This window comes from Lepisma saccharinum, chromosome 30 (assembly GCF_977018435.1).
Source record: "Lepisma saccharinum chromosome 30, izLepSacc3.1, whole genome shotgun sequence".
Classification (NCBI taxonomy): Eukaryota; Metazoa; Arthropoda; class Insecta; order Zygentoma; family Lepismatidae; genus Lepisma; species Lepisma saccharinum.
The window spans coordinates 36,653,674-36,797,852 of record NC_139258.1 but is presented as its reverse complement, the minus strand read 5'-3'; the positions used below and the strand labels follow the sequence as shown (position 1 = coordinate 36,797,852).

Sequence of the window (144,179 nt, the reverse complement as noted above, 5' to 3'; positions counted from 1 at the left end):
TTCCATGTCAAATCGCCCAGTGAAGAATTGTCATCCATCGACACCAGTGGCGTATCCAAGGGTGCCCCCGCTCTTGCCCAGCATTCCTAAAAAAAGAAAATAACGTGAAAGGTAGGAAAATATGAATGACAAAATGAGGGCTGACTACAAAGGAAAATTATACATAACCCCTCTCTTTCGAAAACCCTGGCACACCACTGATTGAAACGAATTTCAACAAAATGTTATGTACTTGTAGCTTTGACGTAGGTAAGAAACCATACTAGTATTTTCTCCCCTGGGCCTTAAACTTTTATAGTTACAGCCGATCAAATTGTTGTGTCGCTACAGACTCTTTGTTGCAGGAGTGTAGTAAATAATTACATTTCAACATGCAACCTTATCGTAGCTCCATGAATTTTGTTCTGTAAGCCAATCAAAGCGTATAGATTAAAAAAAAAATAATAATAATGATACCCAAAGTCTTGCGTGTTTTTTTCCATTGTTGCAAAAAATCATTTTACATAAACAAAACATTGCAAAAAGAATCAAATTGCATAAATTAATATTTTAACCAAAGGTAGTCCTTTGAACTTGTCTGCATTTGTGTTTTTGACTAATTCTCTAAGTATATTCTAACTATTATGAAAAAAAGTTGCTGGGTTTTAAAGGCTTGTGTATAAAATTTATGCCAATTTATGAAACATGCTCATGAAGACTTTAATTTAAAACACTGATATTTCACATCATGGGCGTCCGGAAGGGGTGGCAAGGGGGGGCCACGGCCCCCCCCCCCTGGAAAATGAATTTGTACCTAAAAATTATATAATTCACACATACTTTCATTTCAATCACAGTAATTTATGTTAATTATTATAAATTCGTTGAAGAAACATGATAATTTCAGACTGAAACAGTGTTTTTTGAGGGGGCATCACTATTTTGGAGGGAAATATGAATCCTTTGCCACCCCCTGGAAAAAAATTGCCTTGCTTGCCCCTCCCTGGAAAAAATCCTGCGGACGTCCATGTTTCACATTACCAAGTCTTTTCTTAAATTATCATACTGTCAACAGAAGTTTCAATGAGAAAGCTAACTGCATGAATTTCGTGCTACAGCATATATTTACAAGATTTACATACAGTTGTATACAGGGTGGGCCAATAGTTTTGAGCCACTTCTTTAAAAGACAAAAGAGCTGATACAGACAAATCCAATGTTGCAAAACATGATGTGGGTGAGGGGTAAAACCACCCAGGCCATGCTACCAAGATGGCCACCAGGCACGTATCCAGGAATTCCTTTTGGAGGGTTGGGAGGGGGGGCTGGACACCATTTTTTAAAAGGGTATCACAGTTGTATGTTTAAGGCCAGTGGTGGTAATTGGGTTCCAAAATGTAAGGGGGGGGAGACAAGGAAAGTTTACTTCCTCTTGGTAGACAAGACATAGCATTAAGAGACCATAGTGTGATAGTGTGGAGGCAAAAGAATGGGGATCAACAATCACCTAAATCGCCGCCACTGTTTAAGGCTGTCATTTTAATCAGAACGTGAAATCGGAACATTTTCTACCACTCAACTCCTCTGTTTCCATGCATTAACATTGTGTGCTGGAACCATCTCAGAATGTGTGTTTGTCCATTTCTTCTCATCAGGCATCAGAACATCTATGCACCAGGAGTGTTTTTACAAAGGTGTTACACATGCACGGGATGCACAATCCACTCGACAACGCGAGATTCAAACTGTGTGCTGGGAACTGGATGCAGACAGTTCTCGAATATTTATCAATCATTCGAGCCTGAACACCGCTAATGTGTCTTGTCCTCCCATGTTTGCAGCTCTTATAAAAGCCGAAACCCACCAAATTGTTCATATTCAGGCCTAAGCACTTGCAAGTGTTCAAAATTGTCAGTAGTCTTAAACAAAAGTATTTTTTTTTTATGCCATGAAATTCTCGAACTGCATACACAAAATTGGTCCTGGCACAACTAAATCATCACTGAAAACTTTGATTTTCAGTTGATCTGTGCAGCTTATTTCTTTTTTAATAAATCACTCCAATGCCTGGCCCGATACAGCCGAAATAGTCACTTTTGAGAGAGTGACCTTCGATCTACTCGGCTCTCGACCCAAACTACTCGTAGCACTACATTGAGGCTCCGGAAGTTCCGCTGTCGTCAATGTCTTTAGCTTTGGGCCCAAACTGGAACTAGTAGTAGACTTCATTACTTTACGGTATTTAGTCCATTTTATTTTTGAATCACTGGATCTTATAAAGCAACCAATGGACACTGACTGATCACTAATCGACTGTATGAATTGTCACACTTACCTCTGAAGTCTCAACCTATTCTGTTGTACAGATCAACCGGGAAATTGAAGCCGTGTATTAATATCCTCATTATATTCTAGAACATTTTGCAGATAAAACGATTCGTAAATATTGCCAGTAGTTCGACTCTTTCTCTTATTCAAGAACATTCCCTCTCTTGCTTTCCAGAGATTAAAAAATTACAATGAATCTGAATCGTCCTATGTGTGGCACTACCTTTGTTGTGCGGCTTCCAAATGCTGACATGTCTCTACATAGTGTTCAAGTTCGCTACGACAACACCGAAAGCGTAAGAAAAGTTTATGTGTAATATTATCAACAACAGGGTTATAGAACATTTTCCGTCTTGCCTTGATAAGTATTTCTCTCCTTAAATTATCGTCACATTATTCAAGAAGACAAAAACCTAATTTTATTTAGTGTAAACTGAAAAATTCCCTGGTAAGGGGGCACAAATCACCTGATCCCCACCTTGGATACACGCTATAAACAATAACAGGGTTATAGAACATTCTCCGTCTTGCTTCGATAATTATTTATCTCCTTAAATTATCGTCACATTATTCAAGAAGACAAGAACCTAATTTTATCTAGTGTAAACTGAAAAAATTCCTGGGGGAGGGAGCTCGATACACCTGATACCCACCTTGGATATGCACTATTAACAATAACTGGGTTATAGAACATTCTCTGTCTTGCCTAGATAATTATCTCTCTCAAATTATCATCACATTATTCAAGAAGCCAAAAACCTAATTTTATCTAGCGTAAACTGAAAATTTTCTGAAGGCTGTTGCCAATAAGAGGGTTATAGAATATTCTCCGTATTGCCTTCATAATTATGTCTCTCCTTAAATTAGCATCACATTATTTTATTTAACACCACAAGAAACAAAAAACCAAAAACTTTGGGGGGCGGGGCCTCGAGCCCCCTAAGCCCCCCCCCCTTGGATACGTGCCTAATGGCCACCATCTTGCAGTCAACGTCATTTTCTTAAATGGAAAGGTGGTCATGTACCATATGAAAATGTGCCGGAAGTTTATGAGATAGACGATGGTAAGTTCAGTTTTATCGTATCTTCAATCATTCACATGTAATTGGGTCATTTTGTCTCGTGGGCCAATAGTTGGAACCATCCCTATAAAAGACAGACAGACTGGGTACAAACCAATCCAATGTGACAAAACATGATGTGGGTTAGGTTTAAAAACCACCCAGGCCATGCTACCGAGATGGCCTGCTAATTTTTAAAATGGAAAAGTGGTCATGTGACACATCAAAATGGACCAGAATACATTGGAAATACGAGTGTGTGTACATCTTTATCGCAATTTTATCATTTCGAAATGCAATGTGAGATCTTAATAAATATCGTAGTGTTTCAATTTAGTCACCATTAAAATGAATGTTGGCCTTAGTTTTACAATTAAGCATTTTGCATATTTTCCTTTGCAGTACTTGATCTTCATACAAATAAAACGATGTGAGAAATAAGAAGAAATTTACATTCGTATACGATATAAGTAGCTATGCTAAGAGCCGTGATTTAACAATTTTGAAATCATAACATTCATCTGTCAATATTGTCGGAATTTTTAATTGCGTTAATTCTGATTTTTTTCAAGGAATAAGGCTGAGGGTAAAATTTTAGAACAGCTCCAAGACAACTCTGTCCCTCTCCTTGACCTACCCAAATAACAAGTAACTAATCGTTTTGCTCAAAACAAATTTTCTGTATGATACTTAAAGTTTCATTAAATATGACCCCCCCTTCCCCCTCCCGAGGAAATAGTGAAGCCTACTCTATAGAGCGACCACGAACAAAAGAACCTTCAGCTAAAATCGTTTGCGCACCTTTCCCTTGATCCGTTCAGCTCTGGCCATAAGGAAGCATGTTTCATTCACCCTGCCCTTCCCTGCCTCACAGGAGTCCCGGGTCTGCGCAGACTGACGATGTTTTCCATTTTGAAGGAGAAGTGTTTCTAATGAGGAAAAGGTTAAAAATTTGCAGCAAGGGATATTTTAAAATATTGCAACATCCTTTTACTGTATATGGTGATGTGTTGTCAAGGTGAGTCGTTCATTTGGTGTACGTCGTCTTAATAGCATCTTCTACTTCACCTATGTGGATGTTGCGCAAAATGAAAATATCATGTTTTTTGGTTAGCGATTTATATTGTTATTTTCTTGGGTCAATGTGTTTGTACTGACTTTTAATAGCTTCACAGTTTTGATGGAACTTTTTACTTTCGATAAAGGACCAGAATCGAGAAGGGTCCACACTTATGTGGTCTTCAGACTGTTTTATATAATTAGTGTAAGCCATACTTATCTCTTTCTTAACATGTGCACGTAGCTGAATAAATTTTTCTCGATATTCTTTGTTTGTAACACTTTTCATCCATTTTAACCTGTGGTAGGCTTTAGTATCTTTAATTTTTTCACTGCGCATATAGGACATAAACCAGCAAAGATATGTTGAGTTAATTTTTTAAAGGGGAATTCATTGATCAAATATGCCATAAATTAATGTAGAAAATATCGACAGCTTCATTTACATTTTGAGTGCTATTTACTAGTGTCCATTCCATTTGTGATACCAAACTGTAGAGTTTTGAGTAGTCTGCTTTCTTAAAGTTGTAGGTGGAAAAGTAGCCTATTCTTTACATTTTGCATATTGTTTACATTTCTAAGAGCATGGTATGACATAAGATGTAGATCATGACACGCTGGCATAAGACTTAATAAATCAACATCCACACTTGTAATCTCGGGTAAATTAAGGTCCATACAGAGTAGTATAGCAGTACTTTTAACTAATATTGAGTCTGGCTGTTGTATCAGGTCTACCTCATTTTTAACAGCTACAAGTACACCACCTCCCCTCAGTTTGCCACTAAGGTACTAAGGTCACGGTTCCAATCACATCTGTACACAGTGTACCAGGGATCAAAGTATTCAGAACTGAGGTGAGAAGACGTTAGCCACATTTTATTTACACACTACGTTGAGATTGCAGCTCAGCCCATTCTCATAAAAGGGTCTACTCTTGTTTTTCAAACTGCGAACATTTTGATAATAGAATGACAACTAGTTATGAGAATTACTTCTTGCAGATTGTGTGGGAATGACATCAGTTACTAATCTTACCTCACTACGTAGCTGTGCACCTCACTATGTAGCTGTGCAATGTCTTCCATTCCAGATTCCACAGACCCTACCTACTTTCCTGGTTCATGGCAGTTGGAGTCCATGGGAGTGCCTTGGGGGTTGGTGGGAGTTTTCATTTTTGAGAGGAGGAGGCTCCTTGTCATGGTCTCTGTCTTCGAACTTCCGTTCTGCATCGATGATTTTGTTTTGGAGTCAATGGTCACCTCGCTGTATGATTTCCTATTTCTGAAGTTTGTTTCTTGATTGGGTTGGGAGGAGGGGACAGTTAGTTCAGTGCTGGTTGGGGCGTTTGATGTCGAGGGTTCCTTGGGCGATCGAGGGGAGTGGCTGTTTGAATGATTGGAGCGTTGAGGTTCCTGCGTTCCACTTGAAGAAAAGGGCACGTGACTACACTCCACAGTAGCTGAAGCATTTCACTTCACTTCTGTATCTGTGCTCAGCATAGTTTGGGTCACCACTTCCATGGTTACATGTGAAAGTCCGTTAGCATTCAGATCATTTAATACATATATTTTATCCTCAATTTGTAGTTTGTCGTATGTCAGTGTTGCTCTGGCCTCTTTTAAATATTTCCTCAACTCCCTGTAGATATTGCGTAGTTGAGTAGTTGCCAGAGACGTGGAGACACCACAAGGTAGAAAACCGACATTAAATAACTCATGATGAATATTATTTCCCATTGCAAAGCTTCAGAAACACTTCCAATCAAATCACATGAACAGGGAAGGTAGTATGTAAAAGTTTTAAAATAATTACCTTTCATGTTTCTCGTGGCTCATCTCATTTGGATGATTTTGGTCACCTGAACCTGAACCTGAATCTGATGCACTTTCATCATTGGTATATTTTTTCCAAGGTCCACTTCCAAACTTAACTTTCACAATTTTGTACTTTATGGGAAGAGTATTTTTAGTTTATTTACATGTTTAAACTCACAGTGTTTCTTTCACTTATCCAGTGAATGGTATTACACATGTACTTCATATACCTGTATTTGAACTGCCTTGTAACTAAAAATTTTTGGTATAGTGTTTCTTTTCAATTTACATGGTCAACAAAAGTAAGCTTTAGACAACAAAAACTGACGGTATTTTACAATTATCGAGCCAGTCATAGCACAAAAATTTATACAAGCGAAACAAATCGGGCTGAAATCATCCAACACTAAAATTGAAGTCTGCATGTGAGAAGTTCCAAGCCGACTGAGAAACTATCACAGAGAAAACAGCAGACATTGTTTACCACTGGCCGAGATGCCATCAATCGAAAGTCGCATGACATTCAAAACCTTTCATTGCAGTTGAAATTAAAAGACTAAAGAAATATAAGCACAGCTCACTTTCATGTTTGCTCACGTAAAATATACAAAACTGCTTAGGCTCACTGCCATTGTTAAGTGTACTAAACCTTAACAGTTTGTCTGCTTGACTAACCTTGTATTAATGCGAACAGCATGTCCCCCCCCCCCCACTTCCAAACCTATTCTAAAGGCATAAAAGCACCAATGTTCACTGAAATTAAAAAAATAAAAAATAATAATAAAAACATAGGGCCTGTTCCGTTGTGCAAGAGTGAGATTCACCAAACGCGCGGGCCAGGAGGCTGGTTTGTTCGGTGAGAAACTTCTGCAGCTTGATTAAGACAACGTGCGCATGCATGATGGCTTCAAACTGCACTAGTTTGGAAAATGTATTATTTTAACAGAGAACAATATGAAGCAGCATGCACAAGATGAGTGTGTCTTATCTTAACTGTTCTTACAATGTAATTAAAATGAGTAACAGTGTCTGCAGTAGAGTTTATTTCTGCGAGAAGGACATGCCTTTGCTGGATGCCATGGGGAAAATTTCTATAAGCAAAAGGCTGCGCCTACACTTTAAATATAACAATGAATCTAATTGTGACATATCATCTTTTTAAAAAATGTGAATGAAATCCATGACACTTTTCTGTCAGAAAACAAAATCATGGGTACACATGTTCTTCCATATAAAGAGCACTGCTTGCAGATAATCAGATTATTTCAAACTGGAGTTGAATTATCATCTTTTGTACTTTATTTCAGATAATGGAGGACAAGATGATACCAGTGAAGGAGGTGCAGTTACATACAATGTGGGCATCAGTGAGATGTTGTAGCTGTTCTAAAACATTGCTCATTGAAATATATGAATGTTCCCGTGGTGCATGCGATGGCTTGCTTTGCAAGAGATGTTTGAAAAGTTTGAGGCAATGCCCAAGATGCAGGATGCATGTACTTAAAGGTAGTAAGAGAAGTACAGCACTGGAGAAGATTGTTCTGAAAATGGTTCTTCAATGCCAGAATGTGAAATTTGGATGCTCCGAGATACTCACAGGGCATGACTTATTGGTTCATGAAAAGAATTGTGATTATACCCACTTTCAATGCATATATCATGATGAGCCAATGTGTGGGAAAGACACTCATTTTGATAGAATAAAAATGGAGGAACACCTTCTAGGAACACATGCTTCGCTTGTAACTTCAGGAAATCTCAATGAAGAGGGTAATGTTTGGAGATTGCAAACAAATGTTACTAATATTGAACCTAAATGTTTATATGTTGAGAAATGGGGAATGTTTTTCCTGTACTGCGAGCATGACAGACCGAAAAAGACAAGATTTCGAATGTACTTTCTTGGACCAGAATGTAAGGCAGACGAATGCTGTTGTTTCATTCAGGATAATGAAACTGCAAGTGCTGTTGCAATAGAATGTGTTCCATCTTTTCAGCCTTCCTTTCAACCATACCTACCTAAGCTTGGCTTTAAGCATATTGTATATAGTGCTCACAAAGCATGGTATGGCAACATTATCATTGAAATACATCTGAAATAATGTTAGTATGGAAATTGCTTATAAGCGAAAGCTGAAATTTGCACAGTTAGAAAAAGTTTCTCATTCCGTGTATAAGAGTTTAGAATAAATATGATAAGAGGATTGCTGACATAATTTATAACTTCACATTTTTACAAATCATAATCATTGCATACATAAGAATTTTTAATGTGTATGTGTAATAAGAACAGTGAAAATTATTTTAGAAAAATCATAATCATTCCATGTATAAGAGTTTTGAATAATTATATGTAATAAGAGCAGTGTTTGTTTATGTACAGAACATTCCCTAACATTCGCTACAAGACTCAGCGGCAAGCGGCCCGGCATCAGCACTTGTCTTTCCCGGTGAACGGGGTCCACGACAGTCGCTAGAGTCGGCTATTTAAATTACAGTTTTCATATTGTGTACTAACCTTGACTGCAGAAGGTGTTGAAAATGATGTCCCTCTGCTGCAACACATTCCTGGCATCTCCGAAGGAAATTGGCATTTACACGTGCAAGTTCGTCTACTGTAATTCTCCCGATTTCTCGTACAATACTCTCTTTTAACTCACGGATGGTGCGATTTCTCGTACAATACTCTCTTTTAACTCGCGGATGGTGTGCAGATTGTCTTTGTATACTTTATTTTTTGTATTTCCCCATTTTTCTTTCCACTTTTATTCAGAACTGACCCTGTTACTCTAAACTTTTTTACGAGGTTTAATATAGTGGTCCTCCGTGGAACGGGAACACCAGGAAATTTTGTTGCAAAACGTCATAGCACTTCTCCACAATTCCTCTTTCCGAAGTCACACTCGACAAGATAAATCCTTTGTTGTAATGTAAACTTTTGTGGTGCCATATTAAGCCACAATCTTCAACACACGGACATGACACAACACAACTTCCGAGGAGGTTTATACTGGCGTCAGTCTGCAACGTCAACAGAAAAGGAAGGAGAGCGAAAAAAACAGACTGTAGCATGCGACTGCCCCATTCACCAGGAAAGACAAGCACTGACACCAGGCTGCTTGCCGCCGAGTCTCGTAGCAAATGTCAGGAAATGCTCTGTATGTATTTTGGATACAATGTTTTTGACAAAAACAACATGCACCCTTTTAAGAATTGTAGCATTCTTTTGGTTAACAACCACAGAAAAAAAGCATCTTCTTTTCCACATTGTAAGATTTAAGTTCAATAACAATAACTAAATGTAGCAACAATTTATCTAGTTTCAGGTGATGTGTTTCTGTTTCTCATATGATATTGTTCAATATTTTTAGGAATAATATGAAGAAGTCCTTATATGTATGTTGGAATTTCAAGTATTTTATTTGAGATCTCTCAGTCATTTGATTACTTGTTGAGGTTAATGGAAGTGTACTTCATTAGTGTTGCAATAATTTGCAACTGAATGGCAGAAGAACATTATTCCGATCAGATTCTCATATATAAAAAGAAGTCGTAAATTACCCAATATTAGCGATTATTGGAATTTCCACAAAATCTGGATTACTTGGCAACTCTACTGCCCATTTCATAATTATTGATTTACACTTTATTTTTCATGTTCACACTTTATTTTTCTTGTGATCACACAGGTAATATTCATGATATGTATCTTGTTGTAATCACTCGAATGTCTTCTCTTGGTTCTTAATTTTTTTTTCATTCTAGTATTTGTGTATTTTTTCATTCTAGTATTTGTCTTTTTTTTTTCATTCTAGTATTTGTCTTTTTTTTCATTCTAGTATTTGTCCTGAAATAAAAAAAAATGTATAAAAAATGTGTTTGTTTGCTCCCTTTCTTGATCAAAGTGAAATTCATATACAGTGCATTCATTTTGGCTCGCATGACTGCAGACAGCAAGGCATGGTGCAGATAAGGGCATAGTTGTTCAAAGTGGTGGTGATCATCTGCATTCACACATTCCTGGTTTTGATGAAATTTTGATAGACATATTTGTTCTATTTGCAAGTTTTTTTCTTACCATTGTTAACCTGGCAGGACGAGCAGTGAGTAAAAAAAGTACTCAAAATAAAATTGCTTCTTAAGTCCGAATATTAATTGTTTCAAAGCGAGTAAATAGTATCTTCAATGAATAACCTAATTTTATTAAGTTGAACATTTTTAACATTTTGTCATTACGCAAAGATAAAGTTGAGAAATAATGAGAAAGAAAAGATGACAAGAAGAGCATTTTCTGCCATCACTACATGACATGTGCTGGGTAAAAAATACCCAGGTGAAAAAATATTTCTTAAATCCAAATTTTAATTGTTTTAAAGCATGTAATTAGGAATACCTTCATTGATTAATATAATTTTATTGATTTTTAACATTTGAATTCAATCGCACAATTAATTAAAACGAGGAAAAATTACATGCTGAAATACAAACTGAAACGTATGAGCGTTGTTGGGTCAAAATTTACCCAAGCAGTGTTCTTATAGCCTGCTGAGCAGAATTAAGAAACGAACTGACAGCTGATTCAAGGTCCCAACACTCGGAAGAGTTCGTTGGAAATATACTGAGAAGGCCTCAGACAGGAATCGGAAGTGATCAAAGAGTATATGTCAAAATCAGTTGGGTAATTTTTACCTTATGGGTTAAACACTAGACGTAAGTTGTCAGCGCAATTACAGTGTTGTTATTCTTCATCATTCTATGAAAGAAAATGCCATCACATTAACATGCAAAAGTTGAATGTTTAGGTGCACAAAGAGATGCTCTGTCTGAAGCTCATGTTGCAGGCGAAAATGTTCTTGTTTATCAGTACCGTTCTATTCATTTTAGCGTGCAATGTAATTTTTCTCTAATCTCAGGGCTTGTGTGTGTGTTAGTTTTTTCTGTGTAATTCCAGCGTGTGTTTCATAAGAAGTTTTTCTTTCAGTGTAATTCCAGTGTGTATTTGAATGAGTTTAATAAAATTGTCAGACAATTGAAATGCCCAGCCAAAAAGTTTGTTAAAACAAAAAAATCTATGTATGGCACTTATGTGAAAACCAAATCATGACAATATGTTTGTAGGAAATTTTCACAGAAATTCCCTGGTATTGCACCTCCAGGTACAGTTAGGCATGCTGTTCTTAAATTAAGAGAAACAGAAGTTGCAAGAATTACGGAAGAGGAACTTTTGCGTGTTAATCAAAATTTCATCAAAAGATGTCGAAAATGTGTGAATACAGTTGGCCACCACTTTGAACAACTCTTAACACTGGTTAGTGCTTATTATGCAATATAAATATAATTGTCTGCATGCCAAAAATATGTGCATAAAAATATGCAGGACGTTACAGATTGAACGTCCTTGCCTACACCTTGCCGTCTGCAGTTACACGCTATCTCGGCCCCGAGCCAAAGTGAATGCAATGTACTATACCTGTAACTTTGAAATGACAATGATTGCCTCTTATTACTCAGCAGTTGATACTTCTTAATGTGATAAGGAGAAAACCCAGACACTGTAATCTGTATAGAATAGAATATTCTGAGTCATAAAAATTGCAAATTAAATCTAGAAAGTTACTTGTTATAATTACTTTATTTCTCTCACCAGAAACAACAGCAATATTGTAAGGGGAACTATTGCAGCAGTGGCGAAGCATGTAAGTTTTACGTAGTCATCGCAAGATGTGCCAAACATCAGGGCCGATGTATCAACAGAGGAGGGGCCACAATATTTCTCTGTGATAAATGCCAAGGTCATTGCCAATTCAATGTAAAAGCTCATACCACAGAGCTTACGACTAAAAAAAAAGACACAATTCTATCCCATATAATGAGAATTATTAAATATGGTTATATCGTTCAATATGTGTTTTTCCTGTTAACAACTGGAAATAGCAGACATTCACAGTGGTGTGCCCAATTTTTTCGTAAAGGGGAAGAATTGCATGTACTTTTTTTTTAGTAATCATTCCTCATTTTGTTATCTTTTCCTGCATTTGTTTATATATAGAGGAAAATTCTGACCTAAACAGGGATTATGACCCTCTCCAAACCCTCCTTGAACACACCACTGGACACTCGGAAGAATCTTGATGATTCCAGAGAAACCCTGTCGTGGCTGTGAACATGGGGATGGAGGCTGAAAGAAGGCCTGTTATGACCCACATCTTCAAGGGTGAGCGAAAGTAGAGGTCGTTGTACATTGTAGGGTCTGCCTGTATGGAAGCGTTCGGCTGTTCTTGGCATCGGCAGAGACCAGAGAGATTCGCACCATTCTGTGCTGAGCTGAGCCTTGTAACACCATTGCCTTCAATAGGAAACTTGCAGGAGGATGTGCTAAACTTGAGCAAAAAATCGTTTGCATATGGGAGCTGCTTCATGCTTATTTTGCACCAATATGTAAATATTCTGACTTATTTTTTAATTCTTCCAAAAAATATTTAAAATGCAATATTTTTATTATTGTGCTTGGTCATCGCCACATCTCCCAATGACCGGATGCCTCGCCTCTGTGTTGCAGCTATTTCCTAAATGCCAAGTTATTTTTATCTTGGTTCAATGTACTTGAGAACATACTTCCGCAATTCCTTTTTTTTTATTACAGAAATGTCTTTAGTATTAAAGGCAACTAGGCATTTTTTTTAAGTGAATAGGGAACAAGGCATAATAAGAAACTGCATAATGGCTGGAAGACAATTCTGTGATGTGCAATTCATGATTCTCATGTCAAAAGTAAATATCTAACAATGGTGAATGTACTGGAAGATGGAGATCTCACGTTTAACCCCCCCCAAAAAAACCAATAGAAATTTAATGTCAACGAACAGCAAGCTTATTTACTACACAAATAAGATAAATTGGAAAATACATTATTTTTTTTTTAAGAAACCATGTTGATGGAAAATATTACTAACCTGTGGACCATACAACCACTTCGTTGGTGAGGTACTGGGCCAAAAGGCCATGATTAGGGATATAACAAAACTAGTGTCTTCTAAAATATACGAGGGTCTTTTGGAAGGTAACTTCCGTTTGGATATAAATGATAAATAAGTTTAAGGGACCTTTCAGATCAATACTACATGTGACAACCGACAAGCAACAATCGACACATGTTGTAACAACCCTCAGTAATCAATACATTTCAAACCGAAAAGACAGGGCAAGCTGCTTTTGTTGTTTGTCGTTCATGTGTCCCTCAGAATGGGCCATTTTCTCAATACTGTGCATCATGTTGCCTCTGTCTATTCAACTTGCATGCGCATTGAATGCTTGCTTGTAGACTGAAGGAGCCCATGTCGCTTGTTGCCTGTCACTTTCACCTGAAATCTTCTCTAGTCTAAGTAAAATGAACAACATTAAAATAAAATGTTATTCACAATATGTATGTCTGAGGTAACCCCGATACAGGGTGCAAATTGACAGGCTGGGTGACCCAATTAGAGTCGAGTATAGCTTGTACGAGAAGTAGATTTTCAACTTTTCCCAATAAAGAATAGTGACATTTGTAGCAAGTATTTGCAGAAGATGAACTTGTAGCAAGGATCGTCTAGTATAAGACTGCAATGGCTGACATCACATTTTAGAAATTTGATATCTGTCCAGATTACAACCAGTAAATTTTCATCAATATTTTAGGTATCTGTTCTTGTTGGTTAGAGTACTGTGTAGATTGATTGATTTGGTGTTTTATGTTCACTTTATTATGCACAGATAGGCTAATTGGGACTGGACCTACAGTTTAAAGTGGGATCCGAATCACTATGTGCCTCCACCGGGTATCGAACCCGGGACCCCTTGATTACAAGGCGATGACACTACCACTGTGCCGTTGGGGAGGCCACAGTACTGTGTAAATAAATTTAATGTAAGGAACAGGGAAGGGATTTAAATCTATATCCATACTTTTCCATCTATTAGTTTTTGGCATATATTGTAGTAATTCTGGCCAATAATTTCAGTATTTTAAAACATTATCCAACATGTATTCCACATTAATGTTAAAAGGTATGCCCAAATGAAAAGGAGACCTTTGCTGTAGAGGCGTTGTATCTAATCGAAGACGGTAAATATGTTTGCTGATAGATGACACGGTATTTGTCGCAGTTTGCAGGTGTAGCGAACGGCTTCGCCTGCTATTTCCTCAGTTGGCGAGAGTTGTTTTGTGCAGACGGGTGCATTATGGATTCCTCCAGATCAGTGCAGAGGGGATAGAGCTGCTCCAGGACAACGTTAGGCCACATGTGGTCAAGACGACCCTCGACCTGCTGAGATCATTTCAATGGGAAGTCCTCACACATCCTCCATACAGCCCCGATATTTTCTCATGTGACTCTCATATCTTTGGTCCCTTAAAACAATCACTGAAAGGTCAATGGTTCACCTGTGACAAGGAAGTGCAGAACACCGTGGAAAACTGGATCCGTAAGCAACCCAGGAGTTTCTACACTGAAGGCATCCACTCCCTTCCTACGCGCTGGGATCAGTGCATCAATATCAATGGCAATTATGTGTAGGTATCATGTTACACACTATGTAATGCAAATATTCTGTAATATAATATTCTTTAGATATAACCGTAGTCTCCTTTTCATTTGGACATACCTTATGTTACTACATTTTCCTTTCTTGTGTTAAATGCCAAAGGTTTTCATTCATCTGTATGTTTGTTTAAAATCTTGACAGTAGACAATTCATCTGCTATTTTGACATTTATGTCAACGATAGAGAAGACAAACTCAAGCTATCGCAGTGAAATCTATTTCATATTTTGAACATACTCCAATTATTTCATGTGATATTGAATGCAGTTTCGCTCAGTATAAATCTGTCTCTAGAGACAACAGGAGTATATTCACGTTTCAGCACTTAAAAGAAAGTTTGGAAATCCATTGTTTAGGTAACAGAAAATAAAGCATGTTATTTGAATTTTCCATTACAATTAGTGTCATGTAAGCATAATGCATTTTTAAGTAGGTGAGCCACTTCCTTCATTAAAGTTGACATTCTTCATAACGAAGCCCATATTTGATTAAAAATCTAAATACATATTTACATATCTAACACTATTTTGAAACATTTAAACAAGTTCCATTGTAAGAAAGTTAGAAGACAAGGAAAAATATACACCAGTGAAAACATGAGAGTTCATGATTCTCACATCAAATCCTTGCACAACTACTTGATCAACAGTGGCATTCTGTAACTAAATCGTACATTTTATTGTATACTGTATTAATACTATAACCACATATGTATAAGAATTGTAAATTTAAATGTAATCTATTATTATTATTATTATTATTATTATTTATTATTTGAAGTAGGGTTACACTTAAGCTTACAGTATTTTTACATGGATTATCTTTCTATAGAAACAGCTTTTTGACCTACATGGATTAATTTGTTAAGCTATACAATTCTGCTAACTGTTTATAAATGTATAAATATGGAAAAAATATAAGTGTGCCTATATAATTGAAACACACACAGTAGCGAAGCATCCTATGAGGCCAGGAGGCCGGGCCTACCCACACCATTACTCTTTTAAAGGTGTATTTACGTATTTCGTCAAAACATATGTAATGCAATAGAAAAGTTTGGAATTTTCATTTATGATAATTACAAAAAAATTCTAACCCTGTCCAGTATACGAACTTTCCATGGAGTGAGGCACATTTGCTGGGGCCTCTTCTCTTCACATTCCGTCGTACGGTCGTATATGCAGGAAGCCTTATCTTACGAGTTCTGTACGTATGCTTATAACGTGTTCGTGAGGCCGGCCTCGCGGTGTTACCCACTAGGACGAACAGAATATCAGCAACACTGAATTTCCGCCAGGGCTGGAAATTTGTGGTGTACCAGCATTTTTTATAAACATTAGCCTGTGTTCGTGCAGGGAGATTTCTATTTCATTGTACATTCTACATATTGTGTACGAAACTTAGGTTTTCCTTCCTTTCATCGACAAGTGTAAGTGAAATTGAAAATTACGGAGTACTGTAGTTCTGACTTCGTTTTCTGGTCAGAGTGCTGATGGTCTTGTCGATTCACCCAACACCGTAGTGTAAACAGAAAGTCTAAAGAACTTATATTTGTAAAGTAAGTCTTCAAACCAAATTACGTAAATTAAAATGATAGTTACGCCTTATATTTACAAAGTAGTTTTACTTTCACTGGAAATAGAATAATTTATTTTTATCGTGAACTGGGATTCCCTCGTTTGTTCCCTGTCTGTGAAAACTTGCCTCCTACTCAGGATGCTAGAAGAGAACGTGGCTCGGAACGCAAGGTTCGTTGCGGTAGAGCTTTGTTTGTGATTCGTGTTGTGTGCAGCGATCAGATTTATGCAAGGAAGTGCTGGACTGAAATGCAAGAACAATCAAGTTCTTAATTGAGTGAAGATGTTATCATCGGTAAGGTAGGACTCACTTTTGGTCTTTCATGTTTCCTTCTTATAACAATCATTTCTAAAATGTTTTCAACTATATTTTCCTTTGCAAGTAGCAGTGGCAAGTGACAGGAAAAAAAAAGTTGTTGAAACGTTATTTAATGCGTTAACACTGTCGTCGAATAGATATTACAAGCAGACATTTTTTTTATGCAGCCAAGACAAGCAAGGAGGTAGGCAGTTTCGTTTACCCTGAAGGGATAACAAGAGAAGAGGGCGGTCAATGAGAGTACAATGCATGGGAAGACTTTTTTTGGGGGGGTTTAGGACAAAGAGTGTTATGGGGTTATTGCGAGGGCCATGTCTGTTTCAGGTCTGGCGGAACAGGCCAGTGTTGTCACATTGGATTGGCAGAAAAGAGCTAAATTGCGCATAAAAATTTGGATTCTATTCCCTCAAACAACTACATTTATTATAACCTGTTTATATGTTACATAGTAACCTGTCGTGTTGCCGGGTCCCAAACAAGGATCCCATGTTCTATTATCACGTAAAGGTGTCTACCAACACAAGGGGTAGAACAAACTAGGATGCAAAGTATACACACTGAATGAAAGAGGTCACTTTTACTTATATACAGGTGTCAGAAATTCATTTATCTAGAAAGCCAAGACTGGAATTAACTACAACCATGCCTTTAGTTAGACAACAGATAACAATAGTGTTTTCCTCGGTGCGAGGAACTCTTGCTAAAAAAAACTAAGTTGGCAGCAGTAGAACGTACCAAACTGACAGTCGCTGAAAGTGCGGAATTCTGTTGTCTGCTCACGGCTCAAACGTCAGACTGACCCGAAAATTATGGGGTTCTTCTAGCCCTTTTCACCTCAATTGCAAAATAAATAAATAAATTTAGAAAAAAAGAGTGATGAAGAATTGACAACAGGGCTAGAGCACTGTTCGTTGGATTTTCGTGATGTCTCATGATAGGTAGTTCTTTCTGGAGGTGTGTGCATAAATCAGGGGTTGAAAAAATACAAACAAATAAAAAAAAACGAAATGAACAAAAATCTAGATCGATGACATTTGGTGGGCGGGAGGAGAACGTCTTAAGACATAATTATCATACTGATGGCCGGTAACAACACTTTAGAAAACGTCATGCCACTGGCAAGTAAAGAAGCGGCCTGGAGAGACATTGAACCACTCTCCATGACATAGCCCCCTCACTTTCTTTTTACGGATTTAAGCAACTAATGGAAATTATCGCACTTTTGTGTCTACCCTGCTAGGAACTCTACGCTTCGCCACTGAACACACAAGGAATAAAAACACACAATAAATAGAAATTAAGTAAGTATATGTGAAGGAGGTAATGAGGCAAATGGGGCACGGTGTCAGTATTCGTAGATTAACATCTTAATTTGTTGTTTAAATTTGGCCAAATTTCTCTCCTTTTTCCAGGCTAGAGGCAGTTGATTCCACGCCTTACTTGCCAGTGATGATTAAGGATTTTGATTCTTATCTTGCCTTGTTACATTTTGGTACTTGGATAATATTGGTATTATTAGATCGCAGATTGGGATAATGCATGTTACTACATATAATTACCTTGCCGCTTAGTAAGTGGTTGTGTGTGAATTGCCTGATTTTGAGTAGGAACGCATATTTTCGTCTGGATTCAAGAGTGGGTAGTTGCAGTTCTTCTCTGCTCGATCGTGAAGTCGTGTGTGGTGTATTTCGTATATTACAAATTGCCCAGTTTTGCATTTTTTCTAATTTGTTGGTGTTATTTATGTTAATCCCATAGAGTACAGAGGAACAATATTCAAGTAATGGCCTAATAAATACTTTGAAGAATGCTAATTTGTGAGCAAGGTGCACATATTTGCAGACATATTGAAACTGTTTGATTCTAGGTGCTGCACGTGCACACATAATCTTCACATGTTGTGAAAACGATAAATTCTTATCTAGGTACCCACCAAAATATTTTAGACTCTCACTTGGTTTTATATTCGAATTACCTATTTTAATATTGTCAACTTGCGTGATGTTATTGTTTTCCGTGGATAATATTAATACTTGAGTCTTAGACTCGTTCACTTTCAACATGTTAGATTGATACCACTCAAGAACTTCGGGCATGCTTTTTTCAATATTTGCAATTACTTTTTCTAATTTGTTAGATGCGCAGTACAGGAGACAGTCATCTGCATATAGATACAAATCAAAGCCAAATTTCTTGCTTGCAATATCATTTACAAACATGTTAAAAAGTTTTGGGCCCAGAATAGATCCCTAAGGTACACTGAGAAATACATTCAGACCGTACGAAATCGAGTTGCCAACTTTTGTATCGATACTCCTATTGTGCAAATAGCTTTCAATCCAGTTGCATGCAGTAGCAGAAAAATTGAATTGCTGATATAATTTCTGTATTAATAACTTCGGTTGAACACTCGAATGCTTTACTGATATCCATTGAAATTATGCCGATGTATTGCTTTCCTTTACGATCTAATACATGCCACCAGTTATGTAACAGTTCATGCAGGAGTAATTCTGTTGAGTGATTTTTCCTAAATGCGAATTGTCTGTTAGTAATTAGGTTGTTACAAAATAAGTATTGTTCTAATTGTTTATCTATTACCTTTTCAAGAATCCGACTTAATGAGGAAGTAATCGATATAGGCCAATAATTATTTAATTGCGTTGGGGACCCCGCTTTAAATATAGGTGTGACCCTTGCATGTTTCCAGCTGTTGGGAAAGATTTCGCTTTTTATTACTTACTTTTTTTACTTATTCCGATCCTCTTCTACCGATTGGTGTCGAGGTTTTGTAGAGAGCTCGCCATCTGTCACGATCTTCTGCCAACTTCCTTCCTTCACTCCACGAGATGTTCCTCCTGCTCAGGATATCCTTCATTCCCTCATTCCATGTCCTACGTGGTCTTCCTTTCGGTCTCTTTGCATCTAATCCTCCCATTCTTGCTTCCCATACCTGTTTAGGTATTCGATGTTCAGGCATTCTGCTGAGGTGTCCAAACCATCTGAGTTGTGCTTGCTCAACATCCTGATATATTGGTTGTGTGTTTAATGTTATTCTGATTGTTTGATTTCTGATTTTGTCCCTTCTGGTCTTTCCCACTGTTCTCCTCAAATATTTCATTTCTACTGTTTGTAAGTTTTGTTTTTGTTTTTCATTAATTATCCAGGATTCACTTCCATATATCAATGTTGGTACATAAGTTGATTTGTACAAAATCATTTTTGTTTTTTGGCTTATTTCCTTTTTCCCTAAAAATCCTTTGTTTATGGCATAGTATAATCTGTTTGTATTCTTTATTCGAGTGTTTAATTCTTCATCTATTTTTCCATTACTATTGATTGTAACACCTAGATACTTAAAACTTTATACTTGTTTTAGCTCTGAATCTTCAAGGCTTATTATGCAGGGTTTTTCTATTCTCCCTATCCTTACCACAGTTGTTTTATCTTTGTTTATTTTCATATATTTCTTTGACAAATTACGATTTATTATTTCTAAATTTCTTTGTAGGTTTGCTTGTGAATTTGCAAACAATACAATATCATCTGCATATAAAAGTTCACATACAGTTACAGTTTTCAGTTTCCAATTCCCTACTTTGAATTTTCTCATCTTTAGTTTTATTTCTTTCAGAACGTCATCCATTAGAATGATAAACAAGTATCGGGATAAAAATATCACCTTGTCTTACTCCTGTTGATGTTATGAATTCCTCTGATCTGTTATTGCCAGTTCTGACATAACATCTATTTGTTCTGTAGAAACTTTGTATTGCATCTACTAATTGTTTGTTTACATTGTTTTCTTTAGGGTTTTCCATAGCTCTTGCCATGGCACCCTATCGAAAGCCTTTTCCAAATCTATAAAGCATAGGTATAATTCTCTATTGTATTCTATAACTTTCTCTAGTATTTGCCTTATTGTAAATATGTGATCTTGGACACCTCTACCTGGTCTGAATCCACTTTGTGTCTCCTCTAATTTATCCTCTATTTCTTGTCTTAGTCTAGTTTCCAAAATTCTTGAATAGACTTTGCCAGGCACACTGAGTAGTGAAATACCTCTGTGATTTCCGCATTCCCTGTTATCTCCTTTCTTATATATTGGTATTAGTATTGATATTTCCCAATCCTTCACTATCTTCTTTTCCTTCCATGCCACATTTATTATTCTGAGCAACAGATCTTCTCCTTCCTTTCCCATATGCTTGATCATTTCTGGTGCAATGCCATCATGACCAGCTGCCTTTCCTAGTTTCATTCTACTAATAGCTTTCTTTAGCTCTTCCCGTGTGATTACTTCTTGTTCTACATCTAGTATATCTGGTTCTTCAGGTTTTCTCTCCTCCTCCTCCTCCTCTTCATTTGGTATGTTTCTTTCGTTCTCACTTAACAATTTTTGGAAGTAGTTTTTCCATCTTTTCATTATTTCTTCAGAATTTCTTAATAATTTCTTATTTTCATCATATATAAAGTAGTAGTAGTAGTAGAAGTAATCGATATAGGCCAATAATTATTTAATTGCGTTGGGGACCCCGCTTTAAATATAGGTGTGACCCTTGCATGTTTCCAGCTGTTGGGAAAGATTTTGCTTTTTATGGATGAATTAATTATATCGGTGAGAGGTTCTGTAATCCATGGGGCGAGTAGATATAATATGCGATTACTTATTCCATAGAAACCTGGATCCTTTCTGACATTAAGTTTTTGAAGGATTTTCAGTACGTCATCATGTGAGACAGGTGTAAAGTTGAAGCTGGCTTCTCTGGATTGACTGGCGTTTTCAGTTTGTTTGCTAGTTTCATTTTTCTTGAGCATTAAATCATTTGTGAATATATTCGATATTGACTTTCCGACATTAGCAAAGTGTCAATTCAGGACATTCGACACCCCCGGAGCTAATATAATTATTTCATTATTGTGTTCAATAGATGTGATGGATTGGTTTTTATTGTCTTTTCCCGTTAAAAAAACTAAAAATCTTGAATTTATTGTTGCCTGCATATTTACCAGAATAGATCTGTTGAAGGAGATAATTTCTTTTCGCATCTTTTACTGTTTTTGTTACGTAGTTCCTTAAGGTCTTATATTGTTCCCACGTGTAATTACTATTATTTGGACTGCGTGCGCACTTAAACATCCGGTTCTTGAGTGATATCAATCTAAGAAGACTACCAGTGATCCAGGGGCGCTTGTTGGCCCTAACGCGAAATGTTTTTACTGGCGCATAGACATCAAGAGCTTGTTATTAATGACTGCAAATATGTTACCTTATCGTTTATATCTGGCATCGTTGATGTTTTGTGAAATCGTAGATAGGAACAATAATCAACGAATTGCTGTTCAGGGAAATTTTTAAATGAACGCCTAGTTACTAGTAGTATTCTAGGAGATCTTTGTGGCCTCAGGTTAATTGTTGGGCATTTCAAAATATGATCGCTTAAATCGTGCATTGCCACAGCAGATTTAACATGTATTTCTCTCTTGTTTGTAAAAATATGGTCTATGACTTTCACTTTTGTCGGCAGACGAACGAGCTGTTTGTACCCTGCTGATTCCATCGCATCGAAAAATGCATTATCCCCTGCAGTAGGTTTCATGACATCATGATTTTTATCGCCAACGAGAACCGAAGCGTGGCAAGCCGGAAGAGATTGCAAAATAGTTTCTAATTTTTCATTAAAAGTGACGGCGGCCTTGGGATGTCTATACACGCATCCGATAATTAAGGGTTTGTCGTTTTTTTTTACTTTCAAAGATACCCACAATCCTTCGATGTCCACATCCGACACAGAAAAAATAAGTTCCGATATTACGTCAGTTTTTACATAAACAATAATGCCGCCCCCTTGCTTAGAAGAGCCACGATCGAGCCTATACAGTTTGAACCCTTCAATTTCAACGTGCCGATCTGGAATAGAATCATCTAGCCAAGTCTCGGTGATGGGTTAGGTGGCAGAACAGGCTCAGGCTCAACTTCACTCACGCAAATAAAGAATTTGAAGTTTATGAGATTTCTCAGTAGTTAATATACATAAAGAAAGATCTAAAAACTGTTTATTTAATTGATATATTTGCTACAACAATTTGTTATAAAACAATTAAATATTGTTTTGCACATAATATATGCAGTATAATCAAAAGATAAAATGACAGAATATATCATAACCACACTAAATTATTACTAAGGCACATTTTAGACACACAAATTAATGGTGTCACCATGTATCTATCACCATACGTGAAGTATATTAGCACACACTCACAATGATACCGCTTATATTGTTGTAATTCTATTGTCATTATAAATGTACGGTATAAACTAAATGTTCAACTTCATTTTCGTTGTGTGGTAATATAATAGTTAATCACTGAATTCATAAATATGCAGTAGACAGACAGCACACGTGTACTGTAAACACATTTATGTATACATAGTGGTGTATTGTACTATTTGTGTTATCGAAACATGAAATTTAGATGAAATCAATGTAATGCAAGTAAAATGCCTCTCTATGGATATCCAATATTTGTCCATGGAAATATTTTTGATCTGAAAATATGAAACTCAATTGCTCTCTTTGTTCATTGAAATTAATTAATTTTGACATATAACTTAAAAACATACTAAACAGAAATTCTCCCAAGTAAATGTCCAGAACGCTTTTTACAAAACTTAATTGTCATTATAATGAATTACATTTGGCTTACAAGTAATGCACTAGCAAATCATTTTTTTGAAAAAATTGGTTTGCATGTTTTTTCAAATGTGAAGTATTGGTTCATTATAAGGTACAAAGTATAATGACAATAGCACTGAAACGTCCTGTGTTTTGAATAGTAATCTGTGTCACTTTTATAATTCACGCAGTTTATAATATGTAATTGTAAATATACAGGCCTGTAGCTAGAATTGATCTCCAGAAGGGGCTCATGGTTTTACAAGAGTGCTTCGTAAAGCAAGACCAATTTTTAAAAAAATAACAGTATTAAATTAAGGTAATTTGTGTGTGTGTGAGGGAGGGGGTCATTAAGTTAATGTAAAATTTAGAAATTGTATCATACAAATACTAAAGTTTTTAGTTTTTCTTCTATCGCTTTTAATTGACTGCTACTGACATCATCCCTCGATACACACTCCATATTACTTTTGATACGGATATGCACATGATACAAGAAGAAATGCACAATATTCAATCATAGTGCCTACACCCCCTGTCGATGCAATAAAACTCGCTTTTGTTTCCAAAACTTGGGAGCTGTTGCCTTTAATATTCAATCATAGTGCCTACACCCCCCCCCCCTCCTCCCTTGTCGATGCAATAAAACTTGCTTTCATTTCCAAAACTTGGGAGCTGTTGACCTTTGACACAGATTATGTCAAAGTTGCAGATTTCTGTCTAAATGGAAGCCTGCAACAGGGGCAGCTAAGGTACAGAGAATAAAGCTACCCCATGAAAGAAATTTCTAGTCTGCAGAGTTTTCTAAATACTTCCACTACTTAGACCTCGGCTCCAAGATGAACGAATGTTATAGCTGCTGTTCTACATTTTCACTCTTCACGGCAAATTATATAAAATAGTTTTACCTAATATCAAGGGGGCTGACAGCAGTGCTAGGGGGTGCTGAGCCCTCCCCTGGTTCCTACCTAGCTACGGGCCTGTAAATGTAACTGTAACCGATGTTCTAGATGGGTTATTGTTTAATGTAGTACATAATTATGCTATTGCTGGATTTATTGCCTTATTTGTTGTAACAAATCGCCAGCTAAAACCTTCAACGAAGTTTGTTGATTATACCAGTTATCAGTGGCGTAGCATGAGCATTTCGGATGGGAACGCCAAGTCCGAAGAAAGGGTAGGCCTTTTTTTTGCTTAAGAGTTTACTTATGGAATTAGCCAACATATCTATTGTCTATTTAAAATCACAATCCCATTGTGTTTATTACATGAAGTCAGCCGGGTTCCGATAAAACATGATCCATGCTTGTTTTATCTAGAAAATAAGATGCCTCAGTGTGCAACAAATGCTTGGAGCACTAGTGTTTTATACCATTTTTAATTAGATTGCTCAAGTCAGAAACACCGCACACCATTCGGAGTATTTTGCTCCACACGTATAACACATGTGTAGCAAACCAGTATTTTATAATCAAGGAAACCTTTCGGCATGATGCAAGTAATTAAAAAAAAACTACCTGAATCACAAGCGCCTCTAGAACAACAGTGGACTTCATTGTTGTGGATGATACAACTATTGATTGATTTGGTTTATTTTTACTTCGCTTTCTACCACTTTTGGCTAATCGCAAATATGAATATGAGTGATGATATTGATGAAGTTGATGAAGAGACACTCACAAAGAACAAACATGCGTAGGCCGGGATTCAAACCGGAAACCTCTGGCATCTTAGCGCGCTGTGCAAAACACTCTGTACAATCGTACACTCTACTGACGTAACAGTGCCTATTAGTAATTCAGAGTTTCAGACCACTGTTTATTGCATCTTGAGAATGCTGATAAACATTTTAAAATAATTTTGTCAAGAGATCATACAATATTAAGAGTTTTGAAACGAATGCTAAACATTTCCACTGGCACAATATTAGGCAGTAAGATACTAACGAAAAAATATTTTTTTAAAAATAAATAGTTTTGCGGGTTAGGTGGTAGAGCAGCCACAGGCTGAACTTCTACCACGAGGACTTTATCAACTTGTTTGACAAAAACTGTTTTGTTCTTTTAGTTTTTAATGCACTTCACTGTTCTTGCGATAAATTACACAATGCAGTGGTCATTAAAGATACATCAGTCAATATTGCGTATTGTAGCATCACACAGCACGAGCAGAGGCACGAGGTTTGTCTATGGGCACGAGCGCGAAAAACCGGGTAGGAATTCTACTTCTGTCGTCTGCATCGGAAGTACAGCGCCTTGAATCAGAAGGCAGGAAGGTCACATGGCCTCTAGAACCAATCAGTGCTCCGTACGCCCGCGTATGGCGAGAGCATTTCGCCCATGCTGCAGAGATCCAAGCCACAAGCTTTCCCTCCTTCTCTCTGCCTCCAGGAAAGCATGGTCCTGTACGCCAAACCTAGCCGGCGTCCGGCAAGCAGAGACATTAGAGAAATGCTACAACGAGAGCTGTTAGTGGAGCGTTGTAGGTGGATAGAGAAATTAGCTTTTATAATGCCATAATGCTCAAACATGTATATAATTAGTCACGTTTTACTTTATATATACAGCATTTACGCATTTTTAAAATTTTAAATCAGGGAACGCTGGGCGTATGGGCATACTAGGATGCTACGCTACTGCCAGTTATACTAATTTCATGGTTTCATGCGACAACAAATGACTGCATTGCGTGCGTGCGTGCGTGCGTGCGTGCGTGTGCGTGCGTGCGTGCGTGCGTGCGTGTGTGTTTATGAAGATGCAGCGATGACATGATCAAAGAACAAAGAAAACAGTCAATAATTTTGTTTTGTGTGACTTGCCATGGTCACGTGAATTCCAGATCAAATTATTTCATGTAGGGATTTTATAGAATTTATTGTATCCAGAGTAGTAAATCCTTGCCTTGAGTATTTTACCACGTTAAAAAAAAAACGGACTGTTGCTACAAAATCTTTTGTTGATTATTTTGTACAATATGAACATTATCTCCTTCAAAGTACTCCCCTGCACTATCGATACACTGCTCCATACGAATCTTCCATTGCTGGAGACAGTGCTGGAAATCATTTTCCGAAACCATGTTCATGACCTTCGTCGCTTTTGTTTTCACACATTCTACGGTCTTAAATCTGGTTCCTTTCAGTGCTGATTTGACCTTTGGGAATAAAAAAAGTCTCACGGAGCGAGACCCGGTGAATAGAGTGGATGTTCTAACACTGGGATCCCATACTTGGCTAATAGAGCCTTGACTGACAATGCCGTGTGGGCACAAACATTGTCCTGATGAAGAATCCATGACTTGCTTTTCCACAAATCAGGTCGTTGTCTTCTTACTCACCCACGAAGGGTCATCAGTAGGGCTAGGATTTTGATGAAATTGCATCTTTTTTTGTGGTGAATAAGAAACCCAAATCTTTTAATATTTATATGTTTCATGTCGTGCTGAAACTTTTAAGCACTATTTGTTGGGGCATTTTTTTGCATTTTTTGCCATTATGGGTTGTATAAGTCATTTTTTGGCATTTTAAGTCATTTTTTGGTCATTTTTTTATTTCCTTAGTTTTCCAGAGCACTTGTACGCTGCGAGTGCATGGGCAGCATTAACGTGAAAGGATTAAGATGAATAAATATCCTATTTTTTTCATATCTTCCCTAGACAATTTAAAATATATGAAACCGCAGCTACCTTCCATCCGTCTCAGAAGAAAATAAACAACACAAATATAACGATTTCCTTACAATGAAATTCAATTGTTAGAAGTTCAAAACAGCTCGCAATTTTGCCCCAGGAGAAGAAAGTCGTTGCCCTGCCTAATCTTATCTTCTAATCTGCTCAGACCAATTGTTGTGTTCCTTGAAAGTGAATGGATGGAACGTGTGATCTGGCCATTGTTGAAGTTCCTGTTTATTGCGAGAATTTACTTTGGTGCAGTGTTCAGTAGAGCAGGTTTTCGAAGCATTGGACAAGATGCCAAAAACCAAGGAAAGTACACAGTACAAATTAAAACAGTTTGTGTCCCAGTATGGTGAAAATACGTTCAGTACGGACGGATCAGTATTATTCTGTCAGCTTTGTGGTGTAAGAGTTGCTGCGGAAAAGAAATTCACTGTGGAGCAACATGTCAACCACGAGAAACACAAGGCAGCTCCGAAGCAAATTCAAGATCAGAAGAGGATGGTGCAATTGTTAATGGGTGAGTGTTCCTCCAAATCCTCTGTTATTTCTGAAGAACTGTGCGACGCTTTTATTTCTGCTGACATTCCTCTAAGTAAACTAAATAATCCTAAACTTCGAGCATTTTTGGAAAAACATACTGGGAAATCGATACCAGATTCTTTCACGCTAAGGAAAAATTATGTCAAGAAATGCTACAACCAAACAATGGATCAAATTCTGCAGAAAATTCATGGTAAAAAAATATGGGTGTCAATTGACGAAAGTACCGACTCACTCGGATGGTACATTGCAAATGTAGTGATTGGTACGATGCAGGAATCCGAGCTTACTCAAGTGTTTCTAATAAATTGTGAATGTCTAGAAAAAGTGAATTATTCAACGATCAGCAAAGTTTTCAATAACACGATGCAGTTATTGTGGCCCGACGGCATTCAATATGACAAGGTGTTGCTTTTCGTAACAGATGCGGCACCGTACATGGTTAAAGCAGGGAATTCTCTGAAAGGTCTGTACTTGAAAATGGTACATGTAACATGTCTTGCACATGCGTGTCACCGTATTGCTGAAGAACTGCGAAGTCACTTTCCTGATGTAGACCAACTGATTGCAAACATTAAGAAGAATTTCCTCAAGTCCCCATCACGAGTGTTAGCTTTTAGGTCTCATGCACCTGATGTGCCTTTGCCACCAGCTCCTATTCTTACTAGATGGGGTACATGGTTAGAGGCTTGTGGTTACTATTGTGAAAATTATAAAGTTGTGAAAGAAGTTGTAACCTCGTTCGACAGCAGTGAAGCATTGTGTATAAGACAAGCACAGGAACTCTTGGCTGATCCCAAAACGGAGGGAAAATTATGCTATATAAAGTCCAACTTCGGCTTCCTACCTTCTGCCATAACTTCACTCGAGACATCTGGAGCTACATTGGTTGATCAAGTTAATGTCCTTAACAAAGTTCAGGATAATTTGGAAGCAGTTCCAGGTACTGTTGGAATACAAGTGAGAGAAAAGATGCAGAAAGTGCTAGGGAAAAATGCAGGATACACAATAATATGTTCTATTCGTGATGTATTGTGTGGGAAAACGTTTTCATTGCCAGACTCTGAAACCGAATTAGAACCAAGTGACATTGTATGTTTTAAATATGCCCCTATTACCTCTGTTGATGTTGAAAGGAGCTTTTCTATGTATAAAAGTGTGCTAGCTGACAATCGTCATTCATTTCTTTTTGAAAATTTACAGAAAATATTCGTTACACACTGCAACTCAAAACTGAACAGTAACCTCTCATAATTTGTCAAAAGTTGCATACTAGAGTTGCTGTAATTTGAAGTGCAAATAAAATTTTACTTTGGAATTTTTAACGGTTTTTAGGTCATTTTTAAAATCATTTTGTGGCAATTTTTAGGTCATAAATGCATCTTTTAAGGGCATTTTTTACGAATTTTTAGGTCATCAAAATCCTAGCCCTAGTCATCAGCATCCTGAGGAAATATTGTTGGTTCCCAGTTTGAACTTCGGGTACACAATTCGAATCAATTCACTGACATTTGCAATGTTTGATTCAGTTTTTGACGTGCAAGACCGTCCAGGATGCTTGTCGTTCACAATCATTTCTCGTCCCTCTCTAAACCTTTGAAACCACTTAAATACTTGAGTATGTGATAAACACACATCTCCGTACACTTCCTTCAACAAACCATAAGTTTCTGTGGCGGATTTTCCAAGTTTGATAAGAAACTTCAGATTGATACGCTGTTCCACTTTCACACTTAATTTATTTTCCGACGGAGCACAAATGTATGGTTCACTTTGTCCACAAACTACAGAAGAACTGAGTGCCACGCACCCTGGGCAATCACACAGCCGGTAGGCAAAATATCACGTTATACACCCATACACCACTTATCCTTGACGCGCTTGCCGTTTGTCGACAGCAACATCAATCCGTTTTTTTTCTAGCCACACCTCGTATATAGTTGTCAGTTTCACACATGTATTATATTGTGTTCTTTCACATCAAAAAATGCAACAGAAATTGTAAAGAAAGTACAAGAATGTTGTTTTTAGAGCAGCTAGATAAGTACATTGATACACTTACATTTTATTTACATAATGACATGAGATTTACAAACCAATAAAGGGAGTGGCATGTCACACAATTTGTTACCAGAAGAGCATGGATTACACATCAGTGTGAGCAAATGAAAGGTCCTCTATCATTCTTAGTGAGTCTCGAACACTCTATGTGAACATACACTAACAAATGTCACATTTGCGCATGTCCTTCACGATATATTCCTATATAGGTCATATTGAGTCGACCTTGCATAGCATTAATTTTTCCTTCATTTTAAACAGGACTTTAGATTAAAGTTTAAACTAAGTACATTGTTGTAAAGTACAAATTATGAGCTATCATAATATGGATTACAGATACAAGGGCTGCTGGAAAAGTTTCTGCAAACTACCACCAACAGAGGCGCTAGTGTTTCGCTATTATAAAAATCGGAAGAATAGACTTTTTTATGTTTAAATCATCTTTGTTTGTTTAAGCCTATTTGTTTATTTTCACAGCAGTTTGAAGAAGTACAGGGTGTCCCACGAACGGCGCAACTGGGAATTAAGAGTGGCGTTGCTTCGTAACCGAAACCTGTACATACATAAGTCATACACCAAATGTTAGCCCTGTCCAAGTAGATATTTTTAAACATAGAAACAACAAACGGGGTGCAGTGTTGCCAAATGTAAGTGAAAGTGTAAATTTATTTTTCCACAAAGCATGGAAAATTGCATGTCAAACATTCGTACGGAAATTTGGACGTCAATTTCCACCTTGGGTAGGTGGACTATTTCGCCATCTATAGTTCAGAGAAGAAAACCGATTGTTTTCACGTATAGCCAATCCTGAAATGCCTCGTAAAGGCGTACCGGTCCAAATGGGTGTTTTAAAAAAAATATGAGGTAAAGTGGCAACACTGTTGATGTTTGAAGGCAACAAAAGGTGTGTTTGGTGATGGTCTATGACATGGAAATACTGGAAACAGGAAAAAAAGAAAATGAAAATTATGGTGAAAAAAGTGTTACTTACCTACTCCTGGCAACCATGCAATGCACGTAACAGGCAGTGTAGCTTTACAAAAGATGTTGAAAATGACAACCATTTTCCCTGAGGCATTCATCAACACGTTTTATCATGTTGGAAGCAACTTTATGCAAGGTTGATTGGTTTATATTGTTAATGGCTGTGCAAATGTTTATTTTTAGATCATCAAGTGTTCTTGGGTTATTAATGTAAACTGTTTGTTTCAAATAACCCCACAGAAAAAAATCTGGAGACGTCAGATCCGGGGAGCGACTGGGCCATAAGTTTTTGCTTATAATGTGATCGCCAAAAAACTCTGCCAACATGTCTAAAGTTTCATTAGACGTGTGACATGTTGCGGAGTCTTGTTGAAACCAACAATCACGTTCATCGCGTTCCAACAGAGAAATAAACTGTGTGATAAGGTCATGATAAACTATTCCGTCAACTGTTGTGTTGAAAAAGAATGGACCGATTATTTTTCTCCGCGAAATCGCGCACCACACACCGATCTTTTGTGGATGAAGTGATTGTTCATGTAACAAATGGGGATTGTTACTTGACCAGTGTCGAGAATTTTGACTGTTGACATATCCATTTAAGTGGAACCATGCTTCATCCGTGAAAAAAACCTTATCCAAAATATTCACACCATTGTCTCTAATAAAATTTCTAAACCACTGGCAGTATCTTACACGTGCACCTTTGTCTGCTTCGTTCAGTTCTTGCACAGCCTGTACCTTATATGCACGTAGGTGCAATTGTTTTAACGCTCGGTGAGTTGTTTTTGATACACCTGACTGTGCAGCAAGTTTACGAACAGATTTCCTGGGAGATTGTGATATTCTCTGCTCCACATCCTGCAGCACACCTTGTGTCAAAACTGGTGGTTGTCTGTGGTAGGGTTTGTTATTAACTGATCCTGTTTCACGAAATCTGGAAACAAGTCGATATATCGTCGAATTTTCTGGAACACTGTTATTCGGATATTTCTCGCGAAACACAGTTTTTACACTAGCGTACGATTTTGAACAAAAATAATGTTCCACAATGAACACCCTCTCTTCCAAAGAGTACTTCATTTCACAGAACAATTCTAATCTTCCCCTACGAACAATGCGAAATGCACGGCTCAAACAGTTCTGAGTACACAACTAACTGATTCTTTTGTTCTCGTTCGGTGGGGGGTCTTATCGCATTGCATGGTTGCCAGGAGAAGGTAAGTAACACTTTTTTCACCATAATTTTCATTTTCTTTTTTTCCTGTTTCCAGTATTTCCATGTCATAGACCATCACTAAACACACCTTTTGTTGCCTTCAAACATCAATAGTGTTGCCACTGTACCTCATATTTTTTTTAAAACACCCATTTGGACCTGTACGCCTTTACGAGGCATTTCAGGATTGGCTATACGCGAAAACGATCGGTTTTCTTCTCTGAACTATAGATGGCGAAATAGTCCACCTACCCAAGGTGGAAATTGACGTCCAAATTTCCGTACGAATGTTTGACATGCAATTTTCCATGCTTTGTGGAAAAATAAATTTACACTTTCACTTACATTTGGCAACACTGCATGAACAACACTGCACCCCGTTTGTTGTTTCTATGTTTAAAAATATCTACTTGGACAGGGCTAACATTTGGTGTATGACTTATGTATGTACAGGTTTCGGTTACGAAGTAACGCCACTCTTAATTCCCAGTTGCGCCGTTCATGGGACACCCTGTAGTTTCGTGTCAGAAATGAAATTTCTCGTGAACACTTTCGGGCAATGATTTTTTTATGATTTCAAATGTAGTTTAACACCGAAACAAAGCATCGAGCGACTTCATTTGGCTTTTGGGGATGAAGCACCATCCAATAGGACTGTGTACAATTGGTTTTTCCAAATTCCAACATGGATGCACATTTCTCAGTGAAGAATTTCGTGAAGGTCGTCCATACACGTCTGTTGTTGCCAGTAATGTTGATGCTGTGCTTGAAATGATTGAGAGAGATCGGCATGTGACATACCATGAGATTCAGTCATCCTTGAACATAGACATGAAAGCAATACATACGATTTTGCATGGTCATCGGAACTTACGGAAACTTTCAAGCCATTGGATTGCACACAACTTGACCGAAGCTCAAAAGCAGGCCCATTTAAATTGGTTGTAAAGAAATGCTCAAAAAATTCAACCAAGGCAAGTCAAATTTGGTGTATTACATCGTTATAGGGGACGAAACCTGGATCTATTCATACAAACCCGAAACTAAACAGCAATCCACTGTTTGGGTGTTTCAAAGTGAGCCGAAACCAACAAAAGTTGTTCGTTCGAGGAGTGCTGCCAAGCAAATGATTGCTTGTTTCTTCAGTTATATCGGACATGTGGCAACAATAGCTTTAGAAGATCGAAGGACTGTAAATGCTGAGTGGTATACAACAATTTGTTTGCCAGAGGTCATCAATGAATTGTGTAAAACAAACCCAAACCATCGCATTATTCCTCACCACGACAACGCCAGTTTCCACTCACCACACCAAACTGTTGATTTTTGTTCAGTAAAAATGTTGAATTAATTGCTCATTGTCCGTACTCACCTAATTTATCACCTAATGACTTCTCTTTGTTCCCACACATGAACAATAAGATGCGTGGTGAATGATTTGTGTCGCCTGAAGCAGCTGTTGATGCATTCCGAACAGCGGTTTCTGAGGTATTAGCTTCAGAGTGGAAAAAATGCTTTTAAAATTGGTTTGAGCTTATGCAAAAGTGTATTGATCTTGAGGGCGACTTCTTCGAAAACCAATAAAGACATTCCCAGAATTTCACATGTCTTTTTTCATATTGATTGCAGAAACTTTTCCAGCAGCCCTTGTATAAACACCTATCACTTGGAAGATGTAGTGAGTAATAACTTCCATATGCAATATTAGATCACGTAGAACACAATCACGAGGTCAAGCTATTTCGCCTCTTTGTCCTTAAGTTACAGCAGTATAGGTACAACCAACAGGTTCAATCATGTCATTTGGATAGTCTAAATAACATACTAACGTCATCTGTTGAATTAACCATGGCAAATAGGCCATATTGGGTTCGGATACCTTATGTTTTAATACATATATATGCTTCTATTTGCACATCATATCCTCTATTGACATTAAAAGTTTGTATTTTAAAAACTTAAATCAATATTGTCTGTGTAAGTGTGTCACATTCAAATAATTTATTCTGAAATTGTGAAGCACATAACGTGAAATGTGAATGTTTGTAAACTTGAAACAAGAGTAAATGTTTGTGAAGAAAACCTTCATTGTATCTAGTGTTTTTTTAAAAATATTGCTATTTACATTAACAGCATTCCTGCTCCACTGACAGTAACTGCCAATGTAGCAATAAACAAGTATGTTTTGTATTTGCAACTATTTCGTTGAGTAATACATTCACACACTGCAAAACAAATGGCCTCACACATAATTACAAGGAATGCAATGAAGCAATCTCTCACCAAATGTAGAATGCTGCCTATAATTGGGCTGTGGATTTCTCTCACTGATGCATGTGTTCTTGGGAATATGAAAATGAAATCAGTATGTGCAGTCACTTCTGTATGCAGATGACATAGATTTAATAGCATCATCCACACAGGAAATTCAACAAGCAGTAGTAGAATGGGCCAGCTCAATACAAGACAGAGGGTTGATAGTGAAATAAAATGGCAATATCAGGGAACAATAATAAGAAATAACGGGTGTAATGAACCTTTGTGTTTAAGACTTTTTATTCTAAATTTGTTAAGATTTTTTTAAAAGTTCATTATTTGAAATTATGTTAATTATATCACAGTATCAGACAACTATAATAAAAAGGTAAAGCCGTTAATTGAACTCTGTGAACATCAATATTCTACAATGCATCATAATCTATCACTCATGACATCAAACTTATAACTTGCCAGACCAAGTAAAACAGACCTTGTGCTGTGTTGAGAAAAAGAAAAAAGAAGAATGGGGGAATCAACCAGAACATGGTAACTGAATACAAAATCCAAGAATACGAATAGTTTTGGTTTTGAGTTTTTCCTCCTTGGCGACAAGTTAAAGTACAGGACTAATTACATACTTAACCTTTTGTGTTATTCGAGCAAATTGTAGTCACCAGCAATAAAAAAAAAATGATCATGAAATACTCGCTTCTTTGTAAGGCATTATTTGTGTTGCCTAACTCTCTGGTGATGGTAGAAGTTGCCACTGAAAGTTCGCTATTAAAATCCACTTTTCGCTGTATAGTTAGGCAAAACACACAATGCCTTGCAGGAAAAAGAGTATTTCGGCATCTAGGGATCCTATTTTTATTGATGGTGACTCTACAACATTAATTTTGAATGTTCTTGTTTTTTACTTGGTATTGCTTGAAATGATATGGGAACAGTGACTAGCCTGAAGCAACAGAATATCAATCTGTATGGGGTTTGTAAACTTATATATGTAAATGGATATACGAGGGGTACCCCCCCCTAAAAAACAAAAAACGGAATAGAGTTGCGCTGGGCGGAGCTTCCATAGTACGAATTTTTTCCCCTCTACGCAAGCGTCGAGCAACTCTTTGTGAGTTCAGTGAACCCACTGGCTTCGCCGAGGAAGGTTGTCTCTGGTCATGGTGTTTTTTTTTTGTTTTTTTGTAAAAGCAGTTTCGCTCGTGCCTCGTTTTTTTTTGTGATGGCCGATGTAAGAGAACAGCCTGCGGCTATGAAATTTTGTTTCCTGCTCAGGAAAAATGCCGCAGAAACGGTTGTGATGTTGAACGCAGCTTCAGGGTGGCTACAAACAAGCAGAAATGAAATTCCATGACTTTTCCAGGACAAAATTTACATTTTCCCCTGACAATTACAAACTAAACTAAATCGATGTTTTTGCAAATGGAAATAATAAACTCATACAGATCCACGTATGGTTTTGTTAAGTACCAATATTATCTTCTAAGAAATTGACTTCATTTCTCTATTCTCTATGATTTGAATTCAAACTGCAAAATTGTGAATTTGGAAAATTATTACAATTCACAAGCTAGGGAAGATTACAGAATGTTGTCATACACAGTAAGTTTAAAATAAAATACTTGATTATTTTTAAAGTTACGACTAAATGAGATAAGAGTGATTGATTAAGAAATACAATTTGTAATTTATCAGTCTTCTTATACATTCTCGGGATTCATTTTTCAATGCATAAAGCTACTTCTCTCTTCTCTGTAAAGCAAACAACTTAACTCTTGCATATAAGTGAAACAATTGAATCGAACAAAATAAAGTGTCATATTTCCTTACATTCTCAATGGGATTTCTGCTTCAGTACAGTATATCCAAGGGAAGTACTGTGAAACTGACAACATGCAGTTATACCATTAATGCTGACAAAAAGGGTATGTAGGTATTAGAAATTTAACACAAGCAATTTATAGAATTTCATTGTATAGGTACCTGACTTAGCTAACCGCACATTAACCCTTAGTACGCCGCGCGGTCTGATGAAAGTAAGCCCAGTGTCGCCGAGGCTTTGAGCGCGAAATTTGAATTCGTATACATAATGGAGAAAAATCGTAATAACTCTGGCACTATGGGACCAATCTACTTCGGATAACTTTTGTTTTGCAGGTAATACATTGGTGCATGCAACCATGTAAAATTTGGATGCCCCAAGCATGGGGGGGGGGGTTACGGGCGGGGGCTGCATCCCCCGAATTTCAATAAAAAAACATAAAAATGTGGAGTTTGCCCCCTCTTCTTCAGCTACTTTGGGGAGAAAACCGGAACTTTTGCTTTTTGTTCAAAGAATGGACCTTCCGCAACAGAATGAAACTTGATTCATGTCCGTGGGTGCAATACAATTTGAATAATAAGGCAAAACGTAAAACTCTAGCGAATTTTAGCCAATTTGCATATTATTTATAAAATTGTTAAATAACTGACACTATGGGACCAATCTACTTCGGATAACTTTTGTTTTGCAGGCAGAACATCAGTGCATGCAACCATGTAAAATTTGGATGTCCCAACCATGGGGGGGGGGGTGTTAAGGGTGGAGGCTGCATCCCCCGAATTTCAATGAAAAAATCATAAAAATGTGGAGTTTGCCCCCTCTTCTCCAGCAAATTTGGGGAGAAAACCCAAACTTTTGCTTTTTTCGTTCGCACTTGCATCTTGTGTAGCTACTGTGAATCTATTTCTTCCCTGTTGATTCGGCTCTTTGTGGAAATATGTCCGGAAGGAAACGATTGTGCCTTAGGGAAATCGATGAGCTGTTATATGATACGAACTGTTTATGGTGAGGCCTTTCCTAACAGAGGAGGGAAGGGAGCCTTTGTAATCATTTGTTTTGTCTCTACTTCTGGATAGACTCACGCTTCTGGCGCCTCTGGCTATCGTCAAGCTTCATTGCATTTCTAACATAGAGGCGACAGAAAGCTAAACACCGCCAAACCTCATCCAATCCCCTCTCTCCTTGCCCCCCCTTCCCCCCCACCACTACTTCAGCTGGATCACGAGGTCTAAACACAAAGAAGGATGTGTGCCTTATCAGTACTAAATCACAGCGTTGGAAGCTTGGAGGAAAACAGCATCGTAAATACCAAGCATTTATTGTGTCTGTCAAATGACGAGAGCAGCCAACACGTGAGCCCAAGCCCAAACACGTGACATATTCCGAGAAAGGAGGGGGGGGGGAGAATTGGAATTTTCGTAAACATGATTGCAAAACATGTTCCCCGAACGAACTGTCAGTGTTTCAACCTCAATATACAAATATAAGTGTGGCAAACCCTCGATAATTGTATCTAAAGCTGTTTGTAACATATGTGTTACAGTGGCTACAAGAGACATACTTTTTTTGTAACATATGTGTTACGGGGGCGGACTAAGGGTTAAAACAGGAACGCTCTAATAATAAAAGCTTCTGAAAGTTCATATACGAGGGGCATCCTGAAAAAAGGTCCAATGGTCCCTATACGCAGCACTAGTGGTCGGAGAGCGACACACACACATGCAGGCAGGAAGAAGTGGCATGTAGCTGTAATCTGGTACAGTTGCAATGCAGCCGTTTTAGGAAAGTTCTAGGTTAAATATTGCAGCTCTCATACAGTCTCCCACCGACTGCGATGTAGCCTACGTGTAGTAATCAGATTTTTGCACGCTCAGAATTTGGCACGGAGCCACCAGCAATCGTGTGATGTGTGGAGACCAGATGTCGTGAATGATAGTATGGTCATACGATGGTGCAGACAATTCACGAAGGCCAATTGAATGTGCACAACTCCATACAGCTGAGTACACGCGGGTGTTCCATCACTTCAGGTAAGAGATTTTGGACCACTTCCTGTTCATGTTTCATGTCTTGCAGCTGCAGATTGGTTTCAAGGTCGCCAGGAATTACTCCAAACTGTCAATGAGGGTCCCTCCCAACCAGTTGCAGAAAGGATATTGAGAAGAGAACGGCATAAGACATATGGAGCCGAGTACCCTGGAAGGGACCCTTCTAACAACAGTTTACAAAGCAGCACGTTTTCAGTGGGCTTGCCAGTACCAACATTTCACCCTGGAGGATTGGAAACATGTAATATGGTCCGATGAATCATGTTTTCGTTTCTACTCTAAAGATGCAAAACGACGAGTGCACCATCCGAATTGTGTTTCAGGTCCAGTTCAAGCTGGAGGGGGTTCTGTGATGGTCTGGGGTTGTTTTTCATATCATGAACTGGGTCTTATCAAGTAGGTGGGTGAGACCTTGAACCAACAAGGATACCTTGCCATTCTGGATGACGATGTGATGCACATCACATGAATGCTCGTCTTCCAGAACGACAACTGCTGCGTCCATGGAGCTCGTATTGTGTCTGTATGGCATGATGAACATTCCACGATGCTCTCTCATCTCAACTGGCCTGCTAATTCCCCCGATTTGAATCCAATCGAACATCCGTTGGACCATTTGGAAGAATGGGTGAAACACGCGAAGAGGCACCCACGTACTCTAGCAGAACTGCGAGACCTTCTGATGTGCCAGTGGTTGCATGTAGCACATTTTCACAACCTTGTAGCATATCTACTGCAGCCGATTCATGCAGTGGTGTCAGTGGCTATTAAGGAAGTTCTGCTCGGGGTGACTAATTTTTTGTCTACAAATCTATGTAGGACCGAAATTCAAAGGAACCATAATTTTGTACCCAATTGAGAATCATAAGGATGAAAGGAACAAGTTTATGAACTGGTGGAATCGCAAGAACCGAATCTGGAAGTGGAAATGTACCACTTGTTCATTTGGCAATTTTATATCTTGCACATAAATTCCAGATGATCTGCAAAATTCTCTGATATTTCAGTTTTCAAGATTTTCCAGATGCATAGCAACCCTCCTAATATATACAAATATCATTTAATTTAATATACTTTTCATTCAGGAAACTGACATGATGAAAGCCTGCAGTTTCTAAAAACCACTATTGTTTACTAATTAGAAATAGTAAAGACCTGAAATTCTAAAGATTAAACTGTAAATAACTGTGTTTACCATTCAACTAACTTTTTGATACTTGATTTGTTTACTAAACATGTTAAACAGTGTTCATGTATTTGTTCAAAGAAAAAATATCAATAGCCAGTAACCCCCAAAATACTTTGTTTAGAGTCCCATACTCTTGACTACAAGAGTTGGGGGCAAACCTGCAATGATGTAAAACATGTTGAACTCAGTGAGCCATTGCAAGTACAGAGTGGTCACAAGGTGGGCATATGCTCCTTTATTTTCAACACTATGATGGTTCTGATTGAATGCTTGATGAGGACACATACCTGATGGTTTAAGAGTCCAGAACATTGTTATGGAGACCTTCATTTTTGTAGCGCAGCCGAATTCTGCACCTTGTTCTGGCACACTTCGCGTTGCAATTGTGTCATTACCAGAATAAGACCTTTCCAGGCAGTGGATTGAAAAAGGTTCTCAAGATTACACAGCTCCCTGAACCTGGCCTCCAAGAAGTCCCGACCTCACCTCTGGGGGTTCATCGATGACAGTCAGAAATAAGGAGTATCGCACAACGTAAGAGTTATGAACAGCTGTGGGAGATGCCTTCAGGCATGTAACCATGCATTATCTCTGCAATTTAACTGCTAGAACATGGCACAGAATTCGGCTGTGCTATGAAAATGACAGTCTTCATACAGAACATCGGACTTTTAAACCATCAGGTATGTGTCCATATCAAGCATTCAACAATAACCATCGCAGTGTTGAAAATAAAGGAGGGTATGCCCAATTTGTGACCAATCTGTATTTAATGACAGCCAAACACTGACAAATAGACATCCAGGACATTGCAAACTGCGGTATTGATTCATTGATTTGCTTTATTTTACTTTGTTTTTTGTGCCACTTTTTGCTAATTTGCGAAGATGGGGATGAGTGATGATATGAAATTGACGAATGGACACTCACAAACATCCCCAGGCTGGGATTCAAAGCCGGGACCCCTGGCATCGTAGCACAATGTGCTAACCACTCTGCCACAGGGTCCGGCTCGCAATTTGTAGTAACATTGTAACATTTACTATTATAAACACGAAGTAACTGACTACCTTAGTTCTTGTAACAGAGGTGGGAAAAAAAGTCACTGTTATAAGGAATATTTTTATTTCCAGAGTTACACAAATCAGGAATTATACATAATACTCAACAATTATACTGTACAAATATCATTGTCTTCTGTGACATATCACAAAAATAATTAGGAACCTCGTCAATAAACCAATCTTCAATGCTAACAAGTTTGTACTTTGCTCTCAGGCACCAACAACATGAAAAGAGATCAAATTTACAAATAGTGATAATTCCCTTCAACCTTCAAATTGACCTGCTTTCAAGGTTCCTAAGTGCCTAGTTACACCCTGGGTGTTGTAGCACCTATAAAATCGACCTCACTTCTGCAATATCATTCCACACAATCACCATCTTCAAAGCAAATCATAAAAAAAATCCAATCCTTGTCCTAGTTCCCAAACTGAAACGCCAGTTCCAAGTTCCTCAGCCAGTTCTATTCGTTTCTGAATGGAATGAAGAGTTGGGTAAAACACCAGGTGTTTTCCATTTTTACTTCTGGAAAAAATATAAAACTTGTAAAACTGGGCCAAGAGACCAACCAAGAAATAAACCCTTACACTAGAATAAATACATGGGCTGTTAAAAAAGAAACTGACTTTTGTCATAGCGTGCGAACCACTGTTTGTAAAGAGTTCCAGCAGGTGGTGCTCTCTAGCGACAATCTTCAGACACAATGCACAGGAAGGCTAATCAGTTTAAAGTTGGATCCGAACCACTATGTGCCCCACCAGGTATCGAACCCGGGACCCCTTGATTACAAGGTAACGATACTACCACAATGCCAGGCTTACACTGAAATGACACTTGTTAGTCAATGATATGATTGTTCCAAATATGTGTCTATTTAGAACATTTTACTTGTAAAATGTTTCTGAATTTGAAATATGTGTTTATTTTTTAACTTACGGCAAGCTACTAAACCACACTAACTGAGCACTGCAAGTGTTAGATAGGCCTACATTCTGACTTGGGCACTGTGGTAAGATCTTGAAACATTATGGGTGCCATGAAATGAAAACGTTTGTTAACCTCTGTCCTAATGGATAGATCTGGAAATCAAATATCAACAGCTGAGTATCAAAAGTTAACACACACTGGGATACACCTACCTTATAGCACAAACCATCCAAAGAATACAAAGAAAAGTTGTAGGGCATCATTCACCGTTAAGCTCAAGGACCGGAAGAATCTCTTCAAATCTGGCAACACTTGGATCAGAACAGAAACACATCATAAATACAATGAAACAACGAGTATCCACCAACCATGACCAAGCGAGACAACCATGCCAAGCAGATAACCACCATTGTACAAAGACTGACTTAAAAAGTACAGTATGCATACCATACCAAAACTAACTAACTCTCTAGCCTTCTTAAACCCGAAGGTTCATGGCTGCAGCAACACAGGCCTTCCATCTGTCCCTATCTTGAGCAAGATCTATGTACTCTTTTCCATCCCTACCGATTTCCCTTAGGTCCATCTCGACATTGTCCCTCCATCTTCGTCTTGGCCTACCTACTGGTCTCTTACCATCAGGTTTCCCAACAAGAATCCTGTAAACTCCTCTTTCCTCTCCCATTCGTGCCACATGGCCTGCCCACCTAAGTCTTCTTGATTTAATTATTCTAATAATATCTGGACACGAATACAAATTATGTAGTTCTAAATTATGTAACCTTCTCCACTCACCTGTCTCCTCATCCCTTTTAGGTCCAAAGATTTTCCTAAGGATTTTATTTTCAAATACTCTCAATTTATGTTCCTCTTTCAATGTAAGGGACAAAGTTTCACACCCATATAATACTACAGGCAAAATTACTGTTTTGTATATTTTAACTTTTAGTTTCTTAGATATTAAACGAGAAGACAAAAGTTTATGAAGAGAGAAGTAACATGCATTTCCTGAATTAAGCCTACTTTTTATTTCCTCTTTAATATAATTTTCATTTGTTAATATTACTCCTAAGTATTTGAATTTGGAAACTGTTTCAAACGAGTTGTTATCAATAATTAGATTTTGATTATCACCTAACACTTGGTTTCGACCTGTAAGCATATATTTAGTTTTCTCTTTGTTAACTTCCAAACCTCTCTTTAGCAGTTTTGAAAAATATTTTAGCATTATTCTTAATTGTATTTATATCATCCCCTAATAAGTATACATCATATGCATATGCTAACAACTGAGTCATACCATTTAATTTTAGTCCTTCGTTAGTTTCTTTTACCTTCCTAACAGCATATTCTAAGGCAAAATTAAAGAGCTATGGAGATAATGCATCTCCTTGTTTTAACCCATCATGAATTGTAAATTTGTCAGACATATTAATACCCACACGAATTTTACTATCTGTTTCACTGGTGCATATTTTTATCATACTAACAAGCTTCTTAGGTATTCCAAACTCTACTAATATATTATATAATTTATCTCTTTTGACCGAATCATATGCTTTTTTGAAATCAATGAATAGCTGATGGACATTTTGATTATATTCCCACTTTTTTTCAAGTGTCTGTCTGATGTGAAAAATTTGATCTGTAGTTGATCTGTTGCATTTAAATCCACATTGATAATCACCTATAATTTCATTAGCATATGGGGTTAGTCTGGTTAAAAGAATGTTAGATAATATTTTATATGTTGTTGAGAGTAGAGAAATTCCACGGTAATTATTGCAGTTCATTTTATCACCTTTTTTAAACACAGGAACAATTATGGATTCTTTCCACTGTTGAGGGATTTCTTCTTTATTCCATATTAAACAAATTAATTTATGAATTTGACATATTAATGAATTTCCACCATATTTAATTAACTCAGCTGGTATTAAATCAATGCCAGGTGCTTTGTTGTTCTTTAGCCTTTTAATAGCATCTTTAACTTCAGTCAAGTTAGGTTCGGGAACTACAGGTTCTGCTGTGTGTACTTCATTCACTTCTGATTTATCTCCTACATGGACATTTAAAAGGTCATTAAAGTAGTTCTTCCATCTATTTAGAATATCGCTTGGGTCAGCTAGAAAATCACCGTCTTTATCTTTTATCAAGTTTACTTTAGGTTGCCACCCCTTTCTAAACTCATTTACACCTTTATATAAATCTCGGATATTTTTATTTTTGCTGTTTGTTTCAATTTCGTTAATTTTGCTTTTCAAGTAATCTCTTTTTTTACTTCTAAACGTGCAGTTAACTTCTCGCTTTATTCTATTATAATTGTTAAGATTTGTATCATCAGAGTTATTTAACCACCTAAGTCTAGCCTGATTTCTTATTTCTATTAGATTATGACATTCATTATCAAACCATGGCTTACTTTTTCTCGGTTTATGGTATCCTATACTTTCTTTAGCTGCTGATTCTATTGCATTACGTATGTGCTCCCAATTCTTATTTACGTCTGTTTCATTTATATTTTCATCATCATTCAAATCCTGCAAAACATCAAATCTATTTGACAGTTTAATTTGGTAATCTTTCTTAATTCTTTCATCAGTAAACTTTCCTGTATCAAATTTTAGAACTTTTAGATTTTGTTGCTTATGATTTATCACTGAGAGTCTTTCTCTTAATACCATACCTCCCTGGGTTATAAGCAAACATAAGCAAATTGGAATATAAGGAAAATTAATACTTACTTCAATTCGAAGAAATGCTCTTCTGAGGAAGTGTCATACTGCATAGGAGTCCTGAGATCTTTCAGCAAGTCTACATAATCTCTGCCAACAATTGGTTTTCCACCATTAGGGGTGTAGTCGTATCCGTAGAAGTTCAATCCAATAAGGAGTTTCCTCCGAAGGTCACTGTCTTTGTCAGGTACCAATTTCTCAACACACGATCTCACCCACGGCAAAGGGCTATTTGGACCTATAAAGCAGAACATTAGAATATTGTCACTACTTCTTATTTAATGCACGAAGCATGCCCCAAGTGTGAGACTACAACTTAACTCATTCTTAAGGCAGAATATCCTAAGTTTAAATAGTCTCAAATAAGGACACACACACTGGGATACACCTACACTATAACTTGTGCCCTTAGGTCACTAGGCAAGTTTTGGGATTAATTTGCATGGGTTACTTCTGTCAGAAATGACAGTGGTACTCACTAGCCACATTCTTTCCAAAAACTCCCGAGTTTGTTTAAAATTTTCCACAATGTTGCCTATCAACAAAGTAACAATTGTTGGAACATGTTATTTGTGAGAGCATTGAGTTTGAAAGATTTCATACAATAAATCTTTCCAAATTTTTAAAAGTGTGTCAAAAAGGGAGCAAGAAATTAACGAGAATGTGAAGGAGAAAATGGAAATTTCATTTGGAAAACATCAAATTCGTACACCAACAACCTGAAGCTTAGTGTTGTGAAGCCAAAGCAATGGTACTTCACGTGGGTAAAGGTATGCCAGGAAATACGATAGATATTAACCCTAATTGGCGGACAAGGGGTATTTCTTTTCCAATAAGAAGAAAGACTCAGATTCTGCATGGCGAGTTAGACTCACCTATTTTCAAGTTGACTTATCTAGTCTACATAACAAAGCTTCTCCATTTTATTACGGTCTTAAGCTCTGCTCAGAGCTCAACAGATAATCCTCGCATAAAAAAAAATACAGAAATTTTTTGGTTGGGATGGGATGGGCACGGGAAATTTTTTAAATCCCTGTGTTTGGGGTGGGAAAAATTTGCAATTTCGGAACGAAATATATTCAAAATTTCCTGGCACTGTGGAAATCTTGATGTCTACACCTCATTTCCCATTGAGTGGTTGTTTCTTTTCTTCTTTTTGCATTTCTGAAATAAAAAAATAAATTCCGAGAAGTTTCAGAAACTTACAATGCAGAAAACAACAAGAATTTATCACTTTTTAAAATGTCCATTTGGAATCCTGACTGTTCGGGATCCCAAGAAGTCAGGATTGGGACGGGAATTTTCTTTTCGTTTTACCTATTTCCAAAACTGAATTAATATTTTATGTAGTTCAGGTTGGGGCAAGTATTATAATTTTATTGGCGTGAATATTTCTGGCATTCTTTCATCAACACGGGAAAGTAACATTATTGGGTGAATATTTCTGGCATTCTTTCATCAACACGGGAAAGTAACAGACTACTTTACACTTTGCCTCATATTAGTTTCTCCCAACCTTAAAACCTTAGTCAGGGTGGCTACTCTGCGACCATGACAAAATTCAAGTATAATTCCCAGTTTTCAAGGCGAACTTTCCAAAAATTCAGGCGTACCAACATACACTATGTTGCCATTTGTCACCAGACACCCCTCAAAAAGTGCTGGGGATCGTCTGTACACGTCATACAACTTATAAAAGGCGTTGCCGGTTGAGAATACACTCATACCAGCTACAGCAGTCAATATGGACAGACGATGCGAACTGAGTGAGGCGGAAAGAGGGATGATCATTGGAGCTCACAGGTTTGGGCATTCGACCCGTGAGATTTCCAACAAATTTCAGATACCCTAGTCGACAGTGAGTGATGTTATCGTGAAGTGGAAGTGAGAAGGGGGCATAACATGCCGACCCAGACCCAGTAAACCAAAAATATTAACAGATCGTGACCGTCGATGCTTGAAACGTGTGATGAAGTCAAACCGGAAGGCGTCGTTACAGATGGTAGCACAGGAGTTTCCTGTTTCAGCACGACAATGCTCCATGTCATACGGTAGGCATTATCAACACGTGGTTCGAGGACATGGGTGTGCAAAAACTTGATTGGCCAGCCCAAAGTCCAGATATCAACCCCATTGAACACCTTTGGGACGAGTTGGAAAGCCGCTTGAGAGCTAGGCCATGCCACCAAAAAAACATCACTGAGCTGTTTGCTGCTTTGCCGGAGGAAAGGGGCAAAATTCCCGTCGACACATATTGCAAATTAGTGGAAAGTCTTCCTCGAAAGGTTGCGGACGTCATTGCGGCGAAAGGTGGTCCTACACATTACTGATGTGGTGCTGCGACCAGATTAACGTACTGGTATGGGGTGTCCGGTGACGAATGGCAACATAGTGTATGTTTTCTCTATTTCAACCTTTATGTATTACCGCCTCTAACCACTCACACACAGACACACAAATATTTTAACAATATAAAGGGTCTGTGTGCTTCCAATGTATCCAACATTCTAATTCAATTAAATGGTATATATATTGAAGTGTGACTCAAATAAAGATAGGGGATCAAGAGTCACCGGGATGTAGCAAATCATAAAGCGAGAGGTTTATGGTTTATAACTAATAAAAAAGGGATCCCCCTGGTCAATGAAGGAAAAGATGAATTATAGATGAGTGAGAATGCTCTCTCCGCACTGTCATACCTGCCCGAAGTTCTTCTAGATTCTTCTCCTAGATAAAGATGTATGTTGTGTCCATATTGTGTCAGAGTCCGAACTTCGACTCTGACCAACTTGTCCTCCGTTATCCCACGCTGAGCATATCGAAGTAGATTCAGAGTAAACCTGTGAGCGAATGAGAGCGATGTCCTTCTGGACTTCGCATTTATACTCATGCCAGACTAGAGGTTGATACTCCTCCAGTCCTCTATCGGCTAGGCTACTTTCGTTACCTCCCGTACGATTTCAGTATTGAAGCAACATCGATGAGGCAGGTTAATGAACAGTGGAAGAGAGCATTAAACGAGCCTCTTGTCTAACTTCACTCATTATACTTCATCAATATTTAAAATATTTAATTTAAGATGCAGAGTTTACATTTGCCATTTCACATACTCAGGCTAGAATATATGAACAAACACAAGTCACAAATGTTAAGGAATATACTAATCTACAAAAAAAATGTTAATTGTTTAAGAATTACAAACTCAAATTTAACTAAACAACTTCAAGATATATTTCAATAATCATCCATCTGTCAGATAGATTGTTCTGCAAAGAACACTAACAAAGTAAATGGATTGAGAGAATTCTATTTCATTTTCCATACAGCTTTCTTTTCCTTTCTCGATAAAAATAAAAGCTACACTGATACACTTGCCTTGGGGCGTTTATAAATATGTATAATTTCTTTGGGATTTGTATTAACAAAAGTTGCATTTTTTACGTCTATGGAGAAAAATTCACGCATAATTCCCGGAATTCAAGGAATTCCCGGTGAGTAGCCACCCTGTTACTATCACACATGAATGACTCGTAACGGAAATACAGAGATTGTATAATAGTATACTCTCTTATGATACTGATGACATGTTTGGATAAAGAGATGGTAGATCAGTTCTCAGATGCTCAAATGATTATCCTTATGCATGGATACATTCTCTGTGCAGCACATTCGCTATGGCCGATGCTGTATAAGGAGGACATTTACGGATTTCTAAAAAAATCCGCCTGGATGCTGGACAGACACATAAAAAGAAGGACATGTCCGGATAAAAGAGGACGTCTGATCACACTACACTTCACTGGACTTTATTAAATATCAGACTGCTTGAGTTGTGACATGGAAACGCCAATATTTTCATTGGTTTATCAACTGCTGTTAATGACTTAAGGCATGCTGTTGACCTTCCCCTAACATTATAACAAATTCAATTTCAACAAAAGTATAATTTACTTGTGGATCATTGATTGATTTGTGTTATTTTACTTGACTTTTCTGACACTTCTGGCTAATCACAAGATTTACTTGTGAATTCTTGTTAATTAAAGAACATGCAAATAGCAAAAGTTGGCAATAACATACCAGGTTTTGCCACCTGTGAATAGTCATATGTCATCAAAGAGAAGGCATCAACATTGCTTGCTACTGCTTTGAGTTCTGCCTGACCGAATACTCCAGGCGTATCCCTGTAATGAAAGGTAAAATCTCAATAACATCAAACTTTGATTATATTCACTCACACAATACACAGTTACTGAAAATGATTCATCTGCTTCCAAATTAAGACATTTTTTTTTTTAGTTTCCTGAGGTCACATGCACAATGATGAGAACACAGTCCAATTCCTCTCATACTTGCTCCAGCATACTTTTTGTCATCGACTCTATTGCAATAACAATGTCATGATGAAACTGTAATACATACACACTAGAGTACTGCATTGGACCACTTTCGCTCACTCAAACTTGATCGAATCTTCCACCGTCAAGTGTGATTCGCTCGAATATATAGAACATCAAATATCATTTCAATGTGACAATAATCATACAACTATTTGTGTAAAATTCGTGTTGGTAATTTCAGCCCATAATCATCTATTTATTTTCATATAATGCTATGTATTGGTAAGAAAGACTTTAACATGGAGATGTTTTGAAGGCTCCACCACAGACAACACTTGTATGTGAACTACTGAGCTTCAAGTGTATACCGATCGTTTGCCTGTTCGAGCATTATTTGCTCGAGCGAAGAAACAGTCGATTCCGTAAGCCATCTAGCGTCATCCGTGAGAACTATTAGACGATCGAGCAAAAAAGTCTCCATGCAGCACTCTAATTCATACTATTCTTAATGTACCCTAAAAGAAGTAATATTGAATCAGATCTGGTGAACTAGGGGAGGGAGGAAGGTTCTTCTTTTTCTCAATGGGCATTAGAAACTTGTTCCAATTCCTTGCACATCATTCTTTTGGTAATACAGGTAATCAAAATCTAATTATTGATAACAACACGTTTCAACCAGTTTCCAAATTCAAGTACTTAGGAGTAATACTAACAAATTAAAATGATATTAAAGAGGAAATAAAAAGCACGCTTAAATCAGGAAATGCATGTTACTTCTCTCTTCATAAACTTTTGTCTTCTCATTTAATATCTAAGAAACTAAAAGTTAAAATATACAAAACCGCAATTTTGCCTGTAATATTATTTGGATGCGAAACTTGGTCCCTTACATTGAAAGAGGAACGTAAATTGAGAGTATTTGAAAATAAGATCCTTAGGAAAATATTTGGACCTAAAAGGGATGAGGAGACAGGTGAGTGGAGAAGGTTAGATAATTTAGAACTACATAATTTGTATTCATGTCCAGATATTATTAGAATGATTAAAGCAAGAAGACTTAGGTGGGCAGGCCATTCGGCACGAATGGGAGAGGAAAGAGATTCTTGTTGGGAAACCTGATGGTAAGAGACCAGTAGGAAGACCAAGACGAAGATGGAGGGATAATGTTGAGATGGACCTAAAGGAAATCGGTAGGGATGGAAAAGAGTATATAGATCTTGCTCGGGATAGGGACAGAAGCAAGGCCTGTGTTGCTGCAGCCATGAACCTGCAGGTTCAAGAAGGCTAGAGAGTTAGTTAGTTATGCTCTTTCCTTTTCACAAACACCCTGCTTCTTCAAACTGATGAATCCAATGGATCCATTATGTGACATTAATGGAAATCGCACACAGAATCCCACCCTAAAAACTGGATTACATAAAAAGTATTCAATTTCATGGTGACCATTTTCTTACAGATTGTCTGCTGAAGAAACACGTTGACAGCGGAACCTCCTCAGTGTCCTAAGGAAACTTAGACTTGCTCTTTTTTTTTGTGCATGTGAAGTTAAAGTGTAATAATAGGTTTGAAATGAAGCTCATTTGAAATCAGATGAATAATTTTGAATAAATATGTATTTATGGCAAAAACAAGGTTCCCCTGTCACCTGTTGAAAAAAAAAATGTATCTTCTTTGTCTAATACATAAAAGTCAACAGTTTAGCAAATACTACTTTGAATCAATACCAATCCCAACAATGCCTGCAGGCATCAGCGTACCCATGGGAAAATGTGCTTGTTTTCAAGGAGAAAATTATATGAAAATCATAAAAATCAAAATATGTTACAATCTATGTACAAATGCAAATGAGATTTACAAACCATCAATGTGCACATTAAAATGCATTAGAAATAAAGAGAGATTCTAATTTCAAATGTTTAGAAACTTAGTAAAAATACAATTTAAACACACATCTTCAACAATGACAGCATTCACCAGGACCTCAATAACATGAAAAATTCCTTTGTTTGGATGAGTTATTAGTTTATTAATCAATCCATTACTTTGTATATGTCCAAAATGTTTTTCACATATATGTTATTTCAGATAATGGGAGCATTTGAATCCTGCATTTGCTGTAGCAGTCTTGCACCATATCGGATCGGGTGTGCGGCTGGCTTGAGTGCATGATTTTGGATCATTTGTCAAGCCATTCACACTCCACTAATATGCCACTCAGCAGAACCACATTCACAGAAACCCACATATACTTTTATTTACTTTTATTTTAATGGAATTGAAACCAAAGATTTCATAACAACAAAATCTTATGATATGAGACTTAGTCAAGTTTTTGAAATGTTTTCTATTACCATGACTTGGAATATTCTTCCTGCTATGTGGAATGCACCAGTAAGCACTGAAAAAAATGCTGCCTTCAATCCAAGGTGACAAGGGTTGGCAGATATCATTAGACAACACAACAAGTCCAGCCAACAGACAGATGTGTAACATCAGTTCATCACAACCCCAGGAAAGAGGCTTCAAGTCCATCCCTAATATGCAAGTTGCTCATCTCATCAATAGGGCTGAAACCCTCAGAATCGGCCAGCAAACTAGCAACAGATCATTGGCATTTTATATTAGAGAGATCATCTCAACAAGCAATCCCCAGCATGCACAACCTAAATCATTTGCAGTACACCGCAAGGTGCAAGCTTCATTAATATCAATTAACACATACCCATCAACTGTAAAATAAAAGCTTGGGAAGAAGTAATTACAAAATATACATCAAGAATCCATAAACTGACTTCAGCGGAACTTCGATTTTACATTTTTCAAACAACCAAGGTGAAATAACTTAAAATGCGAGGAAATCTTATAGCATTTTGATGTATTGGGACCATGAAGATTGAATGTATAATGCAGGAAAATGTAAAAGTGGGAACATAAAATTGGGGTCACACTGTATTTGGACAGAGTGGCATGTTTGTGGATCCTTTGTCAACAATTGTACAGAAGTGGCATATCCTACTATAAAACATATCATATGATCACGAAATGCATCGCATTGAGTGACAACATTCAGTGGACCTGTGACGGGACCCTTAAGAGAAACACTGTATTTAGTAGTTACTGATTCAAGATATTCAATGAAAAGTGGTCCTTCAGCATCTCAGAAAATCAAAGACTATTCCCTTATGATGTCCTCCTCCATGGCCGTACAGTCTAAGGCACTGTGCTTTGGACTCCGACTGCGGAACGGCATGGGTTCAAGTCCACCTGGGTTTTCGGCCTGCATATAGGACCAGTGGCAACGCACCAATGTGAGGAAATTGGGGAGCTACGAGTGAGTAGCGTAATCCAGTCTCAGAAATCTATAACGGCTGAGGGTTCGACGTTTACCCCATTACCGGTTGAAGATCATTACACCTCCAGGTAGGATTGTGGGAGGGAGACTGGCAGTCGGGAGATAGACCAAGGTCCTTCCAGGGCTGTCGAGCCATGGATTATTATTATTATTATTCCCCTATGATACTTTTTACAGGATGAAGACCTTTGTCCTTTCCACTGCACATTTCTTGTTAGGAGTCAACATTTTAGGGAATTCATCACGCAGATCATGAGTCAAGGTAGGCTGTACGAGTTAAAAGGTGTTAAAAGCTCATTGAGAAAGGTTAAATGGGCAAGGTTATAAAGGGACCTGCACAGGACAAACACAACATATTAAAAAGGTAAAGAAATATTTCTCTCCTGAGACAGTGGAGAAGGCCTGCTCTTTTTCAAAATGCTAAAAACATCCAACATAGATGATAAATCATTGGGAATGTTAAAAGTGGGCCTGTGGAAATTAAAATCAGCACATTCGTGAAAAATATGCCAAACACTTAAAATAATGCTACAGACAAGGCACAGCAGAGGGTGATGTGTGAGACAATGAGCAAAACATTATTAATTAAAGTTGTTCTGTGCTAAAAAACATAGAAATATACTATTTTACTACCATTTACTACAATGTAGCAAATGAACTTACTCTCTCAGAGGAGGTATAACGATTATGAATTTCAGCTTAGCTTTCCTCAGTGTTTGCCCAAGGTAGTTGATAACAGGAGCAAATGCTTTACTTGCTGTTCCTTCTAGAACAAATCCATCAAAACCATATGTCTGTGGAGTAAGAAAGGAAAAAGATGTTATAGTTTGTGTGAATATGCAGTAACAAAACAAAAACAAAGGATGATTATTACACTGCATTGAGTTTTGGAAGCATACAGAAATTTGAAACCGTGACGTGTGTTCGTCATGAATATCGTGATGTGTACAATGAAGAGGCACCACATGAAAATAACATTCACCAGTGGGATCGCCGGCTTTAAGGAAACTTTTAGTTTATTGGATGCAAAACGTTCCGGGAGGCCATCGGTTAGTGACGAGTCTGTTGAAGCTGTACAGGAGAGCTACCTAAGGAGCCCCAAGAAATCGATGCATGTCTGTGCTCGAAATCTAGATCTGAGAAGACAACAGTTCACAAAGTTTTGAAGAAACGTCTCCATTTTACAGGTTACAAACTGCAGTTGTTACATGCAATCCACTCAACCGATAAACCCAAACAATTTGGTTTTGCTGTGCAGATGCTTGGTGAAATGGACAATGATGATCTGTTCTTACAGAAGGTGATGAGGCAACATTCCATGTGTGTGGTCATGTTCATCAAAATCACATCAGAATATGGGCTAATGAACAACCTCATGCCTACATGGAGCATGAACGTAACTGTCCTAAGGTGAACATCTGGTGTGCCCTCATGCATGATAAAGTTATAGGCCATTTTTCTTGTGGAGCCTACAGTGACATCAAACAACTACCTTGACATGTTGGAATCGTATGCAGTGCCACAAATTCAAGATGAAGGTGAAGATGTCATCTTTCAACAAGATGGTGCTCCTCCATACTACAGCAAAATTGTTTGTGAGTTTCTGGATAAAAACTTCCACAGTGGTGGATAGGAAGGGGTGGATGGAAAAAATGGCCACCACAATCACCGGACCTGACGCCTTTACATTTTTATTTCTGGGGGCTACGTCAAACAATGTGTGTATCAAGATCCTGTCAACGACATTCATCATTTGAAAGAAAGAATCAGAGAAGCTGGCCAGGCTGTTACACGTGATGTTCTGAGTCGTGTGTGGCAAGAATTGGAATATCAATTAGATGTGTGTAGGGTAACAAACAGAAGCTACATCGAACTACACTAAACATGTAAGGAAACTCTTTGAATTACTCTTCAATATAGTGACTTTACGGACATACTGTATTGCCCAATAATAAAATTACAAAGCTGGTTGCTTCACTTAGACAATACACCTGTTGCCTTTTTTAATTACAGTTTATAATTAATAAAAATACTTTCTTAATAATGCTGCTATTCAAACCATCCTCTGTGGCAAGATTTCTCTCCACTTGTACCAAATATACACATTCTACCTATTATTACCATAAATATCGTTACGAACTTTAGGCACAGTCTGTTACAGCCAATTTCCAAGGGCACTAACCAACAATGTGACACAGCATTCTGCCTGTCATTCTGAGTTCAGTCATAGTACACAGTGTGTTCTGTAAAGTTATCGTCATGATTGGGGTTATTACAAAAATCATGTGGCAGTGACAACCCTTCACATGGTAGGGAAATCAGAATCTGATATTCTCACAACCCTTAAGATGACCATCAATAAGGGCATTGAGACTGTTAATGATCACCCAAGACAGGGATGCTCATGCAGCATGTGGACAAAGAAACTGGTCCACAGGAATCCAGTTCAGAAGCAATCTGGCATGGCACGTTAAGATGCACATAACAAGAATATCAATGTCTCGTGTACTAACAAGTGACCTAGGGTGAACATTCTGCAGCTGAAACTTCAGAGGGAGCTGAAATCAAAATGCTTCTGAGTTGTGCAGTCAATGCGCGAAAGAGAATTCCTTTCACACATTAAAAGTTTCTGAAGTTTTCAGAACTGAAGTGTCTTTCAACCACCATAATCACAGAATATGTGCCTCAACCTCACACAAGAAACTCATGAGAAAGATCCAAGGATTTCAGAGGTCATCATTCTGCCCCAGTCATGGTCTGGTCAGGAGTGGTATATGATGGTGCAAGTGAGCTCCATTTCTTTAAAGAGGGGGTGAGAACAATTGCCTGAGTCTACCAGTATACCATGCTGGAGTCAGTAGTCAGTTGTGAAGCATTTGTCCAATACATTGTTCAATAACCAACATCAACAGTGGAGCTTGTCCTGCATACTGGCCATGCATTCTAAGGTGTCATGCTTTGGACTCCAGCTACGGGATGCCTGCAGGTTCAAGTCTCTTAGGGAAAAGTGTAACAACTATTCTCCTGAGATTTCAGCCTGTGTATGGGACCGGTGGCCATCCACCATCACGAGGAAATTGGGGAGCTACGAAAGAGGAGCATAACCTGGTCATGGAAACCTACAACAACGACTGGAGGTTTTTATTGCTGACCACACATCACCCTGTAACTAACTGTTTGGATGAGGCCAGCAGTCGATAGGTAGTTCCTGGCCCTTACGGGCTGTTGCACCATGGGTGGAGCTTCCAGCTGGATTCGCAACCAACACACAGGAGTAGCTCAAGAGGAATGTGTAAGCTGATTGGCCTTTAGGAATACAAGTTGTGGGCTATGCTTGAGGCCATGGTCTGCATGAAGGCACTCGAATATGACAGCCTGAAACACTTGTGACAGATTTCCCAAGAGACTCTGAGTTCTGCAACTCGTAAGTGCTCTCAGAAATTTAGGGACTGTGTGAAGGTCGACGGTAATGACTTTGAAAAGTATTTGATGTTTTATATTTAGAATACTTGTAACACATCTAACACGGAAATTAAACTGTTTTCAAAACTGTGCTTGCATTTCATTAAAAACTTTGTAACAATATTTATGGTGATTAAAAATTACAAATTTTGTTTTCATTTTTCTTAGATTTTCAGTTTTCTTACACAATGCCGACTGTTTAAATCTTGACATTTCAGTTTTGTTTTTAGAACCTTCCTCAGGAGTATATTCCAGATAGTTAAAATATTGAAAATATTCCAAAAGATGGATCAAAAAGGGAAAATGTTTACTGAAGGTCAAAATAGGAAGGGTTAATATCAGAGATTGGCAATATAACATGACACATGAGACAGAGCACTTATCAGTGTGCTGCCAATTCTTAATATGACACCATCCTCTGGTAAACATACATTTTAAAAATATATTTTAAGGTATTTTCATAGCTTTGACTATCTGCACTATACTCCTGAGGAAGATTCTAGAAATGGCCCTGAAATCTCAAAACTTGTAACCAAACCCACATATAAGTACATTTTACATTTTCCCACATTATACATTCAGTGTTCATGGTCCCAATAGAACAAAATGCTATATAATTTTCCCACATTTTCAAAAAACGTAAAATCGAGGTTTCACTGTATGCTATGAATAAAACATTAAAATGCTGACCAAGACAACATTTATTGAGGAAGGGATTATCTATGAGGTTCAGTGCAAAGAATGTGATAGTGTGTACATAGGGGAAACAAAAAAGAGACTGAAAGACAGGTTGAAGCAACATAAGGATGACGCAAGACTAAAGAGGGAGAAAAATGATATTTTCAAGCACACAAAAGAGAAGGGACATGACAGAATGGGGGAAGGCTAGGAGGATAGGGAGGGAGAAGAGAGGACTAGTGAGGAAGTGGAAAGAGGCCAAGGAAATAGAGAAAAAAAAGGAGAAGAAATAATGAACTGGAATGGGGGGCTGAAAATTAACAAAGAATGGAAAGGAGTGCTAGAAAGAGTGGAAAGGATGGGAGAAAGGAAGGAGGAAAGAAGAAAGAAGAATAACGAAGAAAGAAAAGAGGAGAGAAGTCAAGAAGATAAGGAATCTGTCCAGGACCAGTGGTCCTGATAAGGTTCAGACTCTCACCAGGTACTTGCCAATCACCTGTCAGGTAGTGTCAATTACCTGTCAGGAGATTCCACTCAGAAAGTCCTGACAGGAAATGTACTCAGATAAGGACTGGCACCTTCATGCTGTTTTATGTATGACCCTTTACTGGGAGTGCATATATCAATTTATTGTGATTCTTCATCTGAAGAAGACCCTGTTAGAGGGTGGACATGTTACGGTTTTAGTGTATATTTTTATACAATAAATTTTGCCTTGGTCAGCATTCTAATGTTTTATTAACACGGAAACAAGGCTTAACAGTGTTATGTGTGCTGTGATTTCATACAAAACTTTTGAGAGAGTTCATTAACTTACCTTTGCAGATTTAATCAATGCTGAGGCGAACTTTTTCTGTTCTTCCACACTGGAAAACAAAGCCACATAGTCATCATCTACCCATCCATCTAGGAGTACTCGGGGGATAACTGAAACAATCAAAAAGGGTAATTATGTAGTGCAGAATAAGCACTAGGACAAGAGTAGTTTCATTTACGAAGCACAAGAAGCCAGGCAAAAGGGAAAGTAGCATGGTCTAGAGGTTTATTTTTAAATGGGTGTCATGGAAGTATTGTTTTATAAGTACTCTAGAACCATTCATGATATGGTGCAGAATAGGACATATAACATTTCATTACAAATAATTATTTAACAGAAAAATACCTTAAATTCAATTTTATTAGCCCCTATATTTCGAGGAAAAAGAATATTCAATTAAAATTTAATATCCCCCGATACATCATCATCCTTCGCAGTTTCCTGCCTCTGGCAGGGCGGCATACAAAAGGTACAATTATTAATATCTCCTAATATGAAAATTATTATTTCATATAGAGGCAGGAAACGGCGAAGGATGATGATGATGATATTTAAATAATTCCCTCACTCTACTTATAAACTATTACATCAAACTTATTATATATATATCTTGCATATACATGACTTATAAAAATCATTTTTCATTAATAATAATCTCTAATGAAATAAATAATATAATCTAGCCTCCATCAAAATTTGCAGATTTGTACAATGAATATTCTACCTAACAGAGCTATTTTGGTATATTTACCCAACTAGGAACACCTTCCGGTATGCCTACTATGTTATAACTTACCTCTTCTACCAAATGAGAGTGACGGGTGGTTAAATGGGGGAAAAATGGCTGTTACAAAAGTGGTCAAAACATTGCTCTGAATAGTGAAAACTCTTGCGTTGAAGAAAAGGCATTTTCATTCCCCAGAAGAAACACATGCTAACCAAGAAAGTTCTGTCGAATTTTCAGCTGACACCTTCAAATGCCAAAAACCTCTATGAAACGGAGCTGGCCAGTCAAACACTGTCCCCATCAGCAGCAATGCCCTGTCTCAAACATTCTGCAAGACCATGGATCTTACTGTACCAGAATTCTGCAAAATGTGAACCAAAGAAGTCATCAAGCCTAGTTTGCACCTTGCCTAGTCATCCTTTTAGGTGTTTGCCCAGAATGAAATAGATGGCAATGTCTGGGTAATAAGGTGGATGTATCAGTATTTCACATTCAAGGCAAAGAATGGTGCAAAGGGGAACCATGGCCATGTCAAGGCTAGCATTATTAGCTAAGTAGAGGACACATTTACAATTCACAAGTGCTGGCACTACGTTTCTCTGTTTCTCATGGACTTGTTACAGCTGCTGAAGTGCACAGTTCTATTGATTGTGAGACCAGGTGGAAACAGTTGTGATGTATGATACCCTAAGCGGTCCACCAAACACAGAGCAAAACCTTTTTTAGATCCGGTGTTAGTTTCAGTTGCTTTGGAAAGAATTCATGTGATGCTAACCAATGATAATGGTGTGGAGGAGTATCCACTTCTAGCATGTCCAGAAAATAATCCTTTTCCAGACATAAATAGACACATTCTTTCTGTGAAAAATCCCAATTTTCACATATTGTGCTTCTCCATTTAATATTATTTGGACATTCACTTGGAAATTAAAACTTAGCTTTGTGTGTTGTTTTCACATGCGTGTGTGAGAGAAGAGTGGTGTGCACATGTGTTGGATGTTTTTCAAAGTATTATGTATGTCCAATCCATTAATATAATTGTAAAATATAGAATTTACAGTAATGCAAGGAATGAAAATACAATGCAAGTCCATCAGGTCTGTTCCCAAACAGCATTAAATAAATGAACATAACGTGGGCCGAGCATTATTTCATCTTGAGAACACGATATATTCAATCCAACAATGTTTTCTTGTATTTCTCTTTGGCATCACTGTTCAATTTACAGAGATTGGTATACAAGCTGGAGAATTGCAATGTTGGTTGGGTTGTCTGTACACAAGGCACTTGGTGGTCAGACATCGAGGGCTTATTTCAATGCTCTTTCAAGGGTCGTTACAACCCAGAAGTGTCCGTGACTATACAGCACTAACCACTTTAAAATCTTGTCCAATGTTCCACAAATTCACATTTGTATCTTTGGAGACAGGAAAGATTTATATGAAATGTTTGACATTATAACCAGTGGCTGCTGCATTATATTTTGTTGTCATTTAGTGCAAAAATTAAATAGCGGAAGTATAAATATTTAATTTTTGCACTAATGGCAACAAAATATAATTTGTTTTGGAGGGGGCTGCAGGCCCCCTCATTGGCCGCCACTGATCATAACTGAACAATTGATAAAACATTTATCTCAATTTATAAGCTGTAAGGACAATCACATAAATTACATGAAGCAAAAAAAAAAAAAATCATAATAAGAAATTCCTGTAGTCTTATTGTGTCTTCCTGTGTCTGCATTTCAATAAATTTCACAGTCTAATGAGTAACTTCATCTTCACAATACTGAATAGTAGTGGCATACATATTTACCTTTGACATTTCTTCCATGCTTGACATCTTTCATCCAGCCTTTGTCTACATCATGGACTCCCGTTACTTCATATCTACTGGATATTCTTACGATCTGTAGCCACACTGGAGATATGTATGTGAACTTATTTCCAAATATCTTTGCAATATCATATCCATGAGAATTCCACTGGAATATAATAATGTTAACTTTTTAAAAATCATGCCTTGTCAAATACACCCACATGAATTAGCTAAACACAATTTAAACTTCACATCTTAATGACATTGTTGATCATATAGAGGCTAAGAAGATTAGAGGTTGGATAAGCTAGAGAGGTCCTGCCTGCACCATGGACATGTGGTCTAAGGTATCATGCTTTGGGCTTTGGCTACAGGATGCATGCAGATTCAAGTCTTCTGGGGGAAGCATAACAACTTTTCTCCTGATATTTTGGCTAGGGTATGGCACCAGTGCCAGACGGCACATCACCCCTTAACTGGTTGAATGATCTCCCACCTGAGCAGGTGGGAGTGAGGCCGGCAGTCAGTAGGTAGGCCGTGGCCTTATGTGCTTTTGCAGCACGGGTTATTCTTATTATAAGCTACAGAACCACTTTATAGAGGACATCATAGCTGGGAATACAACATGTATCTCTTACATGGCAGTCCGATGCCCTACTGACTACACCAATGCAGCTCTCATACGTTGCGCAGAATGTGTGATTTGGTGCTTTAAGTCCACTTTGTGCACAGTAAGGCTAATTGGGACTGGACCTACAGTTTAAAGTGGGATCCTAACTACTATGTCCTTCACCGAGTATCAAACCTGGGAGCCCTTGATTACAAGGCAATGATGCTGACACTGCACCATCAGGGAGGTCCCTCGCAGACTGTGACAAAGTAAGTGTAGTTATGTATTGGATTTGAACAAAATAACATTGCCAGAACTTGGTGCGAGAACTGTTTTATTACCGCAACATTTCATGTCCCAATTGCAACACAAGATGTGCGAACAAAATTAGAAGAAAAGTAAAGTAAAAATATGAGAACACAATTAGGATGTAACAGAAATGATGCCAAAAAGAGTAAAAGAAAGAATAAAACCAATAAAAAATAAAGATTATGACCTAAGAAGAAAATAGCAGATGCTAACGGTTTTGTGAAAGCAGTAAAGATGAACACTATGTAATGAAAATATGAACCTTAAAATAGGCTTATCATCATTATGATCAATCAATAATGTTGAATTCTTGAAGACAATTGGAAATAAATATTGAGAATTATTTTACTGATAGAAGGTAGCGTAAGTCTTAGACAGATGACAGAATGGGGGAAATAAGCATGTGCTCTTATTTCTACAACAAAAGCTGGACTTGTATGTATATACATAATGCTGTTTACTGCATGCATGTATTGCTGATTGCTGAAAGCCAGCAAGGTTTTCCTAAGGTTTCAGGCTTGTCAATTATTTTGTGTCTGTTGAGAGAATTGTGTACAAGTCAGACATTCATAAGAGACAACAATTGGAAGTTTATTACATAAGGTAAGTGAACTTTGTGTATTTTACTTAGAATAAGTTTCCTGCCATTTTGATCAGACCCTATGGCCATCTCATCCTTACAAATGAGATGGATGGTCCATTATTTTATGGGAGAATTGGCCCAACAAAAGATGGGGTAACATTATGGTTTACCAATGAAAAGGCATATTTTCATCAACTTTTTACATTCTATTACTAAAATGTTCCAGATTTTATTGATTAATCATGATGTTTATCAATTTTAAAGTCCTCCAGTTTGCTTCTCAATTTATGCTGACATTTTTATTGGTCTGGGACTACTCATTTATAATAACAAAAAACTACAATAAGTAGTAAGAGAAGTCAACTTTATGGCAATTTTCTTCAGATTACTTACGCCCATAAAATGGATGACTTGAAGAGGGCTATTGAAGCTGTAATGGAACTTCGGTGCATCAAGTGTATATAAATTAACTTGGAATTCGTTTTTGCTTTACATATTATTTACCAGAGTTATCTCGTTAAAATCGTACAACTACAGTGCACTTTTCTGCCTACCCGGACAGTCTCGTTTGAGCTTTAATAGGTGTTAATTCCCATTTTGGCCACTACGTGGAAGGTGTACATAGCTTGTCGAGGTACTGCTGCCATCTACCGGATTCCCGTGACACTACGTAGTTGTCGCCTTTCCAGTGATGCGAGAGAAAAGAAGATTCGTCGCGAGTCAAGATACTATTGCCCACATTGCGATGTTGCACTCTGTGTTAACCCATGCTTTTGGGTTTATCACACTGTGGGTAACATTTGATGTGAGACAGTATGTGTGATAGTCTGTAAACTTGGACAGCATTAAAATGTGAAGACATTTTATTTTCGACAGTTTATATGCTATTTTTAAACATTTGTAGTACTTTCCTTATATGTACGAGTTAACTCGGGTTAATAATTATGGAGGGTTTTTGAATAATTTTGTGACCTTATTTGACCCCTAAAATAGAATTTCGTTACTGTTCCTTAATAAATGTGTAAAATATGGACCATTTTTGGGAAAATAATGTGTCATGCAAGTGGTTAATTAGAGGAGGTAGAAAAAGGATGATTACAATAGGCTACAGCTTTTTCTTGCATCTGTTAAATCCAAACGCACCTCCATAGCAAAGATTAAGCAGATGAATCGCAAGGAAACCAGGGATTATTTTGATTTATACACATGTAACAAAAAAGGGGCATTGGAAATGAAGTAACAAGAGCTGTTCTGGATGGAAAGGTGATGACAAAACTAAAGTTACATGCTGTTCAAACCAAAATCGACCAGCTACAATTTAATAGTTAACGGTTGTTGTACTTTTAACCCAATGTTTCAGACGGTTGTTCTGTCTCTGTCCTCAGTGACAAAATTAAATGTCCTTAGATGTTGGTGAACAACAAAATCGATATTCAGTTTCGATTCTAATTTAGAATTTAGAGATGTAGACTTCACATAAATTAACACTAAACTCCTGAAGAGAGAAAGAACAACTCTACAAAACTTTGGAGTGAAGGTAAAAGTAAAACAATGGTTAAAAGTCCACATCAATACCTTAAAAATTTTGGGGTTTAGGAACTACTGAAAAAAGAAGGACTGCCAAGACTTTTTCTCCTTCTTTCACTGAAGGGTTGGGGGAAAGGTATAAAATTGGTCATTTTAGTTAGGACAGTGGAGAAGATGAGGCAATACCTTGAGTTGGTGTTTTTAAGTCCACTTTATGCACAGTAAGGCTAATTGGTACTGAACCTACAGTTTAAAGAGGGATCCGAACCACTATGTGCCTCCATCGAGTATCGAACCCAGTACCCCTTGATTACAAGGCGACGACGCTGCCACTGCACCATCTCTCTGAAGTGCTCTGAAGTAGGGCTGTGCCGAAGCCGATTACAGATGTATGAAAATCGGCAGAAATTGATATATCGGTATCGGAATCGGCAAAAATCAGATATTTAAACCGGTACCGATTATACTAGAGTTTTACCTTCTAATAAGTTATATATTCTAGTTTTTTAAGATTTATTGAAAATTTGGTTATGATTCATCATTATTGTAGAGTTTTTGTAATAAAATTATTGCAAACTCATTCAGAGGATCAACCTAACTATAAATCGGAAATAAAACAGTGCATTGATGAACCAGGATCTGCTGTTCTATTGGAAATTCAAAAATGAATATTCAAATCTGAAGCAAGTGCTGAGAAAATACTTGAGCATGCCTGCTGCATCAGTATTCAGTGATTGAGTGTTCAGTGTTGCTGAACAGATTTGCGATAAGAGAAGAAGTAGGTTACTTCCTGAAGTGCTTCCAAATCTCGTATTTCTGAAGTTGAATCTGGCAGAACAGGAATTCATTTTGCACTTCAACGAACTGCTTGTGTACTAATGTTAAATCTCTAGGTTCGCATAACCTTTTGTAGATGCAAATGCATATTCGCATCTCTTGAGAATATATATGTATGTACATATGATATTAAATAGAAATGTACATACCAAATTTATTTTTGTCATGCAGAAAATAACATCCCATTTCTGTTTAATAATCTTATGTATCGGAATCAGTTAAATATCGGCATCGGTATCGGTTCCAAAAATTATTGGTGAGTACATCGGCATCGGTAAATTTTCAGCTTCGTCACATCCCTACTCTGAAGCAATAACTTGACCACTGTGGCATGTGCTGTGATTTCAGGAAGAAGGAGGTTGGACAGTGGCAAGGACATCAAACCTTGTCATGGGAAATATTGTTATTTATTATTACTGGCAAACTACTGCACCTGGAATTTTAAAGAATGAATCGGCAAGTACACCATACTTTTCGGGGCGAAGAAAAAAACAAAACCCTATGACGTTGTTATATAAAAGATGCCATTTTTCCACCACCCCTAACTGTGCTGCAAAACACCTGACTTGAAATTAAGTAATGGTTAGAAATTGCTCATGCTACCACAGGCATGTCAAAGTGCTCTGTCTCTCCCATTTATAAGCCAGGGATAAATCGTTGACTGATTGATTTGGTTTATTTTACTTCGCCTTTCTGCCACTTTTGTCTGATTGCGAAGATGAGGATGAGTGATAATATGATGAAATTGATGAAGGGACACTCACAAAGACCACCCATGCCCAGGGCAAGATTCAAACCTGGGACCCCTGGCATTGTATCCTGCTATGCTAACCACTCTGCTATGGAGGAAAGTGGGGATCAATCATGTCTATTGCTATCATGTGATAACTTGAATTTAAACTTTATTTCTGTTTTCATTTACATAAATGGGAACAAACATATGCATATATTTAACATGCAGAGCACTTAAGGATAATTAAAGTTATATTTGTGAAGTAGTTTGAAACATAAATTGGAATGTTTTTATGTTTTTTTCTCAATAATATGGTACCGTAACATAATGACCTAAATGAAATACAAAAACTTAGAACCATTGTCATCATGTTTATTATTATTATTTTCCATCACCTGTCCGCAATCCCTCTGTGGCCTCTCCGATGGTGCAGTGGTAGCGTAGTCACCTTGTAATCAAGGCTTCCTGGGTTCGATACCCGGTGGAGGCACATAGTGGTTCGGATTCTACTTTAAACTGTAGGTCCAGTCCTGATTAGCCTTACTGTGCACAAAGTGGACTTAAAAACATCAACTCAAACTTAAACCAATCCCTCTGAATGACAAGAAATATACATGGCCAGAGACCCTGGGTCTGCACAGCAGAATGTATAATGTGGCAAGTCATACAATTAAAAACCATGTAACAATCAACACCATTTTGAATAATAAAGTTTTGAACAAAGCACCCTGCATAAGTTATTAAGTATCACTACCACCTGCATAAACAACCCTACACATATCTAATACTCACTGGTGTAACATACCCAAGGACATCACCTGAGAAGACTTTTTTGTCAACTTCTCGGAAATATGCTTCATTTTCAGTTATTACATCCTTCCCTTTGACTTCACCATCTACAAGACCTCTCTCAACAACAGATTGATCTACAGGTCCACTCTGTAAAGAGAAAAAATATTTTAAGTACATATACAGTAAATTGATAGTATGCAAACACATACATTTCTAAAGTGGTAATGGTTTTGTCTTTAATGGTTACACTCTTAATTTTGTCACATCTATTCCAATTTTGCCTGATGTTCAAACCCTTCACTCTAAACATCTTTTATTTCTGAAGGAATAAACTGAAGACTTTAATCTGATTATTTTAGGCTCTGTTTTAAAGAAAAATGCCTCACAGAGATCTCTGTTATGTACACTTTGATTCACAATATTTACACCCCTCCTCTTCTCCGTATATACATCTTTCCATTACAGATAGAGCAACAAATGAATGCTCTAAGTTGCACCATGACCGAGCGCTAACATGCCTCGAAGTTTATCACGCAGAGGTCCTTACGAACGGTGCTTACTCTTTATGTATCTACCTGACTCTATGTAACTCTTTATGTATCCATGCAGCTCTGTGTCTGTCTAATTGTGTCAATCCATCTGGGCCTGTGTCCGAGAGACTATAAAGAGTCGGAACCCGGTATTTATACCTCCGACAAATTGGCCCACCCTCAACCACCGGGACAAAGGCCCTATTACCTTTTAAACAAGAAAGCCATTGGGGGAAAACTAACCATTGACTTCCCTGGCTACCAGGCAAAAAGCAACCTTGGTAAGAGCATTTACAAACATTCAAACTTTTACATAGATATTTCAATTTTCCAGTTGTGTGCATCAAAACCACACAGCTGCTTCATAAATAATAATGTGTTAATGATTCAGTCTGATTCACTTTTTGTTCACAGTAGACACTGCATTACTACAAGCTAATGTGAATTTGTAAATGCAATTACACCCAAGATGTTGTGTTTAACTTTTGTGGTGTCCATTGGCACCTTTGCGTTGCCTTATAGTTTCAGTGCAGTTAGTGTTTTTTAAATCATCCGTATAAGCAGTGTAACATTACAATGTCAATATTAAGGAAATAACCTTTAACAACGGTTTTGTCCACAACTAACATATGCTCTATATTCAACACTAATATAAGAAATATGATGGTTCGATGGCTGAGCATGTTAAGTTGTCAATTTCACAACCAAAGTCCCAGGTTCAAGTCCTAGCTTGTGCGTGTCCCTTCATTCATTTCATGTAATCATCACTCATCCTCATTGCTTTTATTAACCAAAAGTGGCAGAAAAGCAATCCGAAATAACAACTGATTGATTGATTTATTTTACTTCACATTTCTGCTACTTTGGCTAATTGGAAAAATGAGGATGAATGATGATAAAATGATATGGATGAAGTGACGACCACACACACATATGGACAACACAAAACAGGCCCTGCAGATTATACTGGTCGTAGGTCCACACGCCAGAGCCTGGGGTGTACTATGTGGAAGTAAAGTTACCATTTGAGAGCCTTCAATGTAGGTTATCCCTTACATCCCCAGAAATAACCATTAATGTTTATTAAATATCCTCAGCATAGCTGATAAATACGTTGAGTGGAATAGAATTATTAGAAAGACCTTGCTGAATATCAGATTGGAATCCCCCCATCAATCACATGTCCGAGTGGGAGCCACCATGCTCTAGTCGGTAGGTGTCTGACTGCCATGCAGGAGATCCAGGTTTGATTTCTAAGGTTGGAATTTTTCCAGCCTTGTCCCCACATAAAGCAGCTATGGTGCTCAAACAGTCTCAACTAAGGGGGGTCAAGGCAGCTGGAGCATGGCAGGTATCAACGAGAAGTATTTGGGAAGAAAACTAATTTTTCTTAAGGGTGCATGGAATATTCCAGAACAATCATCGAATAACTTTTTAAATTTAATCATGTTAATGGAAACCAGAAGATTTCTTGGCAATGTGAAACTAATTTCAAGGTATCTACTTATTCTTTTTCAAATATATTATGCTTCGTTCTGCCTTGGCCTCATTTTCTCTGCTTCTCTTTGCCTCTCCAGCACTGCTGGCCTTGCTGTACTGGAGTGCATGCATGTGCCACAGAATATCACGAGTTTCAGTTCTGGCTTGGCATCTGACCAAATAGGCAAACTAGAAAACTACAGCTGTCAATATGTTGTTCTAAAATCACAACCTGTATAGATGGGAGTTCCCTGAGGCACCAGGAGAATGCAAAAGCTTCAAGTGCCAGAAGGAACGGACATTGCTACAAGTTTCTGCAAACTACCCCCAACAGCGGCGCTAGTGTTCCACTATTATAAAAATTGGAAGAATATACCTTTTTTTTTTTTAATTATCTTTGATTGTTTGTTTAAGCCTATTTGTTTATTTTTCACCGCAGTTTGAAGAAGTAGTTTCGTGTGAGAAATGGAAATTTCTCATGAAAATGTTCGGGGAATGATTTTCTATGATTTCAAATGTTTAACATCGAAAAAATGCATCGAGCGACTTTATTTGGCTTTCGGGGATGAAGCACCATCCAATAGGACTGTGTACAATTGGTTTTCCGAATTCCAGCATGGTCACACATTTCTCAGTGATGAATTTTGTGAAGGTCATCCATCCATGTCTGTTGTTGCCAGTAATGTTGATGCTGTGCGTGAAATGATTGAGAGAGATCGGTATGTGACATACCGTGTGATTCAGTCATCCTTGAACATTAACATGAAAGCAATACATATGATTATGCATGGTCATCTGAACGTACGTAAACTTTCAAGCCTTTGGATCCCACACAACTTGATCGAAGCTCAAAAACAGGCTTGTGTAAATTGGTGTAAAGAAATGCTCAAAAAAGTCAATCAAGGTAAGTCAAATTTTATGTACTGCATCATTATAGGGGACGAAACTTGGATCTATTCATACGAATATGAAACTAAACATCAATCCACTGTTTGGGCGTTTCAAAGTGAGTAGAAACCAACAAAAGTTGTTCATTCGAGGAGTGCTGCCAAGCAAATGATTGCTTGTTTCTTCGGTTATACCGGACATGTGGCAACAATAGCTTTAGAAGATCGAAGGACTGTAAATGCTGAGTGGTATACAAGAATTTGTTTGCCAGAGGTCATCAATGAATTGCGTAAAACAAATCCAAATCGTCGCATTATTCTTCTCCACGACAATGCCAGTTCCCACTCACCACACCAAAATGTTGATTTTTTGTCCAGTAAAAATGTCGAATTAATGACTCATTGTCTGTACTCACCTGATTCTTCACCTAATGACTTATTTTTGTTCCCACACATGAAAAATAAGATGCGTGGTGAGCAATTTGTCTCTCCTGAAGCAGCTGTTGACGCATTCCAAACAGCGGTTTCTGAAGTATCAGCTTCAGAGTGGAAAAAATGCTATCAAAATTGGTTTGAGCATATGCAAAAGTGTATCAATGTTAAGGGTGAATACTTTGAAAAACAATAAAGCCATTCCCAGAATTTCACGTCATTTTTCATATTGATTGCAGAAACTTTTCCAGCAGCCCTCGTACTACTTCCAAAAGCAAGTTAACAGCTTTTAAAACACAAAGAATTCTCCGTGGGCAAGCAGACAATCCACCATGCTGTTTGTAAACTACAGCTTGGGACAGCTTCAATAGTGACGTCAACATGACATTTCCCATGACGTCTGCGCTAGCAACTTCTAAGACCTGGGCTGGAGTTTAACAACGCACATTATTACATACCTTAGGAAGCCTTCCAACTAAAGTGATAAGGAACAATCGACATGGACTTTTCCAATTGTAAAAAAAGCATTCGCTGCGCAGGTACAACCAAAAGACTGAGGCAACATGATGTAATAGTCCAAAGTCAAATAATTATATACGTATGTTGTTAAAAACAATCTCTCAACAGTGTATGTAGCACTAACATTGTAAGACATTAATAACATGAGTACATTTAATTCATTCCTAAAAAAAATGAAATAAATCATACCTTTATATCTATATCTTTTTTCTTTGCTTTTCGATTCTGTTTTGAAAGTGTCCCTTTGCTAGTGTCTACCAATAAAATGAGTATGGTACTAATAACCAATAAAACAGAAATGGTCACTTGCTTCTCCATAGCTGATATCACTGTTGAAAAAAGAATGAAATAATTAATACATGCAATATTTCAAATTAGACTGACCACAAACAATGAACCTTTGACCAGAAGCAGGCACGGATCCACGGGGAGGGCAAAAGAGGCAATCGCCCCTCCCAAAATGTCATGTTTTGAATATATTATTATGCCTAACAATATTCAAGACTCATTCATTCTGTATTTTTATCACCACATTTAACAGGCTCAAGAAGTCCACTGTATGCTCCTGATAGGCTAATCGGAACTGGACCTACAGTTTAAATTTTGATCAGAACAGGTCTGTCTTTATTTCTTTGTGAATTTCAGTTTATTGTGACAATGGGAGGAATTATGATAACAACAGAGGCGTAGCAAAGGGTGGGCGAAGGGCCCTCGAATCCCATGGTCTTATTTTTATCTCTTTCATGTAATACATAGAGATGAGAAAAATAGATGGAAAGGGCTAATTTTTGTGGGTGATAAAACTACAACATTATGTTTTTAATCGGTTATAAATTCTAGTGAAACATTACAATTTGAATGAATGTGTCAACTATTTAGTATTTTTAATAAACTGGGTGGTAGCCATCTGATTTTAGAATATTCAGGAAACCAAACAACAACAATGAAACGTTCTCTTACAAAGGTTGATAAGCATAAACACCATTTTTGACATCTCATAATTTAGCGGTTCGAGAACATTGAGAAACATGATACACAGCAAAAACGAAAGAAAATTAAGGAAACTTCTCAAGTTTGATGAAATTTCTTTTGAAATATAGACATATTACCACAAGAACATTTCAGATGTACACAATAAAATGAGATTCACAATAATTCTCCACGTTCTGAAATTCAAAATGAACTGATACAGGTAGAGAGCAACGATCTCAAAATAGCTATATTAAGAAAAGAAAAGTAAAATTAGCCAAGTCCAGAGATTTGCTAACTTCACGTTCAGTTTTAATATTTAATTTCTTTCAGTTCGAAACTTCTTCTTTAACATTCTTGATTTATTTTGTAAGTGAACGTGACCTAACACAAAACAGCACAACAATGTTTAACATGCAACAGTTATTGTTCATTGTTGAAGCTCGTTAGAGTAGCTAAGAAACCACATCCAAACACTGACGACCAAACATGCTTCAGAATTATATTGTACTAAACCTTCAATTCAAAAGTGGACAGATGCTGGCAAGCTGTAGGATAGTGCTGCATAAGTTTTTTAATTTTATTATTTTCAGTCATTCAGTCATATTCTCCTGTCATTTCTGGCTAATAGTGATGATGCGTAAATTAAAGAGAGAGCACTTACAAGGACACCCATGCGCAGATAGAGATTCGAACATGGGAACTCCTGTGACAAGATCGAAAGTCGGCCACTTAACACACTCGGTCACCGAATCCGCATGTTTATGTTATAAATGCTACACTGATTTGGCTTATTTTACTTCGCTTCTGCCACTTTTGGCTACTCACGAAGATGAAGATGATGGGACAGTCACAAAAACACCCACTCCCAAGCCGGCGTTCGAACCAGGGACCCTTATTAATGCCACTTTTGGCTACTTACGAAAATGAAGATGATGGGACAGTCACAAAAACACCCATTCCCAAGCGGGCGTTCGAACCAGGGACCCTTATTAATGCCACTTTTGGCTACTCACGAAGATGAAGATGATGGGACTGTCACAAAAACACCCATTCCCAAGCCGGCATTCGAACCAAGGACCCTTATTAATGCCACTTTGGGCTACTCACGAAGATGAAGATGATGGGACAGTCACAAAAACACCCATTCCCAAGTGGGCATTCGAACCAGGGACCCTTATTAAAACCACTTTTGGCTACTCACGAAGATGAAGATGATGGGACAGTAAAAAAAAAACACATTCCCAAGCCGGCGTTCGAACCAGGGACCCTTATTAATGCCACTTTTGGCTACTCACGAAGATGAAGATGATGGGACAGTCACAAAAACAGCCACTCCCAAGCCGGCGTTCGAACCAGGGACCCCTATTAATGCCACTTTTGGCTACTTACGAAAATGAAGATGATGGGACAGTCACAAAAACACCCATTCCCAAGCGGGCGTTCGAACCAGGGACCCTTATTAATGCCACTTTTGGCTACTCACAAAGATGAAGATGATGGGACTGTCACAAAAACACCCATTCCCAAGCCGGCATTAGAACCAAGGACCCTTATTAATGCCACTTTGGGCTACTCACGAAGATGAAGATGATGGGACAGTCACAAAAACACCCATTCCCAAGCGGGCATTCGAACCAGGGACCCTTATTAATGCCACTTTTGGCTACTCACGAAGATGAAGATGATGGGAGAGTAAAAAAAAAACACATTCCCAAGCCGGCGTTCGAACCAGGGACCCTTATTAATGCCACTTTTGGCTACTCACGAAGATGAAGATGATGGGACAGTCACAAAAACACCCATTCCCAAGCGGGGGTTCAAACCAGGGACCCTTATTAATGCCACTTTTGGCTACTCACGAAGATGAAGAGACAGTCACTAAAACACCCATTCCCAAGCAGGCGTTTGAACCAGGGACCCTTATTAATGCCACTTTTGGCTACTCACGAAGATGAAGATGATGGGACAGTCACAAAAACATCCATTCCCAAGCCGGCGTTCGAACCAGGGACCCTTATTAATACCACTTTTGGCTACTCATGAAGATAAAGATGATGGGACAGACACTAACACACCCATTCCCAAGCGGGCGTTCGAACCAGGGACCCTTATTAATGCCACTTTTGGCTACTCACGAAGATGAAGATGATGGGACAGTCACAAAAACACCCATTCCCAAGCAGGCGTTCGAACCAGGGACCCTTATTAATGCCACTTTTGGCTACTCACGAAGATGAATGGACAGTAACAAAAACACCCATTCCCAAGCCGGCATTCGAACCAGGGACCCTTATTAATGCTATGTTCAAATGTGTTTGTCTGTAAAATAGATAAACCCTGTGGCCAACAGGTCTTAAGAGTGCCAAAGCCTGCCAACCAGATTTCAGTTACATGGCATCTAGTGAACTCATAGAATTCCATCGTCGCTGTTGGAAACAGCTTGATAGATTAGATTGCAGAATGAATGCTAGTTATTCTCCTTATCTGATATTTTATCTATTAGTTATATCCTGTGTGTTACATTTTGTGCTGAAGTAACTTGGATTCTCGCTGTAACACGATTATGCGTTGCTTCCATATTAAAGAAACTATAGTTGCTAACCAAGGCAGCTTTCGATTTTTCCTTTTTTTCTTAAAAAACTTATAAAGCACCTTTCATGATACGTTTCCACCCTATATCTCATGAATTCTTGTTATTCGGATGACAAGAAAAACTGTAGGATCTCTCCCGATAAAGTTGTTCCCTACCGTTGAGTAGGAGACCTCGCGGAAGTTCCACCTAGGACAATGGGCCTGCCTATGCACTGGTGGCCCTATACTAGTTGTGATAGTACATGTGGTTTTCCGAGCTAGTACAAGTTTGTCTGCTCTGGAATGTTGCTGGGTCGGGAAGATGCTATGTTTGCTCAGCATCCACTGTTCTTATGCTGGGGTGAACTAGGCCAGCTTGCCACAGTATAATTACAGTAATAACAGTAATCCCTGAGATTTTCCCATGTCACTTCAGTAAATGTAGGTGTGTAATGAAGTAAGTCTTGGTAGTCAGTGTATAGGTATGCCGATAGTAGGTATATAATGTAACACCACTAACGGTTCTTCCTTTTGGGTCTGCGAAGTAATTCCTTAAGCTTGTAGGTTAGGTTGAGTGATAGGACTTTGAAGTGCGTCATGCACTATTTATTACCTTAGATTTAAACATGTCGGCATTTGCAGACTCAAAAAGAAGAATGGTGTATTATAAGAGATCGCTGTGGACATGAAAGCGAGATCTTATTGTACACAGATGCAATCGACATTTATATGAGTATATTTGCAAGTGATATATCAACTCGATTGCAGTTGGTTCTCCGGCGCAAGGCTGTAAGGTACAAATGGCCTTGCGTCCCTCTTCCAACTGAAAAAAGAGGCCCTCACAGACGGTAGAGACTTTGATGCAGTTGTGAGGCTTCGAACTGACATCTACCTGTACCATCTTTTCGGACCTTGATAGACATAGATTACCCACAAACCACATCAGATGTCTAACTTCACGGCCTCAAAATCAACAACACAATGATCCATTCTAGGTCCCGAATTCTGGAATCTAAACTTGGAGCAGTCTCTCAAAAAATTAGGATATATTTCAGAGATCAAAAGCACAATAGACTTTGCAGATCACATAATAATTGTTATGGAAGGTAATTCAACAGAGTTGGAAAGATAGACCAGTATTGCGATAAACTCTCTCGAGGACTTGTGTGGTACGGCGAAATTGACGATTGCCACCCAGAACACCCACTTTATAATCCTAAACGGTAAGTTGAATGCTAATAAACACCCACAGATAAAACTCAAGAGAAAAATTTTAGAAGAGTAAAGGAAGCTAAATATCTAGGTGCAAAATTATGAGAAATGCAACAATGACATGGATTACGTAACTTCAAAACTGAGCCTGTAATAAATAAATTGGGAGCAACAGGTTTGAACACATTCACACTCCCTATGCCTGTTATAAACCTATACATATTCATAGTCTACAACGTGATAGTTTCTGAGAAGACTGCCTAAAATATACAACATATGTAACAAAAATAACATGATCAGAAACGAAGACCAAATAATTACTCACAGAACCTACCTATACTAGTGCAAGGAAGGCCGAGAAGAGAAAATTTACAAAGTAATTGGCAGATATGCCCCTACCATTGCAGAATTAACTCCCAAATCATCCAGGAGTGGAAGGAAGAATGGACTAACAGCCTCCATGGCAGGAGACATGCCACTTCTTCCCATGTATAAGAGGCTGATAACGACAGATTGCTGTCGTTGAAGTCTCCAACAACGAACGGACATTTCACTTACGGTAAATGGTCGACCGTATTCACAGTTTCCAAATTCCTCAGCACATAAAATAATTTTATGTTTATTAAGTGCTGCATCATATGAGCGATGCTTGTGTCTCTTCATTTTTAATGTCCATCTGATGTGCACTTTGCAAAAGCTGGCTCACTGACCACCTATTTACAGGAACACCAGCATAAGAACAAATCACAGAGCTCACTACTAAAAATAGCCTGACTCTTTGTTGTGTTGATCGAATCTTTTGGCTGGGAGATATTCCATCATCTGCATACAGTCCAGACCTTGCGACTAGCAATTACCACCCCTTCCGCCATCTAAAGACCTTCTGGGCAGCAAGCATTTAGACACTGATGAAGAAGTGAAAACGACCGTGAGTAACTGGTTATCCTCACAGACGGCAGAGTTCTATGAGGAGGGTATACAAAAATGCATAGTTCATTACAATAAATGTTTAAACCGGCAAGGAAATTATGTAGAAAAATAGAGAAGTGTATGAAAATTCAGAAAATAAATGTTTTTTTGAAAAACATTTACTTACTTCGTTTTTATTGCAAAACGGACATTACTTAAAAAATAACCCTCATATGTTTGCTGACGTATGCCTGAAGATTCTTTATCTATGCACTTTGAGATATAAATTTTGAAGAACGGATCGGGGCTTTGCATTCTGATCTCACCCAGGTTCTTCAATGGATAACAACTGCACAATAACAACCATCATTCCATCCTGGATCCCTTAAAAGAGCTAATCTGTAGAGCATAGAGCATGTAGATCCAAACGTGCATGCAGAATATAGTTCCGCTGAGACGGGTTCCATACCGACACAACTGCACACTTGCAACAAAACAGTTATTTAATGTATTTAATGTTTAACATACAGACAAAATGATACATCCATTAGCAGGTATGGACTTGATCAGTTGCAATCACTGAGCAGACGAACTTCAATCCGCAGATTCGCCAAATGGGCAGTCGGTAGTGCTGAAGGAACACAAAAGCTCAAGAGCGAGTCGAGTGAGACTGAATACGTTGCAAAGCACGTGGAATCAGTGATATCAGTGTTGCACATCCCACTATTTTATCCCTATTTTTATTGTGCTATTCGTGCTGTACAGCAGCGAGAATGGCTGAATCGAGGTCTCCTGTTCAGTGTCCGGCTTTGCCCGAGTGTTATTTTGAGCATCATCCGAAGGAAAAAGCTCTTCAAAGTTAAACAAGTTGTTTTAAATACATATTACTCCTTATGGCAACAAGACCAAAATAAAACAGGGTGTGGGGTGATTTTCCGTCAATGAGCGCACGAACTGTCTCGGATGTTGAATGATTTGCAGTTAAGTTTAGGAGTAGAAAACGATTGTTTGTTGCTTCACGACAAAAGAATCTCTGCGGTATTAAAAGATATCGCCGTTAAAAAAACATTTTAATTATTTGGATGAGGCATGCGTAAACGTGGGTCCTACATTGATTCAACCGTGGGAGTGTGCAAAACCACCACCAGGGCTGAAGCAACCGATGACAGGGGAGGGAGAGGCTTATTGTTTCACTCAATGGCGGCAATGAAGGCTTTGTTGAAGACGCATGTTTACTGACCAACATTTGGCTCCTGGTTTAGTGAAGTGATTCATAAATTGAAACCAAACAGAGAAATAGTAGCAGACAATTCACAACATTGTATATAACAAATCATGCTTTTTTTGAAGTATAAACTTGAAGGGCGTGTATCTTATAGTAACGTAAGATCAGCTTACTTCGCTTTCTTTCAAAGCATTATTTCATATGGAATTTTACTTTGGGAGAACTGCAGTTATGTACAAGAAATTTTAATACAGTACTTGTTTACTATCCTTCGGGACACATTTATACAGAAGAAACTACTTACCGTAATAAGTTCCTGTAGCATTGTCGAACATCGGGAAGGTGTTTTGTGTGATGTGGGAATGTTTCATAGCTGAAATTCATGTTGTTCGTTGAAAATTAATTCTCCGATGGAGAATAGCTAGCCCCACGGACCATTGGCGCGTGGATAGGTTAGTTCTTCTGTTAGGTTAGGAAACATAGTTAAAATTTGGTGTCGTGTTAGTATCAGGATCTAGAAATTGGAAATAATTGCGAACCATTGGCGCTAGCCCCACGAACCATTGGCACGTGGTTAGGTTAGTTCTGTTAGGTTAGGAAACATAGTTAAAATTTGGTGTCGTGTTAGTATCAGGATCTAGAAATTGGAAATAATTGCGAACCATTGGCGCTAGCCTCCCGAACCATTGGCACGTGATTAGGTTAGTTCGTCTCAGGCAAGCGAAAAAGCCTATCAGAAAAACGTACTGGTAATGTGAAAAATTGCAATTAATTTCATCAAAACAACGTTGATACACCTTCAGGGATGTTCCGCGAAGCAGATACGTAAGCTCGAATGTCAAAAATTGACTAAACGAAAAAATTAGAGGTGTCCGAAGGATAGTAAATTTTTACCAAGTTAAGATTTATGACTGTGATAAATCTATATATTTACACTGTGCTGTTGTGTGTAAAGAAAAATTTGCCACAGCTACAAAGTAGACAAGATGTACATTCCTATACTACAAGAAACAGCAGGCGTATAAATATACCCTATCATAGACTCTCAAAATCCCTGAATAGTTATGAAGCTCTAGGATTAAGACTATTTAATAAGCTACCTCTTGATGTGGCAAATATGCATATGAATGTATTTAAACATAAACTGTATGACTGGTTAGTTGCTACACCATTGTACTCAACTCCAGAATTTCTTGAAATTAAAAATATTGTATTTTAGTGCAACTTAAACATAAAGTGGGTTATAATTTTATAATATATTTCACATGTATTTTGTTCCTGACGTTGTCTATTGCTGTGCAAGCTTAATGACAATAAAATATTATTATTATTATTATTATTATTCTGCGAAGGAAGCAACCAAAGATTTTCATAAACATATTTATTTCTAAACGAGAAACAATAACTCATTAAATTCAAAAGGGGCCTGTCCTATACTTTTACCTTTGTTTTTTTTTTCCTTTGCACGTGCTCGACACATACACGCATGTTCACGAGTTAATTCCATTTTATTGTTGTCGTGCAATCTCCAAGGCAACATAAACAACTTCTTCTTCTTCTTCTTAGTTATGTCCCTTATCACCTGAACTGGGGCGATCTTGGACAACGGTACTGAAGGGGAGGACAGACCATGTCTGGCAACCCGCACTAAGAGATCTGTTCCAGATCCCTCTTCTGCTTATTCCAAGATCCGTTTCCATCCGCTCCCGGCGGACACGCTCTGGAGATCTGCTTGCTTTTCAATGATCGCTCGACCATGAGGGTAGGCAATGTTGATCAATAAATGCGTGTTTACAACCTGTTGTTGTGTTTACGGATGAATCCGTATATAAACCACAGGACTGCAGGATTGGGGTTATGTAGTAAGGTCGAAATGGACAAAGGGAATGGTGTTCCTATTCTAGCCAGGCACTGATAAAGTGTGGTTCGTGCTTGCTCTCGTAACGGGCACTGGAAAAATATATGATTGATAGTTTGGATATCGGTGCCGCAGCCGCACGTTGGATTGGGTGTGAGCTGCAATCTCACCAGGTGTTGTCGAGTTTGTACATGGCCTGTGCGTAAGCGGATTGCAAGCGTTATTACTTCTCTGGGCAAGGTCAGTGAGCGGAACCAGGGGTTCCTGGTACCGATTTGTGCTACCCCTTTGTAGGTGGTGGTTTGGGCAAGTGCTTGAACAGACCAAGCATCCCAATTTGATTGGATTTTTTTCCGTACGCGTGGGAGTAGATCGGTGTATGGCAGTCGCAGTTGTGTAACTTGCTCTGCCTCTCGAGCCCTTTTCGCGTAGGCGTCTACTCGATCTTGGAGGACGTTAAGGTCGCTATGTCCTTTGATAAACGTAAACGTCACCCTGCGGCCCTGGGAACAGATTTTTGAGATTTGTTGTAATATTAAGAAAATGAAGACAGTCATTCGGAAAGACGCTGCTCCCGTCCGTGCGAGAGTTTGGAGGATGCTGAGTGCGTCCGTCAGAATAAGAGTGTGTGGGTATCCCTTGGTGTGGGAGTAGATCAGGGTGCGGAATATGGCATAACTTTCCGCCGAAAATATGGACGTGTCGGGTGGTAATCGATATTGATGTACGTCATCTGTCTCCACTGCATAGTAAGCGCAGCCCACTTCATTGCCGCTCTTAGATCCATCGGTGTAAATAAAATTCGGCGTGGGCCATCATTCCCGATATGAATGATGTGGTCCTCTGTCGATATAATGTATTTCCGGGGGTGTGACTGGTGGGCCTGGCAGCTGATATAGCAAGGGTTGTGTGAATGTAAACGATTTGTGATAAGCCTCCCGGTCTATGTCATAGCAATGCAGGAAGTAAAATGAAGGATCGTCTGCTGTGAGAACCTGAGCGGTTTCCCATTGCCGCTGTATTGCAAATGCCTTGTTAAAGGGGTGCTCGTAATTTTTCCATGTTTTGAATAAGAAATGGGTGGTAAGCGACTGACGGCGGTGCATGAGTGATACTTCGTGGCTTTCCAGATAGACGCTAATGTTGGGACTTGATTTCATTGTGCCGAGACAAATGCGTAACGATTGACGTTGCAAGGTATCTAAGCGTTGTAGCTGCTTGATGTGAGCCCCGCCGTATGCGGCCGCTGCGTAATCAAAGAGCGACCGAAAACAATGTTTGTAGAATAAAAGCATCACATAGGGGTGGCTCCCCCAGCGAGTAGTAGCTAGACATCTTAAAATGTTGTTGATTTGGCATCCTTTTTGTGCAAGGTAGTTAATATGGGCGTGCCAATTTAATTTTCGATCAAACCGGACCCCCAAGTATGTGCCGGTTTCTACGATTGGTATTTCCCCGATTTGTGTTATGGTATTTGGATAACAAGATCCAAGATCGTAAGTTAAATAGTATTATATGAGATTTGGTGCGAGAAATTGTCAAACCCCAGTTGCGGAAGTTATTGTCTAAGTTTCGAAGGAGGTGTTGGGTGGCTAATAAGCCCTGTGTGGCATCGGGAGTGGTTAAATAAAAACAAAAATCATCGGCAAATTGAAGGATTTGAAATTGCCCGAGCATCGGTGTGTGTAATCGTTGCGTGTAAATATTAAAAAGTAATGGACTGAGTGGGGATCCCTGCGGTAACCCGTGACTGTGTAGTCGGGGGCCAGCCAGTCTGTCCTGAAACCAATAGATTGAATTGCGCGCATGATATAATTGCCATACAATGTATGCGAGATTGGGGTGGATGTGAAGTTGAGCAATTTGTGTGCAGAGGAGGTCTATGGGTACGGAGTCGTAAGCTTTTTCAATATCAAGAAAAAGACCGAAACAGTAATCACGTGTCACCTGACTATTCTGTACGGCCACCGTTAGTGTTGTAATAGCGTCTTGGCTGCCCAATCCCAGTCTAAAGCCCATTTGAGTAGGGGGAAAGTATTTTCTTTTCTCTAAGTTTCAAGTAAGTCTGGAATGTAGCATTTTTTCAAATAATTTCGCTAGGACTGGTATAAGGACAACTGGTCTGTAAGATTTAGCGTCATTCTTGGGTTTGTTGGGTTTGGGAAGAGGAATGACGAGATGTTTTGTCCAGTCCACCGGGACCTGTTTGCCGCGGTATATATTGTTATATATGTTGGCTATGGTTTCCAGGCCAAAGTCAGGTAAATTACGAAGTATTTCATATGTAATGCCATCGTGGCCAGGAGCAGTATTTTTTACTGATTGAAGTAGGGATCTGAGTTCCGAAATTGTTACTGCGGGAAATTCTGGTGTGAAGTTAGCATCGGTGGGTGTGCGAGAAATGGGTCGCGAGGGCACGAAAGGTGGTGTAATTATGTCCATGAATTCCGCTTCCCACTCTCGTGTGAGATTGTGTTGTTTTACTATGTGAGGTTTGCGAAAGTTGTTAAATTTTCGCCAAATTGTTCCAATGTTTTCACGGCGATCGAGTGATTGACAGAAACGTTTCCACGCTTCCCGTTTCGCTTTCAAATATGTTTTTTGTGCTTGTGCTTGTAATCGTTTGAGTTCGATCCACTTGGCTTGCGTTGGGGCCCGGCCGTAATTTTTCCACCGGATTTTTTTTCAAATTTTTGATTTGTGCACAAATGCTGTTCCACCAGCGAATATCGGGAAATGTTTCGCGTTTGCTGAATGATTGGCGCTGCCCACAGATATCTAGAGTGGTGGTTAGCGAAGTAATTAGTTGCGCATAAGTTATTTCGGGTTTGGAAAAATCATTGTCGTGGTGGTATTGCGACTCGGACGTTGGTGCGAATAAATCCCACTTGAATGTGGCTGACCGCCATCTTTTCACCGGGACTTTGGTACGTTGTTGTACTGGATGATGCGTGAGGCTCTGAGTGTTGAACAAAAAGATGGGGTTATGATCGCTGCCCCGAAGGTCAGGATCTTTATACCAGTAAAAGTGAGTAAATAATTCCGGGGAGGAGATGGTGAGGTCGATGCTGGATGGCCGATTGCCATTTCTCGGGTAGTGCGTGGGCGTGTTGTCATTATATACTATAAAATCTTGTTGTTGAATCCAGGTTCGAACTGTGGTCCCGAGGCGATCCTCATTGTCCCCTCCCCCCCATAAGGGTGAGTGGGCGTTAAAATCACCCATAAAGATGATGGGGCTCGGTAAGGCGTTCACAAGTTCTTGTAAATTGACTAGCGTGATACGTTGGGAATTGTGGTGCGATGGAACATATATGGAGACTATTGTTATGTGTAGGTGCCAGGCCCGGACGCGAACTGCTGAAATATCTACATGAAAGTCTTTAATTAACGTTAATCGAGGTGGTATTTGTACAGGTGCGTGATATATGCTTTCGTGCACAAAAAGTACGGTGCCGGTGTTTGTATTGGGGGAACCATACATAGTGTAGTTTCCAACCCGATAACTTTCTGAATGCGTTCCTTTGACTTCTTGAAGGCAAAGGATCTTTGGGCGATAGTCCGTTATGAGATCCATTAGTTCCAGTTTCCGCGCGGAAAAACTGTTTACATTCCATTGTAATATATTCATGTTGGCGATATAGCAAAATACCTAAAAAATCTGACGGGATAAATTTGGTTAACGGCTATTTTTGTTAGGAACACCTGGGTGGCAAAGGTTAGGTAATCAACCTGCTATTATTGTTAACAGATGGGTTGTGAGCTCTTGAATTCGCTGGATGAGAATCGTTTGTTCTCGTCTATTTGAAAAGCGTGAGCATTTATAACTAACAGATTAGCATGTGCAATCGAAACTTGGGCGTAAACCAGTCATTGATTGGATTTGATTTAGTTTATTTTACTTCGCGTTTTGTGCCTCTTGGCTAATTTGCGAAGATGGGGATGAGTGATGAAATGATGAGTGATGAATGGACATTCACAAACAACCAAGCCCGACCGGGATTCGAACCCGGGACCCTTGCCGTCGCAGCGCGATGTGCTAACCACTCGGCCACAGGGTCGGGCGTAAACCAGTCATGATTTGTTCCCAACCGTTCTAAATATTCATATAAAAGGATATGGAATAGTTTACTAACCTTTCTGCTACCGTGTCACGATCATTAACAACGATGTCATTAAACGTGAAAAGGCTCTCTTATCTTTGGCAAGGAAGTGGGTCCCGTCCCTAGCTGCTACTTCATTGGCTTTCGCTTACTACAAATGTCTTTTACAAATCATCAATTTACACCGCAGCATTTAGTAATATTAAAATCATTGTTTACCACGTCACCAAGATCGTGTAAACAATCTCGGCTGAGGTTGACACTTGACATCCAAGAAAGATAACAGCAAATGTAACAATACGCAAATTGTATATCCGTATGTTCATTAATTTCTCTTCTCCGCAATGTGATGATATTGAATTGGTAAAAAAAAAATATCAATACGAGGAGCATAACATCTACCTCCTATTAATGGAAATGCATTCCTTACAACAATACAGGAAACAGAATTTAAAAAATAAAGAATGAAAGTAGTGATGGACAATTTGCATACTTCTACAGACAGTGAATTTGCCTTGGGTCTGCCTGCCTTGTCGCACGGGTCACATTTATTGCAAAACACTTGAGCAACCTTGTGTTCTGACGTCACGGGAGTAAGCTTTTTAATTTTAGGCTAGATGCCTACGTTGTCAGGTTAGGCTAGCTAGGTTTAGTTCTCTTAGGCTAAATAATAATTTTTCATTGTATTTATGATAATGGAACCTAACCTAACAGGCCTAACCTAACCTCCTAAGTATTTATTGTCTGACGTCAGCACGAAATGTTGCTCAAGTGTTGTTCAATATGGGATACCCCTTGTCGCACAACATTCAAATACGATCTTCGGATATGGCTGAGCGCTATGAAGAAGAAGAAGTAGATTGCATATAACCTGTGGTACATGTACTATTCTGTGCTATTGTGTGTGCTTGTGTTTTAAAATTTAAAATCAGTTTAGTGGTTTAGTGTAATTTGCTCATTTTCTTTTAATCCTTCTACCGCACAATGATGAAAATAGCTGAGACAAATAACACGAAATTGAATTTGTGCGATTAAGTTATATTGTTGTACAAAAATTGACCAAACTATTAGGTGAGTCTTTATGTGAACCGGTGTCGGACACAGATAGATTACAGTTTTCTGCGGACTATAATAAGTTCCTTGTATGAGTTTTGGTTTTAAGACCTCTTTTTGCACAGGAAGGCTAATCGGGACTGTGCCTACAGTTTAAAGTGGGATCGGTAAATGTCTGTTATATCGGAGACACATTTCTAACGCATATTTTCAGTTTCAAATGGTTCGTACTTACCAATTGTGTATTGCGGAACCTATTTCAAGGTGCCATTATGCTTTTTACACGAAAATAACTTCCATTTTTCACATTACGAGTAATTCTTTTGGGTCCTTTCTTTCGTTGCGGAACATAGAATATTTCGCGCACAGCTGTGGATCATCACGCGTCGTGCTTGTGTTTTGTCGATTTGGAGTGGGCATGCAGTTTTGCAACCTTAATAACCGAAAAATACGTACTTTCGTGTTCATTATGTCATCATAAACCATTGACGGATAGCTCCAAAAACCATTCACGTTAACTCCACGAACCATTTCTGGCAAGGTTAGGTTAGGTAAGCATAGTTAAAAAAATAAAATTAAAAAATTCTGGTAAAAAAAGGCACGTTTGGAAACAACACTTCCTCTCGCGAGACCACGTGACTTTTGACACTCACGCCATCTGCAGGTTCATAATGGAAACAACGGCATAATGTTGTCGCTTCGCACAAAAGGCTACTTTATTACATCAAAAGTGCTTATTTTCTGTTGTGCAGCATTCCATAGTGACAAATTACCTCCACGAGGTTTGATAAATGCAACAGAAACTCTTTTCCGTAAGTAGTTTCTCCTGTAAATTTGAAGAAAAGTGTCTCCGATATTACAGACATTTACCGTGGGATCCAAAAAGTAAAAGTGCTCCCCTGTGCTTAGCACCACGCCATGAAGGCGTATAGGGGGTGTGGGGGTAACGCCCCACACTTTCTTGATCCGGTCGTGAGTGGGGGTGAGGTGATCAGCATCACGCCCCTGACTGCCTTTACCCCCCAGGGTTTCCCCTAGGTACCCATGTTATTCGACGCTGGGTGGGCGCCGGGACCGCTTCCAACGTTAGAAAAGTTCCCGGATTTGAACCGGCTTGGGATCGAACCCGAGACCTTTAGCATGGTAGTCAGACGCGTTACCGACTGAGCCACCGCGGCCTGCTCGTGGGATCCAAAGCACTGCCTAAACCGGGTATCGAATTCAAGATCCCTTGATGACAAGGCGATGACGTTACCACTACAACGTCGGGAAGGCTCCACTCTGCTGACTATAGTTCACTAGAGACAAAAATAGGCTTAATTGAAGATGACGGGACTGTTCCCCGATTTATTTGAAATTTTGTATACTTTCTAAGTGAGTCCTCTTGAACACGAATCTGACATTACAATTTCCCGGTCACATCTGTAACTTGAAAATTTCACGTAAGTTAAGTTAGGTTAGGCAAACATACTTCAAATGACACTAAGCTAGTGTTGCCACACTTAAAAAGTCAATTTTCCTCCACACTCCAGCAATCCTTCCTCTTCAAGTGACAGACACACTGTAGTCAGCGCAACTCGGTGGCTACATTCCACAAAACATGGCTTCCTCACTTCTTTCCGGAGAAATATTGCCATTATGAAAAAGCAATATATTACACCTTACACACGTAATATCCAAATTTCAAACCATGACCGGGACATCAGTACCTCTGATACTTCATCCGGAAAACTTATTTGGTTAGCACATTCTCTAGTAAATAAATCGGAGAACACTCCCATCACCTTCAATGTAAAATAACCTTGTCGATTACCTTTATGATTCTCCATACACTAACATGGGAACCATGTTTTCTGATATGAAGATGTCTTCCTTTCCGCACAATGGTCTTGCTACCTTGTGTTGTGTCATAACACAACATTGCTCAAGTGTTGTGCAATAAGTGAGTCTCGTTGCCTGGAGCGTTGATTTGCATGTGAGAAAATTGCATCTTGCATAAAGGTGGAAAACATTTCTAACATCCCTGTAACAGGGACTCTATAGATAAAGCAGGGGAGCCGGAGCGGAGGCATATCTGCGTTAGGGGTTGGGGCCGGTAGGTCAATTACCCCAGGGGCGGAGCCCAGAATTGGTGGGAAATTTGGACTCAAAAATTTGGTAACATTATCGTATGAGGGAAACGGATTCCTTCAAATTTACAGGAGAAAGTACTTATGAAAATCATTTTCTTTAGCGTTGTGGAAGTTCCTGAATGTAGATTTGATCCATTTTAATGTGAATGCGTGTTGTTTTCTGCAAAAATATCTGTCCGACACGCTGTTTCTGCTCCCGCCATTTGCTTCTACATGAGAGTGCAATGTTCCGTGTGTTAAGATGATGCAACCCCATAGCCAGTGTTTCAGCCTCACCGTGTTTTCATTAGAACATGACGTGACGAGTATTTTGATTTTTTTTTAAACTATGCTTGCCTAAGCTAACCTTACAGCAAATGTTTTTTGGGGCTAAAGTCAATGGTTTGTGGGGCTAATGTCAATGGTTTGTGACGTATTAGCATAATTTCAAATCCGGGCACGAAAGTAGATATTTTCCGGTGAACGAGGTTGCAACACTGCATAAATCGACAAAACACTCTCAGAACGCCCCCTAAATCAGTACGCTATCACGGCCATAATGTGTTACAGATTCGAAACAACAAGTAACAGTAAGTACTCGTAAATGTAAGAAATAGACATTGATATGCATTATTTCGCTTTAGGAAATGTTCCACATTCGAAAATAACACATTAGCAATGTAAAGAAGTCTGAAATATATTAATCGTAGGTGTTTCCCTCATACGATAATAGTACCAAAAACTTCAAACAAAAATATTTTTTTACTTTAAATTTCCCACCGATTCCGGGACGAAAAACGTGAATACACCTTAAAGAATGTTCCGCGAAGCAGATAGTACAAATGTCAAAAATTGACAAAAGGAAGAAGTTATAGGTGTCCGGGGAATATCAGATTTTTACCGTATATTAAATCTCAAACTTCCTATTGAGAACTGCACATAGTGGTTCGGATCCCATTTTAAACTGTAGGTCCAAACCCGATTAGCCTTTCTGTGCATAAAGTGGAATAAAAACAAAAACTCACTCACTCCTCTGAAGATCTGAATTTGGGTTTGACTTAGAAAAGGTAACTGTATATTGAAATTTATTTTACAAAACAAGAGTAGAGGAGTATGCGAGAGAAAAAAAGGGATAACTTGTTACATGTTTTCTGCTTTTTTTTTGTAAAGAACTAATCGTTCATAAACAACATAATCTTCTTAAAAGCAGAATTTTATTCAGTTGTTGGACTGAAAATAGCCTAAGTGTTGATGCACCCAAAATTTCAAATTCAAATTCTTGATGAATGTGAGACAATCGTAAATTTCATTTTGATACCTGATAATCAATAAATAATGCCCATGTGTAGAAGTAATTAATGTGGTTAAGATATTTGTGTGCTTACTTTCTAGCTATTTGAGTTCTGCATGATAATTTGTAAGATATTTTGTCGAAGTTATCAATGAATATGTTTATAAATGCGAGCTTGTATATTATTTATTAACTTGTGAAAATTATTATCTTCCAGAAAATGGACAAGCAAGACCTTAGTGTAACTTGCTCAGTGAACTTGGAGTGGCTAAATGCACAGCATGCAGTTTCCCGTAAAGTCAATTTAAAAACCTGTGTGGTGCATTTGGTGCGGAATGAATTCAGAGACCTATTCCTTGAGATCAAGAATGCAAAATCGAAAACAAAATATCTATTAAAAGGAATAAGCATACACAAGAAGTTCATGAGTGAAGGCAAAGCAACTATTAACCTACAAGAAGAGAAATTACTGGTCATGATGTCTAATGCGCCACCCTCCAAACTTCTGGTGTTCCTGAACACCCTTGCTGTTAAGTTACATGGTCAGAGCAAGGAACCTCAGATTGCCCAAAGAGTAAGGTTACTATCAAAGAAACCACAGACTATAGAAGAAATCAGCCCAGTGACTGCCGTGGACATTAAGAAGTTAGCGGGTGCCAGTGGAAAATCAGCTCCGAGTAGTTCGCCATTAAGTGGAAGAGTTTTGAAGCCAAAAGATGTAAACGTAACTACACCAATAACCGCCAAAAAGCGAAAAGCAGGAGATGTTACTAAGGTGAGTTTTGTAATTGTAGTGCACTATGAACACAATTTTAGTACCTTTCTAAAAATTCAGAAAAACATTTTTCCATCACTCTAATCAGTATTTAATACCATGCACGAGCAATTCCACATGACATTACATTGCATATGTAATACAGTTGAACCTGAGTTATACGTGTCAAGGTGAAGAGAAATTAATACTTATAACTGAGAATTACAAATCAGATTTACATACCATGTCATATCATTATTGAAATACTGTAATTGTATCTATTTTGAGGAACAAGAGATAATACAGGTTATAAAGTGGTAAAATAACAAATCTAAAAGTTTGATTCTTAAGTTTTATATGGATTAGCATCCACATCCCTTATAAATTTTACTTTCTGGTCAAGCGTGTAACTTTTCCTCTTTCTATTCTCCATGGCCGACCAGTAGCAACTGATAACGTTCACTGAAGGAACCACTGTTCTGTCCGTTTTTATTATGAAACACTGCAAATGTCACCTATCGGCATCTCTTTAACGTGTGTACTTTCGTATCGCGATTTCTTTCAAAAGATAATGCATCTCAAGCTCTGAACAAATGCGGCAAATCTTTCTCCTCTGAATTCATGCCACGTGCCACCTCTCCTTGCCTTCTCTGTGACACTGCTGCACCACACACTCATCCTTCTCGAAACTCGAGACTGACCGCCACCATGCCCACTTATGTTATTTCGTATGTATGTTTTGGATAGATACATGTGCTTCTGTGACATTATTGTAGCTAGGTTATGTACAAATCTATTTTATGAAAATTAGAACGTATAACACCGAATTACATGTTAATGCATTATGTACAAATAAGGTTTAATTTACACGTTTTTAAATTATATTTTGCTCGGACCTAGAGTAATTTATGTATAAAATAGAATTACGCAGAATTGAGTTACGTATAAAGCAGTCTCAACTGTATATACTACAACTACGTACTAATATTGAAAAGGGTTCGTAAGTTTGTAAATGGTTACAGTGAAACCTCAATTTTACGTTTTTCAGGGGACCAAACTGAAAAAAACATATAATGTGAGAAAATATAAAAGCAAAGAAAATTTTATACCATTTTGCTATATTGGGTTAGGTGCAATGCGGATGTGTGAAATCTTCTAAATTTCACCTAAGTAACTTATCCAAAGCTTTTGAAAATTACAATGGAGATAATCCTAACAGAACACTTCCTTAATATGATGGAGCCAGAATTTTCAAATTCCTGGTGAATTAATGATACTTTTGTGAAACAAGCTTTTTTTCTTGGAATGACATCCCACCCCTAAACCCCTCTCCCATTCTCATTCTAGTGTAACAATTTTAGATTCTTGCATTCCTTTACAATCGAAAATACGTTACAATGCACTGCGAGCGTTCAGCCCAGCTGCATCTTCCTTACTTTCAGCCAGGGGCGGCCGCTCATAAGGACGATACGGACGCCGCACTGCCGTGTGCAACCGCAAGTGAACAAACATTACATTAACATTTACATGTTAGCTTTTACATTGTCTGAATTGCAAATATTCCATTGCTTATAGATTGTTGGTTAGTCGGTTCTGTATTCATTCTTCCGCGACAATTGCAAAGTTTGCACGCCACCGTGCGGGGGAATACGGAACTTCGAGAGAAATCTGGCGGGGCGCCGTCCTCCCAATTTACGAGACGTAGAGCATTCTCCGTCGCGGTCGCGAGGGGTAAATGGCGAGGAAACTGAGGGAATAACACGCGGGGGATCTCTGGCTGGGAGGACGGAGGGTTTGTCGTCCGAAACCCACCCCCTAGGCAAAACTGGCTCTCTCTTCGGAGAACGGTAAACAATGAAGAGTTGCCAGAAGCAATGAAGTTAACGTAAGAAAGAAAATTACCAACCGTTGAAAAAAATATTCTGTATTCCATAATCTTATTCATTTATGACAAGAGTAGAGCAATAAATAACGCAATAGAAAATGTCGCTAACTGAAAAAGTACAGACTCTTGCATGATTTTTGTTATTTATCGTCGCTTTTTTGCTACTTTTCGGTAATCACGACGATGAGGATGAGTGATGATGGTATAATGAAATTGATGGAGGGGCACTCACAAAGAACACACATACCCATGCCGGGATTCGAACCCAGGAGCCCTGGCTTTGTAATCCGGTTTGCTAGCCACGGAAGTCGGCTATAGATTCTTGTTACACGCAAAATTATCGTGTAGCTATATGCGTTGTATTTTTTCTGAATTTAGTTAAAAGTACATTTGGATTACAATGATGTGGAGTACATCATGTAGATTTAAATACATGTTTTGATTAGCACCTTTGAAAAAAATCCTGATAATGTGACAAAGTTCTCCAATTTCTTTTCAAGGCGGATGTTAAATAAATTAAAAACTCGTCATTTAAACTCACCAAGAGTCGCTACAGGAACCTGTAAACTACAAATTTCTTAAAATTTGGCAAAATTGTCTGGCAACCCCGAAGCAATAAAACGACTCTTCGTTTTCCATGGAAAAGTGAAGTGAAGCTTTTTCGGTAGTTGTGCATTTGTCGCGATGAACAGTGTGGAGAAATTGTTGGTGCGAAGTTTTTCTACCAGAAGTCAGAAGTCTGGATGAAAAAATAAACAAAAAATCTAGTCCGAATTTGAATCTAGAACAAGTGTCAAAGAAGGGAGGTCGTGAGTCCACTTGCAAATTTCGCGTTGAAGGGCAGAAGGATGAATTTCAGTTACAAGCATGTCTGAAGATTTCTGGTAAGTTTGAAGTTTTTACTTTAGAGCTTCTGGTAAAGCAGATATCACCTTTCCAGTGAGATATTTATTTTGGTGCCCTATTTCACATATCAATTAGTCATGTTGGACAGGAGACATTTTCTGTGTAACTTTTTACTAGAAATTTTCACGATCAAATTCACGTAAATATTCGTCATTGTGCTTATCAAGTTGTGTAAAAATTAATATCCCTTCTTCTGTTAAACGAACTAAATCTCTTAGAATTCTATTTCTTCTTCCATCTTCTTCGCATTACTGTTAAATAATTATTAATTTAAAACGTGTAAAACATAATATTCGGTAAACACGAACGTATCAATTTCTTATCACGTTGGCTGTTATACGAAATTCATCATTTAAACTCGCATTACTAGTAGAGCAAATTTTTGCCGGCCCCCGTGGCGGGGTGGTTAGCACATCGCGCTACGACGCCAGGGATCCCGTGTTCGAATCCCGGCCTGGGCATGGATTTTGTGAGTGTCCATTCATCAATTTCATCATATCACTCATCCCCATCTTCGCAAATTAGCCAAATGTGGCACAAGAGGCGAAGTAAAATAAAGCAAATCAATAGAGCAAATTTGTGAGCTATCGCCCCTCCACTTTGGATCACCACGAGCCGCCACTGCTTTCAGCTAATAATACTTAATTCAATACTATCCTCTTTCCTATGTTTTCCCTGGTTCAGGCTAAAAATTTCCATTCTGATCACTAAATTATTTGTAAATACATGTAAACAAATTACTAACTCTATCCACATGACTTACTTTTATAGGTTCTATTAATTTTATTGTCTCCTGCCCATCCACATGGGAGCTAGTTGCTTCTCTCGGATAGAGTTAGTAATTTGTTTACATGTATTTACTATAAAACTGCCTCTTATTTCCTAAACGTAAATTATTTGTGTTGTTGGATAAGGTGTTTTAATTCTCTTTGACAAGATTTCAAACCTGGGACTTTTCATTGTCTCCCCTCCACATGCAGGGATCACTGTAGTATATAGATTTAACCTGTATTCTGTATTTGGTCTCAGAAGAACACATGCTTGCTTAGTGCACAGTGACTATATATAATACCAGGTGTAGAAGTATGAAACCGGAATTTGTTTGCAAGAAGTAAACGGCTGGTGTTTGCAACTGAGAAACAATATTTTATTCAAAGTAAGCTCCATTGCTAGTTACACATTTCTCCCACCTTTCCGGCAGGTTATGAATGCCACGCCAAAAAAAAAAAATGTTCTTCTTTTGAAGCGAACCAGTCCGCGAGCCATGTTCGTACAACTTCATACGAATTGAAGCGCTGTTCTGCAAGAGCGTGTCCAAGCGAGGCAAATAGATGATAATCTGAAGGAGCCAAGTTGGGAGAATACGCCGCATGCCCTAGTATCTCCCATTTGAACGCCTCGATCGTTTCTCGGAACCGTTTTGCTGTGTGTGGTGAGGCGTTGTCATGGAGCAGGATGACCTTGTGTTGCCTTGATTCATATTCCGGCCGTTTGTCACGTAATGCTCGATGTAAATTGATCATTTGCTGTTGGTAGCGATCTGCATTAACTGTTTCACCGGGTTTTAGCAGCTCATAATAGATGACGCCCCGCTGATCCCACCAAACACAGAGCAGTGTCTTTTTTCCAAAGCGATTTGGTCTTGCAGTGGATGTCGATGGTTCGCCCGGATTCACCCACGATTTACGACGCTTAGGATTCTCCAAATATATGCATTTCTCATCGCCCGTCACTATGCGATGGAGAAACGACATACTTTTGTATCTGGCGAGCAGCATTTGACAAGTGGTCATGCGGGATCCTTGCTGTCTTTCATTCAGTTCATGCGGAATCCATTTGCCCGCTTTCTGCACCTTTCCCATAGCTTTCAACCGAAGAGAAACGGCTTTCTGCGTCACATTCAATTGTTCCGCGAGCTCCTGCTGCGTTTGGGTATCATCTTCATCCAATAAGGCTTGCAATTCGTTGTCTTCGAACTTTTTCGGAGGTTTCCAACGTTCCTCGTTTCGCAAGTCAAGATCGCCACTTTTGAATTTCTTGAACCACTCGAAACACTGTGTTTTCCCGAGAGCATGTTCGCCGTAAGATTCGACGAGCATTCGATGCGATTCTGCAGCGGTTTTCTTCAAATGATAACAGAACACCAATGCTTTTCCGCAAATCGTAGTTCGTAGGCACAAAACTTGACATGTTCCGGGTGTGCAACACCTTCCTCTGTCTGGCACTCGGGTTACTGTGTTCCGATATAACGTCCTCAGGAGTGGCGGGCAGCTGCTGGCGCTGCTTACGCGATCTTCCGTGCCCTCCACTGCCGGCTAGCACCATCTATCGGCCAATTCCGGTTTCATACTTCTACACCTGGTACTATTAAGTTTGGGATCAATTGTGGATGAAAACCCCCTGCAAGTTTTCTTGTCTGTGGTCATGCCATATTGTAGTCTCTAAATTAATTTCAATTTTTTAATGTACAGTATATACAGCGTGTTCTGTTCAAACCTCCCACATTTCAATTCATCATTGCTAAAAGGTTATGAAACATAATGGTGCTAGACGAGAGAAACTCAAAGAATTTTATTGCATGACCTCGAAGTTGACCGTTCTCTCACTATGCAGCGCCACAATCGCATAAAGCAGAATGGTGACTCGGCAGCAGCATGCACAATCTGTATTCTGGTATGCAGAGACCAATCAATCATTACAGTGCAAATAAATTACTGGAGAGAATATGTAGGTGAAGCACCTGATGATAAAACCATTAAGGTATGGTGTGCGAAGTTTTTGGCAACTGGAAGTGTTAATAAACAATCCGGAGGTTCTCGTCAACGTGTTTCGGAGGAGAAGGTGAAAGAAATTCGAGCTGGATTTCAGAGAAACCCATGTAAATCACTTCACCAAGCGTCCAAGCAGTTCCAAGTTCAAACTTCGCACACCATGCCTTAATGGTTTTCCCATCAGGTGCTTCACCTACATATTCTCTCCAGTAATTTATTTGCACTGTAATGATTGATTGGTCTCTGCATACCAGAATACAGATTGTGCGTGCTGCTGCCATTGTGCTTTGTGCGATTGTGGCGCTGCATAGTGAGGGAATGGTGAACTTCGAGGTCATGCAATAAAATTATTTGAGTTTCTCTCTCGTCTAGTACCACTTGCATTCCATTATGTTTCATAACCTTTTAACAATGATGAATTGAAATGAACAGAACACGCTGTATATTTAGTACACTTTACCACCGTATTCCTGATTGTCCAAAAATTCCATTTATCAGAAAGAGATATTAAATTCAGATAAAAAAGGTTAGTGTAATTAGAAAATTGAATTAGAGTTTCGGTTTTAAGTTCACTTTATGCACAGGAAGGCTAACTGATACTGGACCTAGAGTTTAAAGTGGGATCCGATCCACTTGCGCCTCCACCTGGATATCGAACTCAGGACCAATTGATTACAAGGTGACGACATTAGGAAAATTGAATTTTAGTAGAAGTAATAACAGCGATTAAGAAAACACAATGTGTTGTGTTATTTCATACCCACTTAAAATTCACACACTTTGTCAAAGGTTGTTTTAAGTTCACTTTATGGTGAGAGAGGGTATAGTTTAAAGAAGGATCTGATCCACTGTGCAGTGTGCATCTGCACCCACTGGGAATTCAACACAGTACCATTTGATTATAAGGCAACAGCATTAGCCACTACTCTATTGGGGAGGCTAATGCAGTTCTATATTTAACATTTATGAACTATGCACTTGTACGTGATGCTTGCAACGATGTTTAATTTCAGATTTGCCTGTTGTATGTAATGTATTTGTTAAAGGTATTACACACACATGGAATAGATGCTTACTTAGTTATGTTGTGTGTCATATGTAGCTGTGTTTCATGAACATATGTTTAAAAGTCAAATGAATACTGGATGAACATAAACCTTGAATAACCTGCAGATGAAAATACCATATGTCCTACTGGAATGTCTATATTTTGTAAACATATATACAATCACCTTTCTTTGATTTCTATTAGATTATAATGTTCATTATATGATGTACACATTTCCAATTCTTATTTCGATGTTTCATTAATGCCTCTTTTATTAGTTAGAACTTGCTAAATTTCAATTTTTTAAAAAGCTTAATCCTGAAGTATACTCTCCAATGCAGATGTTTTTGTGTGTCACATTTAAGATTTGTTGCTTGTGATTTATGACTGACAGTGTAATTATCCTAATTCAGCAATTTGCAAACACACGTTAATTATACATTTTTCTTTTTATTGAGCCCAATGCTAAAATTAACTATGTGACACAACAGCTCTTTGAGGGCCAGAACATGCCAAGTGGGGTTTTGGTGGGTGATTTTACTGATGTTTTCTGGCTTTCAAATCTGGTAATAATGTCCTGTTATCAAAGGAGACCATGTTCATTTCCCAGCCCAAACACAAACACACACTTCTTGTTCAAATATACACACAATACATACATGCATATTTTTTCCTCCATTTCAATCACAAACTAAACTTCTTCCATATATCACAGAAGCAGCCAAAGAAACGAAGTCTCATCTGGCCTCTAGATCCAGGGCAGCTTACAACTGAACAAAAGATTGTTCTTAATGCAGCACTTTCTGGACAGAATATATTTTTTACCGGTAAGCTACATCATAATATGTATTAGAATTGCTTTTTTATCAGGAAATATTGTCAATCAATCACCATAGAATTGCTGATTTATTCCTGTATTATTTATTATTAGGGTGTGCTGTACATTATGTTGGATTTTGCAAATCTTCTGTCATAGACAGTTTTTATTGTTCATGCAAACTGTATCGGTATATGTTTGGCTGTATTGTAAAGCACATACTCTCACGTTTCACACATAAAGATTTATAGCTAAGACTGAACTGATAACAATATACGAGGGTTATTCAGAGATCAACTTCCGATTAGCTCGTAAAATGCAATACATAACCGCAGCGACATGACGCATGCGCAGTAGCCAGCAGTAATGTGTAATCACACTCCAAACACAACCACAGACCATTTGCTTCAACAGTGCACGAGTAGGAACTGTTGAACATGGACGCTCGTATTACTATTCCCGCCAGTTGTGAGGTGCATGGTGGGATTCGATTCCTTCAAGCTGAAGTAGTAAATGCAGCCGAAATTAGTCGCCGATTGTGTCCTGGAAATTTGAGGAAAGTCCTTGCAGAGTTGTGAAATTGTGAAACTGCATTTTGCTTGCACAATTTCTCAATTTGTCGGACGAGTTCATCAATCACAATTAAGGCTGCACGCCCAGCCGTAAATTTTCTGCCGCTCACAGCGCTATCACTCATAACGCCATTGCCAAAAACAGGACACAATTAACGATGAAATTCGGCTGCAGTGGTGGCTCCTGCTTGAAGGAATGGAATCACACCACGAACCTCAGAACAGGCGGAAGCAGTAATGCGAGCATCCATGTTCATCAGTTTCTACTCAGGCACTGTTGAAGCAAATGGACTGCGGTTGTGTGTGGAGTGTGATTACACATTACTGCTGGCTACTGAGCATGGCCATGTTGCTGCAGTTATACACAGTGCGGCAATTTGAAATCGAGACTGGTGCTGTAAAAAATAAACAAGTCTTCATAGAAAGTTACTTACCTTGGATCATTCAAAGTAGGACCCTCCTGCATCCACACATTGTAGCGCAATGCCTACCAGTGCATAGAAGGATTGCTGGAATTTGTTTTGTGTACAACAATCCATGTTGTAGCCTTCTTGATTGTTGATACATCATAAAAGTACGAACCTTTCAGTGCGGATTTTGGTTTAGGAAATAAAAAATAATTACACAGAGCCAGATCCGGTGAGTAGGCATGGTGTGACAACACAAGAGTCTAATTAGGGTCAAAAAGTTATTTGCAATCACAGTCTTGTGACTTGGGGCACTGTCATGAAGTAGACGCCAGCTGCCATCATCCCGATACTCAAGCCTCACAGTGTTATTCCTTGCACCAAGTGTTTCAGAACCTCAAGATAAAATGCAGCAGTAATGGTCTGTCTGAAATTTCAGTCTTCAGTGATGATTATCCTCAGTTTCTCAACCAATTTTGGTGTTCTTACTGTCCCTGCTGCATCTGGATGCTCGTCGTGTTCAATTGGCTCCTCTCCTTTACTGAAATGCCTCAGCCATTCAAATACACACGTACAGGATAAACAATTGTCCCTATAGACTTGCTACAACATGTCAAACGTTTCCGTAGCAGTTTTACCCAAGAGAGCACAAAACTTGATGTTTGTTCTTTGTTCCATGTTGAAATCATGATGCACTTTCACGACACGTGCCCATATTCAACAATGCCACAAGCGGCAATGTCGCTCAAGGTCAACGAGCTCTGCATCGATTGTTCGTGAGATACCTGTTACTTGTTCGCACCACAGAAAGCTTGCACAGTGGCACCACCTACCAAGAAAAGAAATCAGTCTCTATTTCAAATTGCCGCACTGTGTATATTGCTTTTTATGAGCTAATCGGAAGTTGATTTCTGAATTGCCCTCGTATGTATCTGTATTGGAATGTGGATTTTGATTTAAACAGTGATACCAGCCAATACTTTTGCAGAGTAAAATAACCTAATATTATACAAAATGCATTATATTCTTAATTTGTGCAACATTGGGGAGAGAGAGAGATTTTGTGATTGAATTATTATCTCATACGAAATTACGAATATTTTAACCTGCGATTAGTCATGGGTGAGCACCGTGCTCACTTTCAATTTTAATTATGTACCATTTAAAGTATTGGTCTGTGGTGCTCTCTAGTATATCAGGTATAGTAGGACTATAGCTAAAAAAAAATTTTTCTAATACAGTAAAACCTCATTTATCTGGACCCCGATAAGCTGGACTTCACTTAATCCGGACAGGCAAAAGACTAAATAAAAAAAAGCGAATGCAAGGTTTTAAATGTGGCTAGAAGTCAACAATCGCACTTCATTTAATATGAGTATCGCATATGTACGTACTGCATTGTATGTACAGTATTGCTTTACATTTTACTGTACCGTATAGTGTATTTTGGCCTATGCCCTTTAAATACACCATAATAAACATGTTTTGTTGCTATAAACGGAGTTTTAATGCACTTTCTACTGTTCTTTTAGGTTATTTAAGTTAATCCTGACTTTCGTTAAAGCAGCCAACTTATCCCCCCCCCATTAGTCCAGATTAACGAGGTTTTACTGTATGAGTATTTTAACCTGCGATTAGTCATAGGTGAGCGTCGTGCTCACTTTCAATTTTAATTAAGTGCCTGTGGTGCTCTCTAGTATATCAGGTATAGTAGGACTACAGCTAATTTTTTTTTTTTTTAAATACCTAAATTTGTTCCAGTTTTCAGTAGAATAATAGCAAGGCATAAGAGTAATCATGAATTAAATGTTCTGCCTCAGAATAATTTTATATTTACAGGTAGTGCAGGTACAGGGAAATCGTATCTTCTGCGGAGAATTATCAGTGCTCTTCCACCAGATGTTACAATAGCAACTGCAAGCACAGGAGTGGCAGCTTGCCAGATTGGTGGGATTACATTGCATGCATTTGCTGGTATGTTTCACTTATTACTGCTAAGTTTTTTACAATTATTTCCTCACCTCACAGTCGCTGATCATGTTGATTCAAAGAATTCCCAAGTTTTAATTATTGTGTGTTGTACATGATCCTTTATGAGTGTTCTTTCATTTTCATGTGTTCATTATTATTCTTATATAATTCTTAATATCTTTGCACATGCTCACACATATACACACAAACATATGTTTTTTTATCGTTGGTTACGCATTGTAAAAGTGACACTAGCCACAGTAATGCATGCGAAGTAGCACACACATGTTTACAGGCATAACATTCGAATAAAAAATTTACGAGCACTACTCCCGATTAAACAAAACAGCCGCATTTTGCAAAAGAAAATAGTTTTAACATCTACTCGACTTTTACGAAAGGAAGCAACATTCAATGAAATATTTCATGGTCCCATTAGTATTAATATTATCCAGTTTTTCATGGACTTGACACTGCCATAATGCAAGTGGACAGTTTTGTTGCATTTCTTAAATAGTAACAGTAAGTATTTAGCTATAGTCTGGGGGCCGCACAAAACTGAGATGCTGAAGAGGCAGAAGTGACGAGGATAATCGATTATTGAAATTCCTTAAATTTGTAATAATAGCAAAATAAATGAACGTGTCCAGTCCTTTTCCATGAAAAAAGACAGAAGGAAGGGTTTCTAGCATTTAAATAACTTTTTTTTCAGTACTGCATTTTAACCCATGCAAGTCTAAACTCAAGTCAATTTTTTTCTCAGATGTGTCTATATTTTAAAGTTTAAAAGTGTTGTTAATATAGAGCATGCAATTAATGGAAGTAATGATGATGATGATAATGTTGGCAGAGCCCAAAACAAAGGATAGCCTAGGAGCATAAATTTTACAAATCTCTCCTGAATAGTTGCCCTAACTGTGCACCATGGGTGCGCTGATCGGAACATGGAATATCTATAGCAAATCGTTTGTAGATTTTTCCGAACTAAATGAGGATAATATCAATAAATTAAAAACGTATTTATCTTTTGTTATTCATTTTACCATCCTAGTTCGATAATTGTTCAATTTAGATAATTAATGTTCCACCAAATTGTTAACTTATTGGTATTTCCACAAAATACTTTTAGTTCTCTGGACCACATTAATGCCGTTGCTGAAGCGAAATTATGCTTCTTGTCAGGCTGACCCTTTTTTATTGTAGTTATATATCCCCATTGGGGGAGGCACGTACTGGATATATAACTATATTTTGGGATGGATTCGAGCCAAGTGTTTTACATGTGATAATAATGACAATAATAAAGTTCAAAACCAAAAATTAATAGGTTGATGAGATCTAATAACCCAATTAAGTTTTATGTACGACATTCCAAATTTTGGCACCTCAGAAGTCCATACGGTAAGGTAACAGACGCTGACAATGGAAGTTAAAAGTAGCTTACATTTGTGGGCAAAACCTACCTATTTTTCGATGGACTGACTCAAGACCACGAGGACTACAATATTCCCATGCTTCTTTCTTTATTCTTGTACCTAATCATAATAGACCATGCGTTTTCCTTAATTAACTGTGTATTTAGAAAAAGAAATACTGAGAGAGTAAAATGCCCATTTCTCCATTTCAGAACAGAATCATGCATTATTTCCCACAGAGTCCTCAAATAATTTATGAAATTTCACTCACGCAAATAATATTTTGTTACAACATAAATCGTGTTGAAAGTTAAACATTGGGCCCTTATAGGGGGGGCCAAACTGAGAATGCCCTCCCCCCTCCTGTTTTGGCACCCTTGCTTTATTTGATACATTTGATAAATCAATTTGAAAGAAAGAAAGACAAAATGTATAAGGAGCAAAGTTTAAGAGTTGAAACCTTAAAGATTTATTATCCTGTAGTTTATGGTTATTACAAGCATAAGAAAGCAGGTGCTTCGTATGCTTGTAATAACCGTGAACTACAGGAAAATAATTCTACAATTTGTCATGACCAAACGAGAAGGATGATTGTTCCTATATACTAAAAGTTATGATGTAAATGAATGAACGCCAATTCAAAATTAGAAAGATGTTTATGTACTAACCTTTATGTGTGTGACTGATTGCAGAATGTTTAAAATTTATCCTTTTTAATGTACAGATATTTGTTAACTCAAGAAAGATGCATCAGAACCTTTCAGATAATTTGTCAAGGCTTGCTTATGTACAAACTACACATTTTATTGTAACCCGCAGTTGTTGGAACGTAACAACTTTCCTAAGCACAACACATACTATGCAGAAGAGTAACATGTTTCTTACGACACACGAATGGCGTTATAAGGGGGATATGTATGTTACGACACACGCATCAACTTCTCAGATTTTTTTTTTCAAGTGTCAACTTCACATTACAATTACTTGAGAACTACTTGATGTATTACAATGTTACAAATCCCATTCTTAATGAATTTTTCCGTACTTTGAAATGAACTAAAAATAAAATGGAGTTTCCATTTTTTTTTTAAGAAAACTTATTTTGTTTTGAAAACTATATTTCCTTATGTAGTTGAACGTATTGTGTCCGCTAATTTCATGAGCCCCTCTCATGCCTTTATATCTGCGAGAGCAGTTTTTCAATATTTATCGTTGTTCACGAAAAATTTATGGTGGTAATTTTAGGTGATTCACCCTGTATACAGCAGTAGGCTATTCAGAAATGGATATTCAGCTTAACTTGCGATGTAGAAACTAAACGTTTGGGTGAAACATCACTCTTAGTTCATGTTGAGGGAATAAACAACGCGGTTGATAATATAAGACGTAACAGAGTTACTAAATATATATCCGTGAAACTTACTTGTAAATGTTCTATGAATTTCGGTGGCCACTGCCACCATCCACTTGGGAACTAGATTGACTTCCGGTTCTTGTTGTTGTTTCATCGACCACCGCTAGGGGTGCTAGTGTAGCCATTTCGTCTGCTGCGCGTGATGGGTTTGAGCTGTTGTAATAGCAGGAGCCAAACATGATGAGCCTGACCACTGTCAATATTTAGCTCGTGCAGAAAGTGCATTATTGCATGCGTCTCTTTGATTTATTTGATTTTGGTGTCGATTAGGGTGTGTGATGTGTGCCTAACTGAAACTTTTTGGATCCTGTGTTTATTGAACTTGAGGTGCCTTGCTAGCCCGGTAGTGGGTTGGGATTTGTTTGCATCTGCTAAATGCTGTTGTATACGCTCGTTGACAGATCTGATGGATCTACCAATGTAGTGTGAGTTGCACTCACACTGGGCGTCATATACACCTGGGTTGTCTAGTGGGGAAAGGAATGATCTCTTGTGTTTGCTTAGGGCACTGGCTATTTTGTTCGTGTGCCATTAGATCTCCAGTTATTAAATCTGACATTTGTTAAAAGGTTTTGATGGTAACCGGTAAGCTACTGGTTAGGGAAGGTCCATTTACACAGTGCAACCTTGATTTAAGTTTTTCATCCGACCAAGCTGAAAAAACATAAAATATGGGAAAATTTAAAATTAAGGAAAATTTTATAACATTTTTCTATATTGGGACCATCAAGTTTGAATGCATATTGCACAAAAGTGTAAAACCTGCAAACGTAAAATTGGTGTTTCACTATATTTTACTATGTCAAAATTTAAGATATAATGCAGGCTTGACCACATAGTCTACAGAGCCAACCCATGGCTTTGCCTGATTTTTACTTTTTATGCTGTTCAACCTGTGAAATTGCCTGTTAGTTTTTCTGCTATGGAATTTGTTGCCTTTGTAACACTGATGGTGCCTAGTCTCCACCAGTGTAGACCTGTGTAATTACCTTATAATTTGGCACACAGGAGATGTAATATATATCCTATGTTTGTTTTTACTGCCTTTATTCCTTAATACTTTTAATTCTTGCTTTTAATAGGTATAGGAAGTGGACAAGCATCATTTGAAAGATGTGTGCAATTAGCTATGAGGAAGCAGGTGCAGCAGTTATGGAAGAGATGTCGTCACTTGGTTGTGGATGAAGTTTCCATGGTCGATGGCATGTTCTTTGAGGTGTGTGTATATTTTTCTAAATTTAAACATCATGTGGTTGAAGTCTTAGTCAGCAAAGAATATTGCTGTGTATAATGAACTTGCATATTATAAGATTTTACTTTGAAAATTTGAAGTAATCATTAAAGAGAATTTTTGTGTTGAAGAGGAGATAGATTTACAAGAAATATAAACCGATACACACTTTGAACTGATGCTCATACCAGTGCCAGTACTGATGCTTGAATATTGTAACAACTAAAAGTATTCAGAACATTTATAAATATTAATACAGGGTGTCCCAAAATGATTGTCTAGGTTTCATAGTAGCATAATTTCCCTTACATGTGGGGGTACAAGGACAAAGCTTATATGGGAGTAAACAACTCAACAAGTTTACATAGTGTATCTTATAAATGTTCAATATAAGCACCTTTCGTGACACGGCACACATCCATCTGGTAGTCCAAACCTTCTCGACGCTTTCGTTCGACACACTTGGACATCCAGAACTCTAACCTTTGCATCCAGTTTGAAACTTATTAAACCATCGACGAATGTTATTATCCGATGGATGATCACTTCGAAATCGCTGTCAAAAAGCTCACTGAACTAAAACAGCAGAACCACACCTTGCAAATTCAATGACACAAAAGGAATTTACCCTCTTGTAATACACCTACTCCGCTTTGACAAATGATAAGCACTCATGGTAGCATATGTCTACAGCTGTTCTTATTGTACGTGTACAATATAAACATTCACCTTCGTCTGTTGCAATATACCAACTACTTGAATTCATTTTGGGACACATTGTATTAAGGATGGACGGATATGAAATTTTTGCCAATAACAATAAAGTACTTTATTTGTACTTTATTTTCTTCAGTACACACTAAGTTATAAGCCTGTGGTCGAAAAACCCAATTTTTATTTTTTTATTAGAAATACAACACAGAAGTTTTAAAAAAACTGATTTTTAAACTAAATTTGAACTTCGTCAAGCCCCATGTAGGCAATGCCATAACGAGAGGGTTCAAAATGGTATCTGCATATGGCCTTATATGTATTTCATTCTCGTGGCAAGAATTACACACTTGCTTCTGATAGTTTTGGAGAAGAAAATCATTTCTAATGTAAAGGCCATTATTTTTTGGGCAGGAAATTGCCCGTCCTTCCTCTAAATATAGTCAGAATGAAATTAAACTTTACTAGTTGGGCATACATCAATACATCAAGTCTCATATGACAGTCAAAACATATATCTCTGAACATTATCTGATATATGTCTTCCCAAAGTCACACAACATTCTTGTGACAAGGGTGCCACAGTTGGCATTAGAAACCACACCTGGGTGTGACTGAAAAAAAAAGGCACATAGTATGTAGACATTTCCTTGTAACAAAAGTAGTACATTGAGATTATCCATCATGCAAATCCAAATTTTCTCTCACCCGAAGCCACTGTCAATTAGATCCAATAGATTTAAATATGTGGATGTAATTGCTCATTTTGTAAAACAATCTAACTGTACATTGAACCGCTCCCTCTCAAAAATAAAAGGGTTATCAAGTTACAATAATATGCTTCAGAGATCTTTGACTTCCTGATGGCACCACTGAATTAACTTGCTGGCAACAATTAGTAATAATGCTACTTTTATTTCCTTTTGTTTGCAGTTATATTCCATTGTATTGTTCCAATGTTTAGTACGTTGCTTACTGTAAGCAGTTAGTGCTCAGGTAGTGTATCTACAGTCTGCATTCTTCAAAAAAAAGTTTCAACATGGTGAGGGAGCATCTTAGTTCTACAGGGTGTTTCACGTGCTCTCGATCCCTGATTTTCGCTTATAAAAATCAAACTATTGCTCATAATGTAATGAAATTTGCTACGCATATACCTTGCTGTATGAGAAGCATGGTGACATCATTGGAGATCGTGCCACAGTCTCTCTAGTTCTTGCGTGGGCATGAGCATGCGTCTGGGTGATTCTGCCGCTAAATGCCAATCGTACGGACGTGTGCTTTCAGTCTGAGTTCTTGGCTCTGCTGTTGTGACGCACCTGATAGTGGTTCGGGTTCGGTTCAAAGTTCGTGCTTACAGTCAGTGGTTCGTGATTACAGTACAGTACTAAAGCAGTACAGTATGAGTCTGTACTCAGTGGAAACAGCTTGTGATTTCTTCCTATGGGACATGCTGAAAGAAAATGTTCTATCACAAGCCACGGACTATCATGGAACTGCAAGACAGCATTCTGTGCTAAATTGACGCTGTGACTCCTGCTTTGTTGGTGGCTACCTTCTGTAACATGAACAGGCATGTGCAGACATGCATTGAGGCTAATGGCAACCACTTCCAACACTCGCTGTGATGTCACCACGCTTCTCATACATCAAAGTATGTTCGTAGCAAATTTAATTACATTATGACCAATAGTTTGATTCTTATAAGCGAAATCAGGGGCCAAGAGCGAATGAAACACCCTGTATTATTGCACCAAAAAGGAATTGTTAGTTTAATGGTAGACTTCGAAGTGAGTGTAAAGAACATGACAGTGAGATCGTCCATAATAATTCTGGTGGACATATGTACTGCTTTATAGCATCTAAGGTCCCCTGAAACCGGCTTCTGGTCAATGCCATCTCGGATTTTTACTTACGAAATATAGCGACCCTATCCTACTTCCAAGTTCACTTTACCTGTCTACCCATTGTCGATGAAATTTAGCAAATATTCACAGGAACAAATTTTGTTACTAAAGGCAGCACACACTCCAGAAATGTATTGGCGATTAAATTTAAACCAATCCTCTGTGATACTGATATATCTATACCATTATAAAGATGTGCATATAGAAACCAAAATGTCTGTTTCTTTTTTATTGTACTTTTTTATGGTCTTAATATGTTCCTGCACCTACACCTTCCAAGTCTGAAATGCAGCAGCATATTATAACTTGTCTCAGATTTCATAACTTTTTTTCAGATTTTATATTTCCCTTCATAAGAGTATCACTAAGGTTATAAATTTAGGAGTTGCATGACATTCATAGTTATGTATCTGGGTAAGCTTCCTTCGAGCATCGGAAATCATTTTGCATTGTTATTGTTTTCTAATTATTTCACATTTCATTTCTAACTCTGTGCAATAAATTCTAAACAAGACTTTCACAAATAGTTTACATTGTGGAACTTATCCAACACTAAAGTCTTTTTTCCTTTTTTACTTTTCACCAGTATTTGGTGTAAAATAATGGATTTTCTAATTAAATGACCGTTTCATATTTTCTTATTCATATGTAATTGTTGAATGTTTTAAACCAAAATTCTGGTAAATTGATGTATAAATTACAATGTTTTGAACAAGATTTGATTTGTGCAATTTTCAAACATCAGTGTTGGTGGGAATCTATAAACATATTGATATTAGTATTGGTATTGATTTAAAGTATTAGCTCAGCCCTACTCTTGAAATTAAATAAATGTGAAAATTCTTTAAAATATTTAGATAAATGACACAGTTTCAGAAATTTCACGTTGTGACCTTCATCTTTCAACAGCCCGCAAGGGCCAGGTCCTACCTACTAACTGCCAGCCTCACTCCCACCAGTTGAGGTGGAAGATCATCTGACCAGTTACAGGGTGATGTGTGGTCAGCACGATAAACCCTCAATTGTAGGTTTCCATGACTTGGTTACGTTATTCATCCGTAGCTACCCAATTTCCCCACAATGGTGAGTGGACACCGTTCCCATACACAGGCCGTAATCTCAAGAGAAAGTTGTTACGCTTCCCCTAGAGATAAAGCATGACACCTTAGACCACATGGCCACATATTTTAATTACTTTAATAGAGTATGCTTAGAGGCACATATTTTTGGTAAATAAAAAAGCAAAATTTTCGGTATAAAAACAGTTAATTTTGGATTCAAAAGCGGTAAATAAAATTAAATTTTGCTGTTATGGTGGTGAAAAAGCAGTATATAAAATGACATTTTGGTTTTTAAAATGTGATATAATCCCAATTTTGATTTAAAAACTGCACTATTACACGAATAAACATATCCCTCCTAATAGCACATTAAATCATTACCAAAATATTAAGTTTATTCCTGTATGAAGGGATCCATTTTTGCTTCTCAAATATTTACAGCAGAATTAATCAATTTTCCATGAAGTGCCTAACTCACAGGATACTTCAGACTTCAGAAAGTGTTGTGTCGGTATGTAAACAGTAAATTTAGTGTTTAAGAGTCTATTTTTGCAGTTCATTTCGCATCATTTCGTGACTAAGACAGGGTAGGAAAATGCACCTCACAGCTTTGAGAAACATGAAAAATTAACATTACAATGTGTTATTTCACATTTTGTGTTTTCGTCAAGAACGAAGCATGCCCCTAAATGCTTGATCTGATTTCAAAAGTCTATAAACAATGAAGGTGGTACTCAATGCACTGGCTGTGTATCACCCAGTGAAAAAGCTGATTGGCCGCCCTTGTCTCTCAAAGCGCTGCTGCGTCACATAATTTAGTATTTTTGTGTCTGGTAGTTTTAATCTTGAATCTTTCTTTGTCCAACAGAAACTTGAACATGTAGCCAGGGTTGTTCGTGGGAATGATCGCCCGTTTGGAGGAATCCAAGTGATACTCTGTGGAGACTTTCTGCAGTTGCCTCCTGTGTGGAAAGAAGGTGAAGTAAGTCAAGAGAAGCGTCAGTTTTGTTTCCAAAGCGAGGCATGGTCAAAATGTATTCACAGATGTTTTGAGCTAACCAAAGTTCGAAGGCAAGATGACCCAGAGTTCATCGGCATTCTTCAGAATATCAGAAGGGGCAGGTAAGATGAGAAGTACAATGTTTTATCCAGCATGTTAATTCTTCTTGAAGGTTTCAGTTTTATTTCATCTGTGTGCTAAATATTTTTTAGTTTAGTTTTGTGGTGCTTTGAAGACACAGAAAGAAGTGACCAATACACTCTTATGGCTCGGGTGGACCTTTGGCTGATGCAAGGGCAGCTTTTTAACGAATTTTCCTCTCCTTTCAAAATACCGTTATGATATTCCAAAATAAAAATAAAAAATATTGCTTAGAATTCCTTCTAGAGCAATCACGTGATTATTGTATGGATTGTTTTTGCTCTTGTCTACACACTGTAAAGAAAAAATAGCGACACTTGCTCGGATATGGTTTTCACAAAATTATGAAGTGAATTAAAACAATAAGAAAAGCAGGATTTGTCCATCAGCCTTATTTGTGAAGGAGCGTTCTCGAATGCATTAGTAAACTAGAATGAGCAGGGGTGCTGAAGCATTGCAAAGGGAGCGGATAGGAGGGAGTGAGAGAGGCAGGAGGCATCGTCGGTCATGTTCGTTGCAGAAGAAATGGGAGGTGGTTTTCCGAAAACGATGGCATTTATCCAACACCCCCTGTTCTTTTCTATTGGGTTGGTGCGAATGAAATGTCCGCTTTGACGTCTTGTGGGAAACTCACCTCAACAACACAACACAGGGATTGACTGAGGTTACAAGTCTAACGTCATAAACTCTGTACACGTCCAGCAAACAGGCTGGAGCACCCAGACAGTCAGGAGGCAGTGTGTTGCTGAACAGGGTCGACTGAAAGTGCACCTTGGAGAACACACAATTGCAAGTGATTTGTCTTTACGAATTCAAACTGGGACATTCTGCTCAGCAAGCTGCCAAAAACATTAACAGTGCATTTGGGCCAGGAATGGCAAATGAACACACCATTCGCCGCAGGTTTGTCAAATTTCATTCCGGTGACACAGCATTGCAAAATGAGCCCCGTGGCCATCGACCAACATCATGTTCGGATGAGCTCCTCAGGAACGCAGTGGAAGCGGACCCTCGGAAAAGTGTTCGTGCCATTGCTGACGAGTTAGGCATACACCATGCCACTGTCGTTCGGTGGCTCCGTGCGATCGGTGAAGTGAAAAAGTTAGACTCATGGGTACCACATGATTTTCACCGGTCAACAAGACTTGCCGTCTGGAGGTGTGCAGTTCTCTGAGTGTAAGGAATAACCGGGATGGTTTCTTGCATCAGATTGTCACTTCAGATGAAAAATGGATCTGCTGTGATAATCGTAAACGATCAGGACAATGGTTAGATCGTGATCAACGTCCAGGGCAGTTTCCGAAATCACCTCTCCACCCACGGAAGGTGTTGTTGCTGGTATGGTGGTCTATGGTGGATGTGATCCATCATGTATTTCTCAGACAAGGTGAAACCATCAATGCAGATCGTTACAGTGCTGAACTGCATGAAATGCACAGCAAACTTGTCCGCAAGCATCCAGCAATGGCCCACAGATATGGTGTCCTCGTGTTGCATGACATGTCGCGCAAAGGACGGTGCAGGCTCTCCATGAGTTGCAATATGAAACCCTTCCTCATTCAGCATATTCTCCCGACCTCTCTTACACTGACTACCATCTCTTCCGACATCTCGATCACTTCCTGACAGGGAAGACCTTCGCTGATGATCGGGCGGTGCAACATGCCGTTGAGGAGATCTTTGCGTCGCAGACTCCAGACTTCTTTCGCCATGGAATCCAATTGTTGGCTGAGCGATGACAAAAGTGTGTGGCTGCAGACGGCAACTATTTTGATTAACCAGGCATTGTATACCTTTTCCGCGCTTAGAAGGGACTGCACTGTAAACACAAGGGCAAAGGTATTACTCCGCCAGGCTTCAGCGATTGGATGATAGAAAAGCTTCTGCTGCTTCCACCACGTGTGAGAGAAAGTTGGCGCGAAAGCAATGTTACAAGCTACGAGAAATTAAATAAAAAGGAAAACTATAACTATTCACAAGATAAGCTGAACTTCTGTACTTAAGAATTTAATTTGAAGATATAAAAGTGTTTTACTTGCCTAAGCAGAGTCAGATAGAAAGTCGATTCCTTCCATAGATTCCTCCCCTTCACTGTTGGTGCCGCCGCTACTGCTATCAGCTGGATTGATAACAAGTCAGTCAACAATCGTGTCGCACATGTAATCTGATTCCCAGAAGCATTCCTCTTCTTTCTCCAATATGCAATACAATAAGGCATCTGCCTTTGCCGGTCGGGTTTCTTAGCCCTGTGGTTAATCCTTAGAGGAAAGTCTGTTTTTTTAGAATTTACGGCAGAATCTACCTACACCTTAGAAACAATATGGCCTTCATTCACCCACGTTTCATCAAGGAAATACAACTTTCGCCCCTCCCGCCTGTATTCCCGTATTTTTCTCAGGTAGTTCCGGCGCCACAACAATATGTCTTCTCAGTCAACAATAATATTTTTTCTGTTGCGTTGCACAAACTCGAAGCTGATTTCTTTCAGAAGTGTGTGGAAACTTGTTTTCTTAAGGTTCGGCAGATCCGGAACACTATTCACACTCACCAACACTTTATTTATTGTTGGCGCTTCGTTCCTATCCAAAAAGTGATGAACATTACGACGGATCCTCGCAAACTCATCGCACTGAACTTGTAACACAGGCTTTTGACGTTGACGCTTTTTCCTTGGTGTTGTTAAAATGCCCTTATTTAGAACCTCGCTGCGCGCAGATTTTACACTCTTAACAGAGACAGTAAACTCAGATGTCAATTTCATCACGTCCTGGATAACCATAGTTAGATATTTCTCGCAAAACTTTGCGAACACATTCAATACAATTTGTTTCTCGGCGCTTTTCAACGGTTTCCCGCTGCAGTGTTTAACGTAGCCAACGCGAACATCCATCTCGCACAAATTGAAATTCCCTCCCGCATACCCAGCCTTTACGCATGCGTGTTGTACCCAGAGTAAAAATTGTCACGTCTTGTGTATTTATGCCAACCTGGAGTTCATTTACATACTAAATATTGGTTATGATAATTCTAGAGTACGATAATTACAATTGTGTTGAAGGAATGTTCTATTCTTGCAAGTTAGAAAGTGGACTATATTTTGTTGAGCGTGGCAGGGTCCGTTGTTCAAGCAGACTCAACGAGAAGTGTTGCCAATCCGCCTATTCTTTTGCTAAAATTAGCTGTTTTGAACTTTTTGGTCCTGCATTGGTGACAATAATGGCTTTCAGATATTTGCACAGTAGTATCATACTTATTTGACTTCATTCAAAAATAGGCACGGAAGTGACCTATTTTTCGTTTGTTTATTTATTTTCTTTAACAGCAGTATTAATCCTTGTGGTATTGTTGCAGATGTTCCTATTCGAACGTTGTCTACGTCGCTGTTTGTAAATATGATGCTAGATTTTAAAAATTTTGAAAAATGGAAGAAATAAAGTGGCTGAAGTTCCATTTCGTTGGTAATTTTCGATTCGTCAAACCTCTTACGATTTTTGAGTAAATTAGACGAAATTCTGCACATATATTCTCTACGTCCATTGCAAGATAGGGTCTACTTCATTTTTTGATAGCATAAAAAAAGAAAATCGCGGATCCACGATATTGGATTTTTTTTTCAAATTCTCTTACAATTTTTGTCCAATTTGCGTGAAATTTGGAAAACTCTAAAAATGTATGCAAAACTACTCTAGTTATGTGAATATGTTTATACTACATATATATATTTAATAAACCTACGGATATACAAAGATAACACTCGGAAAGAACTGGCCATTCAAAAAATGGCTTTTCTTGTGAGGGAAGTGAGGAGGAAAATTTGTATTCTTTATTCTATGAAAACTAGCAACAAATAGGGTATGACGTGTCCACATTGTGATTATGGTGATTATCCATAAAAAGCATTTCTACAATATAATCTAGAACCCTACACACTGTGAGAATTCGCTTTTCGCTATATTCTGCAGTTATTGGTTGGCAACACTGTATTCATACACTTGTATTTGTTTACAGTACAGTTCCTTCTAAGTCATAAAAATAATTTCTACAATATAATGTAGAAACTACACACTGTGATAATTCGCTTTTCGCTATATTCTGCAGTTATTGGTTGCCAACACTGTATTCATACACGTGCATTTGTTTACCGTACAGTTCCTTCTAAGCGCGGATCCAGTATAGTTTTGATTATTTTGGCCTTTGGCAATGACGCACCTGGGCCGGACATTTCATTCGCACCAACCCAATATTTTAATTTTTTTTTTTTTATATTTCATTGCAAGAGGCTCCCTCTGGTGCTACTCTGTTGCTTTTGAGGTGCATTGTGCAGGTGGGAAGTTCGCATTGCACGAAGCACTCATCGGCCTCCATGCAACAGAGTAGCACCAGAGGGAGCATTTTGCATTGAAACATAAAAAAATAAATGAAAATAGAAAAGAACTGGGGTGTTGGTTAATGAATGTTGTGAAAACCATATCCGAGCAAGTGTCGCTATTTTTTCTTTACAGAGTGTATTATCAGTAGTTTAATAGAGGTTCGTGTCCATAAAACTAGTAAGAATATCTGGGCAACAGTGAAAGTAAACCACATGAAGATTAATATGAACAGTGCTCGAAAAATTTTCTTCAGAGCTATGCGCCACCTCTAAAAATCAGGCGCGAGGAAACCACCTACTAGCAATTGTGCATACTACGGTATGTTTCAAAGTCGCGCAATCTAAACTTTGAAAATGTATATCATGAAAATCGTAAGAGATATTTACACCAGGTTTTCTGCACTAAACTATTCCTGTAGGCTATTACTGGGTTCATAAATTTATGTTAACATTTATCTAAATAAATGAAATTACATTATATTAAAAAACATTGTTAATTTGCTGAAAACATCTGAGAACTGATTTTCAACAATAAATACCAACTCTTAAACAAATTTGTGGGTGTTTGACTGGTTGTAAAACAGTTGCTTTGTGAGGTACAGCAGAAGCAGGGCATTTTATTGGAAACCTCTTGCACATGAGTGTAATGAGTAGTAAAATAGTCTTCAGCAATGCACATGCACTGCTCCAATGAATATGCCATGCTGAATCAATTTTAAAAAACAGGCACAGTAGCGGCAAAAGTGAGTGAAGAGAATTCAATGTAATCAGGGGCAGTCTAGGATTATCTCAAGAGTCCTATTTCGGCACAAAATCTTGATTTACGACTTTTCACGTAAATGTCATCAAATGTTGCACATGACCAATATTTGTCGCAAATGACAGACCCATGGTGCTGATTACAACATTCACGTGCTTTTAGGACCTTCATACTTGTAAGGTTGTAAACGCTGACAGATGTTGAGATAAGACTTTGAAATGTCATGTGGAAGAAACCCCCCTCCCCCTTTCTGTAATATACAAATTAGCTATTTTTAGCCAAAATGCGGGATTGTGCATATGTGTATATTGCATCATATTTCAGCCTGTATGAGAACTAGGGACTTGAAACAAGTTTCACTTTGTTGCAAAACGTCTACTCTTTGAAAACAATGCAAAAGTTTGCGCCCTTTTTCCAAAATAACAGGAGAAGAGGGGACGAACGCCAGATTTTTTTTTTTTAATTGAAATTTGGGGACTTGGCCCCTCCCAACCCCGTTTTTCTCACTTGGGCTTTCTGAATTGTACATGGTCACGTGCTCCGATGTTTTTGCTTTCAAACAAAAGTTATCCGAAGTAGATTGCTCAAATAGTCTCAGAGATATAACGTTTTTCTGAAATAAGTGTAAAAATTTAAAAATCGCACCCAAAGGCGGCGGCGAGAGAGGGGTTACTTTTGGTGCAACAGCTCATGAGAGCCAAGGCCTTCCTACCGACTGCCAGGTGACGTGTTATCATGCATGATGAACCCACAGTCATTGTTGTAGGTTTCCGTGACCGGGTTATGCTACTCATTTGTAGCTCCCCAATTTCCTTACGATGGTGGGTGGATACTGGTCCTGCACACAGGCCGAAATTTCAGGAGAGAGGTTGTTAGTCTTCTTCCAGGAGACTTGAACCTGCATGAGTCCCTTAGGCGGAGCCCAAAGCATGACACATTAGAATGCACGGTCATAATGCGAGACTGTATTTTTAATACTAGTACATAAATTGAAGAAAATAATAGTTGGGCTGAGCCAATACCATTTAACTTAATTGATACTGACACACTTAACCAATTCTACCCAATTATGCATTTGACATAATTTTTGGGATACTATTTAGATTCCACGAGAGTATTGCTTGACATATTGTGGATTTCGTGGGACACTTGGACTCTGAAAAGGTATCGCTAGGAAAACACTGTAATGTTCATTTTTCATGTTTTTGTAAGTTATGAAGTACATTTTCCTACCATCGTTTGTCATGAAATATTGCAAAATGTGAAATTTAGAGTTTACTGATGCGACACTTTCTGAAGTTTGAATTATCCTGGGAGTTATGCAAATGTCAGAAAATTTATGTATTCTGATGTAAATATTTGAGAAGCAAAAATTGACTCCTTTACACAGGAATAAACTTAATACTCTAAAAACTACATAAAATGTACTATTAGACATGTTTAATTTGTGTAATAAGTACAGTTTTTAAAATCAAATTTAGGGTTTTATTCACCATTTTAACACTGAAATTCCATTTTATATGCTGCTTTTAGTCCTAAAATGTGCCTATTTTTTGTACCGAATTTCAATATTTTTTTCACCTTAAATATGTGGCTCTGGGTTTGGCAATTAAATTGCAACTGATACTTTCTAATACTGATATATCGGTATTGGCATCAGCTCAACTCCAACAGTAGTGTTTAAATTGACTTTGTGTTTTTCAGGTGTACATCTGAAATAGAAGAGAAGCTGCGTGGAACATTCTCAAATTCCTTGAGTGAAGGAGGCATTCTTGCAACCAGACTCTGTAGCCATATGCAAGATGTAAACCACATCAATACGACAAAACTTGACCAGCTTTCAGGTAATTTAAAACATTGTCGTCGTATCAGCAAAGTAGATATTGTAACTAACATGTGTCATTATACAGGATAATTGAAAAAGGATGGTGCAAGAGTAAAGCCAATTTATTCATACATGATCAAACGTAACACAACTGTAATTACTATAAAATACACATTAAATATCCAAGTTTTGCCTGTACAGTACAAATGTTCAATGTGGTTGTGATTGGTGACACGGTAGATGTCAAGATGGTAGTCCAGTTCTGCTCAGATGCATCCTAGCATATCCTCTACCTCAGAGACCTATTCCTTTATCTTGTCCAAATGCTGTGGCACAAAGGGCAGGTATACCAAGGCCCTGATATACCCCACACAAAAATATGTTTCTGGGTTTTAAATCTGGCAGGTATCGGCGAACATCCATGTGGAAATGTATAGCATCATGCTGTTGCAAAGATCCCCCTCAAGCTAAAACATAAGTGATTCTGGAATTATGTCCAGCTAGGAGTGACCAGTCACAGCAGCCTTGGCAAAAAAGAAATTTTTGCCTGCTCAGTGCAGGGAGGCATCTTCCTGGTAACTTCATAATGGTATTGGGGAACTGTTCTTCGGGGTACTACATCACTCACGGGCAGCTGCCTAGAGTTCTTCATTATTTGTGAGTTTTTTTTTTACCTTGTGCGAGTTCTTCATGTTGTTAAATAAACCATTATCAGATTGAACGAAGTCTGGTGAATAGGGTAAGTGCGGCACAACAATTAACCCTAGCAATGCAACTTTGTTGTTGTAATGTTGCTGGTGTTGGGTTGAGCATTGCAATTGTATCCTCGCAATAACTTCCTCTTTCACTATTGGTGAATCCTGTGTCTCAGCAGTGTAAAGCTTGATGCCCACTGAGACGCGGCGAAACATGGAAATATCCAGTAACAGAAATTCTGTTGTCTGCTTCTATTGAAATGAAATGGTGCAACGGCTACTACAGGGGAAAGCATGGAACGGAAGCTGGAATTTCCGTGCCAGAAGTCTGCAGGTTATTTTAAGGATGATCGCACACTGACATGCCGGAAGCGGTTCTGGTAAGTTCTGTTGCTGTGTGTTCGTCATCTCAGTGGGCGTCAAGCTTAAGGGTGTAGCAGTACACCTTGCTGTTGACAGTCGTTCCTTGTGAAAGCCAGTCCATTAGCAGTATGCCTGAAGTGTCCCAAAAGACTTTGATCATCTGCTAGCCTGCAGATGGAGTAGCACGTAATTTCTTGTCCCAGAGACTTCCTGCAGAAATACCAATCCATGTATTGGTATTTCTTGTCTGGTGTATGGTAGTGACACCATGGCTTGTCACCAGCTTCTCAAGGAAATCTTGTAACCAACAACAGTCTCCCAGCCTTATGTTTTTCTGTGTCTGCCTAAAATCTCATGGAACCCAATGTGTGCACACCTTTTCATGTTCAAATTATCATGAATAATAACGTGCAGCGGTGCATGACAATAACCAAATAATCTGCCTTTAGCCTGTCTCAGACTCCAATTCATCAAAAGTTATATACCTATCAGCCATAATCAATTCAGACAAGATCTCAAGGTTCCTGAGAATTTGTGATGTTGGCAGACAACCAGTCCTCATATTCTTTTGTGCAGTTTCCATGCTGCTGGCGAACCCTTTGACCCAGTTGTGCACTGTCTTCTATGCAGGAATATTCTGACCACATACCATAGTTAAACATATATGAATTTCATGTTCATGTTAGGGGGAATATGAATTTGCTTCCCCAAAAACCACACAGCCCATCTTTGTCCATGATTGTCACCTTCCATCTTGTCTAAATGTTTTCTCACCTGACAACAGATGAATGCAGTGTTCTCACTACTCACTCTGGTTACACCTACCATCTTGTATATGCATGGCATGCTAGTATCAGTCCCATCGCCCACAGATTGCACAGTATTCATACAACACTGCTATTGTAAATCCTTGTAGTAGGGATGTGCCGAAGCAGATTACAGATGTATGTAAATCGGCAGAAATTGACACATCGGCATCAGTATCGGAATCGGCAAAAATCCGATATTTAAACCAGTACAGATTATACTAGAGTTTTACCTTCTAATAAGTTTTATATTCTAGTTTTGTAAGATTTATTGAAAATTTGGTTATGATTCGTCATTATTGTAGAGTTTTTGTAATAAAATTATTGCAAACTCTCATTCAGAGGATCAACCTAACTATAAATCGGAAATAAAACAGTACATTGCTGAACCAGGATCTGCTGTTGTATTGGAAATTCAAAAATGAATATTCAAACCTGAAGCAAGTGCTGAGAAAATACTTGGGCATACCTGCTGCATCAGCATTCAGTGATTGAGTGTTCAGTGTTGCTGAACAGATTTGCGATAAGAGAAGAAGTAGGTTACTTCCTGAAGTGCTTCCAAATCTCATGTTTCGGAAGTTGAATCTGGCAGAACAGGAATTCATTTTGCATTTCAAAGAACTGCTTGTGTACTAATGTTAAATCTCTTGAGAATCCATGTACTTCTTAAAGGTTCACATAATATTTTGTAGATGCAAATGTACATTTGCATCTCTTGAGAATATATATGTATATACATATGATATGCAATAGAAATGTACATAGCAAATTTATTTTTGTCATGCTGAAAATAACATCCCATTTCTGTTTAATAATCTTATGTATCGGAATCGGTTAAGTATCGGCATCGGTATCGGTTCCAAAAGTTATCGGTGAGTACATCGGCATCGGTAAATTTTCAGGTTCGTCACATCCCTATGGAATTGAAAGTAAAATTGAAATGCAGCAAATTTTTGTCTCTTGATGGTACTGGGAGGAAGAAGGAGAAGCAGAGGGCACTTATTTCAGGGTTGGGAATAGTAACTGAATATTCACTGGTAAATGCTTCCACTCTTGTACAGAAAATTCAGTACTAGTCACTTCTACTTTAATAGCTCAGAACCTAAAAATGGAAGAGTTATGGGTCATACCTTGCTTTGTTCAGCATAGTAGAGCAGTCTATAAGAAAAAACAACTGAGATGAAGTACCTGTGCACCCTTGTTTGAAGTCTTAAGGGGAAGAGTGACAGTTTCGCACCAGCTGTGGATTTATTTCAATATTGTTGGAATAAGCACTGCTACTAAAAATTTCCACCGACTAAGAAAATAAAAAGTATGAATTTCTCCCCATGTTAAAGTGGAAGCTTTTTGTAAGTTGATTATTAAGCTAGACACAACGTATGACAAATAAGTTTTTTTTCAGAATCCCATACATTCCTTGTGGAGAAAGAAAAATGCAACTACTTCAAGTTAAGGCTGATGAAATTTATTTATTTATTTATTTATTACACCTATAACAGAGCTTTCGCTCCAATTACAATAGGCTTACATATATACATATTTTAAACAATTAAAAAATTATAATTCCAACAATACAATACAATACAATAACAATAGAAGAAAAACAATAGAAGAAAAAGGAGAGCAAAACTACAATAATGGTTTCATAAAAAAGACACCAGCATAGGTATTCTAGAGAACATAAATCCAAAAGTGATATTCACTGAGGTAGAACAAGGTACATATCTATATACAGACTGAGGCATTTATAACTATGCACATGCAAATACTCATATATAAACAAATATACACACATACAAGCAAATTGTATTTATAAACATACCCATATACACAGAAAACATCTATAATTATTTATTATTTATTCATGATTCATGATCCTCTTCGAAGGACAGACAGGAATTGCATGAATGGCATAGCAAAATCCAAGTCTCCACCGTTTCTGACTATTTCATTATGTTTAATACATAGTCTTAGAATGGGGGAAATCTGGTGTTCTGTTGAGTTGGATTTACTGTAATAAAAAGGCTGCCTGAACCGCAACATGTCCTTCTTAGCATTAAATTTTAATGTTTGGAGGAGACTTGGACTGTCAACCAGCCCGTTGACTAACTTATATAAAAATAATTGATGAGATACTACTCTCCTTTCGTACAGAGGTGTAACATTGAATTCTCTGAGTAATTGTTTATATGATACCTGATCCTGAAAAGATGATCTTTTGTGTTTTTTGTAATATAAGTAACGCACAAATTTCTTCTGAATTATTTCTATTTTTTTGCTATTACATTGAGTGTGAGGTGACCAGACTACACTTGCGTATTCTAATTTGGTTCGAACAAGGCAATTAAAAAGGCTTGTCAGAGCTCTTTCATTATGCATGTCTTGTGAACTTCTAATTAGAAACCCTAACGTTCTGTAAGCATCATTACAAATCTGATCAATGTGTGTTCCAAAAGATAATTTATTATTTAATGTAACTCCTAAGTCATTTATCTGATTTACTCTTTGTAATGCACGGTTGTTCATTGTATACTGATAAATATTAGGTCTGATTTGCCTGGAAAAAGTTATTGCAAAACATTTTGTGACATTAAAGTTTAATTTATTTTCTATGCTCCATCTTTGTGCATTTTCCAAGTCTTTTTGTAACTTATGTGCATCATTTGAATCTTTCATTACTTTATACAATTTTAAGTCATCAGCAAAAAGTAAGCATTTTGAGTATTTAAAAATTGTGGGTAGATCATTGATGTATAATAGAAAGAATAATGGTCCAAGATTGGAGCCTTGCGGTACACCAGAACAAACTTTGTAAGTGTATGACTTAGCTTGATTGTATGTTACAAATTGCATTCGATTGCATAGGTAAGAAGATATTAACGTAAGAAAGTTATGAGAGAGACCAAACTTAGACAATTTACTTAACAATACATCGTGGTCAAGAGTATCAAAGGCTTTGGCGAAGTCCATATATATTGCATCAACAGAATTCCTATCATCAAGGGAATCGGATATACTCTGTGTGAAATTGACCAAATTAGTTGAAGTAGACTTTCCAGGACAAAATCCATGTTGATCTATTGATATATAAGGTTTAACATGGTTAAATATCCTGTTATATAGTATGTATTCAAATATTTTTGAAGGAGCTGAGATTAGAGAAATGGGTCGGTAATTTGTAATTTCGCATGGGTCTCCCTTTTTTAGAACAGGACAAATTTTACTGATTTTCCAAAGATCAGGAAAAATTTGAGTTTTTAAAACAATATTATAAATATAACACAAAGGGGTGCATAATAATTCGGCACAACCTTTGAATATATATGTTGGCAATTGATCAGGACCACTGGATTTGGTTGATTTCAGTTTTTTTATGGCTTCATTGCATTCTGCGTCGGTGATTGAATCTACCACCAGCGACTGAGATACTATCATGTCAGAGGGTTCAATAATGTTATATGTTGAAGGATTTGAAGCATACACTGTTTGAAAATAATCAGCAAAACCATTAGTAATTAATACGTTCGTTTCCAATCTATTACCCTTATACATCATATAGGCTAGTTTCCTATTCGTTTTTTTCTTATTTCTTATAAAATTCCAAAATGGTTTAATGTTGCTTATTAAATTGTTCTCTATTTCTGATACATATGTTTTATATGCTATATTTATCATTCTTTTTAGTTTTCTACGTAATTCAGCAAATTTAGTTTGATAGTAGTCTGAATATTTCATCTTTCTTCTATATGTTTCTTTTTCTTTTAAGTTTCTTATTATATCAGATGTAAACCAACATGGGTAAGAACGTTTTTTACATATTGATATTTTCGGCACATATATGTCTATCACACCATTAATTACCTTGTAAAAATAGTCTAAGGCTTCATTGGGATTCTTGTAAGTAGCTAAATTGTCCCATTTTTCATTTTCCAAGTGTTTGTACATATTGTAGAAGTCAGCCCTTGCATAATTGTATACAGTAACTGGATTTGATTTAACACTAGTAACCTTTTTGTTTAAAAAGACCTGAATATGTAGTGACGGGTGGTGGTGGTCTTCCTCAAGCAACGGGTGTAAATTTCTAGTAAGATTCATGCTATCACTTATATTTGTCAATAGTAAATCTAGGGTTTTCCCATTTTTATTTTTAACATGATTGACAGATTTAAAATTTCCCATTGATAAAAAATTAGCAAGAGAAATACTAATAGGTCCACCTTCCAATAAATTATATTGATCATCTATTATTGTGGTAATATTAAAATCACCAACAATAATTACTTTAAAACTATGCCGGTTAGCAATCTCCTCAACAAATTCAAAAAAATCCTGATACTTCTTAATTGGTGGTTTTGGTGGAAAATATACTGATATAAAGAAGTAGCTTGTATGTTCAAATATAAATTTGATACATACTATTTCTACATATTCTATAGTGATTTTAAATTGCTCAACAGAATATTTGTTTGCTACAGCAACCAAGACACCACCCCCTCCCTTATGGACCCGATCCTGGCGATAAACATTGTATCGGTTATCCATGAGCTCGCCATCGTATACACCCACATTTAACCAAGTTTCTGTTAGTATAATTATATCATAATTTTCGAGGGATATACTAGAGTATAATTTGTGTAATTTTGTATTTAACCCTCTAACATTCTGATAGTAGACGGATAGTTCACTAGTATCTGAAAAATAGTTGTCGGTTTCGGCCATACCTTTATTTCAAGTTGATGACATCATTTATTGAATTTAATATATGGACCACCAAATCATTATCTCTCTTTCTCAACTTAACATTACCAGACCAATCAATCCACAGATATTCATAACCTTTTTCCCATTTAACTTTCCGTGCTTCGCTGAAGGCGATTTTCCTTTGCATTGTGAGACTTTGATTTACATAAATAGGCCCCCCTATGGTGAGACCAATATCTTTACAGTTTAGATTACGTTTAACCTTTCTCCTTTGAACAAATTTATCTTTATCAGTTCTTCTTACAAATTTAACAATAATATTGGACGCACTTTGACCTGGATGTTTTTTGAGCCTGTGACACGCATCGATCATACCTTCATTAATTTCGATGTCAAGAGATTGATGTCTATCAATCTTCACAAGAGGATCCGTACACATTCGAACTTCCGGTAAATTATCTACGTTCGTTAATACTAGATCAAGCGTTCTATTATTGATATTTTTAATGTTATTTATGCTAACAAGACCAGTCAGAGACACAAAATTATGCAATTCCATTTCAATTTGATTCCCCTGTGTCAAATCATGAGTCGACTCAATAATAGACGGAATATTAAAGTCTCCAATTATTATAATTTTACAGCTACATATATTAAACATATCTTCTACAAATGCATAAAATGTTTGATAAGCTATAACATTTGACTTTGGCGGGAAGTATACACAAATTACAATTAAAGAGTAAATTTCAAGCCCAATCTTAATGCATACAATCTCAACATTTTCAATATTAACGTCTATGTTTCTTACATAATAATTACTTTTTACAGCTATTAAAGCACCTCCACCCCTTTTATCCATTCTATCCTGACGAAAAATTACATACCTATTATCGCTAAATTCAGAGACCGTTACATTAGCCGTAAGCCAAGTTTCAGTTATGGCAATTATGTCATAATTGTTCGCTAACACGCTCAGATACATATCCGTTAGTTTAGTATTTAAGCCACAAATATTTTGATAATAAAATGACAAATTTGTATGACTCGCCATTCTAAACAAGAGCACGAACATCATGCACTGACTTAAGTATATGTACCCGAGAGTCATTAGCTGCTTTTCTAAGTTTTATATTGCCTGCCCAGTCAATCCAAAGAAAAGCATAATTTCTTTCATTTTTAAGTTTTCTAGCCTCATTGAATACACTCCTCCTTAGCGGTGTTAAATTACAGTTAATATATACAGGCCCCCCCTGATTCAGACCGAGGTCCCTACAGTGTAACGTCCTTTTTACTTTACGTCTACGAAGAACTTCATCTCTGACGTCCCTCTTTACAAATTTAATTATTATACCAGGTACATTTTGATTTGATGATTTCAATCTATGACAACAATCAATCATGTTGTCTTCAAGTTTTACATCCAAAGCCTGACCTACATTCTTAACAATATTTACTACATTTTCGTTTTCACTAGTTGGGACCCCATGTATTTCCAAAGTGTTCCTTCTACCATACTGGTCCAGTTCATCCAACTGTAATTCTAAAGTTCCTATTTTCTTCTGTAATCTGGCATTATCGCTTCTTAAATCATCTATTACCTCCATACATTTCTTCAATTCAACGCTTTGACACTTTAATAGATTGGCGTTCTCGTCTAATTTTTCATGAGCTAAATTCAGTGATTTCCCAATCTCATCCTCCACCGTTTTATTACTTCTCCTTATTACATTTATTTCCTCCTTTATATCTAACAAAAGACGATACATCTCATCATGGGTAGGATGATGATCATCAGAAACCACGGGTGTTCCATCACCAATACTACCTCGGCGAGATTTTACACACACATCGCAGATCCATGATTGTTCCATAGAACGCATAAATTTAATGTCATCCTCTTTTAAATTCACACAGGCGCTGTGATAAATATTATTGCAGGTCTTACACTGAATCTTTTGAAACATATCTTGTCGCACCACCGTTTTGGAACATTTTCCACAAACCCCCATCTTATCGGTGTTGAGTCAGTGTCCGGTTAGAAAATAATTTATGAGTTCATATGAGTTTTGACTTTACCTCTGACAACTGAAATCTTCAATGTGAACTCTTTCTGGTCATACTTTTTCCTATGCCATCGGAAGTTTGATATTCCCAAGAGAACAAATAAAATAATACACTAGACTCTCGCTAATCCGGTCCTCAATAGTCCGGCCCACATCCGGCCTGTAGTCACTCAAACAGAAATGACGCGCACAACAATGAATTATCGTGTTCAACAATGTTGTTAGTTAAAAATGTTAAACAATGCTATACATACGTACAGTATTTGAAATTGTGACTTTCTTACAGTAAAGTTCAGTACATGCTATGGCTTCTAAAAGGAAACACGTAAAGTACACCCTGTATAGTCCCTTTGTGTTTAAACTACATAGTAGTACGTAATTTCCGACCCCCTCAATAATGCGGCACTTCCGCAAATCCGGCACCCATATGTGCAAGGAATGGCTGGATTAGCGAGAGAGTAGTGTACTCCCATAAGCGTAATCCTTAGTTTTCTTCTCCTATGGCCATCCCATGCACAGACCTCTCAACTCAGCTCGCCACGGGGAAACGTCTGTGGGAGAGGAGCAGTTTAAGCTCCTTGTATCTGGCTGGATGCAAACTCTTCCTCATGCCCTTAAAAAGAGTAATGTTTAGGTATGTACTTTTAAATAAATTGAAGTTTTATGTCAAATAAGCAGAATATCGGATATTGATATCAGTACTTACTGGTATCAGGAAAAATTTATTTATTCCTAAATATTGTCTAGTCGGTAGGTCATCTGACTGCCATGCGGGGCACCCAGGTTCGATTTCCAGGGTGATCTGAGATCGGAATTTTTACAGCCTTGCCCCTGCATAAAGTGGCTCCGGGGCTCACCCAGCCTCAAACCAATGAGTACCTGGGGCTAAAGGTGGCTGAACTGCATTGCTGATCACATCACCTCTGAAATGGCTGAGATCAAGAATGTGTGGAGCCCTACCCCCGCATCCCCTAGATGTGCCTTCATGGCATGCTGCTATATGCATGGGGAACTTTACCTTTCCTAAATATTGTCAATAGGCTTATATACTTTTGAGTGTACGTAAGGTGTTCAGATTGTTTTGTTTATTTTCTTGTATCTTGGAACGTGATTGTTGTATGGACTCTACTATTTCAGGTGTGAGCAAGAACTTTGTATCCATTGATAGTGATCCTCAGTTATGTCATCATATCAATCAGCATACCCCAGTAGACAGCAAAATGACATTGAAAGTGGGTGCCCAGGTCATGCTTATGAAGAATATAGATGTCTCCGAAGGGCTTGTTAATGGAGCCAGGGGAGTTGTTACTCGCTTTGATGGTGAAGGTAAGTCATAGTTAGCTAGAGAGGTAGAATATCAACATAACCAAAAATACTGTAAATTGGTGGTTTCCAAAGTGTGCACCATGCCACCCTGGGGTGCCATGGATGGCTTACAGGGGCACCTCGAAATGTTCCAAATATGTGCTTATTTACAGGAAAACCTCGTTAATACAAAGTTCAAGGGACCAAAAAATGTCAACTTCGAATTAAACGACTTCGAGTTATCCAAACTTTTCAAGATGGCCCCTGTTTTTCAGATGTAAATAAAGTAGAGTATAAATTATCCCCCACAACGGATGTTTTATACTTGGTGGTAGCTCAGCAAATAAGATTTGTATGTATAATAATATTGTACGTTTTAAAGAAAGTGTAAAAAATGTTACACAAAATGAGAACACGTAGCTTACGCGGACACGAAGATTCCAAGGAGACTGTTAACACCATTTATCCTGCCTAGTTATACAACCGGTTATGCATGGGATGCATTTTGTGGCAAAAAGTCTTTTAAAAAACGGCATTTTCTTTTAATTGTGCAAAGTCGTTGCTCTTCCACGAAATTCTTACAATTTGAATTCATAAGAAACCCGTTTGCACGGAGACCTACGGAAAGGAAAACAATCTCTTTTATTGTAAGAAGTGAAACTCTGAAGAATCTTGACAGTAGTCACACTGGCGCGAGCAAGAGACTGGAGATAATCGGACAGAATGAATATTGGATTTTATGTACGTTCAATAGAACATTTACCGTTACAGGATTAACTGGTAAGAGAAGATTCTCTTGGGAGGGAACACAACCTTTCCCTGGCACCAAAAAATAAAAAAAAAATAAAAAATCGGGGCTGTAAATTTTGTTATGGTTCGGTTGTCTAAAACACATCTTAAAAAAGGTCACATTTTCTTTGCTTCAGTTAACTTCATATTCACCATCCCCTCCCCCCCTTTGCACGGATCAGTCCAAACTCTTCCTCAACTTGCATTGTAATCCACTCTGAAAAAGTAAACACACAACTTGCGATCTGTTATTGAACCGAATGTGTATCCTAGGACACATTAAACAGTGCCGCACTCGATAATCACTCTGGTTTGGATCCCACTTTAAACTCTATATTTAGTCCCGCTTAGCTCATCAGCATAAAATGAACTCAAAACAAGCTTTACGAAACTTGCGTATTATCAGATTAATCGACAATTTATTGTAGGACTCAGGAGTATTCTGGAGGTCAAACACTCGCTCCGCTAAAACTTTTCCTCATGAAGTTGTTTTAACTCTTGTTTTTCTTTCTGGAGATCGAATTTCGTTATCCTCAAATGAAAACAGCTTTGCGAGATTCAAAACAATGATGCTTATTCCTTTGCGCTGGATAGTCATTTCTGATGCAAGCGACAGCTTTCCAGACCCTAGACTAAACACCAGCGCCAGCTGCAGTGTAAACACAATGAGACCGGATGGAAGTTAGAGCAGCAGGTGGCAGAAGGAAAATCATCCATATTTTAAAGATAACGCAATTGTCGAAGACCGAACTTTTATTAGCAATGTGGAAAAGAAAAATGCTCCTTGCATTACGTTTTACCATACAACAGACAATAATACGGGCAATATTTTCTATCCAGACAGCAGCATTCAAACAAGAAAGAGGGACCTGAATTCTGCAATTATCACATTACCATGCACAACAGTGGCGGATAATGAGCTGTTGTAGGAGAAGGGAGGGGGTCACTTTTCTTGTACTTATCCTGCGGTTTTTGTTCATTTTGAAGAAGGTATTCAGAATTGGTTGCTTTATTTTAGACGCCAAAGGAAAGGAGCCCGTGTGCGCACACGAGCAAGAAAATCGTGGCCGGAACAATTAGCAACGGACCCCCCCCCCCCCCCACCCCCGTTTGCTGATAGAAAAAGGGAGAAGTTACTCAGCCAACAGAACACTGTTTTGGCAAATTTTATGACCAGCACAGTTGGGAAATGTATGAAGCAGGAAACTGGAGTTGCAACATATGTAAGATCGACGTCAACTTTTGCGGAGAACATAGATGACAAAGCATTAAGCGGGTTGACGATCTTTAGTTGACCTATGTGGCTTTGAATATCTGTAACAGTTTCCCTTTTTTTATGGAGTTCTACAGGGCACAAAGAACACGCTTTTAATGGAAGTGGTTACCGGAAGTTGTCGGCTACCAGGCCAAAATTTGCTTGCTCACGGGAAATTGCTGAATCTCGAGCTCAAAGCTAGACAGATGGGTGAGACTTCCAGGTGCCACGCATCTTGTATCTTGGAACATTCCTGCGATCTTATCTCGCATTTCTCATCTAGCACTGGTAAATATTCAGTGGGGAAAGAGCTTGACCTGCCATGCACATTGACAAAGAATGTCAATGTCCATCAGGCATTTCGGGCTGCTTCCCTCGAGTTGTCAGCAGCTCTTAGGACAAGGAAATATGTCAAGGTCCAGTTAAAATAAAGTCCAAGCTCTCTCCACATTCAATCTTCTCTTGTCGACTTACACAGGTGTCTACTTCGAATTAAGCGAAACCAGTTTTGCCGAAGGGTCTTGTAAACAACTTCATATTAAAAATTATCTGTACTGAAATACATTATAAATACTATCTTATCGGCTGGGGAATGGGAAGAACTTTGGATTAAAGGGTACTTCGTATTAACCAATATCATATTAACGAGGTTTTCCTGTAGTACTTTTTACTCATAAAATGGTTTTGAATTTGAAATAAGTATGTGTTGTTTTTAACTTACAGCAAGCAACCTAACCACACTGAGCATTGCAAGTATTACATAAGCCTGCATTCTGACTTGGGTGCCACGGAAAGTCTGGAAATACTAAGGGTGCCAGAAACAAAAAGGTTTGAGAACCCCTGCTGGAAATAGTACCTTCCCTTAATGCACACCTCTAAATAACAGACATTCTAATATTCCATGAAATGCAGAGGGGAAGGGGCTGTATATGGAGAAGTAACTTCCAAACAAATAACGTGGACACTGAAAACTATACCTCAACATAAAATTAAACTATCAGACAATAGAAAAATTATGTACGATTCCTGGAATTAGAAGGTATCAGTTGCAGTAATAGGCACGTAATATTTACAAGGGGCGTTTAAGAAGTGGAAACTGCAATTATTTTTTGACGTACTCCCCTTCTACATTTATTCACTATACCAGCCTTGGAAAGCTTCAGCACAGAAAAAATTGTCAGTTCGCCTGAACTATCCAAGGACATCCTGCTTCACTTCCTTATCAGTGCTGAAATGCTGACCTCCAGTGGTCCATCATAGAGGTCAACAAATTGGCAGTGTGTATCTTGTTATGACATTATTGGAAAGAAAGGGGTGAAAACTGCAAGTGCTGCAAGGGAAATATATGTGGTGAAAGGTGAGGGCACAGTGAACGTTATAATAGTACAGAAATGGTTCGAGTGGTTCTCATCTGGGGACATGAGTGTGGAATAGAAGTCCCAATGTGGGATACCGGGTGCCATGGATGCAGATGCCCTACTAGAGCACGTAACCGCTGATACAAGTGTCATTACACGGCAACTGGCATGACAGGTTGGATTGTCCAAAAGCACCCTGGTTCGCTCTCTTCACCAAACGGGTTTTGTCTCAATGGCCTCGACTTGTTCCCAACGAGTTGACTCCACAACAGGGTGAACGAGTCTCCATTTGTCAATAATTGCTTCAAAATCCACGGGACGACAGGTTTTGGCATCGAATTGTCACAGGTGACAAAAAGTGGATCTTTCTACAATATTTTGCCAGTGGTAAGCAGTGGTTGCGACAATGGCAAGAAGCAATACCACTTGTTCAAAGGGGATGGTTTGAAAAGGTCATGTTGTGCAAATGGTGGAAAATCGATGGTCCAGTGTTCTGGAAACTCATTCCAGACAATCATGCTATCAATGGGGAATCTTTACGCTGTACAACTGCAGCGGGTCCATGATGCTATGCTCCAGAAGTACCCATCATTGAAAGAGAACCTTTCGATAACATCTCATGTCAGCGGTCACAAATTGTTACCCAGAAACTGCATGACTTGGATGTAATTGGAGTGTTGCCTCATCCCCTGTACAGCCCTGATCTTGCACTTCTGATTAGTATTTGTTTCGATCTCTCGCGCATTTCCCGCAAGGATGACAGTTTGAAATATTGGATGCTGTGGAAACGTGTGCGCAAGTTTTTGGCATCGAAAGCAGCCAAAGGGTATCGTAATGGTATCATGGCTCTAATGGAATGTTGTCAGAAGCCCATACAACGAATGGCCTATACTTTGCGAAATAAGTCCGATGTCATGCCTCGTGTCTCCAGTCTCATTGTCCATGTGCAAAAACGAATTAACTTTTTACTCACCCTGGTATGTACACTGACAAAATAATGTATCACCTATCCTTACTGTTATGCAACCCAGAATTTTATATCATCTAGTTTCGCCTGGAAGAGCAGGTTAGTAGAAGTATAGTGTTTCCAACTCTATACATAATTTTGTCAGTGTTCATATGTGTGTGTGTGAGTATCTTTCATGATATTTCACATGATGTGAATTTTTAAAATGTCAGTATTGTGTTCACAATTTGTTGTTCTATCATTTCTAAAGTTGTTTCAAATTCTTTGTAGGTCTTCCTGTTGTGCGTTTTCGCTCAAATTTAGAAACTACTATTAAGTATGAGAAGTGGCTGGTGAAGACAGCAGGAGGAGTAACTCTGACAAGGAGACAGATACCACTGCGTTTAGCTTGGGCTTTTTCTATACACAAATCCCAGGTCAGTCTTTATGAAATAATTATTGCCTACACCTTGCAACCTTATTCATAACATGTGTGTGTGTAAGACAGTTAAAGTCAACAGTTCTGTTTTGAAAAGTAATTGTTTAAGTTCAAATGCTTATACTAGCTATTGCATGAAGGAAAAATATAATTTTTCAGTAACTGTGCCCAAATTGTACATTATTTAGCCTGTACAGGGGGAACCCCGGTTTTACATTCCATGGTTTTACATTTTTAGGCATTATACATTAAATATTCATGTTCCCCTTTGGAGCAAAATGCTATAAAAGTTTCCCAAATTTTACATTTTTAAGCATTTTAAGTTTTTACAGCTTGGTCCCCTGAAAAATGTAAAATCGAGGTTCCACTTTATTTCAAAGAATTTCAAGAAGAATATATGGCAACAACTTGCATGTTGCACCTGTTACAGAGAGCCCACATGTGTTTCTGACTCCCCCAACCCTAATAGGTTGAGTTGCCTGTGGCTACATCACTCCATTTCCGTCGGGATCTTCTCCTGAGCAGTCAGCTGTATGCTGTGGAAGAATGGTTCTGCCAGTAACCAGCATCTTTGCAGACGGGGGGACAGAAACAGGTTGGGACCAGTGCCTAAGTGGTAGGGGTACCTATGTTTATGTCCACTGGAAATGTTGTCAGTATGCTGTCATTCATATGATGTAGTTGATTGATTAATTGATTTAGTTTATTTTACTTCGCATTTGTGCCACTTGTGGCTAATTTGTGAAGATGGGAATGAGTGATGATATGAATGGACACTCACAAAAATTCATGCCCAGGCCAGGATTCAAACCTGGGACTCCTAGCGTTGTAGCATGTTTGTTTCTGAACCCCTATCTATATTTCTTTTTTTTTTAACAATCTTTATATAAGTGTTAGAAGCAGTGGAAAATTAATAATGTCCAATTAACATTGCACGCTAATGGGTTAATTTTCTAGCTGATAATTTTCCAACACAGCAAGATTTTTCAAGTCTTGAAATTTTGAAAACCTGGATTATTTTTTTTATTAACTACCTAACTCTCTACTGAAGGTGTATGGCTGCAGCAACACAAGCCTTCCATCTGTCCCTATCCTGGGCAAGATTAATCAAATCTTTTCCATCCTTACCGACTTCCTTTAGGTCCATTTCAACATTATCCCTCCATCTTGTCTTGGCCTTCCCACTTGTCTCTCACCATCAGGTTTCCCGACAAGAATACTGTAAACTCTTCTTTTTTATGTCATTCATGCCACATTATAATTTCTTTCTGCTCAAGTTGCTGTGGATTGCTTACAACATTCCCTTTCTCATTTCATTCTTGCAGGGTCTAACACTTGACTGTGTAGAAGTTTCTTTGTCCAGAGTGTTTGAAGCAGGCCAAGCCTATGTAGCCCTTTCAAGAGCACGGAACCTACGCTCTCTTAGAGTGCTTGACTTTGACCCCAAGCGGGTTAGAGCTGATCCAAAAGTTCTTGAATTCTACCAGAATCTCAGAGATCGCCTTTTTTGATGATTGTTTTCAGTTATAGTTTTAGGAATGAATACTTTTAGTGAAGGTATGTGTCTTGATATCAAAATACTCTCATTGAATTTGTTATTGTTTTATTTAGTAACCAAGTACCTATTGCAACTTCCTATGCAATAAGTGATATCTACTGTGATTTTAAAGTCAGATAATGGTTTTGAAACTAGAATGAATGGTGAGTGAATAAACCATATGATTGTATTTATATTGTGAGAATGTTTTTGTGGAACAATATCATTATGAAATGATTGACATTGACATTGATCATGTATGTTTTTAGCTTTGTAAATGTGACAGTAGTATCTTATAGGGAGCTTAAAGACCAAAGTGACAAGCGGCAGATGTCTCTCGGAAACAAACATTCAGAAATAAATGTCACTTAGATTGCCCATTTTCTCAATAGCATGAATTGTATCACCTCTGTTTACTGGTCGCTCATGCACAGTGATTGTTTTTCTACAGTCTGAAGAGACCCATGTCGCTTGTCACTTGTCTGAAAGCTGCGTAAAATGAGCTGTAGAGCATATCTGAGTTATTTTTTATTTTAGATTAAATTGTTGAGTCTATACCTTACTCTGACTTTGTATACTGACATTTTGATGAAATAAAAGAAGGCAATTTTAGAACAACTTCCTAGTAATTCAAACTATTCCCTTCTAAATTTTTCACAGTTGACTTGTAAAGAGCTCTTGTAGTTATTTTCATAAAATATCATTTTGATATGAAACTGACATTTTATAATTCTCAAAAGTCAATACAGTGGAACCCCAATTTTAAGTTCCTGGATGTGACATTTTTCCGCATTATAACAGGTGGCGCAAAATTCATCATCCTATTTGAACTGACCTTTATTTTGACATCTTGTTGTTTATATCAGTAGTGTTTTGTCAGTTAAATAGAAGATACTCACGAAATTTATTGTGTGCAAAAATTAATAAGTATATCCCACATACAGCCTGCGGAACATTAGTTCTTTTTTCTAACACTTTTCCGGGCAGAGTAATATCGCATTTTGTTCGATACACAGTGGAGACACATGGTGGTTCGGATCCCACTTTAAACTGTAGGTCCAGTCCCGATTAACCTTACTGTGCACAAAGTGGACTTAAAACACCAAATCAATCAATAATATCCCGTTTTGGTGATTTGCCATTGCCAGCCAGGTCCCCCGATTTGACCGCTCCAGATTTTTTCTTTGGGGATATTTGAAGTCGTTGGTAAGAAAATCAGGTGATGACTTTTGCGCCACCTTGTATATTCAAACTTGATTGTCCCAACATAGCAAAATGTTATAAAATTTTCCTCGATTTTACATTTTCCTGCATTTTAGGATTTTGCAGTTTCTTCCTCTCAAAAACGTAAAATCGAGGTTCCACTGTATATACGAGGTGCATTTGAAAAATAAGGGCCAATTGATTATATCAAAGAAGAAAAGAAGTGTAGCAACATTGGTAGGTCCCCAATGGACCAATTGATGTTACTGCGCAGGTGCAATCTGTTCACTGTTGCCAGTCACTTTTTATAAATAATCGGCCCTTTCTTTTGAAATGCGCCTCTAGTATGTTGAAAGGTTCCTCTAAAGCAGAGTTTAAACCTTGGACAATGTCAAGCTACAAAATTTACTAACTTTTTAATTAGAGGCAAGGCGGATTGATTTAAATCAGGTGATTGTTTTAAAATATCATCACTGATTTAAATCACGATTTTGCAGATATCAGAATTACTTTTGGTGAAAGTACATTAATCTCGTAATCATTTAATAGTTTTTATTAGACTCTAAGAAGAAAAAAATATATGTACTGATGTGGTGAAGCTCATACAAAAGGAAATGTAATATGTAAACTGTACACACACTTAAATTTCTCTTGATTTAAACTTCAATAATTTTTATATGCAAAAATAGCATACATTTTGTGCAGAAAAATATACAAAATACTAATAAAGTTTAACCATAAATAGTGTCATTATCATTAAACTGTAAATAAACATGGCAGCTGATATTTAGCAAACTATCATTTAAAAAATTGTCAAAATTCACCTACAATGACTATAAAAAGTTATAATTATGGAGTACATCCAGAATGTTTTATTTTCAGTGGAAGAGAAGTTACTGAAATTATTATAGTTTCATTAACACACTCAAGAAACATTTCCATAGTAGGTTCATGTACACAGTATCAGAAACAGAAAAAGGTATATTTACATATACTTTTTATTTGCTTTAATCAAACCTTTCAAATATTTTACAGGGCCGTTTACTAGAAAAAACCTTTCTGTAAAAAACAAATCTATATGTTTGGTGCCAAAAGCCATACAAGCAATTTTAAGGGTTTTTTTTTTCATAAAAAAAATCATCAAAGAGAAATTTTTTAATAAAAATCTTATTTTTTATCCATCTTGGTTAGAGGTGAGCTGATTCCAATGTGTCAGTATTGGACATTACATATTAAGATCCTTATCTCTCTCCTTAGTAAACAAAGTGTTCTAAGTGAAGTGAGAAGAGTGTTCATTGTTACTTTTTATTATATCTGATCACAACCCATTTCGCTTATCCATAGAACAATAAGTCTCAAATTGAACTACTATTCTCCGAGTGACGAGAGTTCATAGCTGTCAGTGATAAAAAAAATCATCACTTTGGCAAGTAAAGAAAGGCTGTGTTGCTCCTTGAACCAATCAAGGAAGGTTCGTTACCATCGGGATGATAGGACTGCTAGACCTATCAAATAATAACTCAATCCTACTTCAGCTTACTCAATCAGTAGATTTGTTTGGCTGTGAGAGAGAACAATTGATCAAAAGTGACCTGTCCTGTTGATATCTCTGAAAGTAGCAGATGTAGAGGGCTAAAACCTTATGGAAATTAAGTCCTAGTAAATGCTAATAAATCACTTTGATTTAAACATCTATCTATGGAGGTTAAATAATTCACAGTTTTTAATACTGTGTTACATCTGAAACCTCTGAGCTATAAATACAAAAATTGTTGCGTTAAAACAACTGTGAATTTTCTGCTTGATGAGATGCACATCTTTTTGAACATCTAAACCAATGTACACATATCAATTCTTCAGGTACTAAAGATTGACATTGAAAATTTGATCAACATAACTAATACTGTATTGCCCCAAAAATAAACCACATTTTTTATCCAAATTTCAACTGTGAAAAGATAAGGTGCAGCTTATATTTAGAACCCTGGCTTTTATAACATTTCATCATATCATACACTGTTTAAAAATGGTGCTTATTTCTCATTTTAAAATAATGCAAATGTATTAGGTACCTAACAACACTGTGCTTGTATTATACTCTGTTACATACTTGTTACTACTGAGATTAATAAATGATTGATACTGTGCCTAGCAAGAAAAGAAATGTGTTGAAGGGAAATTCTATAGGTGCATATTGTTTTCCAAATACTATAGATAAAGAAAATAAAATTGCTACTGGTAATTCTTCTTCCGCCAATGTCTCTGATTATTGTCTTTTATCCTTCCCCTCCTCCAACCTTAAGGGTGCTGTTTCTATCTGGGTATTGTCTTTTTTTTTTTACCTCAAATTTTTAGGGTGCATCTTAGATCCGAGCGTGTGTGTAAAAATGTTCAAAAAATTTGGAAAAGTTGAGGGAAACTAATTGCTTTTTCTGCTTGCCAGGATTGGAACCAAAAATACATTTCATTTTGCCTTCCCAACAAGCTTGATAAACTTCACTCATTTTATTAACTGGCAAAGTTGAACACTTATTTATTAGGAAGTTAAACAATTATGCAGTAAGGTAGGTGAATCAAAGATTGCCAATAACAATTTACAAACTTCTAATAAGAGGTAATTTTTTTTTAATTAAAAAAAAATAACCTCTTCTAACTAATTAACAACATGTACTAAATGAATATTTTGTAAATTGCTTGTAAGTTTTTTTTTTAAAAGAAAATAAATTACAATAATGGGACATCTTGGGAACTAAGGTCCTAAAGTTGCCCACTGCTTATATGAGGGCGGGCTGAAAAGTAATGTCTGCTATTTTTTTGTAATGGTGTAAATACATTTTGGATTTTGAGCAACCATGCATTGTACTCTTTCGTGAAATGTATGTCGTAAATTTGAAAAACTTCAGAGCAATAGCTACGGGACGGTGAACAATCTAAATTTAAAAGTTATGGAACAGAGAATGAGGCACCCTATTAAATTAATATTGTTTTCAGTTTGCAATAATTTGCACCCAAGAATTTTCTTGCGAGTGAGAAGCATTGTAAATTAGCAGAGAGAGAAGTAAGATCAACTGTGTACTTCAGATTATTACTGCAAACCAGTTTGCTCTTAAATTAATGAATAATTGTTTGTATGAAAATGAGGGAGCACATTTGAGAAATTATATCATTTTTGCTGTTGGTTTGTTATGAGGCAGATGAATTGATTATGTAATGCATTTAAATAATATGTTATATATATGTATCAAAGAAACTTTGAATACATACACAATTTAGTGTTAACATGTTGCATATGTATTTTGTTATTTTTTACGTCGCTCCATGTTGCATGTGTGTCAAACACAAACACACACAAATGCTTTAGCCAGTGGCAAAACGTGACATTTTTACGTAGTCGCAAAACTTGTCAAACATCAGAACTATGTTTCCAAACTGGAAGGGTGGGTAGGAGGGCACAATATTTCTTCTTAGTAAACGCCAAAAAATATTCCAAGCTATTGAGAGCTAACGTCACACTCACTTCTTCCCTGAAGATGAGAGTGACATTAGCTCTCGAAAGCTTGGAATCTTCTCCGCAACTCACCTTGTCGATAACCCGAGATAAACTTTTCATCAAAGGAGAAAATGTCTCAGTATAAAAAATATTGTTTGAAAGCATTGCAAAAAGTGCACGAATCCATAAGCTGTGCACACCTGACCAGTCCATTTCAGTTGTCATCAAATATTAGAAAGAAAGTCAATTATTGGCTCCCTGCACTGTTCAACTGTGTTAAATAAGCGTTATTTATAACACCACCTGGGTTGTGAAAAGGGTGGGATGGTTTGCTTTTAACGTTCTGATGTGGCAAAGTGGATAGATCATTCCCTGGGACAGCACTAAATCTATACTTGAGCGTAGCAATGTGTAACTAACGCCTTCGGGTACTCGTCCAGGACCTTCTTTTGCAAATCCGCTAAATGCCCCGACATAACTGCCGACCCATCATAAGTTTATCACCACCCCATTTCATAGCTGTATGATAAACTTGGCAATACTACATCACATGCTCTGACGTCACGCTACGTAATATCGAGGCCTCGTGTCCGAGCCAGGAGAATGTTCGCACGTAATTTACTTCCTATATAGAGGCAAAATACGTGGGGATGTCATAAGTTTGAGCAATAATAAATGTATCATCCAGTTTCTACTTATTGACAATTTTTACATAAACAAATAACCCATCAGATATACAATCAGTACTCGCATCAGTAGAACCAATAAACCCTCCTCCTTATGCACAGATCTCAAGACAGTTGGCAATTGAGACCTACTGTTAACATTAGATGGTTCGTCTAACATAATTAAAAGAAAGTCTGATATTTCTAAACCAACTAACTCTCTAGCCTTCTTAAACCCGAAGGTTCATGACTGCAGCAACACAGGCCTTCCATCTGTCTCTATCTTGAGCAAGATATTTCAGTTTACTTGTATTTTTTTCACTCACGACATCACTAATTAGAATAGAATGTGTTTATTTAAGCACGCGTGTTTCGGCCTCGTGGGCCGTTCTTACAACCAACCCTTGTCAAAGATACAATAAATGAATAAAAACATAGAAAAAAAACAACACATTGATCATGATAATACAATAAAGATAATTTGTATAAAGATTATACAATAATAAAATGATGCATTGAATTGATAAGTATAAAAGATAAGTATAAGTCTTCAGTAGTTCATTGTGTGTGTGCAGGGAGGTATGCATTGTGTGATGTGTAAGTGCAGGTGCAATTGTTTACATATGAAGGTTAATGTAGTTTTTGGGACAATAGTAAGTTCTTTAGTTGTTTCTTAAAACTTTGATGGCAAATAATGTTAGTCAATGGTGCAGGCCCATTCCCTGATCACTGTAACAATGAAGAACTTGTTATAGGTGGCAGTTTTATGTTTGGGGATTTTTAGATTGTGTTTCTTGTGGATATTATGTTCGATCGAAGTTCTACGAGAGCAGATCTTAATTAATAAGTATTTTGGGGGCCACTCTTAAGTCTTTTGTGCATCAAGGCAAGTGTTAAGTATTTTCTTCTATTGTTAATCTTTAGCCAAGAAAGTTTCTTTAAGAAGGGGGATACATGTTCTTTTCTTTTTAGGTTAAATCTGAAACATATACAACAGTTCTGAATTTTTTGAAGTTTATAGTTTAGGCCCTGGGAGATATTACTGTACACTGCAGCGCAATAGTCTAGTGTAGATAGAAGGCGAAAGCTTGCATAAGGTGATCTGTAACATTAGGGTCTAGAGTATGTTTTAAATGATACAAAGATTTAAGTTTCCCCATACAGCTTTTCACAATACATTTTACTTGTGCCTCCCAATTTAAGTGTCTATCGAACACAATCCCCAAGTTTTTGCATGTATCCACTTCGCTTAGCGGTATATTGCCGAGAGTTGGAGAAGATGGTGCCTTTTTGTGAAGTTTTTTAAGTGTGCCATGAGTTCCTATGATCATGATGCAAGATTTTGTTTGATTTAATTGAAGAGTTCCTCCATGACCAATTTGTTATAGCATCAAGGTCGAGTTGGAGTTTGGTCATCGCATTATTGTAGTTTTCTGTATTACTCTGAATATAGATTTGAGAATCGTCAGCATACTGTGTATTAGATCATTGCATTGCATGCTTTACAATGATGGAAATAGCACTCGGCAAAAATTTAGGCCTGATGACATCAGAGAAACCCTGCCGTAAACATTGGAGCTGAAAAAAAAAAAAGGCCTTTTATGACCAGACCACAGACCCTGTGATCAGACCTTCAAGTGGTCGTTGGGTGTCTTCCGAGCAGGTAGAGAGATTGGCATGTTTTCTGCGATGACCTGGGCCACCGAACACCATTGCCTTCAATAGGAAACGTAGCGCGAGTGTTGACCACAGGGAATAGTACTGGGCTCTCATTCCAATGCGCTAAACTTAGCGAATCCCTTTCGTATTTCTAGTTGTTTCATGGTGTCACTCGAGAATATGAGAATATTCTGACTTATTTTTTACTACTTCTCTAAAATATTTAAAATGCAGTATTTTTATTATTTTGCTAAGTCATGACCGGATGGACGCCTCTGGCTTTAGCACCAACTTCTCCCCTTTTTTTGCGTGATTTACGAGGATAATAACGTATTTGATACTACTACTACTACAATAATAATAATAATAATGGCATTATTATTATTATTACTAGAAAATAATACTTGCCCCCCAGACAAAAATTCATGGTTGCGCCACTGCTAAAACAAGCATGCATATTTCATTCTTTCTTTATTTTTAACATCGCACCCCCTAAATTTTATTCCATGGCCCCTCAGCACCCCCAGTTGATTAATCCTGGCGCTGCCACTGGTCAAGATGCAGGAATTTAAAATCTTGTTACAAGTCCGTATTGAAACTACAGGTACTCTTCTTGGTCATGGTTAAGAGGTAGAGCAGCCACAGGCTGAACTTGGCCCATGAATAAAGAATTTCTAATTCTAATTCTCTACAAATAATGGAACACACACAAAGCAATACAACTCTCGAAGCAAGCTAAATTAATCAGTAAACTACTATCTGAGCGTTCTCGACAACAATGGAATGTTTTGATTGTTATAAAGTGCTTGAAATCTGTCGAGCTTTTGCCACAGTGTTGCCAGGATGCTCATTTTAAAAAATCCATCAACTGTTTTAGCATGAAATGCCTCTCAAATTTATACTTGGTTTTCAAGCTAATACCTAGACTTTTATAAAATGGGACAAATAGTATTTTTTAATAATATTGACGGGACAATCAGGACACCTCTTAAACTAATCAAAACGGGATGTATGGTCACCCTGGCACAGGAGAAGCACAACACATCAAAAATGTAAGCATAGTCTAAATACTTCCTCATAAGCAGTGAAAAAGGCCCACTCTTCTCAAAAACCTAGAAAAAATTGCTATAACATTGTAATCATTGGGAAGGCTAAAATACTATCTGATGAAATTAAAATTGGTACATTCAAGAAGAATGTGATGAACACCAGTGGCGTAGCGTTATAGTATGCCCGGCGTTCCCAGATTTAAAATTTCAAAAATGCTTAAATGCTGTGATTATAAAGTAAAACGTGACTAATTTCATATATGTTTGACCTTCATGGCATTATAATAGCTATTTTTTGCGATCCGCTTGCAACGCTCCACTCTCAACACTCGTTCTAGCATCTCTTTTCAATGCCTTTCCCGGCCGGACGCCGAGCAGGTTCGGCGTACAGGACTCTATATTCCTTGCTGCTTTTCTGGATGGAAAGCTTCGATTTCTACAGCACGTGCGTAAATGGTCTCTCTTACGCCAGCGTACGAGAGGTCTACCGTGATTGGTTCATGTGACCCTTCCTGCCTTCTGAAGCAGACGACAGCGGCAGAATTCCTACCCAGTTCTTCGCACTTCTCGCTCATGCAACTCGTGCTATGTGATGCTACAATACGCAATATTGACTGACGTAACTTTACCAATCTCAAATATACTGCTTCTTAATGGCCACTGCATTGTATAATTTATCACACGAACAGCGATGTGTATTAGAAACTAAAAGATCAACACAGTTTTTGTCAAATAAGTTGGTGAAGTCCTCGTGGTAGAAATTCAGCCTGTGGCTGCTCTACCACTTAACCCACAAAACTATTATTTTTTTATTGTATTTTTTCGTTATTATCTAACTACTTAATATTGTGTGAATGGAAATGTTTAGCATTCATTTGAAAACTCTTAACATCGAATGGTCTCTGGAGAAAATTATTTTAAAATGTTTATCAGCATTCTCAAGATGAATAAACAGTGGTCTGAATTACTAATCGGCACTGTTACGTCAGTAGAGTGTACGATATTTGGATCATCCACTCTGCTTTTCACAGTGTGCCAAGATGACAGAGGTCCCGTATCCCGGCGTGAGCACGGGTGTTCTTTGTCAGTGTCCCTTCATCAATATCATCACTCATTCATATTCGCAATTAACCAAAAGTGGTAGGAAAGCGAAATAAAATAAACCAAATCAATCAGTAGTTGGATCGCCCACAACAATGACGTCTACTGTTGTGCAGAGGCGCTTGTGATTCAGGTAGGTTTTTAATGACTTGCGTCATGCAGATAGATATAAAAGAAAAGGTATAGAACACCAGAGTTCAAAACATCTGTGGCATAGTGAGGCATCTAATTTTCTAGCTAAAACATGCAATGATGATGTTTTATTGAAAACCCAGCTTACTTCAGGCAAATAATACCTTTGGCGACTAATACTATAAATAAATTATTAAGCAAGAAAGGGCCGACTCTTCCTTCGGACTTGGCGTTCCCACCCGAAATGTCCATGCTACGCCACTGATGAACACTTAAAACAAGTGGATCAAATTGACATGATCTCATTACATGTCATGTGTCTCAATGGCTAAGCTTTGAAGGCAATTAGAGTGTTCAAAAGAAAATCTGACTGCATACTCAGAATGAGCATGAAAAAAAGTGCCAAAATAATTCACGTAACACTGCAGTGGTCACATGGATCACAAAAGTGATCCACTCGTATATTTTCACCATGAATTTTTCAGTTTGGCTTACAGTATACCTCTTACAACAGTCCAGAGACTATGTTTGTGCAGCCATTATTTGGAAATTATCCATTGTTGACTTGTTATTGAAGCTTATATTTCAATTTAGCACAATAGTAATCAACGTGACCATTGATAGGGGTGTTTTAGGATACGTAGTATTTCTATGTATAAATAAATACATATTTCTAAAAATCTGTTACAAATATATGAACTGGGTGTGTCCAGACCACCAAAAAACTATTTTTTAATTTTTTGGGAAAGAAAATAACAAAAGTGAGATTTTTAGATACAGTCTAAGATACAAAAATAGCACCACTGCATTTATGCTACGCTATGAGATATGATCTTCCGGAAACTGGATGATACAGAAAACAATTTATTTTGTTCCGAGTCTGTGAACCAGACAAGAACAAGGATGGAGCCATGTTCGCATACAGGGTGGATAAAAATCATGATATTTATAATATCATGCTAACCATGCAATTTTTAAGAGTGGTGCTATTGTTTTGTGACTGACTGTATGTATTTTTGTTTGCTTTCATCACATCCAAATGTAATGCACTAGATTTAGAATTTCCTCTCTACTGTAATGTGTTGAGGGAAATAACTTATGATTTTTTGTTAAGTGAACCATAATACTTCAAAAAGACCTTCTCGCTATAAAACCAGACACATTCTGACCAATAATGGGTCAGAGGCTATTTGGGTTATATCCAACCAATATGTAAAGTGTACTTACCCTATGAAAAGCCATGCTTCCGCCACCGATTGTGTTCTATGAGACCACAAACATTATGGATTATCGCAATTTCCACTGCAACAAACTACAGTGGAGCACATGCATAGGAATTCCATCCCATTCCTCTTTACAGGTTTTCCATAGGCAGTAAAGGGGGGGGGGGGGGGTGTTGTAGACGTTGTTTTAAAAGTCCAAATGCACAGAAATCCATTGAACTGGCATCAGGGCTTTTGACAGGAATGTCATGAAAGGGAATGACACAGATTCCTGTTTCCTGCTCCATGTCCTGATAAAACCGCAGTGTGACTGGATGCTTTGTTCATGTGGATCCGCACCTGGTTCTTGTTGGCTCCGTACAAATGAGGGATGTCTTCACCTTACGTATCCAACTTCCCCATACATATAACCATATCCAGCGGGAAACTTTCTCGGCACTGGCGGTAAAACTTAGTACGTCCCTTGTCAGAGGTGTCACGGTACGTAATTGCCCTAATGTTACCCTTACGCATGAGATAAATGTAGGCCTCATCCAATGTGACAACTGTCTTCCATTTTGACCCCGCCAAGTGTCTTTTGTACAGTTGCGGCAGTTAATCTTGTATTCTGCAATGTGGCGCAGGAGGAGGTTGTGAACCCAGCCCGTATGTATGCACCGCAGGCCAAGACTGCAAAGAATGACATTTCTGACAGTGGATTGTGCCACATTGAACCTCTGGGTCATGTCACGTTGGGGTGGTGGATTCTCCTGGACTGCAATTCACCGAATTCCACGAAGCACCTCAAGCGACACTTTCGCTGGTAACCTCGAACAGGCCCCTTTTGTTGGTGAATGTTTCTGCATGAGCACCATTTTTGTTTGCCTGGCCACGATATCTTTAACTGTGGTCACTCCGATGGTTAAACCATTTTCCTCGCACTGTTTCACTATTCGGTTGTACGAAAAATGTGCGTGGAAAAGAGCCATCATGTACCCTTCCCAATAACGGGTAATTTTCAGCGGCATTTCACTAGCATGAACACGGCGCTCCGGCAACTGCAAGCTCAGACACAACACTGGTTTCAAGGTACTGGCACAACTACACATGTGGTAGCAGCATTGCCAAATCAGTCGTTTATATCCCGATCAGCCTTCTGTAGAAAGTGGCGAAGCGTCATAAGAGGCCCGGAGGCCGGGCCTACCCTAATATATTTGGCTATTACGGATTATTTTATTACTTATAATTTCATTAAACGACGCCTTAATACAAGAAAACTGAAATTCTAGGCCTTACGATAATTTCCAGAAATTTCCATCCCTGCCAGAGGCTCTATCGTCACATGTCGAGCCACTTCTCCAAGGGCCTCAGCTGGTCCCATAACATTCTATGTGATTGATGCAGGAAAGCCTAATTTCAGGGGCGCGTTCTCCCAAAATGGACACAGTGAGTCCAGCCTCACGCAGTGATGCCAACCTTAGCATAATTGTGCTAAACGTAGTACAATTTGAACTTTGTTGGTACCTAGCACCCTGTGTTTGGGATAATGGTAAAATATATATAGCATCATCTGTAAACATGCGCCCCTGGGAGACAGATAAATTGAATTCAGAGGATTATATTTAGAAAAAATAAATTTAAAAAAAAAATCTTATTTGTTTCAAACAAAAGGTAGCATGCTGATCCAGCTACATCTGGTCCACCATATTCTTTTCATCTTTTCTTTATCTTTCCTTACTTAGCTCACGAGGAACATTTTATTGAAGGAAATTGCTAGAAAGTTGGGGTCACATATAAAACAAGCTGCTGCCTTTTGTAGTCGTTGAATTTTCTCAAACTTTTTCAAGCGATTGAACCAATTATATTGATTAAACCATTGTGTAATTAATTTAATGGGTGAAATTACCAATAGTGTTTAAGTAATCAACAACGCATGTTCACATCACAACTCCTCCCAAAATAGATGCATAAAATGAACTTAAAACCTAAGTCACCCGAGCACAATTTAGTTGCATGTAGCAAAATTTAAGTTTAATCAGCACACTTTTCCTGATTGGGGGTTGGCAACGCTGGACACACGGTACAAACTGGGCTTCGCATCTGTTTCTTGTCCAGCGCGGGGTGTCCAACGAGGGGGAAGAGAAGGTGAGGGTAGAATGGCAAAGACAACTTCTTCCGAGCGTGAAAAGAATGTTTCTATCCCAGTGTTCTGCATTTTGGTTAGTTTTTCGATTTACTCCTGTTGAGTTGTTGTTTTATTGTTATATTTTTTTTTTCATTTCGTTCATTTCTTTTTTTATTGTTCTTTGATTGATTTCCTTTATTTTTACTTCGCTTTTTGTGCAACTTTTGGCTAATTTGCGAAGATGGGGAAGTGTGTTCATATGATCAAATTGACGAATGGACACTCAGAAATATCCATGGCCCAGCCGAGATTCGAACCCAGGACCCCTGGCGTCGTAGCGCGATGTGCTATTGTTGTGAGCGTGAAGTGAGCAAGAGGAATAATGACTTGTATTACTCTGGAATGCTACAAAAACAAGCAATAAAGCCTATTACCGAGCATAGGAAGAAAGAAGGGGCATCGGAACATTGAGGACTGCCACTCGAATGACATCTAAAGCATCAATTTACAATGAAATCAAGAAATACGATTTACAAGGTAGCACACATCAAGAGTGTACATTTTGAAAAATAACTTTAAAGGTTATATTTTTCATATTTTAGAAAAGTAGCACCCATAACAACACGAACTCACATGCCTGTGCCTACCCTTCCAGCGACACCACGCTTCGCCACTGTCTGTAGGTATGCTTTACTCTAATTTCAAACCCAAGACTAAGACAAAAGCTACAAAAGTATGGACATTTCATTTTATTAGTTCTTTTATATACTTCATCACTTCACCATTCATCCTCATTGTTGTGATTAAGCTAGTGAAGTAGATCATTGATGAAAAATAACCAGAAACAAACCAAACGACATATCGGTCTATCTTTAACTGAACTGAAAATACCTGCTTGTCATCTTACTGGGGAGTCGTGATGTATCCTCCAAAATGCAATAACAAATCATAAAGAAGACATTAATTGTAGTCACAAACAAACATAAACCTTACTTCAATGACTATTTATTTTAAAAACTGACAAATTACAATCCAAAATTTACAAAAACTTATTTTATTGACATTACTGACCATTTCCATTCTGCACATGACTTCACTGAACAAAGTTACATACGTATAAAGCCATCTTCATTCTTGTTGAACAGTCTTTAATAGGAACAATTAAACTTTATAAATAATTCATTCCTTTGATGTCACTTGTATTTTACATAATTTTTCTGGAACCTTCTCCAGTCAAAAAGAGTACTTTCATGCTCTTTATTGTTAATAATGTGCACTAATTCAACAGAACTAAGTAACAATTAGTTATGTTGCTAAGAAATAACAATAGGGCCTATTATTTTCAGGCAACTGCATTAAAATAAACTAACAATGGCATCTTCAGGTTTGTAAAAAAAGGATGAAGTTTCTGGAGATAAAGGTATGAGAAGACTAGCAAATTAAATAATATGACACAGTACTCAGGAAAAATTGTGAGGAAGCCTTCATAAAAGGTAACATTCCTCGGTAAAATTCAGACATTCTGAAATTAAAAATTCACAAATCTTATCGTTTTATTAAAAAATGCAGTAATTACATTACTAAAAGATTTCTCGAAACCTTATATTTGTGCAGTGAAAAAATCTTGGTAGAAACAACAGAATTTACAATAATTTGATGCCATTAATGGAAATGATGAAGTAAAAGAATCTATTGATTCATAGAAAGACTTATTTTTACTGCACTGGTAAGCAATGAATTACAAAAATAATACAAAATCACCAGTGGCGTGCGATGCTAAATCAGACAGGGGAACAGGTGACCTGCACTTGCTCCCTCCCCTCCCATACCCGTTTTAATATAATACAGTAGACCAAGTAAAATTCAACCCTTATTGAAATGAACACAGGGGTAATGGTGCATCCCCTCCAAATCATATAATTTGTGCCCTTAAACCATATCGTAATCCCCACAACGTATTTAATTGCGACAGCGTGTCTACTGAAAGTAACTTCTTTCTTAGCTCTACTGAACACTATACTTGATCTGCCCCTCCTTCCTAAACAGGGGAGCCCATCACCCAAGACCAGCCCTAAAATCGTTCATCATAATCGAGAATATATCTTGTCTTGTAATGCAGCTATAGTAGAGTACAACACACATGTCTTTGCCGTTGCGTAGATACCCAATTTTCGTTTCATCTCCCTCTCTCTTAGCATCACGTGTTCTACCCTGGTCGCCAACTTCGCTATTGTTGCCATATTGTCATTCCATTCCTGTACACACTCGCGCAAACATCATTGAAAACAATTGAATAGCGCTCCAGCTCGCGGTTCACTCCGTTCGGCAGGGACGGTAATGTGGCAATATAGCACGGCGTAGTGGTTGCTTCTTTTATGCAGTGCATGTTCATTGGCTAGCTAGTAACTAGTGTTGCCGACTGTAATAATGAAGCACTATTTCTGTCACGGAAGGGGAAAGGCAGGTAAAGTGACGGTGAGTTTTGTTGGATTGGAAGCACCATATTTTTATTTTATACTAAGTATTTGACCAGTTTGACGTTGTGTGCGGGTGCTTCTGAACTGTAGACAATTTACTGAACCCATAGCTGTGTTCAATGTTATCTACTGATTATAATCAGGGCTAGGATTTATAGGTAAATGCAAAATACATACTTTTA

The 144,179-nt window shown here is 38.0% G+C and overlaps 2 protein-coding genes across 5 annotated transcripts; one reads left to right on the top strand and one right to left on the bottom strand.

Moving 5' to 3' along the window:
- Positions 1 to 40,325: 40,325 nt before the first annotated feature.
- On the bottom strand, positions 40,326 to 81,504 carry LOC145982024 (chitinase domain-containing protein 1). Of its 2 annotated transcripts, XM_083115588.1 has the most exons (10): positions 81,251 to 81,504; positions 68,557 to 68,696; positions 64,521 to 64,667; positions 59,127 to 59,295; positions 56,585 to 56,694; positions 52,291 to 52,421; positions 48,016 to 48,119; positions 43,945 to 44,173; positions 41,413 to 41,511; positions 40,661 to 40,798 (listed from the first exon to the last, which is right to left on the bottom strand). In XM_083115588.1, exons 2-9 carry the CDS (start codon positions 68,683 to 68,685, stop codon positions 41,460 to 41,462), a joined length of 1,071 nt encoding a protein of 356 aa, XP_082971714.1. In that variant the 5' UTR covers positions 68,686 to 68,696; positions 81,251 to 81,504; the 3' UTR covers positions 40,661 to 40,798; positions 41,413 to 41,459. The 2 variants fall into 2 exon arrangements, with proteins under 2 accessions (XP_082971713.1, XP_082971714.1); XM_083115587.1 differs by lacking the exon at positions 41,413 to 41,511 and having other exon boundaries at positions 40,326 to 40,798.
- Positions 81,505 to 81,976: 472 nt separating this feature from the next.
- Pif1 (Pif1 DNA helicase) lies at positions 81,977 to 129,882 on the top strand. 3 transcript variants are annotated; one of them, XM_083115181.1, is made up of 10 exons: positions 81,977 to 82,093; positions 85,890 to 86,447; positions 93,752 to 93,863; positions 96,672 to 96,806; positions 100,715 to 100,848; positions 105,408 to 105,661; positions 112,514 to 112,653; positions 122,403 to 122,591; positions 127,210 to 127,355; positions 128,683 to 129,882. In XM_083115181.1, the coding sequence occupies exons 2-10, from the start codon at positions 85,893 to 85,895 to the stop codon at positions 128,866 to 128,868; spliced, it is 1,851 nt and encodes a 616-aa protein (XP_082971307.1). In that variant the 5' UTR covers positions 81,977 to 82,093; positions 85,890 to 85,892; the 3' UTR covers positions 128,869 to 129,882. The 3 variants fall into 3 exon arrangements, with proteins under 3 accessions (XP_082971307.1, XP_082971305.1, XP_082971306.1); XM_083115179.1 differs by lacking the exon at positions 81,977 to 82,093 and adding an exon at positions 82,107 to 82,288 and having other exon boundaries at positions 128,683 to 129,881; XM_083115180.1 differs by lacking the exon at positions 81,977 to 82,093 and adding an exon at positions 85,429 to 85,448.
- The last annotated feature ends 14,297 nt before the right edge of the window (positions 129,883 to 144,179 follow it).

Excerpts from the sequence above, each read along its gene's own strand:
- Pif1 (XM_083115181.1), top strand. The coding sequence starts at position 85,893 with ATGGACAAGCAAGACCTTAGTGTAACTTGCTCAGTGAACTTGGAGTGG. Across the intron at positions 100,849-105,407 it reads TCGATGGCATGTTCTTTGAG|AAACTTGAACATGTAGCCAG; the intron begins GTGTGTGTATAT and ends TTTGTCCAACAG. Across the intron at positions 105,662-112,513 it reads CAGAATATCAGAAGGGGCAG|GTGTACATCTGAAATAGAAG; the intron begins GTAAGATGAGAA and ends TGTGTTTTTCAG.
- LOC145982024 (XM_083115587.1), bottom strand. The coding sequence starts at position 68,685 with ATGGAGAAGCAAGTGACCATTTCTGTTTTATTGGTTATTAGTACCATA. Across the intron at positions 52,422-56,584 it reads CATTGATTAAATCTGCAAAG|ACATATGGTTTTGATGGATT; the intron begins GTAAGTTAATGA and ends CTTACTCCACAG. Across the intron at positions 40,799-43,944 it reads GAGCATTTCTTCGAATTGAA|AAGTAAAAATGGAAAACACC; the intron begins GTAAGTATTAAT and ends TATTTTTTCCAG.